Genomic DNA, 110,000 nt, shown 5'->3' on the forward strand with positions numbered 1-110,000 from the left:
GCCTAAGTTGCTTCAACAAAGTACTGAGTAAAGTGTCTGAATACTTATGTAAATGTGACATTTCTGTTTTTTGTGTGTGTTTTTTTTGCTTTGTCGTTATGGTGTATTGTGTGTAGATTTATGTAGGGAAAAAATGATTTAATCCATTTTTAGAATAAGACAGTAACGTAATGTGGAAACAGTCAAGGGGTCTGAATACTTTCCCAATGCACTGTATAGTGTAGCTACAGACCAAAGCAGAATACTCTAAAGAGGTTTATGAGTCGCACCAGCAGCTGCAGAAGTCATCTGTCTGTCTGTGTCCAGGGGGACAGCAGATCTGTACCACAGCCTTTAGCTATACAGCCTAACCCTTAGTCTGGTCCCAACCCTGTCATCACAGAAAGGAAACATCCCCTACCACCAAGGCACTCCGTGTACACAAAATTGTTCCGTGTTGAATCAACACTTATAGTATTACATTTAACACTGGGGTAGTGTGTACTGTATATGGGTCCATAATTTTCAGTGTTATATTATCACTGTGCTTTAGTACTGACTCTTTTACACTTTGTCAGGGAATTAACACTTTTAGTGTTAGGCAGTAACACCTCGTATAGTATTTTTAACCGTTACACCAAGAGGTCCGTATATCCCTCACTATTGGGTTAAGGACACCACAATATTATTTAACTTTAATGTCACTATTATGTTAGGAATGACAAAGACTTCAGAACTGGCAGCAGATATGCTCAAACTTGAATTAAGATAACCATAGACCACTTAAAGTGGTATAGATCTTCCACTCACAGGTGGCCAAAAATAACTAACTGAAAGCCACGCCCCACTAAGCCACATCTCCAATATAATTTATTTGTGCCTTGCTTTCTTGGATGAATTGTAGAATTACCACACATGGCTGTATGTATTAGTGACAGAGACATGTTTGTTGAATTCATGCATTTTCAGTCCTGTGACCTTTTAATGACAATACATTACATATCTCACAAGGCCTTATTTTAAGCCCTAGTTTTGCGCAAATACAGATGCCTGAAACTCATTGTTTACCTGCCACATCAGGCATGCAAGTCACATTATGATAGCTTGCAAAATGATGTGCAATTCCAATTGGAATCCAGACAGAGTTAGTAACTCCAACAGTTGGCATTTTTTCATTCAGTGTTGTCAACTTTGTTAAAAGAGACGACCTGAACCATTTAAAATGGAACAACTGTTTCAGTAATGGGTGTAATAATTCTAACTAACTGATCGGATTAGTTTAGAAAAGTTATTTATCTTTGTTTAGCGTAAGATTAACCAATCGATCAATGTATATGCAAAAAAACACAGATTGTAATATCAATCTACCTGCAGTAGGGCATGCTGGGAAATATGATAATGACGGGCATGGTTTTTTGATGGGAACGTTTTTTTTTTTACTCTACACAAAGTAAAACTGATACAATCACACTCACCTCTGGTTATTAATCCTGGGGTTCTTTTACACCAAGGAGTGTAAAATCAACACTAGAAATGCTACACTGGCCTCCCGGGTGGCGCAGAGCTGTACTGCAGCACCAGCTGTGCCACCAGAGACTCTGGGTTCGCGCCCAGGCTCTGTCACAACCGGCCGCGACCAGGAGGTCCGTGGGGCGACGCACAATTGGCCTAGGTTAGGGAGGGTTTGGCCGGTACGGATATCCTTAACTCATCACACACCAGCGAGTGCTGTGGCGGGCCGGGCGCAGTACACGCTAACCAAGGTAGCCAGGTGCACGGTGTTTCCTCCGACACAATGGTGCGGCTGGCTTCCGGGTTGGATGCGCGCTGTGTTAAGAGGCAGTGAGTCTTGGTTGGGTTGTGTATCGGAGGACGCATGACTTTCAACCTTCGTCTCTCCCGAGCCCGTACGGGAGTTGTAGCGATGAGACAAGACAGTAGCTACTAAAAACAATTGGATACCATGAAATTGGGGAGAAAAAGGGGAAAAATTCAACAACAAAAAAATAAAAAAAAGAAATGATACACTGAAACAAATCAACGCCAGGTTAACACCGGCTATGTGGCCTCATTCATACAGGCGGACCCATTCTGATCCTTTGCCACTAACCGGCTATGTGGCCTCATTCATACAGGCGGTCCCATTCTGATCCTTTGCCACTAACCGGCTATGTGGCCTCATTCATACAGGCGGTCCCATTCTGATCCTTTGCCACTAACCGGCTATGTGGCCTCATTCATACAGGCGGTCCCATTCTGATCCTTTGCCACTAACCGGCTATGTGGCCTCATTCATACAGGCGGTCCCATTCTGATCCTTTGCCACTAACCGGCTATGTGGCCTCATTCATACAGGCGGTCCCATTCTGATCCTTTGCCACTAACCGGCTATGTGGCCTCATTCATACAGGCGGTCCCATTCTGATCCTTTGCCACTAACCGGCTATGTGGCCTCATTCATACAGGCGGTCCCATTCTGATCCTTTGCCACTAACCGGCTATGTGGCCTCATTCATACAGGCGGTCCCATTCTGATCCTTTGCCACTAACCGGCTATGTGGCCTCATTCATACAGGCGGTCCCATTCTGATCCTTTGCCACTAACCGGCTATGTGGCCTCATTCATACAGGCGGTCCCATTCTGATCCTTTGCCACTAACCGGCTATGTGGCCTCATTCATACAGGCGGTCCCATTCTGATCCTTTGCCACTAACCGGCTATGTGGCCTCATTCATACAGGCGGTCCCATTCTGATCCTTTGCCACTAACCGGCTATGTGGCCTCATTCATACAGGCGGTCCCATTCTGATCCTTTGCCACTAACCGGCTATGTGGCCTCATTCATACAGGCGGTCCCATTCTGATCCTTTGCCACTAACCGGCTATGTGGCCTCATTCATACAGGCGGTCCCATTCTGATCCTTTGCCACTAACCGGCTATGTGGCCTCATTCATACAGGCGGTCCCATTCTGATCCTTTGCCACTAACCGGCTATGTGGCCTCATTCATACAGGCGGTCCCATTCTGATCCTTTGCCACTAACCGGCTATGTGGCCTCATTCATACAGGCGGTCCCATTCTGATCCTTTGCCACTAACCGGCTATGTGGCCTCATTCATACAGGCGGTCCCATTCTGATCCTTTGCCACTAACCGGCTATGTGGCCTCATTCATACAGGCGGTCCCATTCTGATCCTTTGCCACTAACCGGCTATGTGGCCTCATTCATACAGGCGGTCCCATTCTGATCCTTTGCCACTAACCGGCTATGTGGCCTCATTCATACAGGCGGTCCCATTCTGATCCTTTGCCACTAACCGGCTATGTGGCCTCATTCATACAGGCGGTCCCATTCTGATCCTTTGCCACTAACCGGCTATGTGGCCTCATTCATACAGGCGGTCCCATTCTGATCCTTTGCCACTAACCGGCTATGTGGCCTCATTCATACAGGCGGTCCCATTCTGATCCTTTGCCACTAACCGGCTATGTGGCCGCATTCATACAGGCGGTCCCATTCTGATCCTTTGCCACTAACCGGCTATGTGGCCTCATTCATACAGGCGGTCCCATTCTGATCCTTTGCCACTAACCGGCTATGTGGCCTCATTCATACAGGCGGTCCCATTCTGATCCTTTGCCACTAACCGGCTATGTGGCCTCATTCATACAGGCGGTCCCATTCTGATCCTTTGCCACTAACCGGCTATGTGGCCTCATTCATACAGGCGGTCCCATTCTGATCCTTTGCCACTAACCGGCTATGTGGCCTCATTCATACAGGCGGTCCCATTCTGATCCTTTGCCACTAACCGGCTATGTGGCCTCATTCATACAGGCGGTCCCATTCTGATCCTTTGCCACTAACCGGCTTTGTGGCCTCATTCATACAGGCGGTCCCATTCTGATCCTTTGCCACTAATTCGTCATTTCACAATCAGATCAGATCTTTTGCCGATAGTGGGGGCAAAAGATAAAAATCGATCGTCGAAATGGGTCCTTTTCCAACAATGCAGAGTTTAAGATAAAGGTTTGTTTTAAATATATAAACAGTGACATGAGGAATGAATAACGAATAAATATAACGAGTAAAAACAAAAAGACTATATAAAGGGACTGCCAGTACTAAGTCGATGTGCAGCGGTAGCAGGTAAGTGAGGTACAGTAGCTATGCACAAATAGGTAGGGGTAAAGGATAGATAATAGACAGTAGCAGCAGTATACTGTAGGTAGGGGTAAAGGATAGATAATAGACAGTAACAGCAGTATACTGTAGGTAGGGGTAAAGGATAGATAATAGACAGTAACAGCAGTATACTGTAGGTAGGGGTAAAGGATAGATAATAGACAGTAACAGCAGTATACTGTAGGTAGGGGTAAAGGATAGATAATAGACAGTAACAGCAGTATACTGTAGGTAGGGGTAAAGGATAGATAATAGACAGTAACAGCAGTATACTGTAGGTAGGGGTAAAGGATAGATAATAGACAGTAGCAGCAGTATACTGTAGGTAGGGGTAAAGGATAGATAATAGACAGTAACAGCAGTATACTGTAGGTAGGGGTAAAGGATAGATAATAGACAGTAACAGCAGTATACTGTAGGTAGGGGTAAAGGATAGATAATAGACAGTAACAGTATACTGTAGGTAGGGATAGATAATAGACAGTAACAGCAGTATACTGTAGGTAGGGGTAAAGGATAGATAATAGACAGTAACAGCAGTATACTGTAGGTAGGGGTAAAGGATAGATAATAGACAGTAACAGTATACTGTAGGTAGGGATAGATAATAGACAGTAACAGCAGTATGCTGTAGGTAGGGGTAAAGGATAGATAATAGACAGTAACAGCAGTATACTGTAGGTAGGGGTAAAGGATAGATAATAGACAGTAACAGCAGTATACTGTAGGTAGGGGTAAAGGATAGATAATAGACAGTAACAGCAGTATACTGTAGGTAGGGGTAAAGGATAGATAATAGACAGTAACAGCAGTATACTGTAGGTAGGGGTAAAGGATAGATAATAGACAGTAACAGCAGTATACTGTCGGTAGGGGTAAAGGATAGATAATAGACAGTAACAGCAGTATACTGTAGGTAGGGGTAAAGGATAGATAATAGACAGTAGCAGCAGTATACTGTAGGTAGGGGTAAAGGATAGATAATAGACAGTAACAGCAGTATACTGTAGGTAGGGGTAAAGGATAGATAATAGACAGTAACAGCAGTATACTGTAGGTAGGGGTAAAGGATAGATAATAGACAGTAACAGCAGTATACTGTAGGTAGGGGTAAAGGATAGATAATAGACAGTAACAGCAGTATACTGTAGGTAGGGGTAAAGGATAGATAATAGACAGTAACAGCAGTATACTGTAGGTAGGGGTAAAGGATAGATAATAGACAGTAACAGCAGTATACTGTAGGTAGGGGTAAAGGATAGATAATAGACAGTAACAGCAGTATACTGTAGGTAGGGGTAAAGGATAGATAATAGACAGTAACAGCAGTATACTGTAGGTAGGGGTAAAGGATAGATAATAGACAGTAACAGCAGTATACTGTAGGTAGGGGTAAAGGATAGATAATAGACAGTAACAGCAGTATACTGCAGGTAGGGGTAAAGGATAGATAATAGACAGTAACAGCAGTATACTGTAGGTAGGGGTAAAGGATAGATAATAGACAGTAACAGCAGTATACCGTAGGTAGGGGTAAAGGATAGATAATAGACAGTAACAGCAGTATACTGTAGGTAGGGGTAAAGGATAGATAGACAGTAACAGCAGTATACTGTAGGTAGGGGTAAAGGATAGATAATAGACAGTAACAGCAGTATACTGTAGGTAGGGGTAAAGGATAGATAATAGACAGTAACAGCAGTATACTGTAGGTAGGGGTAAAGGATAGATAATAGACAGTAACAGCAGTATACTGTAGGTAGGGGTAAAGGATAGATAATAGACAGTAACAGCAGTATACTGTAGGTAGGGGTAAAGGATAGATAATAGACAGTAACAGCAGCGTATGTGGTGACTGTGTGTGTGTGTGTGTGTGTGTGTGTGTGTGTGTGTGAGAGAGAGTATATGTGAGCGTGCTATGTGTGTGTGGGCGTATGTAGTGTGTGTGGGGGGGGATTTCAGTGTAAGTATGTGTGAGTGTGTGGGTAGAGTTTGAAAGATAGTGCAGGTAGTCTAGGTAGCCATTTGATTATCTATTTAGCAGTCTTGTTTAGCAGTCTTGTTTAGCAGTCTTGTTTAGCAGTCTTGTTTAGCAGTCTTGTTTAAAGGTCTCATGGCTTGGGGGAAGAATCTGTTCAGGGTCCTGTTGTTTCCAGACTTGGTGCATGGTACCGCTTGCCGTGCGGTAGCAGAGGGAACAGTCTAAGACCTGGGTGGCTGAGTCTTTGACAATTTTTAGGGCCTTCCTCTGACACCGCCTGGTATAGAGGTCCTGGATAGCAGGCGGCTCAGCCCCAGTGATGTGGCGCCTTGAGGTCGGATTCCTTGCAGTTGCCATACGAAGCAGCGATGCAGCCAGCAAGATGCTCTCAGTGGTGCAGCTGTAGAACTTACTGAGGATCTGAGGGCCCATGCCAAATCTTTTAAGCCTCCTGAGGGGGAAGAGGCTCTGACGTGCCCCCTTCACAACTGTGTGGGTGTGATGTGGACTCCGAGGAACTTGAAGCTCTCGGCCCTCCGTTTCCTGTTGTCCACAATCGTCTCTTTTGTCTCGCTGACGTTGATGGAGAGGTTGTTGCCCTGGTACATCACTGCCAGGTCTCTGACCTCCTTCGTCCCTATAGGCTGCCTCATCATCGTCGTCGTCCAATTCGAGGTTAGTGATAGGCTGGAAACATTACGGACAAAAGAGTTACGATCAGCGCAAAAAACCACCACACAAAATAGCAGAACTGGTCCGGATCCCGTAAGACAGCAGCTATCCACTGAACGTCAGAAAATGGTCTGCCTGTGTAAACTCTGCTTAACATCAGAAAATGGTCTGCCTGTGTAAACTCCACTGAACGTCAGAAAATGGTCTGCCTGTGTAAACTCCACTGAACGTCAGAAAATGGTCTGCCTGTGTAAACTCCACTGAACGTCAGAAAATGGTCTGCCTGTGTAAACTCTGCTTAACATCAGAAAATGGTCTGCCTGTGTAAACTCCACTGAACGTCAGAAAATGGTCTGCCTGTGTAAACTCCACTTAACGTCAGAAAATGGTCTGCCTGTGTAAACTCCACTTAACATCAGAAAATGGTCTGCCTGTGTAAACTCTACTTAACGTCAGAAAATGGTCTGCCTGTGTAAACTCCACTGAACGTCAGAAAATGGTCTGCCTGTGTAAACTCCACTGAACGTCAGAAAATGGTCTGCCTGTGTAAACTCTGCTTAACGTCAGAAAATGGTCTGCCTGTGTAAACTCCACTGAACGTCAGAAAATGGTCTGCCTGTGTAAACTCCACTTAAAGTCAGAAAATGGTCTGCCTGTGTAAACTCCACTTAACATCAGAAAATGGTCTGCCTGTGTAAACTCTACTTAACGTCAGAAAATGGTCTGCCTGTGTAAACTCCACTTAACATCAGAAAATAGGCTGCATGTGTAAACTCCACTTAACGTCAGAAAATGGTCTGCCTGTGTAAACGCCACTTAACGTCAGAAAATGGTCTGCCTGTGTAAACTCCACTTAACGTCAGAAAATGGTCTGCCTGTGTAAACTCCACTTAACGTCAGAAAATGGTCTGCCTGTGTAAACTCCGCTTAACGTCAGAAAATGGTCTGCCTGTGTAAACTCCACTGAACGTCAGAAAATGGTCTGCCTGTGTAAACTCCACTGAACGTCAGAAAATGGTCTGCCTGTGTAAACTCCACTGAACGTCAGAAAATGGTCTGCCTGTGTAAACTCCACTTAACGTCAGAAAATGGTCTGCCTGTGTAAACTCCACTTAACGTCAGAAAATGGGCTGCCTGTGTAAACTCCACTGAACGTCAGAAAATGGTCTGCCTGTGTAAACTCGACTTAACGTCAGAAAATGGTCTGCCTGTGTAAACTCTGCTTAACGTCAGAAAATGGTCTGCCTGTGTAAACTCGACTTAACGTCAGAAAATGGTCTGCCTGTGTAAACTCTGCTTAACGTCAGAAAATGGTCTGCCTGTGTAAACTCTGCTTAACGTCAGAAAATGGTCTGCCTGTGTAAACTCTGCTTAACGTCAGAAAATGGTCTGCCTGTGTAAACTCCGCTTAACGTCAGAAATGGTCTGCCTGTGTAAACTCTGCTTAACGTCAGAAAATGGTCTGCCTGTGTAAACTCCGCTTAACGTCAGAAATGGTCTGCCTGTGTAAACTCCACTGAACGTCAGAAAATGGGCTGCCTGTGTAAACTCCACTTAACGTCAGAAAATGGTCTGCCTGTGTAAACTCCACTGAACGTCAGAAAATGGTCTGCCTGTGTAAACTCTGCTTAACGTCAGAAAATGGTCTGCCTGTGTAAACTCCACTGAACGTCAGAAAATGGTCTGCCTGTGTAAACTCCGCTTAACGTCAGAAATGTAACCTCAGCCCATTATACAGTATATCCCGAAAAGGATTGGAAATATATCAACAAAATAAACATATCAATAGTATAGTCGTATCTAGTTCCACCTTTTCCACCTCCATCTATCCAATCCAAATCTACGAGGACTACGTTTATTTCTGGAAGGAGTGAGTGGTGTGATTGACAGCATGTAACTCTAACCACTGTATTCTTCTGAAATCTGATTGGCAGACTATATCCAATACCCACTGTATTCTTCTGAAATCTGATTGGCAGACTACAGTGCCTTGCGAAAGTATTCGGCCCCCTTGAACTTTGCGACCTTTTGCCACATTTCAGGCTTCAAACATAAAGACATAAAACTGTATTTTTTGTGAAGAATCAACAACAAGTGGGACACAATCATGAAGTGGAACGACATTTATTGGATATTTCAAACTTTTTTAACAAATCAAAAACTGAAAAATTGGGCGTGCAAAATTATTCAGCCCCTTTACTTTCAGTGCAGGCAGGTCCGAGAGGCAGGTCCGAGATACTGTTGTGAAGAAGTTTAAAGACGGATTTGGATACAAAAAGATTTCCCAAGCTTTAAACATCCCAAGGAGCACTGTGCAAGCGATAATATTGAAATGGAAGGAGTATCAGACCACTGCAAATCTACCAAGACCTGGCCGTCCCTCTAACCTTTCAGCTCATACAAGGAGAAGACTGATCAGAGATGCAGCCAAGAGGCCCATGAAAGAAAGAAAGAAAGAACTGAAAACTGCTGTTCACAAATGCTCTCCATCCAATCTCACTGAGCTCGAGCTGTTTTGCAAGGAGGAATGGGAAAAAATGTAGGTCTCTCGATGTGCAAAACTGATAGAGACATACCCCAAGCGACTTACAGCTGTAATCGCAGCAAAAGGTGGCGCTACAAAGTATTAACTTAAGGGGGCTGAATAATTTTGCACGCCCAATTTTTCAGTTTTTGATTTGTTAAAAAAGTTTGAAATATCCAATAAATGTTGTTCCACTTCATGATTGTGTCCCACTTGTTGTTGATTCTTCACAAAAAAATACAGTTTTATATCTTTATGTTTGAAGCCTGAAATGTGGCAAAAGGTCGCAAAGTTCAAGGGGGCCGAATACTTTCGCAAGGCACTGTATATCCAATAGCCACTGTATTCTTCTGAAATCTGATTGGCAGACTATATCCAATCCCCACTGTATTCTTCTGAAATCTGATTGGCAGACTATATCCAATCCCCACTGTATTCTTCTGAAATCTGATTGGCAGACTATATCCAATCCCCGCTGTATTCTTCTGAAATCTGATTGGCAGACTATATCCAATCCCCACTGTATTCTTCTGAAATCTGATTGGCAGACTATATCCAATCCCCATTGTATTCTTCTGAAATCTGATTGGCAGACTATATCCAATCCCCACTGCCCCCCCCCCCCCCCCCCCCCACACACACACACACACACACATCTCCGCCTCTCTCTCTTGTCTGATGGCTTCTCCATGTTGCTCTTCTCATGCCTGCCATTCCATCCCATTCCGTCCCATCCCATCCTGCTTTCCCACCCAAACAAACCCAGGCAGGGAACGGAGCAGCGTGGACTTTTTCCACAGGCATGTCCTGCGTCTGAAATGGCACCCTATTCACTATGCAGTGCACTACTTTTGACCAGGGGTCCTATAGAGAATAGGGTGCACTACATAGGGAATTAGGGTGCCATTTCAGATGCTGCCACAGTTTTCCATGAGACCACCATGTGGGATATCTGGACGGAGCAGCATGACACTTGATCGTTTTCCAAAGTGAATTTTCACAGATAATCGTGAGTCAAATGTAAAACGTTGCTTCTTTCTATTGTCACGTCTTTTTCTTTGTGATTTTCAGGGTTTTAGAGTGAACTGTAACAGCCAATTAAAACGCATGCCTCGTTAAGCAAATGGCTTGTTAAGAGGATGCTTTGTTGTAATGACTTGGTAAAGGTCCTGTGCAACCGTTTTGATCTCAATATCACATTTTATTCTGGTTAAAAGTTAAGTACCTTACTGTGATTGTCTTCAATTCAAATGGTAATTGTTTATTTATTTTAAATACCTGCTTCTTAGCAAACAGCAATTTCTCAAGCAAAAAAATGTTGCCAGGACTGTCTGTGAGTGGTCTGTGCGGGGGAGGGATACAATGGAAAAGTAGCTGTTATTGGCAGCGAGGATGAGAACTCTCTTATTGGTCTATCAACTCATTTACCACCAAGTGATTTAACCAAAACTCCATCCCACCAAAAATAGGCTGAAATTTCAGGCGGTCTTTTCAAATAGCTCTTACACTATAAAAATGCATTATCATCATGTGCCCAATTTCACAGCATTATTCCAACCTCATAGTGGGAAAATCATATTTTTGGCTGCCCTGGGCCTTAACGAGGGGATGCCTCGTTAAACTAGCTGCCCATACAGTACCGTGTTGCCTGTTTCCTCTCCTTGTGATACCGCCTGGTACTAGCTGTGTATGTGTGTGTGAGTGAGTGAGAGTGACAAAGACCCAGTGTTTCCTCCCTCCACACCTCACTGAACACCTCTCTCTCTCTCTCTCTCTCTGTTTCTCTCTCTCTCTCTCTCTCTCTCTCTCTCTCTCTCTCTCTCTCTCTCTGTTTCTCTCTCTCTCTCTCTGTTTTTCTCTCTCCCTCTCTCTGTTTCTCTCTCTCTCTCTCTCTCTCTCTCTGTTTCTCTCTCTCTCTCTCTCTCTCTGTTTCTCTCTCTCTCCTCTCTCTCTCTCTCTCTCTCTGTTTCTCTCTCTCTCTCTCTCTCTCTCTGTGTTTCTCTGTTTCTCTCTCCCTCTCTCTCTCTGTTTCTCTGTTTCTCTCTCTGTTTCTCTCTCTCTGTTTCTCTCTCTCTCTCTCTCTCTGTGTTTCTCTGTTTCTCTCTCTCTCTCTCTCTCTCTCTCCTTCTCTCTCTCCTGATTGAGTAGCAGAGAGCCGTATTTCTAGTCATCTCTCCCACACATGAAACAGAAGCAGAGACGCAGAGGTACTAAGTAACATTGTCTACTGTGGAGGATGTGATTCACTGTATAATGATACTTGAGGGGAACCAGAGGAAGACAGGGCTGTGTGTGTGTGTTGTGTTCCTGTGTGTGTGTGTCAACTTTTACAAGTGTGTGTGAGTGTGTGTGTCTTGCAAAGGGTTTTGAGTGAACACACAAGTCACGTGACCCAAAGAGCGCTTAACTTTCTGAGTGGACGGCCACAGCAGGGGGTGCTGGATAATGAGGCTGTTGTCGTGGAGATGATCAGAGCCTCTCTCTCGCTGTCTGATTTGATCTGGGCTAATCCGGGTCACACACAACTGACCTGTGTGTGTGTGTGTGTGTGTGTGTGTGTGTGTGTGTGTGTGTGTGTGTGTGTGTGTGTGTGTGTGTGTGTGTGTGTGAGTGCGTGCGTGCGTGCGTGCTGCACACTTGATGCCGAAAGTGATGCTGTGTACATGCGAACACGCACACACACAATTGCTGCACAAATGTAGCCTGTCATTATAGCCATGAACGGTGAGGCATTTTTCAAACGCAAGATACAGAAATAAACTGTGTTTTACACCTGCATTTTGAGCTAAAAGTCATTAATGTTATCAGTCAATATCAACTAGGGATATCATGTCACTTGTCTGGAGATCTCAGAGCGAGCAGGATCATACGGCCTACCTGAATGCAACAAGATCATATGACCTACCTGAATGGAGCAGGATCATATGACCTACCTGAATGGAGCAGGATCATATGACCTACCTGAATGCAACAAGATCATATTACCTACCTGAATGCAACAAGATCATATTACCTACCTGAATGCAACAAGATCATATGACCTACCTGAATGGAGCAGGATCATACTGTCTACATGTATGGAGCAGGATCATACTGTCTACCTGAATGGAGCAGGATCATACTGTCTACCTGTATGGAGCAGGATCATACTGTCTACCTGAATGGAGCAGGATCATACTGTCTACCTGTATGGAGCAGGATCATACTGTCTACCTGAATGGAGCAGGATCATACTGTCTACCTGAATGGAGCAGGATCATACTGTCTACCTGTATGGAGCAGGATCATACTGTCTACCTGAATGGAGCAGGATCATACTGTCTACCTGTATGGAGCAGGATCATACTGTCTACCTGAATGGAGCAGGATCATACTGTCTACCTGTATGGAGCACAGGTTTCAGGATCGGATGGAAAGCATGATCTGTCTGTATCCTTTTTCTTCCTCACAAATATCCGAAATAATTCGCCAGAATATGTTACAGATGTAGGATCTTAATTTGAGCTAGTTTGCTACAGCAGGAAAATTATCCTGCATCAAAAGGAAATGTGAATTGTTATGCGGATTATAATTAATGGACATGTTTTGTAGGGGTTGATACATTTTTCGTTAGGACAAATCATGTCTGACATTTTAAAGCGGAAATTACAAACTTTAGAAGCCTTTTTAAACCTCGTGTACACTAAAAGTTTGCATTTTCTGCTGTAGAGGAACATTTTCAGCAACAAAAGAGTGATCAAATTAAGATCCTACATCTGTACATCTTTGTCCCATAATGTATTGAAGGCATTACAACATTACAACTATCTTTAGACATATAGCCAGTAGGCTTACCCACCAATGAGGTATGTAATTAATCCACCCAAACTGGGCCTATCTGATACATGAACACGATCAATGAAATCAACAGTTAGCCTATTGTTCTGGCAAAGATGGGCTCGTACGCAGCAGATAATATGAATAATATGATATATATATATATGGATAATATGATATATATATATGGATAATATGATATATATATGGTCACTAATCTGGATATATGCACATGCCTTTGCATGCCAGTGGTGATGACTGGTGATTGGTCAACAGTCAAAACATGCAACTTTTTGGGTTCTGAAGTACAGATGAGATGTTTTTGAGTCAAGAGTTTTGTGTAATGGCGTAGGTTATTGACCAGATCAACGGTATAAGAACGAAAAACAAATTCCAAGCTATGTGTAGTCTATTAAAATATGTATGAAAAAAATATATATACAGTGTATTCGTAAAGTCTTCAGAGCCCTTAACTTTTTCCACATTTTGTTATGTTACAGCCTTATTCTAAAATGTATTATATACATTTTCCTCATCAATCTACACACAATACCCCATGATGACATCACAATACCCCATAATGACATCACAATACCCCATAATGACATCACAATACCCCATAATGATATCACAATACCCCATAATGACATCACAATACCCCATAATGACATCACAATACCCCATAATGACATCACAATACCCCATAATGACATCACAATACCCCATGATGACATCACAATACCCCATAATGACAAAGCAAAAAAACGTTTTTAGAATTTTTTGCAAATGTATAAAAAATGTAAAAAAACAGAAATAACCTTTAGTATTCAGACCCTGAGACTCGAAATTGATCTCAGGTGCATCCTGTTTCTATTGATCATCCTTCAGATGTTTCTACAAGTTGATTGGAGTCCACCTGTGGTAAATTCAATTGATTGGACATGATTTGGAAAGGCACACACCTGTCTATATAAGGTCCCACAGTTGACAGTGCATGTCAGAGCAAAAACAAAGCCATGAGGTCGAAGGAATTGTCCGTAGAGCTCCGAGACAAGATTGTGTTGAGACACAGATCTGAGGAAAGGTACCAAAATATGTCTGCAGCATTGAAGGTCCCCAAGAACACAGTGGCCTCCATCATTCTTAAATGGAAGAAGTTTGGAACCACCAAGACTCTTCCTAGAGCTGGCTGCCTGGCCAAACTGAGCAATCGGGGGAGAAGGGCCTTGGTCAGGGAGGTGACTAAGAACCCAATGGTCACTCTGTCAAAGCTCCAGAGTTCCTCTGTGGAGATGGGAGAACCTTGTCCAGAAGGACAACCATCTCTGCAGCACTCCACCAACCAGACTGAAGCGACTCCTCAGTAAAAGGCACATAACAGCCCGCTTGGAGTTTGCCAAAAGGCACCTAAAGGACACTCAGACCGTGAGAAACAAGGTTCTCTGGTCTGATGAAACCAAGATTAAACTCTTTGGCCTGAATGCCAAGCGTCATGTCTGGAGAAAACCTGGCACCATCCCTATGATGAAGCATGGTGGTGGCAGCATCATGCTGTGGGGATGTTTTCAGCGGCAGGGATTGGGAGACTAGTACACCCTCCCTGTCCAGTAATACACCCTCCCTGTCCAGTAATATACCCTCCCTGTCCAGTAATATACCCTCCCTGTCCAGTAATACACCCTCCCTGTCCAGTAGTATACCCTCCCTGTCCAGTAGTATACCCTCCCTGTCCAGTAATATACCCTCCCTGTCCAGTAATACACCCTCCCTGTCCAGTAATATACCCTCCCTGTCCAGTAATACACCCTCCCTGTCCAGTAATATACCCTCCCTGTGCAGTAATATACCCTCCCTGTCCAGTAATACACCCTCCCTGTCCAGTAATATACCCTCCCTGTGCAGTAATATACCCTCCCTGTCCAGTAATATACCCTCCCTGTCCAGTAATATACCCTCCCTGTCCAGTAATACACCCTCCCTGTCCAGTAATACACCCTCCCTGTCCAGTAATATACCCTCTCTGTACAGTAATACACCCTCCCTGTCCAGTAATACACCCTCCCTGTACAGTAATACACCCTCCCTGTACAGTAACACACCCTCCCTGTCCAGTAATATACCCTCCCTGTGCAGTAGTATACCCTCCCTGTACAGTAATATACCCTCCCTGTCCAGTAATACACCCTCCCTGTCCAGTAATATACCCTCTCTGTACAGTAATATACCCTCCCTGTCTAGTAATATACCCCCCCTGTACAGTAATACACCCTCCCTGTCCAGTAATATACCCTCCCTGTCCAGTAATATACCCTCCCTGTCCAGTAATACACCCTCCCTGTCCAGTAATACACCCTCTCTGTCCATTAATACACCCTCCCTGTCCAGTAATATACCCTCCCTGTTCAGTAATATACCCTCCCTGTCCAGTAGTATACCCTCCCTGTCCAGTAATACACCCTCCCTGTCCAGTAATACACCCTCCCTGTCCAGTAATATACCCTCTCTGTCCATTAATACACCCTCCCTGTCCAGTAATATACCCTCCCTGTTCAGTAATATACCCTCCATGTCCAGTAGTATACCCTCCCTGTCCAGTAATACACCATCCCTGTCCAGTAATACACCCTCTCTGTACAGTAATACACCCTCCCTGTCCAGTAATACACCCTCCCTGTCCAGTAATATACCCTCCCTGTCCAGTAATACACCCTCCCTGTGCAGTAATACACCCTCCCTGTCCAGTAATACACCCTCCCTGTACAGTAATACACCCTCCCTGTCCAGTAATATACCCTCTCTGTACAGTAGTATACCCTCCCTGTCCAGTAGTATACCCTCCCTGTCCAGTAATACACCCTCCCTGTCCAGTAATACACCCTCCCTGTCCAGTAATATACCCTCCCTGTCCAGTAATACACCCTCCCTGTCCAGTAATACACCCTCCCTGTCCAGTAATACACCCTCCCTGTCCAGTAATATACCCTCTCTGTGCAGTAATACACCCTCCCTGTGCAAGCCTAACCTCACCTAAGTTTGTGATGTACAGTATGTGTATCAGTGTTTGTGAATGTGCACCTGTGATTGTGCCTTCGGAAAAAAACATCCTCACGTTGTCTTACCTTTACACACACACATACACTGTCTCTCTCTCTATCTCGCTAACACACACACACACACACACACGTTCTCACACGTTCTCTCACAGTGCCCTCTTTGTTCTGGGGTATCCGTTTTGGAAGGGATTTCTGTCAGCGGGGTATTAGATAAGTGCTGCTGAAACTCACAGGCAGATTAACATTGTCCCATTACTGAGACCCATGGGCTCTCATCCCCTGTGTGTGTGTGTGTGTGTTGTGCGTGCGTGCGTGAGTGTGTGCGTGCGTGTGTGCGCATGTTTGCTCCTATCCACTCAGAAAGGAACGGCCAGGAAGGAGTTAATTGAACATGACAATCACCTGTTCACAGATCACTAACACACTCACATACTCATCGTTAATGATAATACTTATTAAAGTCTCAGCCGGTAAGATTTAAGACATATGTTTGACCCAGCCGTCCAATAATCCCCAGGTGTAGGGAGGTATTACATATCCACTATATCTTGTTGAGGTGCACAGCAGATTTATTTATCCACTTCGTAATCAATGGTAGTGTTGTAACTCGGTAACGTATAAATTCAGTAGTGTTCAGACTAGGGTTGTGTTCATTAGGGCATAAAAGATATATAGCTATGAAAAACAAGCGTTTCTCATTGGTCATGTTCAGGACAGGTGGTACCTTTTGTAGTAGCTCGTCAGTCTTGTTTCTTCAGTTTCGTACCAATATACAGCCCAGCTCTGCAGTAGGAAGTGTCCGCTAGTGGTCAGGTCAGACAGCGTGGTTAATGTTGTGTGTGAACAGTAACCTGTTGTTTATCTATCGCAGTAGTTCTCAAAGTGGGGGGGTCAAGTGAAGAGTTTGGGGTAAACTGAATAATATATATACAATTGCATTCAGAAAGTTTTCAAACCCCCCCCCCTTGACTTTTTTTCCACAATTTGTTACGCTGAAGACATTTTCTAAAATGTATTAAAAAATTATTTATTTTTTTTCTCTCATCAATCTACACAAAATACCACATAATGACAAAGCAAAAAGCAGGTTTTTAGAAATTTTAGCAAATGTATAAAAAAATACAAGTATTTTTTACAAGTAATACAAGTATTCAGAACCTTTCCTTGGTTGAAACGCCTTGGGCAGCGATTACAGACTCGAGTCTTCTTGGGTATGACACTACAAGATTGGCACACCTGTATTTGGGGAGTTTCTCCCATTCTTCTCTGCAGATTCTCTCAAGCTCTGTCAGGTTGGATGTGGAGTGTCACTGCACAGCTATTTGCAGGTCTCTCCAGAGATGTTTGATGGGGTTCAAGTCCGGGCTCTGGCTGGGCCACTCAAGGACATTCAGAGACTTGTCCCGAAGCCACTCCTGTGTTGTCTTGGCTGTGTGCTTAGGGTTGTTGTCCTGTTAGAAGGTGAACCTTCGCCACAGTCTGAAGCCCGGAACGTTCGGGAGGAGGTTTTCATCAAGGATCTCTCTGTACTCTGCTCCATTCATCTTTCCCTCAAACCTGACTAGTCTCCCAGTCCCTGCCTCTGAAAAAAATCCCCACAGCATAATGCTGCCTCCACCATGCTTCACCGTAGGGGTGGTGCCACGTTTCCTCCAGACGTGACGCTGGGCATTCAGGCCAAAGAGTTCAATCTTGGTTTCATCAAACCAGAGAATCTTATGTCTCATGGTCTGAGAGTCTTTAGGTGCCTTTTGGCAAACTCCAAGTGGGCTGTCATGTGCCTTTTACTGAGGATTGGCTTCCGTCTGGCCACTCTACCATAAAGGCCTGATTGGTGGAGTGCTGCAGAGATGGTTGTCCTTCTGGAAGGTTCTCCCATCTCCACAGAGGAACTCTGGAGCTCTGACAGAGTGACCATCGGGTTCTTGGTTACCTGCCAGACCAAGGCCCTTCTCCCCCGATTGTTCAGCTTGGCTGGGAGGCCAGCTTTAGGAAGAGTCTTGGTAGTTCCAAACTTCCTTCAACCTCATGGCTTGGCATGGCTTGGTTTTGCTCTGACACGCATGTCTGGGTGGTTCCAAACTTCTTCCAAACTTCTTCCACTTCTTCCATTTAAGAATGTCACTGTGTTCTTGGGAACCTTCAATGCTGCAGATTTGTTTTGGTACTCGTGCCCAGATCTGTTAATTCAACCTCATGGCTTGTTTTTTTGCTCTGACATGCACTGTCAACTGTGAATAAGAACATCTGAAGGATGATCAATAGAAACAGGATGCACCTGAGCTCAATTTCAAGTCTCATAGCAAAGGCTCTGAATACTTAAGGTATAGAGGGATGGGATGGGACGGGATGGGATGGGGGGGGGGGGGGGGGGGGGGGGTGAGGGTAAGGGGGTTAACGGTGAAGCATCTCCAGTTCTTCCTGTTCTGTTGGGAATGTAGCCAGGCTACAGTTTGGGTTGTATCTCTGTGCTTTACTGGATCTACAAACATACATCAACGTTCTGAGGTCTCAACACAACCTTCTCTTTTTGTTCCAAATAAATGGCAATGCAAATGTACAAATTGTTTTCGTGAGCTGTTGTTTTTTTATTTTTTTATTTATAAACACAGAAAAGTTCTAACAGAAGTATCAGGATAATATTGCAATAGATATTTGAATATTTAAATTAGATATTCATATTTATTATAATAAATGTATATTTAAACATCTGACCAACTTGTGTTATAGTGTGGAGTGTGTAACACTACTGTCTTCACTGTTATGACCTCTCTCTCTCTCTCTCTCTCTCTCTCTCATCTCTCTCATCTCTCTCATCTCTCTCTCTCTCTCTCTCTCGCTCTTATCTCTCTCTCTCTCTCTCTCTCTTATCTCTCTCTCTCATCTCTCTCATCTCTCATCTCTCTCTCACCTCTCTCTCATCTCTCATCTCTCTCATCTCTCATCTCTCTCTCTCTCTCCCCTCTCTCTCATCTCTCATCTCTCTCTCTCTCTCACAGGTCCTGTGTGCACGCTACAAACGTAGACATACTATCGACCAGCCAGGAGACTCCTCCCCTGCCCCCTCGCCGCTGCCCACTGACCCAGCCATGACTCTGCCCTCAGCGGGCACATATGGCCGGGGACCTGCCTCCTACAGGAACCGGCGCTACCACCGTAACTCGTCCCGCTCCCGGACCCAAACCCTGCCCCTGCCACAGACCCAGAACCAGACCCAATGCAGGTCCAGCCAGGCCTCACAAACCTCCCTTTCCTTGGCCTGTGAAGAGGAGGAAATGGAGATGGGGGCTCGCTCTAAATCCTGGAGGACCGGTCGAACCCGCTCTCTGTTCTCCCTGCCCAGCCTGGCAGGGTTCACCGGCTCTCGCTCCCGCTCTGCCGGGTCCTCCCCCGGAACCTCACCCAGCCCTACCCACCACAGAAGCCACTCCCACTCCCTTAGCTCCTCCCTGGTCCCACCCTTCCGTCTCAACGTGGATGCTCTGATTGGTGCGGAGGAGACGGATGTGGACACAGGGATAAAAGTGGATGCGGGCAGCATTGTTGACCTGTCGGTAGTGTCTGCATACTCTAGGAGTCGCAGACCCACGCCACCACGCCCTCTCTCTGCACCTCCGCGGGACCCAACCTCCTCCCCATCCCACGCCAACGTCAAGCCCAAGGCGTCAACGCTAGGCCGCCCTCCTGTTCCCATGAGAACCAGCAGCCTGGCCTCCTCCAATAGCATACCTTCCACCCTGCAGCGACCACGCCCCAACAGCGCTTTCTTGCCCCTGAGTGGCCAGCCTTCCCTGAGGGATCCCATCACGCGCAGCCAATTGGACAGCTCTAACAGCATTATTGGGGTGGTGTCTCAGAACAGGTCTGGCAAGGAGGTTGGGGTGGAGGACGACGACCAGGAGTTCTATATCTGACCAGTTAGTGGCGCTAGAGAGACACGCCGGCCAGCAGGAAGGGACAGGGACACTGAGTGACAACACAGCTCTGTTCTGCTCTGCCACCTGGGGGCTGGTTTAAGTCAGTGCAGAGGACAGTACAGTGGTTGTAGATAGACGCTTCATTCAACTTCTTCATGACATCTTTGTGTTTCTACATAGTTTCTAACTAGATGTTTGTGCTATTTGTTATTTAATCAAGTTGTGGTATAAATGTGTAGCGCTTACTGAGATGGCTTAAAAACACATTGCAGACTACTCATATTAAACAGAGATGTTATGAAACCAGACCTATTGGACATAAATTAGATCTAAAACAGAGATGTTATGAAACTATTGGACATAGTTCTAACAGGACACGGCAGCTATACGACAGGCTCTATCTCAATTAATCTATCCTTGATTCCTCTCTCCTCACCTCCTTCTCAACGGTATTGGAGGCGAAGGTCCAAGGTTACTCCTCTTTGACCTTCTTCTCCAATCCGTTTAGCGAAAAGGAAGTTGAGGAGGTAGGATGCAAGGAATCGAGGAAAGACCAAATGAGAAAAAAAAACTGATTCTGACACTTTTGGTGCAGTGGGTCCCTCTGGTGGTGATAGACGGCTAAACAGAATCTAGTTTAAAGTAGTAGTCGGTAATATGGGATGCTTTTGATTTTAACTGATTATTTCTATGTTCACCAAACTTTTTAATATTGATTAAAACATCAGATTATGTATGAATTAATAAAAATAAATACAAAATGAATGATTTTATGTGAACAGGGTCCCTTTAAGGTGATATAACAGTGAGGCTGTGTGAACAACACACACCTAGCCTGTACTGTATTAAGGTAAGGGATGGTTTTAACACACACTCAGTATGACATAAAGACAAAGGCTTGTTTTAGCTGAAATTACACCGCAATATGTTGGCCCTCAGTGTTGGCTGGTCTCTGTATGCTCTCGGTCTTCCCTGTGAGGACTTTACCAGGTGTGACTCTCCTTAAGCGGCCGATGAGCCTGAACAGAGGAAATCCCACAATCCCTTTCTTCATATGGACGTCATGGCGAGGTCTCCGTGAGGTCTGCAGAGGTGATGTCATCGCTGGCCAATCAGAAAAGAGAGTTGTGTAATCCATTGTTCCGCGGTTCAGGTTATCCATAGTGTCTCAGGTTTTGTTGTGTGTGTGTTTCTCTGTGTCTCTGTTTGTCTCTCTGTGTGTGTGTGTGTGTGTGTGTGTGTGTGGTTCTGTGTGTGTGTGTGTTTCTCTGTGTCTCTGTTTGTCTGTGTGTGTGTTTGTGTGTGGTTCTGTGTGTGTTTGTTTCTTTCTGTGTGTGTGTTATTTTTATTTTTTTAATTGTGTGTTTGTATCTGTGTGTGTGTCAAATCAAATCACATACACAGGGTTAGCAGATGTTATTGGTCACATACACATGGTTAGCAGATGTTATTGGTCACATACACATGGTTAACAGATGTTATTGGTCACATACACATGGTTAGCAGATGTTATTGGTCACATACACATGGTTAACAGATGTTATTGGTCACATACACATGGTTAACAGATGTTATTGGTCACATACACATGGTTAACAGATGTTATTGGTCACATACACATGGTTAGCAGATGTTATTGGTCACATACACATGGTTAACAGATGTTATTGGTCACATACACATGGTTAGCAGATGTTATTGGTCACATACACATGGTTAACAGATGTTATTGGTCACATACGCATGGTTAGCAGATGGTATTGGTCACATACACATGGTTAACAGATGTTATTGGTCACATACACATGGTTAACAGATGTTATTGGTCACATACACATGGTTAACAGATGTTATTGGTCACATACGCATGGTTAGCAGATGGTATTGGTCACATACACATGGTTAGCATACACATGGTTAGCAGATGTTATTGGTCACATACACATGGTTAGCAGATGTTATTGGTCACATACACATGGTTAGCAGATGTTACTGCGAGTGTAGTGAAATGCTTGTGCTTCAAGATCCGACAGTGCAGCACTATCGAACAGGTAATATCTAACAATTCCACAACAAAACCTCATTTCTAACAAATTCCACAACAAAACCGAATACACACAATCTAGTAAATGAGATGGGATGAGAATATATAAGTATAAATATATGGATGAGCAGTGACAGAACAGCTAAGAAGATAGTAAAGAATAGATAGTGAAGGATACAGTGTACAGTATATACATGTCATATGAGATATGTAAACATTCTTAAAGTGGCATTATTAAAGTGACTAGTGTTCCATTTATTAAAGTGGCCAAATGATATCAAGTCTGTAGGTAGGCAGCCGCCTCTCTGTGCTAGTGGTGGCTGTTTACAGTCTGATGGACTTGAGATAGAAGCTGTTTTTCAATCTCTCATTCCCAGCTCTGATGCACCTGTACTGACCTCGCCTTCTGGATGATAGCGGTTTGAACAGACAGTGGCTCGGGTGGTTGTTGACCTTGATGATCTTTATGGCCTTCCTGTGACATCGGGTGGTGTAGGTGTCCTGGAGGGCAGGTAGTTTGCCCCTGGTGATGTGTTGTGCAGATCTCACTACCCTCTGGAGAGCCTTCCTGTTGTGGGCGGAGCAGTTGCCGTACCAGGCGGTGATACAGCCCAACAGGATGCTCTCGATGGTGCATCTGTAAAAGTTTGTGAGTGTTTTCGGTGATAAGCCCAGTTTTCGGGAACAAGCCTCCTGAGGTTGAAGAGGCGCTGTTGCGCCTTCTTTACCACACTGCCTGTGTGGGTGGACCATTTCAGTTTGTCGGTGATGTGTACGCCGGGGGACTTAACTTTCCACCTTCTCAAATACCTTCTGCTGTTTCCTAAAGTCCACGATCATCTCCTTTGTTATTTTTCTGACACCACACTCCGAGGGCCCTCACCTCCTCCCAGTAGGCCGTCTCGTCGTTGTTGGTAATCAAGCCTACCACTGTAGTGTCGTCTGCAAACTTGATGATTGAGTTGGAGGCGTGCATGGCCACGCAGTCATGGGTGAACAGGTAGTACAGGAGAGGGCTGAGAACGCACCCTTGTGGGGCCCAAGTGTTGAGAATCAGCGGAGTGTTGATGTTGTTTCCTACACTCACCACCTGGGGACGGCCCGTCAGAAAGTCCAGGACCCAGTTGTACAGGGTGGGGTTGAGACTCAGGGTCTCAAGCTTAGTGATGAACTTGGAGGGTACTATGGTGTTGAATGCTGAGCTGTAGTCAATAAACAGCGTTCTTACATAGGTATTCCTCTTGTCCAGATGGGTTAGGGCAGTGTGCAGTGTGATGGTGATTGCGTCGTCTGTGGATCTATTGGGTCAGTAAGCAAATTGGACTGGGTCTAGGGTGTCAGGTAGGGTGGAGGTGATATGATCCTTGACTAGTCTCTCAAAGCACTTCATGATGACAGAAGTGAGTTACCTTAGCTTTCTTAGGAACAGGAACAATGGTGGCCATTATGAAGCATGTGGGGACAGCAGACTGGGATAGGGATTGATTGAATATGTCACACACCAACAAGCTTGTCTGCACGTTTTCTGAGAACGCGGGATGCCAGAGCCCACAGGCTTTGGTAGCGGGCCATGTCGGTGGCACTGTTTTGTCCTCAAAGAAGTTGTTTAATTTGTCTGGGAGCAAGACGTCATTGTCCGCGACGGGGCTGTGTTTCTCTCTCTGTGTGGGTGTGTTTCTGTGTGTGTGTGTGTGTCCGCAAGCCATCATAATCACATTCATCACCTTTGGCTGTTTTAATCAAGACTGATTCAAGTAGGGAAAAATGCTTCTGATGATGATGAACACTTCAATCGTCAATCAGTTCAATCAGCCACTGAGTTCAGCCAATCAGCCACTGAGTTCAGCCAATCAGCCACTGAGTTCAGCCAATCAGCCACTGAGTTCAACCTACCAGCCACTGAGTTCAGCCCACCAGCCACTGAGTTCAGCCCACCAGCCACTGAGTTCAGCCAATCAGCCACTGAGTTCAGCCCACCAGCCACTGAGTTCAGCCCACCAGCCACTGAGTTCAGAAGAACTCTGAGGCTTCATGCCACAATGACTACCACCCTGTGTCATTCACCTATGTAATCATTAAGTGATTTGAGAGGCTGGTTATGGCACATTACACATTACTACAGCATCCCAGACACCCTTGAGACACACTCTAATTTGAATACCGCCCCAACAGATTCATAGATGACGCAATCTCAATTGCAAGCAACACTGCCCTCGCCCACCTAGATAAGAGGAATACATATGTGAGAATGCTGTTCATCGACTACAGCTCAGCGTTCAACACCATAGTCTCCTCCAAGCTAAGGACCCTGAGACTGAACACCTCCCTCTGCAACTGGATCCGGGTCTTCCTGACAGGCTAACCCCAGGTGGTAAGGGTAGGCAATGTCACCTCCACCACGCTGACCCTCAACACAAGGCCCCACGACTGTGTGGTTACACACGATTACAACATCAAGTTTGCTGACGACACGGCGGTGGTAGGGCCTGATCACCGGGACGATGAGGCAGCCTATAGGGAGGAGGTCAGAGACCTGGTGGTAGGGCCTGATCACCGGGACGATGAGGCAGCCTATAGGGAGGAGGACAGAGACCTGGTGGTAGGGCCTGATCACCGGGACGATGAGACAGCCTATAGGGAGAAGGTCAGAGACCTGGTGGTAGGGCCTGATCACCGGGACGATGAGGCAGCCTATAGGGAGGAGGACAGAGACCTGGTGGTAGGGCCTGATCACCGGGACGATGAGACAGCCTATAGGGAGGAGGACAGAGACCTGGTGGTAGGGCCTGATCACCGGGACGATGAGGCAGCCTATAGGGAGGAGGACAGAGACCTGGTGGTAGGGCCTGATCACCGGGACGATGAGGCAGCCTATAGGGAGGAGGACAGAGACCTGGTGGTAGGGCCTGATCACCGGGACGATGAGACAGCCTATAGGGAGAAGGTCAGAGACCTGGTGGTAGGGCCTGATCACCGGGACGATGAGGCAGCCTATAGGGAGGAGGACAGAGACCTGGTGGTAGGGCCTGATCACCGGGACGATGAGACAGCCTATAGGGAGGAGGACAGAGACCTGGTGGTAGGGCCTGATCACCGGGACGATGAGGCAGCCTATAGGGAGGAGGACAGAGACCTGGTGGTAGGGCCTGATCACCGGGACGATGAGGCAGCCTATAGGGAGGAGGACAGAGACCTGGTGGTAGGGCCTGATCACCGGGACGATGAGGCAGCCTATAGGGAGGAGGACAGAGACCTGGTGGTAGGGCCTGATCACTGGGACGATGAGAGAGCCTATAGGGAGGAGGACAGAGACCTGGTGGTAGGGCCTGATCACCGGGACGATGAGGCAGCCTATAGGGAGGAAGTCAGAGACCAAGGAGCTGTCCTGTTAGCTGACAGGGTGGGTTTCACACAGCTGAGTACTACAGCAACCTTCCCCTGTAACCAGCTACATCCTCTTGCCCTGAGCTACAGTACATAGGATGCATACCAAATGGTTCCCTATTTCCTATATAGTGCACTACTTTTGACCAGAGCTCTATGGGCCTTGTTTAAAGTAGTGCACTATAAAGGGAATAGGGAGCCAATGAGCTGATCGTGGACTACAGGAAATGTATTGGTCCACCAAATAACAGTCGTGAAGATGGCGTGATGACAGTGCCTCTACCCCTTCAGAAGGTTGAAAAGCGTTGGCATCAAATCCTCAAAATTGGAAGCACAGAATTGTCTAGAATGTCATTGTATGCTGTAGCGTTAAGATAACACTTCACTAGAACTAAGGGGCCCGAACCATGAAAAACAGCCCCAGACCATTATGAAAAACAGCCCCAAAACATTATTCCTCCTCCACCAAACTTTACAGTTGGCAATATGCATTGGGGCAGGTAGCGTTCTCCTGGCATCCGCCAAACCCATTTTCATCCGTCAGACTGCCAGATGGTGAAGCGTAATTCATCACTTCAGAGAACGTGTTTCCACTGCTCCAGAGTCCAATGGCGGCGAGCTTCACACCACTCCAGTCAATACTTGGCATTGCACATGGGGATCTTAGGCTTGTGTGTGGCTGCTCGGCCATGGAAACTCATTTCATGAAGCTCACGAGGAACAGTTCTTGTGCTGACATTGCTTCCAGAGGCAGTTTGGAACTCTGTAGTGAGTGTTGCAACCGAGGACAGACAATTTGTGTGTGCTACACGTTTCAGCCTACCACTTTGCAGCTGAGCCGTTGTTGCTCCTAGACGTTTCCACTTCTCAATAACAGCACTTACAGTTGACCAGGGCAGAAATTTGACAAACTGACTTGTTGGAAAGGTGGACTCCTATGACGGTGCCACGTTGAACGTCACTGAACTCTTCAGTAAAGCCATTTGACTGCCTATATTTGTCTATGGAGAATGCTTGGCTGTGTGCTAAATGTTATGTCATCTATGGGGTTTGGCTGGAATAGCCAAATCCACTCATTTGAAGGGCTGTCCACATACTTTTGTATATATAGTTTAGCTATTCTGTATCCGGTCAAAAATCTATTACACAGACTTATCTAGATGTGGGATGCCCTCTTACCTCACTGGCCTTTGTCCCTTTCTGTGTCAGGGCGGGATGCATCCCCCCTCTCTCAGTGCCAGCGCCTCTGGTCTCTAATCTCGCCGGCGTGCCTGGCACATCACTACGGCGACACCGGCTCACAGCGCTGCCTCACTCCGGGCCCACCGCGCACCGCTCCACCATGCAGCTAATCCGACCCAAAAGGCCCCCTGAAGCCCTGGAAATAAGCCCCAGGAGGTGAGGCACGGTGAGCTGCTCACCTCTCCACCATCGGGATTTTGTCTTCACGCTGTGTATATGATGTACGCTTTGTGTGTAGCTTTTGTGTTTTGTCTTTGGTTTGTTTTTATGTAAAGTGTGTTATTTTGAAACGTTGTAGATTCATGTTCATTGCAATGGCCAAAGCACATAGCAGGTAACCTAGTGGTTAGAGTGTAGAGGAGGCAGGTAACCTAGTGGTTAGAGTGTAGGGGCGGCAGGTAACCTAGTGGTTAGAGTGTAGAGGCGGCAGGTAGCCTAGTGGTTAGAGTGTAGGGAGGCAGGTAACCTAGTGGTTAGAGTGTAGAGGAGGCAGGTAACCTAGTGGTTAGAGTGTAGGGGCGGCAGGTAACCTAGTGGTTAGAGTGTAGGGGCGGCAGGTAACCTAGTGGTTAGAGTGTAGGGGCGGCAGGTAACCTAGTGGTTAGAGTGTAGGGGCGGCAGGTAACCTAGTGGTTAGAGTGTAGAGGAGGCAGGTAACCTAGTGGTTAGAGTGTAGAGGAGGCAGGTAACCTAGTGGTTAGAGTGTAGAGGAGGCAGGTAACCTAGTGGTTAGAGTGTAGAGGTGGCAGGTAACCTAGTGGTTAGAGTGTAGAGGAGGCAGGTAACCTAGTGGTTAGAATGTAGAGGAGGCAGGTAACCTAGTGGTTAGAGTGTAGAGGCGGCAGATAACCTAGTGGTTAGAGTGTAGAGGCGGCAGGTAACCTAGTGGTTAGAGTGTAGAGGAGGCAGGTAACCTAGTGGTTAGAGTGTAGAGGAGGCAGGTAACCTAGTGGTTAGAGTGTAGAGGAGGCAGGTAACCTAGTGGTTAGAGTGTAGAGGCGTCAGGTAACCTAGTGGTTAGAATGTAGAGGAGGCAGGTAACCTAGTGGTTAGAGTGTAGAGGCGGCAGGTAACCTAGTGGTTAGAGTGTAGAGGTGGCAGGTAGCCTAGTGGTTAGAGTGTAGAGGTGGCAGGTAGCCTAGTGGTTAGAGTGTAGAGGTGGCAGGTAGCCTAGTGGTTAGAGTGTAGAGGTGGCAGGTAGCCTAGTGGTTAGAGTGTAGAGGTGGCAGGTAGCCTAGTGGTTAGAATGTAGAGGAGGCAGGTAACCTAGTGGTTAGAGTGTAGAGGTGGCAGGTAGCCTAGTGGTTAGAGTGTAGAGGTGGCAGGTAGCCTAGTGGTTAGAGTGTAGAGGTGGCAGGTAGCCTAGTGGTTAGAGTGTAGAGGTGGCAGGTAGCCTAGTGGTTAGAGTGTAGAGGAAGCAGGTAACCTAGTGGTTAGAGTGTAGGGGTGGCAGGTAGCCTAGTGGTTAGAGTGTAGAGGTGGCAGGTAGCCTAGTGGTTAGAGTGTAGAGGTGGTAGGGTAGCCTAGTGGTTAGAGTGTAGAGGTGGCAGGTAGCCTAGTGGTTAGAGTGTAGAGGAGGCAGGTAACCTAGTGGTTAGAGTGTAGAGGCGGCAGGTAGCCTAGTGGTTAGAGTGTAGGGGCGGTAGGTAACCTAGTGGTTAGAGTGTAGAGGAGGCAGGTAACCTAGTAGTTAGAGTGTAGAGGCGGTAGGTAGCCTAGTGGTTAGATTGTAGAGGCGGCAGGTAACCTAGTGGTTAGAGTGTAGAGGCGGTAGGTAGCCTAGTGGTTAGAGTGTAGGGGAGGCAGGTAACCTAGTGGTTAGAGTGTAGGGGTGGCAGGCAGCCTAGTGGTTAGAGTGTAGAGGTGGCAGGTAGCCTAGTGGTTAGAGTGTAGAGGAGGCAGGTAGCCTAGTGGTTAGTGTAGAGGAGGCAGGTAGCCTAGTGGTTAGAGTGTAGAGGCGGCAGGTAACCTAGTGGTTAGAGTGTAGGGGTGGCAGGTAACCTAGTGGTTAGAGTGTAAAGGAGGCAGGTAACCTAGTGGTTAGAGTGTAGAGGAGGCAGGTAACCTAGTGGTTAGAGTGTAGGGGCGGTAGGTAACCTAGTGGTTAGAGTGTAGAGGCGGCAGGTAACCTAGTGGTTAGAGTGTAGTGGCGGCAGGTAACCTTGTAGTTAGAGTGTAGGGAGGCAAGTAACCTAGTGGTTAGAGTGTAGAGGCGGCAGGTAGCCTAGTGGTTAGAGTGTAGAGGTGGCAGGTAGCCTAGTGGTTAGAGTGTAGAGGCGGCAGGTAACCTAGTGGTTAGAGTGTAGAGGCGGCAGGTAACCTAATGGTTAGAGTGTAGAGGCGGCAGGTAACCTAGTGGTTAGAGTGTTGGGCCAGTAACTGAATGGTTGCTGGATTAAAAAATGTGTCCCTCTGCCGCTGAGCAAGGCAGTTAACCCACTGTTCGCTGGGCGCTGAAGACATAGATGTTGATTATTCCAGCCCCCAGCACCTCTCTGATTGATAGGTTGGGTTAAATGCAGAAGACACACTTCAGTTGAATGCATTCAGTTGTACAACTGACTAGGTATTCCCCCCCCCCCCCCCCCTAGGTAGCCCATGACTGTTGAATGCATTCAGTTGTACAACTGACTAGGTATCCCCCCCCCCCCCCCCCCCCCCCCCCCCTAGGTAGCCCGTGACTGTTGAATGCATTCAGCCATAGATGTGTTGCTGTTACTATTCTCTCTGTCTGTCTTACCTCACAGGGAATTACAAATGAATCATTTTACCAGATGTCCTTTCTGGAGAACCACTCAGGAAGAGAGAGAGGAACACAGGCATGCAACACCAAGGAGAGGAAATCACGTGTAGTCTTGTGGTTTCTCGCCGGTGGGAACCATCCTTCTCCTCTTCCTCTTTTCTCCTCCTCTTCCTCCTCTTCCACCTCCTCTTTCCCTGTCGACCATTGGCTCAATGAGGCTAGAGGCAGGGGTGGGTGGAGGGGTGGGCAGAGGGTGGTGGGTGGAGGTCTGAATGGAGACTGTGGGGACTGCTAGTAGGGATTAAATTACTCAAACCTCATTCCTAACAACACACACACACACACACACACACACACACACGTAACCAAGGGTCTTAGAGTAGAGAGTGAGGTGAAAGGTTACCGGCTGTACCCTCACTCTGTTGTCGTGTGGACTGTTACTACCCACCTAACAACAAAACGTTCCCACAACTTTAGAAAATCATTCCCTTAAGAGTCTCATTTGGTCATTAACTAACGGGTTTACATGGGAATGTTCCCGTGATGTGCAAGGAATATTCTCAAGAGACCATTCCCTTAATGTCAAACATAACTTCCCTAGAACTTGGTTGCCATGTTCTCAGACCCTAAGATGTTTCACGTTCTAGATATGTTTCATGGGAACGTTACAAGAACGTTCATGTGTCCAGTTTTCTGTGGTTTTAGGAGAATATTCCATCAACGTCCCACCAAACATACACAGGATTAAAGGGATACTTTTGAGATTTTAGGAAGGAAACCATTTATCTACTTCCCCAGAGTCAGTTGAACTCGTAGATACTATTTCTTATGAGGGGGACGGTGGCACCTTAATTGGGGGAGGACAGGGTCGTGGTAATGATTGGATCGGAATCAGTGGAATGGTATCAAATACATCAAACACGTGGTTTCCATGATTTCTATGGTTTCCATGGTTTCTCTTTGTTTGGTGACATTTCGTTTGCTCCTTTCCTGCCATTATTATGAGCCGTTCTCCCCTCAGCAACCACCACTGATGTCTCTTGTTTCGCGAGACAATGCTAACTAGCGTTAGCGCAATGACTAGCAAGAACAATTATGTGTCCAAAGAAAAATGCATTACATCGTGTCTTGTTCCTGTTGCCGAGCCAAATCAAGGCACCTCATTGGTCAACCACTCATCCATTCACAGCTCTTTTGTCTGTTGGCAAGATTACTCACACAGTGCTTTTAAAAAAAATAAGAGTTTTCAACTTACAACTTACACATGATAACATTGTGGAAGTTCAATTAAAACAGTCACTATTATTCAACATGTCCTCACCAAGATTCACTCCGATCTTCCAGCTAGAGCGACCATGTTCATGTCAGGTATCAGTTCATCAGATTCATGACTGGGCTTTTGTTTACTTAATTCAGCGATGTAAAGGGTTTTCTGTATAGTTTTTATAATGTTGATGGAGCATGTTTTAACCTGTTTTAATGATACTCCTGAATCACCAGGATCAATAAAAGTGTGTCTTGAGTGTACTTTTAACAGAGCTGAGACTTACTTCAAAGTGCTGTAAATAATATGGTATATTAACCCACAAAGCTCTGGGTCCCAAGGGATCCTGTTGCAATTTGTCTGTTGCTGTTTTTCTCCCACATTAAAACTTGGATATGAAACTCTGTGTTGTGTATTGTTTTGGTATAACTGCATCATAATTGCTAAGATGATGAAACGTGAGAATGGACAGAAAATGCTACTGTTAATATACACAATGTCCGATTGTCTGAGAATTTGACAACCATAACCTGGGTATGTTATTAGAAGAAGTATGGAGTGTAACTATGGCCTGCTAGTTGGCATGGTCCTGTATGGAGTGTTACTATGGCCTGCTAGTTGACATGGTCCTGTATGGAGAGTTACTATGGCCTGCTAGTTGACATGGTCCTGTATGGAGAGTTACTATGGCCTGCTAGTTGATATGGTCCTGTATGGAGAGTTACTATGGCCTGCTAGTTGATATGGTCCTGTATGGAGTGTTACTATGGCCTGCTAGTTGGCAGGGTCCTGTATGGAGAGTTACTATGGCCTGCTAGTTGGCAGGGTCCTGTATGGAGAGTTACTATGGCCTGCTAGTTGATATGGTCCTGACCTGGCAGTGATCTGGGGGTCGCCAGGGTTTAGAATGGCAGCTCACCAACTACACAGAGCCGAGGCCAGGGCCAGAGGGCAGCAGACCAGGGACTGAACACAGAGAAAGAGAGAGAGAGAGACCACCTTTTGCCTTGTCTGTCTGTCTCTCTCTCTCTGTCTCTCTCTCTCTATCTCTGTCTCTCTGTCTCTTACTCTGTCTTTTATTGTCCGCAGCTTATGCCTGCCCATACCAAAACCCACTGCCACCATGGGGCGCTCTGTTCACAATCTTGACATCAGCAAACCGCTCGCCCACACAACGCCATGCACGTTGTCTGGGGTTGTGAGGCCGGTCCGACGTACTGCCAAATTCAATAAAACTACGTTATGGTGGAACATTTTTGAGAAAGATTCAATTCTCTGGCAACAGCTTTGGTGGACATTCTTGCATTCAGCATGTCAATTGCATACTCCCTCAAAACTTGAGACATCTGTGGCATTATGTTATGTGACAAAACTGCACATTTTAGAGTGGTGTTTTATTATCTTGAGCACAAGGTGCACCTGTGTAATGATCATGTTGTTTAATCAGCTTATTGATATGCCACACCTGTCAGGTGGATGGATTATCTTGGCAAAAAAGAAATGCTCACTAACAGAGATGCAAACAAATTTGTGGGTCTGTTAGGGTTGCTAGGGTCTGTTAGGGTTGCTAGGGTCTGTTAGGGTTGCTAGGGTCTGTTAGGGTAGCTAGGGTCTGTTAGGGTAGCTAGGGTCTGTTAGGGTAGCTAGGGTCTGTTAGGGTTGCAATGATCTGTTAGGGTTGCTATGGTCTGTTAGGGTCTGTTAGGGTTGCTAGGGTCTGTTAGGGTTGCTAGGGTCTGTTAGGGTTGCTAGGATCTGTTAGGGTTGCAAGGATCTGTTAGGGTTGCTATGGTCTGTTAGGGTTGCTATGGTCTGTTAGGGTTGCTAGGAACTGTTAGGGTTGCAAGGATCTGTTAGTGTAGCTAGGGTCTGTTAGGGTAGCTAGGGTCTGTTAGGGTTGCTAGGCGCTGTTAGGGTTGCTAGGCACTGTTAGGGTTGCAAAGGTCTGTTAGGGTTGCTAGGGTCTGTTAGGGTTGCTAGGGTCTGTTAGGGTTGCGAGGGTCTGTTAGGGTAGCTAGGAACCCGAACTGTAAAGATGATGGACAAAATATGTGTCCGAACAGGACTCAGTCACAAATAATCATTCATTACCAGATAACTTACAGTCGTGGCCAAAAATAATGGTGATTCTCATTTACTTTCAAATTGAACTCACCTGTGATGAGTTGAAGATGCCTGCTGTATAAAAAAATCACTCATTTGAATAGAGAAAATGACTCATTCTCCTGTTTTGTGTCACTGTGTGTACCGCAATGAGCATAGACAAAATAAAGAAAACTAGAGGATTATCTGAGGAGGTCAGACACAAGATTATAGTCAAGCATGGACAATCTCAAGGCTACAAGTCCATCTCCAGAGACCTTGGTGTTCCTGTTTCCACCGTACCTAATGTTATCAAGACGTTGAAGGCCCCATGCCGCTGTAGCCAACCTCACTGGACGTGGCCGCGAGAGAGAACACTTGATGGAAGATTACAGCGAAGGATTGTTCGAATAGGGGAGAAAGCACCTCGGTCAACTGCCACACAGATTCAAGCTGACCTTCAGACAAACAAAGGTACGACAGGTTCAACTCGTACCATCCGCCGCCAACTCAATGATAGGGGGTTATATGGTAGGAGACCCAGGAGGACCCCACTGCCGAGAAAAATACATTAAAAAAAAGCCTGACTGCAATTCTCCAAAAGACACCTGAACATGACAAAAATCTCTTCTGGGAGAATGTCCTGTGGACAGAATGAGACCAAATTATAAATATTATTTTTTTATAAAGTACACCGTCTCTATGTTTACAGAAAACAAAATGAAGCTTTCAAATAAAAGAAGACCTTCCCTACAGTCTAACATGGATGGGGTTCAGTGATGTTTTGAGGTTGCTTTGCTGCCTCTGGCTCTGAGTGCCTTGAACGTGTGCATGGCATCATGACATCAGGTGAATAACAAGGGTATTTTGGAGCGCCATGTCGGACCCTGTGTCAGAAAGCTGGGTCACCGTCGAAGGTCAAAGGGTCTTCCATCAGGACAATGACCTCAAACACATTTCAAAAAAGCACCCAGGAACAGTTCAAGACAAAACGATGGATTGTTCTGAAGTGGCCAGCAATGAGTCCAGATCTAAATCTCATTTAAAACTTGTGGAGAGATCTGAAAACAGCAGTTAGAAGAAGGCACCTTTCTAATCTGGAGGAACTGGAGCAGTTTGACCAAGAGGAGTGGGTCCAAACTGCCAGTACAGAGGTGCAGGAAGCTCATCGTTGGCTACAGGAAGCGCTTGATTGCAGTTATTTAGACCAAAGGCTGTGCTACCAAATTTGAAGTCTAAGGTGTCAATAATTTTGTCAGTGGCATTTCTGTTTATTTACTGATTTAAATTGATATATTAAGTTCTGAATCGAAAACAAAGGTTCTGTAATATTAACAGTGAAATAACGAAATGTGGAGACCAAATACTTTGTTCAATTTCAACTTATTTTGATGGAAAATTGTGAGTTACTTGAAAAAAAGTGCAAGGTTGCCAATATTTTTGTCCACGACTGTAATGATACATTCCATAGCGTCATTCCTAATGCAGTACTGGGATGGTCAGTGTGTTGTTATCCTCTTTTTAGGGATGCCATTTGATCACCACAACAAATAATTAGGGGACCGACTGTCTTCAATGAACAGTGTGTGTGTGTGTAAATGTCTTTTTTCTCAGTTTGTGTTGGGATTTGCCCGTCGGTGACATGCCTCCCCTGCGCCTGGCTCCTTCTAGTGCCGGTTCGGGGAAGTGGGAATTCTAGCCGAGTGGTACGGACATCGCCGACAGAGACCGCAAACACCGAGCACTCCCTTTAAACACGGTCTTATGACTGAGAACCCGCTCACCACTCAAGCAGCTGGCTACGCAAGGCGCAGACACAACAAACACCGGGACATGAACGGTGAGAGGGGGACATACGCGCACACAAGCTCTCCAGTGACAGTGATAGAGGACTTTAGTGGACACCAGATCCTTGGAGATAACTGTCAGGAATTGGGACAGATAGGCGACATAATTGTAACCTTCCTATGTACCTGACTTACAGGTAAGTTTCTGGCACGTGCATGTGCCTTGTTTAATATGGCCAAGCGCAGTTATGACAGACTTACAACTGTGATGAGTTTTAACTTTAAATTATTGCCGATCATTTAAGTTCCCTATCTGTTGGCTTATATGGTTTCCATTAGCTTTGGCTCTTTAAAATACAGTACCAGTCAAAAGTTCTACATTGTATAATAATAGTAAAGACATTACAACTATTAAATAACACATATGGAATCATGTAGTAACCAAAAAAAGTGTTCAACAAATCAACCTATACGTTATATTTGAGATTCTTCAAAGTGGCCACCTTTTTTGCCTTGATGACAGCTTTGCACACTCTTGACATTCTCTCAACCTGCTTCATGAGGTAGTCACCTGGAATGCATTTCAATTAACAGGTGTACCTTCTTAAAAGTTAATTTGTGGAATTTATTTCCTTCTTAATGCATTTGAGTCAATCAGTTGTGTTGTGACAAGGTAGGGGGTATACAGAAGATAGCCCTATTAGATAGCCTGTCTACTGGGTAAGGAACATTTGCTTATAGTATATCAGTCATGATCATTATAGGCATAGGCTACATGTATTTGCAACCTGGAATCAGGGGAAAGACTTAACATATATAGTAAATGTAAATATGGGACACTCCAAAGACTTGTTACGTTTCGTATGGTATGTATTCATTTGTGGATGTCCATCATCAATTTCGTATGATATGTTATGAATTATAATTTGTTTTGGCTAACGTTAGCTACGTGGCTAACGCTAACGTTAGCAAGGTGGCTAACGCTAACGTTAGCAAGGTGGCTAACATTATCTAGGCTAGTGGTTAAGGTTGGATTAACCTCTCTAGGGTACGCCCATCTGGCCAACATCCAGTGAGGTTGCAGAGCGCCATATTCAATTACAGAAATGCTCATTATAAAAATTCAGAAAACAAAACATATTTTACATAGGTTTAAAGATCAACTTCTTGTTAAACCAACCACAGTGTCAGATTTATAAAATGCTTTTCGGTGAAAGCATACCTAGTTAGTGCGTTTTCATCCGTAATCCACAGGCTCAAACGCAGTCAAAACAATCAGATAAAAAAATCAAAATTGTATCCGTAAAGTTCATAGAAACATGTCAAACGATGTTTATATTCAATCCTCAGGTTGTTTTTAGCCTAAATGATCTATAATATTTCAACCGGACAATAACGGCGTCAATATAAAAGGTAAACAAGAAATGCACATGCGCATGAAAAAGCTCTGCGACATGGTAGGATCCACTCGTTCAGACTGGTCTTACTCCCTCATTTATAAGAACTATTTCTAAAGACTGTTGACATCTAGTGGAAGGCATAGGAACTGCAAATGGAGTCCTAAGTCAATGTTTGGTATGGTTATACTGTACTGTAATGGCATTGAATAGAAAACTACTTCCTGAATGGATTTTTCTCAGGTTTTCACCTGCTAAATCATTTCTGTTATACTCACAGACACTATTTTAACAGTTTTGGAAACTTTAGAGTGTTTCCTATCCAAATCTACCAGTTGTATACATATCATATCTTCTGGGCCCGAGTAGCAGGCCGTTTCATTTGGGAATGCTTTTCATCCGAAATGCTGCCCCCTACCCTAAAGAGGTTAAGGATAGGGGAAAGGGTTAGCTAACATGCTAAGTAGATGCAAAGTAGATGAAAAAGTGGTAAGTAGTTGAAAATATGAAAATCAGCTAAAATGCTAAAGCTGTCAGTGTTATAAGCCTACCAATCCACCATGGCCAGGCACCCTTCTTTTGTTTTGGTCTTAAAGGGATACTTCAAGATTTTGTCAATGAAGCCTACTACTACTACTTCCCCAGAGTCAGATGAAATCATGAACACAATTTTTATGTCTCTGCATGTAGTTTGAAGGAAGTTGCTAACTAATGTTAGCGTAATTGCTAACTAGCGATAGCACAATGACTGGCAGTCTACAGTAACTGTTAGCATCCCAAACTATCCCTTTAAGTAACCTTCTGTCTTATGTAACCATACCAAACATAACATATCATAGCTATATAATTTTAGTGTCACAGATTCACATTTACTATGCTACTCTACGCTATGCTAGTCTCTGGTGTTTGTGGATTCAAGTTATCAAACACAACAGTGTTGTTCACTGACAACGATGAGACAGCCTATAGGGAGGAGGTCAGAGACCTGGCCGTGTGGTGCCAGGACAACAACCTCTCCCTCAAAATGATCAAGACAAAGGAGATGATTGTTAACTACAGGAAAAGGTGGACGGAGCACGTAGTGGAGCAGGTTGAGAGCTTCAAGTTCCTTGGTGTCCACATCACCAACAAACTATCATGGTCCAAACACACCAAGACAGTCGTGAAGAGGGTACGACAAAGCATATTCCCCATCAGGAGACTGAAAAGATTTGGCATCGGCCCTCAGATCCTCAAAAGGTTCTACAGCTGTACCATCGAGAGGATCCTGACTGGTTGCATCACTGCCTGGTACGGCAACTGCACGGCATCTGACCGCAAGTATCCATTGACTGCTCGCCCTCCGACCGTATGTCCATATGGCCCAGTACATCACTGGGGCCAAGCTTCCTGCCATCCAGGACCTCTATACCAGGCTGTATCAGAGGAAGGCCCAAATTATTGTCAAAGACTCCAGCCAACCTAGTCATAGACTGTTCTTTCTGCTACCGCATGGCAAGTCTAGGTCCAAAAGGCTTCTTAACAGCTTCTACCCCCAAGCCATAAGATTCCTAAACAGCTAATCAAAGGGCTTCCCAGACCTCTCTTTTACGCTGCTGCTACTCTCTGTTTATTATCTACGCATAGCCACTTTAACTCTACCTACATGTACATGTTACCTAAATTACCTCCACTAACCGGTGCCCCCGCACATTGACTCAGTACCGGCACCCCCCTCTATATAGCCTCCACATTGACTCAGTACCGGCACCCCCCTGTATATAGCCTCCACATTGACTCAGTACCGGTACCCCATGTATATAGCCTCCACATTGACTCTGTGCCGGTTCCCCTGTGTATAGCCTCCACATTGACTCAGTACCTGTACTCCCTGTATGTATGTTAAACACTTGTATCTTTCATCAATGTTTATGATAAGTATTTCTGTAATTTGATGTGGCTCTCTGCATTTTCCCCGGATGTTTGATTGAGACAATGACTACTGTACATAACGCGCCAATTTCAACTGAAGTTTTTGGACATAAAGATTAACTTTATCGAACAAAACACACATTTATTGTGTAACATGAAGTCCTGCGAGTGCCATCTGATGAAGATCATCAAAAGTTAGTGATGAATTTAATCGCTATTTCTGACTTTTGTGAGCTCTCTCCTTTGCTGGAAAATGTCTGTATAGTTTTCTGTGACTAGACGCTGACCTAACATAATCGCATGGTGTGCTTTCTCCGTAAAGCCCTTTTTGAAATCGGACACTGTGGTTGGATTTAAAAAGAGGTTTATCTTTTAAAATGGTGTATAATACTTGTATGTCTGCCTGCAATTTCACTGGCTGTTGTCGAGGTGGGATGCAGACCTGGTACCACCAGCGGTGGCATATATACTCAAATTCGGGGTTGAATCTCCTCCTTCTCTCTAAATAATCTCTGTTGCCAGGCAGGAAATGAAGTGACGCAGGCAATAAACTGTTCGTTCTCCCTTAACGTGACCTGACCTGACCTCAGCCCCCTTTCCTCACTAATCCACAACTCCCCACCCTTATCAGCCAAGATGTGGTCGTCTCTCCTTCACTCAGTACATTCCAAGCTTAATTGCCTCCACCATATGCATTCCTCCTACAGATAACCATTAACTTCTGGTGTAGACCCTAGACTATGGCACCCCTCATATCTCTATGACAACTAATGATTAATAATATTTAAAGTTTAGAAATCCGAACCCATCAATGCTAATCAGCCTGCAAGGAGCTTTACCTATGAAACAGCCTACAAGGCAGAATCCAGACTTATCAGCCTTTGAGTCTGCTGTTGAATCTGATCAGCCTGTCAAAAATAGAGCTCACTCACTTTGTAATTGTAAATATTATTGATAAAACACAAAGTGTTCCTTACAATTACATACATATCAGTTGTGCAAGCTAACAACCAGTGTAGATAACAAGCTAGCTAGCTAGTTATCTAGCTAACAAGACTACCTAGCTAACTAGCTAGCTAGTTCGCTGTGGTCTTGGGGACGGGGCCTGTCAGGTATTGTTCATGGCTTATATACCCCATAGTTAGCTCTACAGCTCAAGGGATATTTAGCTTGCTAACGTTCTAACTTATAAACTGATAATGATTTCCAAACACAAATGAAAGCATGATGTCAGCACTAAATATACCATCCCTTGGTGTAGCAATCAATAAAAACGTATAGGCTGGTCCACCGTGGGTTCTGATCCACCGCGGGCTCTGATCCACCGTGGGGCGCCGGTCCACCGTGGGGCGCCGGTCCACCGTGGGGCGCCGGTTCACCGTGGGGCGCCGGTCCACCGTGGGCTCTGATCCACAGTGGGCTCTGATCCACCGTGGGCTCTGATCCACTGTGGGCTCTGATCCACCATGGGCTCTACCGCCTTAGTCATACAGTCAATCTAACATCAATACATCCACTCCTATTTATACAGTTTATCTCGTGATCTCGTTGTGATCTCAACATAACAAGGGAAGCATTTTTTTTAATTCATACGTCCTCTCTGGATTTCCATACGTAACTAAGTATGGTGTTACAATGAAAAGTTATCCCACCAAGAACTATTCATGAATGTATCTAAGGCAACACTTGATATCATCAGGGATCATCAGGGATCAAGTCATTGACTTTGTCAAGTTTTATATATTTTTTTTAACAGCCAAATAAAATCAATATATGTAGTGACACGGAAAAGGAAAAATATGCCTATAAAGACGGTATAACATGACCTACCCTCCTTGTCTTTGCAGTGACTCCATCTCTCTGGACCCCATCTCTGTTGGCCCCATCTCTCTGGACCCCATCTCTGTGGACCCCATCTCTGTGGACCCCATCGCTGTGGACCCCATCTCTGTGGACCCCATCTCTGTGGACCCCATCTCTGTGGACCCCATCGCTGTGGACCCCATCTCTGTGAACCCCATCTCTCTGGACCCCATCTCTGTGGACCCCATCGCTGTGGACCCCATCTCTGTGGACCCCATCTCTGTGGACCCCATCTCTCTGGACCCCATCTCTGTGGACCCCATCTCTGTGGACCCCATCGCTGCGGACCCCATCGCTGTGGACCCCATCTGCCATCAACATCTACATTTGTCCTTTGACCATTCACTTCCAAGGTCATGTGTCGCCTGTCGATGACCTCGCTGTTTGTCTACTTCTGGTTGGTGGAGAGGGGTCAGTGTGACGCCTTCAGCCTTCAAGACACCATGGGAGAGCTGCACACAGAGTTCGCCGTCAACCTTTACCAAACGCTCACCAAGACAGAGAACAACTCCAACTTGATAGTGTCGCCGGCGAGCGTCTCGCTGTCCTTGGGTCTACTGCAGCTGGGCGCCCGCGGCAACACGCTGGCGCAACTGGTGGCCGCACTGGGATATGACATCAACGGTAAGAAATCCCGCCCACCAAGCAGAGCCCCATGGGCTAAAAGGTGAAAGGGCGGTGGCTGAGCACTTTAACTAGCATCTTTAACTAGCATCTTTAACTAGCATCTTTAACTAGCATCTTTACCAGTGTGGGTTTATTTTGCTCTCCATTACGGTTTGTTTAAATCAGTCACCTGAGAATACCATTCCCTTAAACTGGTGCCGGGCTGCACCGCTGGTACAATTGGCATGGGGGTCCTGTCGGCTGGTAGAGTCTGGAGACTTAATACCTGCCTCTGCTTTGTAATCAGATTATTCAGAGGGTAATACCGAGACACTGGGGTCGAAAGGTCACGGTGTTACACAGAAGTCACTAAACCAGTGAAGTTTAAAAGGTAATGTAGAGAAGGGCGTACTTCAGGTAGAGAGAGAAGGATGATATTTTATTGATTTATCAGCATACTTGATTGATAAAAAAAGGTGAAAGGTGCCAAAGTGAAGAAAAGGTTTCGACTCTAAGCCACGGGTGGCTGTGTATGTGGTATGGACCTGGGCTCGATGTCACATGCGTTTCTCAAAACACGGCATAGATTTAACCGTAATTAGAGAATGTGTCAATATTATTGTAATTTTGTAACCTATGTCTGCAAATATTGAGGCTTTGATTCTTTGGCACGTTGTTGTGCACATCTTGTTACACATCCTGAAATATTGTAGGCAAAAATCACAGATGGTAGCCAACAATTAGCAAAATAGAACTCAATCGAGCACTCACTTTACATTTTATTTTAATATGATTCAAATAAACTCAGCAAAAGAAAAGAAACGTCCTCTCACTGTCAACTGCGTTTATTTTCAGCAAACTTAAGATGTGTACATTTTTGTATGAACATAACAAGATTCAACAACTGAGACATAAACTGAACAAGTTCCACAGACATGTGACTAACAGAAATTGAATAATGTGTCCCTGAACAAAAGGGGAGGAAAAATCAAAAGTAACAGTCAGTATCTGGTGTGGCCACCAGCTGCATTAAGTACTGCAGTGCATCTCCTCCCCATGGACTGCACCAGATTTGCCAGTTCTTGCTGTGAGATGTTACCCTCCACTTCCAAAAATCATACAATGTGATTTTCTGGATTTTTTTTTTCTCATCTTGTCTGTCATAGTTGAAGTGTACCTATGATGAAAATTACAGGCCTCTCTCGTCTTTTTAAGTGGGAGAACTTGCACAATTGGTGGCTGACTAAATACTTTTTTGTCCCAATGTACATACAGTACATACATACATACACACGTTATATTTATACATACATACATATATGCACTTGCCGTTGCAGAGCCGGATTAAATGGGTTGGCCAGATCCTGGTGTCTTCTTCACTCTTGTTTTGGGAATACATCGTTTCCTCATCACATTCTTGCACACACAAGGTTTCCATTTGGGTCGTCATTATCTGGACAAGTTGCAAAATCGTATCTAGTGTCAGCTTACCCTTAACCATTAGTGGGGAATACTTATCTTCTTAAAATCTGATTTTACCTCTAACCATAGCACACTGCTAACCCTAACTACACTGCTAACCTTATGCCTAACCCTAACCACACTGCTAACCATAACCACACTGCTAACCCTAACCACACTGCTAACCTTATGCCTAACCCTAACCACACTGCTAACTCTAACCACACTGCTAACCTTATGCCTAACCCTAACCACACTGCTAACTCTAACCACACTGCTAACCTTATGCCTAACCCTAACCACACTGCTAACTCTAACCACACTCTAACCTTATACCTAATCCTAACCACACTGCTAACCTTATGCCTAACCCTAACCACACTGCTAACCTTATGCCTAACCCTAACTACACTGCTAACCTTATGCCTAACCCTAACCACACTGCTAACCTTATGCCTAACCCTAACCACACTGCTAACTCTAACCACACTCTAACCTTATACCTAATCCTAACCACACTGCTAACCTTATGCCTAACCCTAACTACACTGCTAACCTTATGCCTAACCCTAACCACACTGCTAACCTTATGCCTAACCCTAACCACACTGCTAACCTTATGCCTAACCCTAACCGCACTGCTAACCTTATGCCTAACCCAAACCACACTGCTAACCTTATGCCTAACCCTAACCACACTGCTAACTCTAACCACACTCTAACCTTATACCTAATCCTAACCACACTGCTAACCTTATGCCTAACCCTAACTACACTGCTAACCTTACGCCTAACCCTAACCACACTGCTAACCTTAAGCCTAACCCTAACCACACTAACCTTATGCCTAACCCTAACTACACTGCTAACCATAACCACACTGCTAACCCTAACCACACTGCTAACCTTATACCTAACCCTAACCACACTGCTAACCTTATGCCTAACCCTAACTACACTGCTAACCTTACGCCTAACCCTAACCACACTGCTAACCTTATGCCTAACCCTAACCACACTGCTAACCTTATGCCTAACCCTAACTACACTGCTAACCTTACGCCTAACCCTAACCACACTGCTAACCTTATGCCTAACCCTAACTACACTGCTAACCTTACGCCTAACCCTAACCACACTGCTAACCTTATGCCTAACCCTAACCACACTGCTAACCTTACGCCTAACCCTAACCACACTGCTAACCTTAAGCCTAACCCTAACCACACTGCTAACCTTACGCCTAACCCTAACCACACTGCTAACCTTATGCCTAACCCTAACTACACTGCTAACCTTACGCCTAACCCTAACCACACTGCTAACCTTATGCCTAACCCTAACTACACTGCTAACCTTAAGCCTAACCCTAACCTAAAATAAAAAACAAAAAGCTAATTTAGTGGGAACCAAGCCACTGATTCCATTTCCGGTCTCTCCAGATATGCAGGTGCAGGACTTCCTGTTGCGGTCGCAGGGGGATGTGGGTAACTCCAGTCACGAGGTGCGGCTCCGGCAGGCCTGCGTCCTATTCGTCCAGAGCGGCGTCCAGCTACTTCCTGTTTTTACCCAGCATGCAGCAGCCTTGGGCAACAGCAGTCTGGTGCGAGCCAACTTCAGCCAGCCCAACCACAGCCGAAGCCAGCTGCAACAGTGGGGACGTAACCACGGCACCGGTGAGCCGCTCCAGTCCGGTGGCAGCGGGGAGCTGTTTGGGTCTGGCGAGGCCCAGGAAGAGACCTCGTTGTGGGGCCAGCGGCTGCAGATGGCCCTGGTCAACACTGTAAACTTCCGGGGCGTGTGGCAGAAACAGTTCCTCTTCACTGACACCCAGAACCTTCCCTTCACCCTGTCGGACGGCAGCACCATCAAGGTGCCCATGATGCACCAGGCCACAGAGGTCAACTTTGGTAAGTGAGAAGAGACAACGGCAATATCTTTCTCTCTGTCTCTCCCTTTGGCTGCCGCTTACAGTCAATCCATCAAGCACCACACCGCATTTATCTTAATGGTAGAGTTGGAGTTTTGGTTCGTACTACAGTAATCTAGATCATTTGACATTGTACAATTGTAAAGTATAAGTGTTTAGTGTTTCTGCATCGCTTGGTCTTTGGGTGTTCTGGGCTGGGTATCTGTAAAACCCTGACAACTGCTAATGTTAAAAAGGGCTTCTAAAATCCATATGATTGATTATCCTGTGTCCTTATTTAAGCGGGTCCCTCTCTTTGTTACCCTTCTATGTGTAGGTCAGTTCCGCACCTTGTCTGATCAGCGCTACACAGTTCTGGAGCTGCCGTACCTGGGCCGCTCCCTCAGTCTGCTGGTAGCTCTGCCCAGCGACAGGAAGACGCCACTGTCCTCTCTGGAATCCCAGCTAACTCCCAGCGCTGTGGCCACCTGGGACACTGGCCTCCGTAGAACCAAGATGGATGTCTTTCTCCCCAGGTAGCCTACACACATCAATATGTTTTCACTTGAAAACATTTCTTATACCAGGTTAGTATCACTGATGTAAAACATTTCCTAGCCCAAAGTGGCTTCCGTTCCCTGTATCCTAACGGACGTTTGCTAAGAGGGATACCTGGGACAGCCCAACTTCACGTCATTGAAGTTGACATTTAAAACGGTTTAGGGTTAGGTAAGGATTATAGTTTAGGGTATTTTGTATTTATTATGGATACCCATTAGCTGCTGCCTAAGCATCAGTTACTCTTCCTGGGTTCAAACAAAATTAACCATTTTAAAAACATTACAACACATTCACAGATATCACAACACACTGTGTGCCCTCAGACCCCTACTCCACCGCTACCACATGTCTACAGTATTAAATCCATGTGTATGTATAGTGAGTATGTTATCGTGTTTGTGTGTCTGTGCCAATGTTTGTGTTGCTTCACAGTCCCCGCTGTTCCATAAGGTGTTTTTTAAATCTGTTTTTTTAAATCTAATTTTACAGCTTGCATCAGTTACTTCATGTAGAATAGGGTTCCATGCAGTAATGTCTCTATGTAGTACTGTGGAATAGAGTTCCATGTAGTCATGGCTCTATGTAGTACTGTGGAATAGAGTTCCATGTAGTCATGGCTCTATGTAGTACTGTGGAATAGAGTTCCATGTAGTCATGGCTCTATGTAGTACTGTGGAATAGAGTTCCATGTAGTCATGGCTCTATGTAGTACTGTGGAATAGAGGTCCATGTAGTCATGGCTCTATGTAGTACTGTGGAATAGAGTTCCATGTAGTCATGTCTCTATGTAGTACTGTGGAATAGGGTTCCATGTAGTCATGGCTCTATGTAGTACTGTGGAATAGAGTTCCATGTAGTCATGGCTCTATGTAGTACTGTGGAATAGAGGTCCATGTAGTCATGGCTCTATGTAGTACTGTGGAATAGAGTTCCATGTAGTCATGGCTCTATGTAGTACTGTGGAATAGAGTTCCATGTAGTCATGGCTCTATGTAGTACTGTGGAATAGAGTTCCATGTAGTCATGGCTCTATGTAGTACTGTGGAATAGAGTTCCATGTAGTCATGGCTCTATGTAGTACTGTGGAATAGAGTTCCATGTAGTCATGGCTCTATGTAGTACTGTGGAATAGAGTTCCATGTAGTCATGGCTCTATGTAGTACTGTGGAATAGAGTTCCATGTAGTCATGGCTCTATGTAGTACTGTGGAATAGAGTTCCATGTAGTCATGGCTCTATGTAGTACTGTGGAATAGAGTTCCATGCAGTCATGGCTCTATGTAGTACTGTGGAATAGAGTTCCATGTAGTCATGGCTCTATGTAGTACTGTGGAATAGAGTTCCATGTAGTCATGGCTCTATGTAGTACTGTGGAATAGAGTTCCATGTAGTCATGGCTCTATGTAGTACTGTGGAATAGAGTTCCATGTAGTCATGGCTCTATGTAGTACTGTGGAATAGAGTTCCATGTAGTCATGGCTCTATGTAGTACTGTGGAATAGAGTTCCATGTAGTCATGGCTCTATGTAGTACTGTGGAATAGAGTTCCATGTAGTCATGGCTCTATGTAGTACTGTGGAATAGAGTTCCATGTAGTCATGGCTCTATGTAGTACTGTGGAATAGAGTTCCATGCAGTCATGGCTCTATGTAGTACTGTGGAATAGAGTTCCATGCATCCATGGCTCTATGTAGTACTGTGGAATAGAGTTCCATGTAGTCATACTCTATGTAGTACTGTGGAATAGAGTTCCATGCAGTCATGGCTCTATGTAGTACTGTGGAATAGAGTTCCATGTAGTCATGGCTCTATGTAGTACTGTGGAATAGAGTTCCATGTAGTCATGGCTCTATGTAGTACTGTGGAATAGAGTTCCATGTAGTCATGGCTCTATGTAGTACTGTGGAATAGAGTTCCATGTAGTCATGTCTCTATGTAGTACTGTGGAATAGAGTTCCATGTAGTCATGGCTCTATGTAGTACTGTGGAATAGAGTTCCATGTAGTCATGGCTCTATGTAGTACTGTGGAATAGAGTTCCATGTAGTCATGGCTCTATGTAGTACTGTGTGCCTCCCATAGTCTGTTCTGGACTTGGGGACTGTGAAGAGATCTCTGGTGGCATGTCATGTGGGGTATGAATGGGTGTCATCGTCATCCCGAGTATACCATAGCATTTACCATGTCCTAACCTCCATGATGACTGATCTAGTGTGGCGAAACAGGAAAACGGTAGTGTAATGCACTGTCATTTAACAGGTTTAAAATGCAGAACAGGTTCAACCTGAGGTTGATTCTGCCGTCAATGGGGGTCAGTGACGCCTTCAATCCAATGGCAGCAGACTTCACTGGACTCTCAGGTACAGAACACTTAAACAGCCTTTTCCTGGTTTAATGTGAGATTAGGATTGGGGTCAAATTCCATTTCAATTTGTGTCAATTCAAGACGTAAACTGAAATTTGCTTTTCAACGAGGAACATTGTCAAAATTTGGAATTTGGTTTACTTTCTGAGTTGAGCTATAAAAGCCTGTATGAGACTCCATGTCATCCTCAGTACCCTGCAGATGACTGTCCAGTACTTACAGCATTGTGTTTGTTATCTCTCCACAGCAGAGGAAGGCCTGTATGTGTCAGATGCCTTTCATGAGGCCAGGATAGAGGTAACAGAGGACGGGACCAAAGCAGTGGCAGTAACATCTATGGTGCTACTCAAACGATCCCGAGCTCCCGTCTTCAAAGCAGACAGACCTTTCTTCTTCCTCCTGCGACAAGTCAGCACAGGTAGGAGGCCTACCATACAAAATAATTAACAGATGGCTTACATATGCAATAAGGCCCGAGGGGGGTGTGGTATATGGCCAATATACCACGGCTAAGGGCTGTTCTTATGTACGATGGCTGTATGTGGATTCAGCCATTAGGCGTGGTATATTGGCCATATACCACAAACCCCCTGAGGTGCCTTACTGCTATTATAAACTGGTTACCAACGTAATTAGAGCAGTAAAATGTATTTTTTTGTCATACCTGTGGTATACGGTCTGATATACCACGGCTTTCAGCCAATCAGTATTCAGGACTCAAACCATCCACTAATATTCAACACAGTAAAAGAGCATGCTATAGCTGCGTTTACACAGGCAGCCCAATTCTGATCTTTTGCCACCGATAGTATTTTTGATCAATCAGATCAGGAGCAGATCAGATTCGGGTTGCCTGTGTAAACGCAGCCTTAGTCGGAGTGTTGTACTGCCGTTACAGCATCGCCTTGTTAGTTTGGCCTTCTATTAATCGCTCCATTTATCAACCCTCTCTCCCTCTCTCCAGGATCTGTTCTATTTATGGGGCGTGTGGTGAATCCAGCTGATCAGGCACCCTAGAACCCCCTTACCTCCACTCTAGAACCCCCTTACCTCTACTCTAGAACCCCCTTAACTCCACTCTAGAACCCCCTTACCTCCACCCTAGAACCCCCTTACCTCCACCCTAGAACCCCCTTAACTCCACTCTAGAACCCCCTTACCTCCACCCAAGGACCCCCTACCTCCACCCTAGAACCCCCTTACCTCTACCCTAGAACCCCCTTATCTCCACCCTAGGACCCTCTTACCTCCAACCTAGGACTCCCTTACCTCCACCCTAGATCCCCCTTACCTCTACCCAAGGACCCCCTTACCTCCACTCTAGAACCCCCTTACCTCCACCCTAGGACCCCCTTACCTCCACCCTAGGACCTCCACCCAAGGACCCCCTACCTCTACCCAAGGACCCCCTTACCTCCACCCTAGAACCCCCTTACCTCCACTCTAGGACCCCCACCAACATACCCTACCCCCGCTCATATTCAACCCCAACACACTACCCATATTTATTGGGGACCAGAGGTTTCCAGACATCAGGAAGAGGGACAATATTTGTTGTACATATCTGTAAATAAAATGTAAATAAATCTGTGTTTTGCACCCAAAGTGTCTTGGTCATTTACTTCTGTAGCGTAGGACTACTGGCTATTTCCTGGTTGATCCATGGTCACAGAGAGGATTCAGAAACTCTCACATCCACAAAATTAATAAAACTCATGTCAACACTAATTTCTCATAGTTGACTAGTGGAAAAATATTTCTGTTAATACAGTTGATCGTCATGCAGTTGAAGTCGGAAGTTTACATAAACCTTAGCCAAATACATTTAAACGTTTTCACAATTCCTGACATTTAATCCTTGTATAAGTTCCCTGTCTTAGGTCTGTTAGGATCACCACTTTATCTTAAGAATGAAATGTCATAATAATAGTAGAGAATTATTTATTAAAGCTTGTATTTCTTTCATCACATTCCCAGTGGGTCAGAAGTTTACAAACACTCAATTAGCATTTGGTAGCATTGCCTTTAAATTGTTTAACTTGGGTCAAACGTTTCGAGTAGCCTTCCACAAGCTTCCCACAATAAATTGGGTGAATTTTGGCCCAAACCTCCTGACAGAGCTGGTGTAACTGAGTCAGGTTTGTAGGCCTCCTTGCTCACACACGCTTTTTCAGTTCTGCCCACAAATGTTCGATATGATTGAGGTCAGGGCTTTGTGATGGCCACTCCAATACCTTGACTTTGTTGTCCTTAAGCCATTTTGCCACAACTTTGGAATTATGCTTGGGGTCATTGTCCATTTGGAAGACGCATTTGCTCCCAAGCTTTAACTTCCTGACTGATGTCTTGAGATGTTGCTTCAATATATCCACATAATTTCCCCCCCCTCATGATGCCATCTATTTTGTGAAGTGCACCAGTCCCTCCTGCAGCAACGCACCCCCACAACATGATGCTTGCCACCTCCGTGCTTCACGGTTGGGATGGTGTTCTTCGGCTTGCAAGCCTCCCCCTTTTTCCTCCAAACATAACGATGGTCATACAGTTCTATTTTTGTTTCCTCAGACCAGAGGACATTTCTCCAAAAAGTACGATCTTCAAATCAAATCAAATTGGTCACATACAGATGTTAATGCGAGTGTAGCGAAATGCTTCTAGTTCCGACCGTGCAGTAATATCTAACAAGTAATCTAACAATTTCAAAACAACTACCTTATTCACACAAGTGTAAAGGAATGAATAAGAATATGTACATATAAAGATATGGATGAGTGATGGCTGAACGGCATAGGCAAGATAGAGTAGATGGTATAGAGTACAGTATACATATGAGATGAGTAATGTAGGGTATGTAAACATTATATGAAGTGGCATTGTTTAAAGTGACTAGTGATACATTTATTACATCCAATTTTTTATTATTAAAGTGGCTAGAGATTTGAGTCAGTATGTTGGCAGCAACCACTCAATGTTAGTGATGGCTGTTTAACAGTCTGATGGCCTTGAGATTGAAGCTGTTTTTCGGTCCCAGCTTTGATGCATCTGTACTGACCTCGCCTTCTGGATGGTAGCGGGGTGAACAGGCAGTGGCTCGGGTGGTTGTTGTCCTTGATCTTTTTGGCCTTCCTGTGATATCGGGTGGTATCCTGGAGGGCAGGTAGTTTTGCCCCCGGTGATGCGTTGTGCAGACCTCACTACCCTCTGGAGAGCCTTACGGTTGTGGGCGGAGCAGTTGCCGTACCAGGTGGTGATACAGCCCGACAGGATGCTCTCGATTGTGCATCAGTAAAAGATTGTATTTTTGGTGACTAGCCTAATTTCTTCAGCCTCCTGAGGTTGAAGAGGCGCTGTTGCGTCTTCTTCACTGCGCTGTCTATGTGGGTGGACCATTTCAGTTTGTCCATGATGTGTACTTTCCACCTTCTCCACTACTGTCCCTTCGATGTGGATAGGGGGGTGCTCCCTCTGCTTTTTCCTGAAGTCCACGATCATCTCCTTAGTTTTGTTGACGTTGAGTGTGAGGTTACTTTCCTGACACCACACTCTGAGTGCCCTCACCTCCTCCCTGTAGGCCGTCAGTGTTTGGGAATCAAGTCCACTACTATTGTAGGACGTCTCATTGTTGTTGGTAATCAAGCCTACCACTGTAGTGTCGTCTGCAAACTTGATTGAGTTGGAGGCGTGCATGGCCACGCAGTCATGGGTGAACAGGGAGTACAGGAGAGGGCTGAGAACGCATTCCCAGTGTTGAGGATCAGCGGGGTGGAGATGCTTCCTATCCTCACCACCTGGGGACGGCCCGTCAGAAAGTCCAGGACTTGTCCTCATGTGCAGTTGTGAACCGTAGGCTGGCTTTTTTACAGTGGTTTTGGAGCAGTGGCTTCTTGCTTGTTGAGCGGCCTTTCAGGTTATGTGGATATAGGACTCGTTTTACTGTGGATATAGATACTTTTGTACCTGTTTCCTCCGGCATCTTCACAAGGTCCATTGCTGTTGTTCCTAGGAGACAGAATGCGTCTCCTTTTCCTGAGCGGTATGACGGCTGCGTGGTCCCATGGTGTTTATACTTGTGTACTATTGTTTGTACAGATGAACGTGGTACCTTCAGGTGTTTGGATGAAGGATAAACCAGACTTGTGGAGGTCTACAATTTTTTCCCTGAGGTGTTTGTTGATTTCTTTTGATTTTCCCATGATGTCAAGCAAGGAAGCACTGAGAATGAAGGTCGACCTTGAAATACATCCACAGGTGCGCCTCCAATTGACTCAAATTACGTCAATTAGCCTATCACAGAAGCTTCTAAAGCCATGACATCATGACACTAATAGCAAAAAAAAGTCTCAAACTTTTCTTGAAAGTGAAGTGACATAAAAACAATTATGCTGATTGTGTGTTTTGACTTTATTTACATGGCCAAGTCACAGGTTAAAATAGAAACTTTATTCATGGAAATACAAAAAAAAAAAAAGTCCTTCCTCTGAACATTCTCTTTAAATAATTCTCTAAAGGTATTTACATCTATACAGTGTATTCAAAATACTTTCTTTTGGTAGCGTCCTCTTTATAAACAAAGATAAGTTTGGCAACTATTTGGTCCCTGTATAGGATGGGGGGGGGGGGGGGGGGGGGGGTATTGGAAAGGAGATGGGGAGAGATAAAAGGGGAATAGGACAGGGAGGATTGCAAATGTTGTGGTGTAAACTGCCAGCCAGACATCTAAGGGCCTCAATTCTACACAATTGAATGTCCAACGACACAGAACTGTTACACTACAAAGAGATTTAGTTTAGGATTGCAGTAAAGGGTAACTAAGTGGTTGTACGGGGTAATTGCTAGTGGCGCGGATGCTATTGCTAACCATTCAATTATTGTCTATTTCCTGAGGCTCGTCTACTACCCATCACAGAGGGTTCTTGTCTGCGGCACTTTGATAACAGCATTCAGATGGTACGCTACTATTATTATTATTATTGTTGGAGTTTGGTTTGGTTTATCCTTCTAGCTAAAATCCAGAACTGCTAAGATGACCGACTCGTGACGTTCCTCTTGCCTACAAATATGGAGTTCCATGAGAGTGAAATGTGGGCTTCAGTTTAGGTTGTGTAGGTGCAGCCTATTTTAGATGAACCTTTTCATGGCAAGATTAGGAAGTCATGAGGGAGGGGAGTGGCCAACCCTTTCTGTTGGTGAATAGAGTAAAAGGAGTGTTTCTATTGGTGGAGTGGAGTGCCTATCAGGATTAAGTGAATAACCAAACGGGGACAAACCCACAACAAAAATACCACAGAAAGAGAGAGGGCGATGACTAGAGTGAGAGAGGGCGATGACTAGAGTGAGAGAGGGCGATGACTAGAGTTAGAGAGGGCGATGACTAGAGTTAGAGAGGGCGATGACTAGAGTTAGAGAGGGCGATGACTAGAGTGAGAGAGGGCGATGACTAGAGTGAGAGAGGGCGATGACTAGAGTGAGAGAGGACTAGAAAGAGAGAGGGCTAGAAAGAGAGAGGACTAGAAAGAGAGAGGGCTAGAAAGAGAGAGGACTAGAAAGAGAGGACTAGAAAGAGAGAGGGCTAGAAAGAGAGAGGGCGATGACTAGAAAGAGAGAGGGCGATGACTAGAAAGAGAGAGGGCGATGACTAGAAAGAGAGAGGGCGATGACTAGAACGAGAGAGGGCGATGACTAGAACGAGAGAGGGCGATGACTAGAACGAGAGAGGGAGATGACTAGAACGAGAGAGGGAGATGACTAGAATGAGAGAGGGAGATGACTAGAACGAGAGAGGGAGATGACTAGAAAGAGAAAATGGAAGAAAAAAAACATGAAGCCACCTAAAGATTAATTTGAAACCTAAAACATCAGTGTTTCTCTTTTGGCCCTGAGGTTGTTGGAAACTTATTACAATCTAATTTGAACCCCCTCCCTTAGCAATATCAGTTCACCCTACCATCACTGATGAGACACGCGTCACACAGTATACACTGACAGAGACAGACAGGCCAACAGCACTCATTTCATTGCTTGGGTTAGTTCATACACTGTATATGCCCCTTCTCTATAGGAATATTTCAGCCTGGGTAAGGGCTGCAGGTTGAGGGCTGAGGGTGGGGAGGAGGGGTTAGGTCAGAGGGTCCGGGGAGTGAAGAGTTGTCCATTAGAACCCGTCTAGGTGGTTCATATTGTTGGCTCTGTTATGGATATCTTCTAGAAAGTTCTCCAGCTGTTCTATCAGCACCCGCTTCTTGAACCTGAATAGAAGAGAATAGAACATGGTCACTGATACAGAACAGAATACGGTAAAATAGAACATGGTCACTGGTACAGAACAGAATACGGTAAAATAGAACATGGTCGCTGGTACAGAACACAGTAAAATAGAACATGGTCGCTGGTACAGAATACGGTAAAATAGAACATGGTCACTGATACAGAACAGAATACGGTAAAATAGAACATGGTCACTGGTACAGAACAGAATACGGTAAAATAGAACATGGTCACTGGTACAGAACACAGTAAAATAGAACATGGTCGCTGGTACAGAATACGGTAAAATAGAACATGGTCACTGATACAGAACAGAATACGGTAAAATAGAACATGGTCGCTGGTACAGAACACGGTAAAATAGAACATGGTCACTGATACAAAACACGGTAAAATAGAACATGGTCACTGATACAGAACACGGTAAAATAGAACATGGTCACTGATACAGAACACGGTAAAATAGAACATGGTCACTGATACAGAACACGGTAAAATAGAACATGGTCACTGATACAAAACACGGTAAAATAGAACATGGTCACTGATACAGAACACGGTAAAATAGAACATGGTCACTGATACAGAACACGGTAAAATAGAACATGGTCACTGATACAAAACACGGTAAAATAGAACATGGTCACTGATACAGAACACGGTAAAATAGAACATGGTCACTGATACAGAACACGGTAAAATAGAACATGGTCACTGATACAGAACACGGTAAAATAGAACATGGTCATTGGTAGAGAACAGAACACGGTGAAATAGAACATGGTCACTGATACAGAACACGGTGAAATAGAACATGGTCGCCGGTAGAGAAGTAGAACAGAACATGGTCGCCGGTATAGAAGTAGAACAGAATAGAACATGGTCGCCAGTAGAGAAGTAGAACAGAACATGGTCGCCGGTAGAGAAGTAGAACAGAATAGAACATGGTCGCCGGTAGAGAAGTAGAACAGAATAGAACATGGTCGCCAGTAGAGAAGTAGAACAGAATAGAACATGGTCGCCAGTAGAGAAGTAGAACAGAATAGAACATGGTCGCCAGTAGAGAAGTAGAACAGAACATGGTCGCCGGTATAGAAGTAGAACAGAATAGAACATGGTCGCCAGTAGAGAAGTAGAACAGAACATGGTCGCCGGTATAGAAGTAGAACAGAATAGAACATGGTCGCCAGTAGAGAAGTAGAACAGAATAGAACATGGTCGCCGGTATAGAAGTAGAACAGAACATGGTCGCCGGTATAGAAGTAGAACAGAATAGAACATGGTCGCCAGTAGAGAAGTAGAACAGAACATGGTCGCCAGTAGAGAAGTAGAACAGAACATGGTCGCCAGTAGAGAAGTAGAACAGAACATGGTCACCGGTATAGAAGTAGAACAGAATAGAACATGGTCGCCGGTATAGAAGTAGAACAGAATAGAACATGGTCGCCGGTAGAGAAGTAGAACAGAACATGGTCGCCGGTATAGAAGTAGAACAGAATAGAACATGGTCGCCAGTAGAGAAGTAGAACAGAACATGGTCGCCGGTATAGAAGTAGAACAGAATAGAACATGGTCGCCAGTAGAGAAGTAGAACAGAACATGGTCGCCAGTTGAGAAGTAGAACAGAACATGGTCACCGGTATAGGAGTAGAACAGAATAGAACATGGTCGCCAGTAGAGAAATAGAAGACAGATATACAGGACGGAGAGTCTAGTTCAACATCATTCCTGATCTTTCTTATGGATCTCTCAGATACAGGACAGACCGTTCAGAACAAACTTCCTTTAGATTGTTTTGGGACCATCTGTTGTTCCATGTAGTGAATCTGTTATTCAATGTGTTTGTATGGGCTAATAGTAGTAAGGCCAAAAATGATTTTAAATATTTTTTTTTGCTATATATACACACACACACACACTGCTCAAAAAAATAAAGGGAACACTAAAATAACACATCCTAGATCTGAATGATTGAAATATTCTTATTAAATACTTTTTTCTTTACATAGTTGAATGTGCTGACAACAAAATCACAAAAATTATCAATGGAAATCAAATGTATCAATTTCCTCACCTTGCAGCTTCTTTTATAATGTTCTGGAGAAATATCAACCGTGTGTCAAAGCTTCCTTGGATCTGCTTCAGGAAGTAGAAGATTTTTTCATAGTCTATAACAACAACAAAAAGAGAGAGAGAGAGAGAGAGAGAGAGAGAGAGAGAGAGAGAGAGAGAGAGAGAGAGAGAGAGAGAGAGAGAGAGGGGAAGAGTCAAGCACAGTGAGAGCTGCTGATGAAACTAGAGAACTTTCCATTCAGGGATTTCAGACCTGACATCAACAGTAGGCTATGAGACAAGGTCTAAGGGGTAATGATTGGACACGGAGTCAGTGAAGTGAATGACTACCATCACACAGCAAGTCTACAGACATACAGACCACAGATTAATGACTATGACACAGCCCTCAAGACCAGTGTTTTCCAACCCTGGTCCTCCAGTCCCCTCACCAACCCTGGTACTCCAGTCCCCTCATCAACCCTGGTCCTCCAGTCCCCTCACCAACCCTGGTCCTCCAGTCCCCTCACCAACCCTGGTCCTCCAGTCCCCAAACCAACCCTGGTCCTCCAGTCCCCAAACCAACCCTGGTCCTCCAGTCCCCAAACCAACCCTGGTCCTCCAGTCCCCAAACCAACCCTGGTCCTCCAGTCCCCAAACCAACCCTGGTCCTCCAGTCCCCAAACCAACCCTGGTCCTCCAGTCCCCAAACCAACCCTGGTCCTCCAGTCCCCAAACCAACCCTGGTTCTCCAGTCCCAAAACCAACCCTGATCCTCCAGTCCCAAAACCAACCAAGTTCCTCCAGTCCCCTCAACAGTACAATGTTTCGTTGTAGCCCTGAACAAACACCTCATTCAGCTCATTGAGGGCTTGATGATTAGTTGACAAATTGAATCAGATGTGCTTGTCCAGGGTTACAATAAACATGTGTACAGTTGGGGTACTGGAGGAGCAGGGTACTGCCCCAGACATACAGGCCTCAGATTGCACAGCCAGTCTCCAGACATCCAGGCCACAGATTACACAGCCAGTCTCCAGACATACAGGCCCCAGATTACACAGCCAGTCTCCAGACATACAGGCCCCAGATTACACAGCCAGTCTCCAGACATCCAGGCCCCAGATTACACAGCCAGTCTCCAGACATCCAGGCCCCAGACTACACAGCCAGTCTCCAGACATAAAGGCCCCAGATTACACAGCCAGTCCCCAGACATACAGGCCCCAGATTACACAGCCAGTCTCCAGACATACAGGCCCCAGATTACACAGCCAGTCTCCAGACATACAGGCCCCAGATTACACAGCCAGTCTCCAGACATCCAGGCCCCAGATTACACAGCCAGTCTCCAGACATCCAGGCCCCAGATTACACAGCCAGTCCCCAGACATACAGGCCCCAGATTACACAGCCAGTCTCCAGACATACAGGACCCAGATTACACAGCCAGTCTCCAGACATACAGGACCCAGATTACACAGCCAGTCTCCAGACATACAGGCCCCAGATTACACAGCCAGTCTCCAGACATACAGGCCCCAGATTACACAGCCAGTCTCCAGACATCCAGGCCCCAGAATACACAGCCAGTCCCCAGACATACAGGCCCCAGATTACACAGCCAGTCTCCAGACATACAGGCCCCAGATTACACAGCCAGTCTCCAGACATACAGGCCCCAGATTACACAGCCAGTCCCCAGACATACAGGCCCCAGATTACACAGCCAGTCTCCAGACATACAGGCCCCAGATTACACAGCCAGTCTCCAGACATACAGGACCCAGATTACACAGCCAGTCTCCAGACATACAGGCCCCAGATTACACAGCCAGTCTCCAGACATACAGGCCCCAGACTACACAGCCAGTCTCCAGACATACAGGCCCCAGATTACACAGCCAGTCTCCAGACATAGAGCCCCAGATTACACAGCCAGTCTCCAGACATCCAGGCCCCAGATTACACAGCCAGTCTCCAGACATACAGGCCACAGATTACACAGCCAGTCTCCAGACATACAGGACCCAGATTACACAGCCAGTCTCCAGACATACAGGCCCCAGATTACACAGCCAGTCTCCAGACATACAGGCCCCAGACTACACAGCCAGTCTCCAGACATACAGGCCCCAGATTACACAGCCAGTCTCCAGACATCCAGGCCCCAGATTACACAGCCAGTCCCCAGACATACAGGCCCCAGACTACACAGCCAGTCTCCAGACATACAGGCCCCAGACTACACAGCCAGTCTCCAGACATACAGGCCCCAGATTACACAGCCAGTCTCTAGACATACAGGCCCCAGATTACACAGCCAGTCTCCAGACATAGAGCCCCAGATTACACAGCCAGTCTCCAGACATCCAGGCCCCAGATTACACAGCCAGTCTCCAGACATACAGGCCACAGATTACACAGCCAGTCTCCAGACATACAGGACCCAGATTACACAGCCAGTCTCCAGACATCCAGGCCCCAGATTACACAGCCAGTCTCCAGACATACAGGCCCCAGACTACACAGCCAGTCTCCAGACATACAGGCCACAGACTACACAGCCAGTCTCCAGACATACAGGCCACAGATTACACAGCCAGTCCCCAGACTACACAGCCAGTCTCCAGACATAGAGCCCCAGATTACACAGCCAGTCTCCAGACATACAGGCCCCAGATTACACAGCCAGTCTCCAGACATACAGGCCCCAGATTACACAGCCAGTCTCCAGACATCCAGGCCCCAGACTACACAGCCAGTCTCCAGACATAAAGGCCCCAGATTACACAGCCAGTCTCCAGACATACAGGCCACAGATTACACAGCCAGTCTCCAGACATACAGGACCCAGATTACACAGCCAGTCTCCAGACATACAGGCCCCAGACTACACAGCCAGTCTCCAGACATACAGGCCACAGATTACACAGCCAGTCTCCAGACATACAGGACCCAGATTACACAGCCAGTCCCCAGACATACAGGCCCCAGATTACACAGCCAGTCTCTAGACATACAGGCCCCAGATTACACAGCCAGTCCCCAGACATCCAGGCCCCAGATTACACAGCCAGTCCCCAGACATCCAGGCCCCAGATTACACAGCCAGTCCCCAGACATCCAGGCCCCAGATTACACAGCCAGTCTCTAGACATACAGGCCCCAGATTACACAGCCAGTCTCCAGACATCCAGGCCCCAGATTACACAGCCAGTCTCCAGACATACAGGCCCCAGATTACACAGCCAGTCTCCAGACATACAGGCCCCAGATTACACAGCCAGTCTCCAGACATCCAGGCCCCAGATTACACAGCCAGTCTCCAGACATACAGGCCCCAGACTACACAGCCAGTCTCCAGACATACAGGCCCCAGACTACACAGCCAGTCTCCAGACATACAGGCCACAGATTACACAGCCAGTCTCCAGACATACAGGACCCAGATTACACAGCCAGTCCCCAGACATACAGGCCCCAGATTACACAGCCAGTCTCTAGACATACAGGCCCCAGATTACACAGCCAGTCCCCAGACATCCAGGCCCCAGATTACACAGCCAGTCCCCAGACATCCAGGCCCCAGTTTACACAGCCAGTCTTTGGAAACATCTGGACCAACAGCTTCACCATCAAATAACAATTACGTCTAAATTAAGTCGTTGGGGAAAAGTGAGGCAACTTTCTCTGGTTGCCGTGGCAGAGTGTGGGCGTGGCGGCCCCTGGTTACGTACGTCTCCCGGGTTTCCGTATCTCCTTGGTGATGAGGGTTCGTAGTTCGGTGTTGACCTCCAGACTCTCGCTGTTCATCACCTTCTTCAGCTCCCCGGGGGAGGGGTACCGGGCCGGGCGCTGCTCCTCCACCACACCCCCAGTCTCTCCTCCATCCTCACTGCCCTCTGAGAGCTCTACCTCCCTGGGAAGTCCGTTCTCCTCCTCAGTGTCCCCATCAGCCTCCATGCGGTTCCCTGTGCCGGGGCCGTCTAGAAGGGGTCCAGAGAGGATCTCTCCTGGTTGGACCGTTGTCCCGGTCTCACACGTCTCTGGGTTGTAGAGGTTTCCAAAAACAGCCTCTGAGTCTGACTCATTCTGGTCGCACTCTGTGAGAGGGGGGGGGGGGGGGGGATCGTTCATAACTAACATGTACGGAACTAAAATACTGTCACTTTCTTTTACAGACTCAGCACTTCAAATATGTGTGTTTTAACACACAGGTGCACTGACAATGGCACAGAGCTTGTGTGAGTGAGTGTCTCACCGGCGAGGGGGGGTCTGAAGGGGCTGGCTGCAGGGCTGACGGGGGGCGAATAGGCTCTGCCGGGGCGCAGTAGAGGGGACATGCACCGTCGTCTCTTAGGACCCCCACCCCCGACCCCGTGCATGTTGGAGTCACTCCCCGGACGCTTGCCCTTGTTCTGGGGACCCGTCACAAACTCATCGGCCTCGTCAATCATCATCCCCTAGAGAAACAGCAACAGAAAATGACAGGATAAACAAAACGTACTATTGCAACTTCACTGTTATAAATGTTAAAGCAAACAACTGACATTGTCCAGAAAAATGTGTTTGACTCATAATAGCAATCAATTAGAGAGGTTTTCAAAAAACAAATAAGAGTTTGTGAGGTTTTGACCAGCTGATTTCAGATACTCCTAAGTGGAAGGGAATGGTAGTGAGAGTGATTTCTGTAGACAGCCATAGTCCTACCTTCTTGTCCAGTTTGAAAGGATTTCCGAAGGTGTGCAGGCGTTTGGGCTGTTCAGGGTCTGCGTCTCTGAGGGGTTGGGGAAGGGCTTTGAGGAAGTCCTGGTAGTTCCCCATCTGGGCGATGGGCACACTGTGCAGCTGGTCTGGACAGACAAGAGGACACAGGAAGACTTGGGCTCAAATTTCAGTCTTCGTCTCGGCCTTAACAAAACTGGTAGCGAGAATAATTCAACGCAAATTACAGTTAATTCTGGAACTGAGTCACAAACACACACACACCTGTGTCCTGTCCTCGGAGCAGACAGGTGGTGCTGAGCAGGTTCCTCCTCATGCGGCTCAGCTGATCCAGGAGGTGCATTCTGGGAATGTCGTAGGCGTTCCGGAAACCCTGAGGTTTCAGACTCTACACAGGGAACAGCGAGGAAGAGCTAGAAGTGTCAGAAAAGCAACACGATGGGGGAGTATCATATGAAATGGTACTACAGTAAGTCAGGGGGGGGGGTTAGTATCATATGAAAAGGTACTACAGTAAGTCAGGGGGGGGTAGTATCATATGAAATGGTACTACAGTAAGTCAGGGGGGGGTAGTATCATATGAAACGGTACTACAGTAAGTCAGGGGGGGTAGTATCATATGAAAAGGTACTACAGTAAGTCAGGGGGGGTAGTATCATATGAAACGGTACTACAGTAAGTCAGGGGGTAGTATCATATGAAACAGTACTACAGTAAGTCAGGGGGGGGGTATCATATGAAACAGTACTACAGTAAGTCAGGGGGGGTAGTATCATATGAAACGGTACTACAGTAAGTCAGGGGGTAGTATCATATGAAACAGTACTACAGTAAGTCGGGGGGGGGTAGTATCATATGAAACGGTACTACAGTAAGTCAGGGGGGGGGTAGTATCATATGAAACGGTACTACAGTAAGTCAGGGGGGGTAGTATCATATGAAACGGTACTACAGTAAGTCAGGGGGGGGGTATCATATGAAACGGTACTACAGTAAGTCAGGGGGGGGGGTAGTATCATATGAAACGGTACTACAGTAAGTCAGAGGGGGTAGTATCATATGAAACGGTACTACAGTAAGTCAGGGGGGGGGTAGTATCATATGAAACGGTACTACAGTAAGTCAGGGGGGGGTAGTATCATATGAAACAGTACTACAGTAAGTCGGGGGGGGGGTAGTATCATATGAAACGGTACTACAGTAAGTCGGGGGGGGTAGTATCATATGAAACGGTACTACAGTAAGTCGGGGGGGGGGGGGGGTAGTATCATATGAAACGGTACTACAGAAAGTCAGGGGGGGGGTATCATATGAAACAGTACTACAGTAACAGGGGGGGTAGTATCATATGAAACAGTACTACAGTAAGTCAGGGGGGGGTAGTATCATATGAAACAGTACTACAGTAAGTCAGGGGGGGTAGTATCATATGAAACGGTACTACAGAAAGTCGGGGGGGGTAGTATCATATGAAACGGTACTACAGTAAGTCGGGGGGGGGGGGGTAGTATCATATGAAACGGTACTACAGAAAGTCAGGGGGGGGGGTATCATATGAAACGGTACTACAGTAAGTCGGGGGGGGGGGGGTAGTATCATATGAAACGGTACTACAGAAAGTCGGGGGGGGGGGGGTAGTATCATATGAAACGGTACTACAGTAAGTCAGGGGGGGTAGTATCATATGAAACAGTACTACAGTAAGTCGGGGGGGGGGGGTAGTATCATATGAAACGGTACTACAGAAAGTCGGGGGGGGGGGGTAGTATCATATGAAACGGTACTACAGTAAGTCAGGGGGGGTAGTATCATATGAAAGGGTACTACGGTTTTCTAAAATGTTGGTATCATAATGATTTGGTGCTGTCGTACTACCGTGGTACCGGTGTACAGCGCAACATGATTACACACGTACAAATATGTTATAGAAATGTATACTTTATACCATACAGAGAATCATGGCTGATCTACACAGTATCTCTACGTGAGCATCTCTATAGATAACATGACGTCTTCATCCTCAAGCATCACAGCTAAGGGCCGTTCGGTGCTGCTGACCTTGTTGAGAGGAGCCAGCTGAAAGCCAGAGAACTCTTTAGAGTTTAGCTCCAGGGGCAGGGCGGCCGTCTCTCCTGTGATGCTGGCCAGAAGCTGAGTGAAGTCTCTGCGCTGGGCCAGGGAGATGTCCCCACCGCGGTCACGCACCTTGATGCCACCCTCCGCTACCACCTTCTTAGCTACAGATGCTATCAGCCGCTCGTACTCTATCTTGGTCTGGGGAGAAGATGCATGGAAGGAAGAGTGAATGGAAACCAAGACAGTTTGCACTCACCAACACACATACGGACAGACAGACGGGACAGAGACGCACAGACACACTACCTGCTGGCTGAGCTTCTTGAGGTAGGACACCACACTGTAACTCAGACCATACTCCATGTTGTCGGCCAGGAGGTTAGGAGCTCCCATGATCCTTAGCGCCTTCCGGAGGGACTGCAGAAGAGTAGAGAAGGCATCATCAAGACCACACATTACAACCAAAATAGACAACGATGTCACCTAATTCCACCGCGGCAGCCATGTTAGCCCCTAGCAGTGGATATAACTCCACCGCGGCAGCCACGTTAGCCCCTAGCGGTGGATATAACTCCTCCGCGGCAGCCACGTTAGCCCCTAGCGGTGGATATAACTCCATCGCGGCAGCCACGTTAGCCCCTAGCGGTGGATATAACTCCTCCGCGGCAGCCACGTTAGCCCCTAGCGGTGGATATAACTCCTCCGCGGCAGCCACGTTAGCCCCTAGCGGTGGATATAACTCCACCGTGGCAGCCACGTTAGCCCCTAGCGGTGGATATAACTCCACCGCGGCAGCCACGTTAGCCCCTAGCGGTGGATATAACTCTACCGCGGCAGCCACGTTAGCGCCTAGCGGTGGATATAACTCCACCGCGGCAGCCAAGTTAGCGCCTAGCGGTGGTTATAACTCCTCCGCGGCAGCCACGTTAGCCCCTAGCGGTGGATATAACTCCACCGCGGCAGCCACGTTAGCCCCTAGCGGTGGTTATAACTCCTCCGCGGCAGCCACGTTAGCCCCTAGCGGTGGATAACGCTACCGTTTAAGTTTGGGGTCACTTAGAAATGTCCTTGTTTTTCAAAAAGCATATTTATATCCATTAAAACATCAAATTGATCAGAAAACACAGTGTAGACATTTTTAATGTTGTAATTATTAATGTTTGCAATTATGTTAGCACAGCTGAAAACTGAAGTTCTGATTAAAGAAGCAATAAAACTGGCCTTAGACTAGTTGAGTATCTGGAGCATCAGCATTGGTCTTTGTTTCTGGCCATTTTGAGCCTGTAATCGAACTCACAAATGCTAACGCTCCAGTTACTCAACTAGTCTAAAGAAGGCCAGTTTGATTGCTTCTTTAAACAGAACCACAGTTTTCAGCTGTGCTAACATAATTGCAAAAAGGGTTTCTAATGGTCAACTAGCCTTTTAAAATGCTAAACTTGGATTAGCTAACACAACGTGCCATTGGAACACAGGAGTGATGGTTGCTGATAATCTGCTTCTTTACGCCTATGTAGATAGACTCCATTTTTTTTTTATTACAAAAACAAAAATCTGCCAATTCCAGCTACATTAGTAATTTACAACAACTATACTGTATTTTTTAAATTTAACCTTTATTTAACCAGGTAGGCTAGTTGAGAACAAGTTCTCATTTGCAACTGCGACCTGACCAAGATAAAGCATAGCAGACAACAACAGAGTTACACATGGAGTAAACAATAAACAAGTCAATAACATAGCAGAAGAAAAAAAATCTATATACAGGCGGAGGTAGGCAATAAATAGGCCATAGGAGTGAATAATGACAATTTAGCAGATTAACACTGGAGTGATAAATGATCAGATGAACATGCACACCAGTATCTCTACCTGCACAAAAGAGCAGAAAAGTAAATAAATAAAAACAGTATGGGGATGAGGTAGGTGAATTGGGTGGGCTATTTACCGATGGACTATGTACAGCTGCAGCGATCGGTTAGCTGCTCAGATAGCAGATGTTTGAAGTTGGTGAGGGAGATAAAAGTCTCCAACTTCAGAGATTTTTGCAATTCGTTCCAGTCACAGGCAGCAGAGAACTGGAAGGAAAGGCGGCCAAAAGAGGTAGGATAGTCAGTTTTACTAGGGTAAGTTTGGCGGCGTGAGTGAAGGAGGCTTTGTCGCGAAATAGAAAGCCGACTATAGATTTGATTTTAGATTGGAGATGTTTGATATGAGTCTGGAAGGAGAGTTTACAGTCTAGCCAGACACCTATGTACTTATAGATGTCCACATATTCTAGGTCGGAACCATACAGGGTGGTGATGCTAGTCGGGCGTGCGGGTGCAGGCAGTGAACAGTTGAAAAGTATGCATTTGGTTTTACTAGCGTTTAAGAGCAGTTGGAGGCCACGGAAGGAGTGTTGTATGGCATTGAAGCTCGTTTGGAGGTTAGATAGCACAGTGTCCAGGGAAGGGCCAGAAGTATACAGAATGGTGTCGTCTGCATAGAGGTGGATCGGGGAATCGCCCGCAGCAAGAGCAAAATCATTGATATATACAGAGAAAAGAGTCGGCCCGAGAATTGAACCCTGTGGTACCTCCATAGAGACTGCCAGAGGACCGGACAACATGCCCTCCGATTTGACACACTGAACTCTGTCTGCAAAGTAGTTGGTGAACCAGGCAAGGCAGTCATTAGAAAAGCCGAGGCTACGGAGTCTGCCGATAAGAATATGGTGATTGACAGAGTCGAAAGCCTTGGACAGGTCGATGAAGACGTCTGCAAAGTACTGTCTTTTATCGATGGCGGTTATGACATCGTTTAGTACCTTGAGCGTGGATGAGGTGCACCAGTGACCGGCTCGGAAACCGGATTGCACAGCGGAGAAGGTATGGTGGAATTCGAGATGGTAGGTGATCTGTTTGTTGACTTGGCTTTCAAAGACCTTAGAGAGGCAGGGCAGGATGGATATAGGTCTGTAACAGTTTGGGTCCAGGGTGTCTCCCCCTTTGAAGAGGGGGATGACCGCGGTAGCTTTCCAATCCTTGGGGATCTCAGATGATACGGAGGAGAGGTTGAACAGGCGGATGGCGGCGGACAGTTTCAGAAATAGAGGGTCCAGATTGTCAAGCCCAGCTGATTTGTATGGGTCCAGGTTTTGCAGCTCTTTCAGAACATCTGCTATCTGGATTTGGGTAAAAGGAGAAGCTGGGGAGGCTTGGGCGAGTAGCTGCAGAGGGGGGGGGGGGGTGGGGTGGAGCTGCTGGCCGAGGTTGGAGTAGCCAGGAGGAAGGCATGGCCAGCCGTTGAAAAATGCTTGTTGAAGTTTTCGATTATCACGGATTTATCGGTGGTGACTGTGTTACCTAGCCTCAGTGCAGTGGGCAGCTGGGAGGAGGTGCTCTTGTTCTCCATGGACTTTACAGTCCCAGAACTTTTTGGAGTTAGAGCTACAGGATGCAAATTTCTGCTTGAAAAAGCTAGCCTTTGCTTTCCTAACTGACTGCGTGTATTGGTTCCTGACTTCCCTGAACAGTTGCATATCGCGGGGACTATACGATGCTATTGCAGTCCGCCACAGGATGTTTTTGTGCTGGTCGAGGGCAGTTAGGTCTGGAGTGAACGAAGGGCTATGTCTGTTCTTAGTTCTGCATTTTTGGAACGGAGCATGCGTGTCTAAGATGGTGAGGAAGTTACTTTTAAAGAATGACCAGGCATCCTCAACTGACGGGATGAGGTCAATGTCCTTCCAGGATACCCGGGCCAGGTCGATTAGAAAGGCCTGCTCGCAGAACTATTTTAGGGAGCGTTTGACAGTGATGAGGGGTGGTCGTTTGACCGCGGACCCGTAGCGGATACAGGCAATGAGGCAGTGATCGCTCAGATCCTGATTGAAGACAGCAGAGGTGTATTTGGAAGGCAAGTTGGTCAGGCTAATGTCTATTAGGGTGCCCATGTTTACGGATTTAGGGTTGTACCTGGTGGGATTCCTTGATGATTTGTGTGAGATTGGGGGCATCTAGCTTAGATTGTAGGACTGCCGAGGTGTTAAGCATATCCCAGTTTAGGTCACCTAACAGAACAAACTCTGAAGCTAGATGGGGGGGCGATCAAATCACAAATGGTGTCCAGGGCACAGCTGGGAGCTGAGGGGGGTCGGTAGCAGGCGGCAACAGTGAGAGACTTATTTCTGGCGAGATTCATTTTTAAAATTAGAAGTTCGAACTGTTTGGGCATAGACCTGGAATGTATGACAGCACTTTGCAGGCTCTCTCTGCAGTAGATTGCAACTTCTCCCCTTTGGCAGTTCTATCTTAATGGAAAGTGTTATAGTTGGAGTATGGAAATCTCAGAATTTTTGGTGGCCTTCCTAAGCCAGGATTCAGACATGGCAAGGACATCAGGGTTGGCAGAGTGTGCTAAAGCAGTGAGTAAAACAAACTTAGGGAGGAGGCTTCTGATGTTAACATGCATGAAACCAAGGATTTTTCGATCCCAGCAGTCAACAAATGAGGGTGCCTGGGTACATGCAGGGCCTGGGTTTACCTCCACATCACCCGAGGAACAGAGGAGGAGTAGGATGAGGGTGCGGCTAAAGGCAATCAAAACTGGTCGTCTAGAGCGTTGGGGACGAGGAATAAAAGGAGCAGATTTATGGGCGTGGTAGAATATATTCAGGGCATAATGTGCAGACAGGGGTATAGTGGAGGTAAGCCCAGGCACTGGGTGATGATAAGAGAGGTTGTATCTCTGGACATGCTGGTTATAAATGGGTGAGGTCACCGCATGTGTGGGACGTGGGACAAAGGAGGTATCAGAGGTGTGAGGAGTGGAACTAGGGGCTCCATTGTAAACTAAAACAATGATAACTAACCTGAACAACAGTATACAAGGCATATTGATATTTAAGAGAGACATACAGCAAGGCATAAGTTAATCGCAGGTGTTGATTGGGAGAGCTAGCTAAAACAACAGGTGAGACAACAGTAGCTAGTCAGCTAACACAACAACAGCAGGTAAAATGGCGATGACTAGGCAGAGAGGGTCGGATTAACTACACACAGAGCCTGAGTTCGCGGCTGGGGCCGACAGATAAAACATAAACAGAATGGAGTACCGTGATTAATGGACAGTCCAGCAGGCATCAGCTATGTAGCCAAGTGATCATAGTGTCCAGGGGGCAGCAGTAGATGGAACAGGGAAGCCGCCACTACGCTAGCACGCGGGCGACACAGCGTTTAAAGTTAGTAGCCCGGGGGTGGTAGGAGGGGTCTGCTCAGACGGAGGCCGGTTGAAGGCACAGCGGATGGAGTATTCGTCGGCAGATCAGACGTGGTGGTGCGGCGGGGCGCCGTGTCGACAGAGAATCCAAGCCAGATGGCGAAAGAGGTATTGAAGAATTTTGTTTAATAGCCGGGAGATGTGCCTGGCTCACGGCTAACTGGTGCTAGCTTCGTGGCAGTGGCGTTAGCCACTATAGCCAATCGGTAGCAGCGGTGATCCGGTGCCAAGGTCCAGAGTTTACAGCAAGGATCCGGTGGAGTATTGGGCTCTAACCGTGTATGAGTGGGGTTCGGGTGAACAGCTGAGTAGGCCGGGAGGAGGGCCTCAGGGATAGCTTCGGTACTGGGTGCCACGGTGAGTGAAAGCTAGCTGTGATCTAGCTAGCTGTAAGCTGTGAGCTAGCTAGCTAGCTGTAAGCTGTGAGCTAGCTAGCTAGCTGTGAAGATTAGAAGTAGTGGCCCCAGGGATTACGGCAGGAATCCGGCGTTGTAGTGGAGAGACAGTCCGATACTGGTAGACTGGCGAGTATTATCCAGGCTAAGAACAGGGCTGGTATCTGTGTAGAAGGTAAAAGCCGCTAGCAGTGGCTAACAATGACTAAATAGCTTGTAGCTAGTTAGCTGGTTGGCTTCTGGAGGTTCTTGAATGTGTTCTAAAGTGAAAAATAATAGCGTATCACATTGGGTGAGGCAGGTTACCAGAAAGTATAATCAAATTAAAAAATTGAAAAGAGATTGAAATATACGGAAAATACAAAAGTACACGAGAGGACGAACAAAACACGTCTTCACTGCTACGCCATCTTGGATCATTTCTGATCAATTTTATGTTCTTTTAATAGACATTTTTTTTTTGTGCTTTTCTTTCAAAAACAAGTACATTTCTAAGTGACCCCAAACGTTTGAACAGTAGTGTATGAATGTTAATATTTATTTTTCTCTGGATTTTCGAAATTCTCTCGTGACCTTTTTTGGGAACCTCTGAATTAGCCCCTACACCATCTATCATTTTCACTCCCTCAGCTTTGGGAGACTTGTGCCTATGGCGTAGGTTGAACGTGATCACGTAACTGGGAGTGCCGAGGGGCTGGTTTGACATTCAGCCGTTGACTTACCCCAATGTAATAAAGAGGCATGGTCTTCAGGTAGTTCTCAAATGACTGACGCCATTTAATGGTGGGCTTGAACTTGTGCACCCGGATCAAGTCATCTGCAACACATACAGAGCAGCCTTTAGGAGAGGTAGAGTGTGACCACTATGGCCAGAGACATTAATTATCATATTACCAGATGTTTTCCATATAGAATGTATTACAGAGTATTTGCTTTGCTTTATCTTGGCCAGGTTGCAGTTGTAAATGAGAACGTGTTCTCAACTGGCCTACCTGGTTAAATAAAAGGTGAAATAAATACATTTTTATAAAAGTGTGTGTATGCTGTCTTCACAAAATGAATTTCCATGTAAAAATGGACAATAAAGTATATTGTATCATAACCACTACTGCCCTCTGCTGGCTTGGTGGGGCAACGTGGTGCACTACATTAGGGCTCATGAGGACAGGGATGCCTTTTCTAGACACAAGGGCAGTTCATTGTGAGAACCTTCGAAGTAGTGTTGTTAAATCTCTGAGCTGTTACCCAAACTATTGTTAATAAAGTTGCACTTGAAAAACACTCGTTATTTACTGATCACCTCAGAGAACAGTGTTGTTAGATGTTTGTTTTTTTGCCCTTCCGCGTCACTTTATATGAATGAGATCTTCTCTAAAACGGACTAAAGATGTTTATCGGTCTCTCTGTGACCATCGATAACTTCAGAACGAAGTTCAATAAAAATACAAAAGTTAACGTTTTTTGGCATATTGTTACAAACAAGTATAGCCTACATAGAACTATATATTTAAAATCGCAATGAAATCAATTTCATGTTCATTTAAATGTAGTTTTATTTTGCCAATTGTTAGGCTACTGTCAGAAATGTTTGCCTCAATATATTTAATGTGTAAAAACATGCGTAATGATGTGCCAAATCATGAGTCAATGCATTATTATAGAGCGTTAGAACAAGCAGCCTCAAGATTTTCAGCCATAGGTGACAATCTCTCTCTAGGAGCTGATCCGTCGTCTGTATTGTGGACTGATGTTAATTAAGGTCAGATTTGAACAGAGGAAGTGGATCCAACGAGCAACGCTGACTTCATTTCAATCCTTTTCAGTATCGACACACGCCTCGACGATGCACTTAGCGACCGCACTCTGTGCGTTACGTTTTGGGAAAATGCACGTTACCATCTTCGGCTGTTGAAGGAACGATGCATCGTTTAAAACCGTCGTAAGCCTAAGATCCATCGCTAATGGGAAACTGGGGCCTGGGCTCTCCAACCCTGTTCTTGGAGATACACCTTCCTGTAGGTTTTCACTCCAACCCTGTTCTTGGAGATACACCCCCCCCTGTAGGTTTTCACTCCAACCCACAGTTGTAATTAACCTGATCCGTCTTTATCAACCAGATATGTATTAGAATCAGGCGCTGTAGATTAGGGTTGGAGTGAAAAACCTACAGGACAGCATCTCTCCGGGAAGAGCATTGGGAGAACTGTTCTCTAAAGAATTTGGATGGGTCATACCAAGTAGATCAGAGGCAGCAGAACCGCATAGTTAGAGCATTAGGACGAGGCCCAGGGCTTACCCAGTAGAGGCAGTACAACAGGGTAGTTAGAGCATTAGGACAGGGCCCAGGGCTTACCCAGTAGAGGCAGTACAACAGGGTAGTTAGAGCATTAGGACGAGGCCCAGGGCTTACCCAGTAGAGGCAGTACAACAGGGTAGTTAGAGCATTAGGACAGGGCCCAGGGCTTACCCAGTAGAGGCAGTACAACAGGGTAGTTAGAGCATTAGGACGAGGCCCAGGGCTTACCCAGTAGAGGCAGTACAACAGGGTAGTTAGCGTATTAGGACAGGGCCCAGGGCTTACCCAGTAGAGGCAGTACAACAGGGTAGTTAGCGTATTAGGACAGGACCCAGGGCTTACCCAGTAGAGGCAGTACAACAGGGTAGTTAGAGCATTAGGACGAGGCCCAGCCCAGGGCTTACCCAGTAGAGGCAGTACAACAGGGTAGTTAGAGCATTAGGACGAGGCCCAGCCCAGGGCTTACCCAGTAGAGGCAGTACAACAGGGTAGTTAGAGCATTAGGACAGGGCCCAGGGCTTACCCAGTAGAGGCAGTACAACAGGGTAGTTAGCGTATTAGGACGAGGCCCAGGGCTTACCCAGTAGAGGCAGTACAACAGGGTAGTTAGCGTATTAGGACAGGGCCCAGGGCTTACCCAGTAGAGGCAGTACAACAGGGTAGTTAGCGTATTAGGACAGGACCCAGGGCTTACCCAGTAGAGGCAGTACAACAGGGTAGTTAGAGCATTAGGACGAGGCCCAGCCCAGGGCTTACCCAGTAGAGGCAGTACAACAGGGTAGTTAGAGCATTAGGACGAGGCCCAGCCCAGGGCTTACCCAGTAGAGGCAGTACAACAGGGTAGTTAGCGTATTAGGACAGGGCCCAGGGCTTACCCTGTAGAGGCAGTACAACAGGGTAGTTAGCGTATTAGGACGAGGCCCAGGGCTTACCCAGTAGAGGCAGTACAACAGGGTAGTTAGCGTATTAGGACAGGGCCCAGGGCTTACCCAGTAGAGGCAGTACAACAGGGTAGTTGTAGGGCATGACGAAGAGGTTGACACAGTTGAGAGCCGTGCTGGCCTTCAGGTAGCCAAAGGGCTGGCCCAGGTCACTGTACTTGGCACTGTTACTTACAAACACCTAGAGGATGAGGGAGGGAGAGGGGAACTGAGTGAGAGCACAAACAAACAAGCCCATCTTGTGTTGTATTGGTGTTGTGTATGGCGTGTCGTGTGTATTACTGTGTGTTGTGTAGTACTGGGTGTGTAGTGTAGTACTGTGTGTAGTACTGTGTGTGTGTAGTGTAGTACTGTGTGTGTAGTGTAGTACTGTGTGTAGTACTGTGTATAGTAATGGGTGTGTAGTGTAGTACTGGGTGTGTAGTGTAGTACTGGGTGTGTAGTGTAGTACTGGGTGTGTAGTGTAGTACTGTGTGTAGTACTGGGTGTGTAGTGTAGTACTGTGTGTAGTCCTGGGTGTAGTACCGGGTGTGTAGTGTAGTACTGTGTGTAGTCCTGGGTGTAGTACTGGGTGTGTAGTGTAGTCCTGTGTGTAGTCCTGTGTGTAGTACCGGGTGTGTAGTGTAGTACTGTGTGTAGTACCGGGTGTGTAGTGTAGTACTGTGTGTAGTCCTGGGTGTAGTACCGGGTGTGTAGTGTAGTACTGTGTGTAGTACCGGGTGTGTAGTGTAGTACTGTGTGTAGTCCTGTGTGTAGTACCGGGTGTGTAGTGTAGTATTGTGTGCAGTACTGGGTGTAGTACCGGGTGTAGTACTGGGTGTGTAGTGTAGTCCTGTGTGTAGTACTGTGTGTAGTCCTGGGTGTGTAGTGTAGTACTGTGTGTAGTCCTGGGTGTGTAGTGTAGTACTGTGTGTAGTCCTGTGTGTAGTACCGGGTGTGTAGTGTATCATGTTGCGTACCTGCCAGCAGGTATGAGGGGACTTCCTCTCCAGGATGTACTGTGTGTAGTACGGGGTGTGTAGTGTAGTACTGGGTGTAGTACCGGGTGTAGTACCGGGTGTGTAGTGTATCATGTTGCGTACCTGCCAGCAGGTATGAGGGGACTTCCTCTCCAGGATGTACTGTGTGAGAGGTGAAGCCTCCAGCTCGTACTTGTCAAAGGGAACCTTGTCAATCACCATGGGCTCCGAGTCCAGACAGGAGAAACGCACGTGGGGGTGGGCCGAGCGAGGGGGCTGGGAGAGAGAGGGGGGACGGGGGACGGAACAGGAACATCAGAGAAAAGCACACCAGCATGCACAGACACGAGCCACGCGTGTCAGACAGAGACACTCTCTTACCAGGGTGGGGGAGTTCGTGTCGGGCCAGAAGCCTTCAGGAATGGGCCAGTGTCCGATGGGCACACCGGTCTTGGGGTTGGGTCGTACGTAGATCAGCTTGTGGCAGCAGTGCCACGACTGGGGGCCGGGCTTCAGGGTCTCATCTGGACAGACAAAATAAAGTGTGAAATAGAGGGAGGGGCTAGAGGAAGGGGGGTGGGCACATCCGGCCCACCGGGCACTTCAATCCAGCCCGCAAGTCATTTACAAAAAATATATATATAGTTATAGTCTGGTCTGATCGCTGCAACTCCCGCTCGGACTCGGGAGAGGCGACGGTCGAGAACCGCCGACTGCTTCCTGACACACTGCTCGCTTAACCCGGAAGCCAGCCGCACCCATGTGTCTGAGGAAACACAGCACACCTGGTGACCGTGTCAGCGTGCACTGCACCAGGCCCGCCACAGGGAGGCGGTAGAGGCTAGGGGACCGTATAGAGAATAGGGGTCCGTGTGTAGGGAAGCAGTAGAGGATAGGGGTCCATGTGTAGGGAGGCAGTAGAGGATAGGGGACCGTGTGTAGAGAGGCAGTAGAGGATAGGGGACCGTGTGTTGGGAGGCAGTAGAGGCCAGGGGACCGTGTGTAGGGACGCAGTAGAGGCCAGGGGACCGTGTGTAGAGAGGCAGTAGAGGATAGGGGATTGTGTGTAGGGAGGCAGTAGAGGCTAGGGGGCCGTATAGAGGCTAGGGGAGCGTATAGAGGCTAGGGGACCGTGTGTAGGGAGGCAGTAGATGCCAGGGGACCGTGTGTAGGGAGGCAGTAGATGATAGGGGACTGTGTGTAGAGAGGCAGTAGAGGCTAGGGCGCCATGTGTAGGGAGGCAGTAGAGGCCAGGGCGCCATGTGTAGGGAGGCAGTAGAGGCCAGGGCGCCATGTGTAGGGAGACAGTAGAGGCCAGGGCGCCGTGTGTAGGGAGGCAGTAGAGGCCAGGGCGCCGTGTGTAGGGAGGCAGTAGAGGCCAGGGCGCCATGTGTAGGGAGGCAGTAGAGGCCAGGGCACCGTGTGTAGGGAGGCAGTAGAGGCCAGGGGGCCGTGTGTAGGGAGTCAGTAGAGGCCAGGGGACCGTGTGTAGGCATGCAGTAGAGGCCAGGGGACCGTGTGTAGGGAGGCAGTAGAGGCTAGGGGAACATTAAAGGACAGCCTCTCACCCTCTCCAGGAGGGGGGTCCGGGCCCGTCTTCTCAAAGTTGATGACCACTCCACTCTGGATCTTCTGCAGTAGAGACTCCAGACACTGATTCAACATGCGCTGGGAGAACACACTGTAGGAGCGACCTAGGAGACACACACTCTGACATTAGACCACACTCACCCACTGTTCACCAAGACACACAAACACACACCCTCAATAGCCAGAGACATTTTGTGTAGTCTCTAATCAGCAGTAATGGGTAGCATGTAGTCCCAGTAATGGGTAGCATGTAGTCCCAGTAGTAGTGGTAGCAGCAGTATGTAAAGTCCCAGTGGCAGCAGTATGTAAAGTCCCAGTGGCAGCAGTATGTAAAGTCCCAGTTGCAGCAGTATATAGAGTCCCAGTGGTAGCAGTATGTAAAGTCCCAGGGGTAGCAGTATGTAGAGTCCCAGTGGTAGCAGTATGTAGAGTCCCAGTGGTAGCAGTATGTAAAGTCCCAGTAGTAGCAGTATGTAAAGTCCCAGTGGTAGCAGTATGTAAAGTCCCAGTGGTAGCAGTATGTAAAGTCCCAGTGGTAGCAGTATGTAAAGTCCCAGTGGTAGCAGTATGTAAAGTCCCAGTGGTAGCAGTATGTAAAGTCCCAGGGGTAGCAGTATGTAAAGTCCCAGTGGTAGCAGTATGTAAAGTCCCAGGGGTAGCAGTATGTAAAGTCCCAGGGGTAGCAGTATGTAAAGTCCCAGTGGTAGCAGTATGTAAAGTCCCAGGGGTAGCAGTATGTAAAGTCCCAGTGGTAGCAGTATGTAAAGTCCCAGGGGTAGCAGTATATAGAGTCCCAGTAGTAGCAGCATATAGAGTCCCAGTAGTAGCAGTATATAGAGTCCCAGTAGTAGCAGTATATAGAGTCCCAGTAGTAGCAGTATGTAGAGTCCCAGTGGTAGCAGTATGTAGAGTCCCAGTGGTAGCAGTATGTAGAGTCCCAGTGGTAGCAGTATGTAGAGTCCCAGTGGTAGCAGTATGTAGAGTCCCAGTGGTAGCAGTATGTAGAGTCCCAGTGGTAGCAGTATGTAGAGTCCCAGTGGTAGCAGTATGTAGAGTCCCAGTGGTAGCAGTATGTAGAGTCCCAGTGGTAGCAGTATGTAAAGTCCCAGTGGTAGCAGTATGTAAAGTCCCAGTGGTAGCAGTATGTAGAGTCCCAGTGGTAGCAGTATGTAGAGTCCCAGTGGTAGCAGTATGTAGAGTCCCAGTGGTAGCAGTATGTAGAGTCCCAGTGGTAGCAGTATGTAGAGTCCCAGTGGTAGCAGTATGTAGAGTCCCAGTGGTAGCAGTATGTAGAGTCCCAGTGGTAGCAGTATGTAGAGTCCCAGTGGTAGCAGTATGTAAAGTCCCAGTGGTAGCAGTATGTAGAATCCCAGTGGTAGCAGTATGTAGAGTCCCAGTGGTAGCAGTATGTAGAGTCCCAGTGGTAGTAGCATCTAGAGTCCCATTAGTAGTAGTAGTATGTAGAGTCCCAGTGGTAGCAGTAGTAGCAGTATGTAGAGTCCCAGTAGCAGCAGTAGTAGCAGTATGTAGAGTCCCAGTAGCAGCAGTATGTAGAGTCCCAGTAGCAGCAGTATAAGCAGTATGTAGAGTCCCAGTGGTAGCAGTATGTATAGTCCCAGTGGTAGCAGTATGTAGAGTCCCAGTGGTAGCAGCAGTATGTAGAGTCCCAGTAGCAGCAGTATGTAGAGTCCCAGTAGCAGCAGTAGTAGAAGCAGTGTGTATAGTCCCAGTAGCAGCAGCAGTAGTAGTATGTAGAGTCCCAGTAGCAGCAGCAGTAGTAGCATGTAGAGTCCCATTAGTAGTAGTAGTATGTAGAGTCCCAGTGGTAGCAGTATGTAGAGTCCCAGTGGTAGCAGTATGTAGAGTCCCAGTGGTAGCAGTATGTAGAGTCCCAGTGGTAGCAGTATGTAGAGTCCCAGTGGTAGCAGTATGTAGAGTCCCAGTGGTAGCAGTATGTAGAGTCCCAGTGGTAGCAGTATGTAGAGTCCCAGTGGTAGCAGTATGTAGAGTCCCAGTGGTAGCAGTATGTAGAGTCCCAGTAGTAGCAGTATGTAGAGTCCCAGTGGTAGCAGTATGTAGAGTCCCAGTGGTAGCAGTATGTAGAGTCCCAGTGGTAGCAGTATGTAGAGTCCCAGTGGTAGCAGTATGTAGAGTCCCAGTGGTAGCAGTATGTAGAGTCCCAGTAGTAGCAGTATGTAGAGTCCCAGTGGTAGCAGTATGTAGAGTCCCAGTGGTAGCAGTATGTAGAGTCCCAGTGGTAGCAGTATGTAGAGTCCCAGTGGTAGCAGTATGTAAAGTCCCAGTGGTAGCAGTATGTAAAGTCCCAGTGGTAGCAGTATGTAGAGTCCCAGTGGTAGCAGTATGTAGAGTCCCAGTGGTAGCAGTATGTAGAGTCCCAGTGGTAGCAGTATGTAGAGTCCCAGTGGTAGCAGTATGTAGAGTCCCAGTGGTAGCAGTATGTAGAGTCCCAGTGGTAGCAGTATGTAGAGTCCCAGTGGTAGCAGTATGTAGAGTCCCAGTGGTAGCAGTATGTAAAGTCCCAGTGGTAGCAGTATGTAGAGTCCCAGTGGTAGCAGTATGTAGAGTCCCAGTGGTAGCAGTATGTAGAGTCCCAGTGGTAGCAGTGTGTAGAGTCCCAGTGGTAGCAGTATGTAGAGTCCCAGTGGTAGCAGTATGTAGAGTCCCAGTGGTAGCAGTATGTAAAGTCCCAGTGGTAGCAGTATGTAGAGTCCCAGTGGTAGCAGTATGTAGAGTCCCAGTGGTAGCAGTATGTAGAGTCCCAGTAGCAGCAGTTGAAGCCATTGCCCATCTGACCCATGTGGCATCGAGCAGAAAGCCTGACTTCATAATCTTGACCTCCCATCAGCACTTTTCACCAAGCTGCACTATGATTAGAACTCACATGCCCACACCACCCCTGGCTATTGGCCCATCACCGCTCCACTGTAGGTCACAGTAGGCTCAGGTTAGGCGGTGCTGGCTCATTCTAGACAATGAAGGCAGCTGGTTTAATTCTAGTATTATGCTTTTAGGTTGAGGCTTATGCTCATACTGTACTTGTGTGTTGGACACATGCTAACGTTCTCTAGGCAGCTACGCCCCGGCGTTCTCTAGGCAGCTACGCCCCGGCGTTCTCTAGGCAGCTACGCCCCGGCGTTCTCTAGGCAGCTACGCCCCGGCGTTCTCTAGGCAGCTACGCCCCGGCGTTCTCTAGGCAGCTACGCCCCGGCGTTCTCTAGGCAGCTACGCCTGACGTGCTCAGCTCCTTAGCTACTTATTGTTGTATATTGATAAGGCATTATTGAGGAAAGAGCTTGCAAGTAAGCATTTCAATGTGCCGTTTACACCCGCTGTATCGTGTGCATGTGACAAATAAACTTTGATTTGACATACACTACTGTCATATGGCCTTACATAGACACTGCCTCAGTTACATACTACACACACGCGCACACAGGAACAGCGCCTCACCTCCGGTGACCTCGCACATGGGGGTGATGGCCGAGTCGTCGGGGGGGACCCCTCCCAGTGGTTCAGGCTCTACAGTGGCGTGTCCAGGGATCCTCAGCACCAGGGAGAACAAACGCTGGTCCCAGCGGAACGGCTCCTTGGTCAGCTCACTGCCCGGCAGAGGAGTGGTCAGGGGAAGGTGGAGCTGGAGGAGGAGGGAGAAACCATTTGAATTAAACAAGAAGAGCATCGAGAGCGAGAGACGTTTATAGCATGCAAACCTCACCGGACACTTGGAATGACAAATACATTTTACACATACCTGTACATGTTATTAAAATGATTTTACTCACAGCACTGACTCACGTCAGCAAAGCCAAGCTCTAAAATAGAACTTGGTTCTACTTGACACACCTTTCCCCCCATCTACTCAGTTTTCAGGAGCATACAACCCCACGTGGGTATTTGACAGATGAACAAGGGGAGATTATTCATATATATATATATATATATATATATATATATATATATATATATATATATATATATATATATATATATATATATATATATATATATATAACTAACTAACTCAGAGAACATAATTTGAAGTCATAAGAATTTAACATTTTAATTACCATTTTCAAAGTCATGTTCACCCATCCTTGACTTTTCCTAAATAAGTCTATACAACACGCTGTCGTTGTTAGAATTTCGATATCGCAAACTGAGTTTGCGTTATAAGCAGTTCTAGGAGGACGTGTCACCATCCCCCCTTCCTTCACCAGTTAGCTGCCATAGAAACTACACCTAAACGACAGTATATAAAAACTAATTTCACACCCAGGCCTATAATAAAAACAGATGTATCCTAAAGACAAGATTCAATTGACAATAGTCAGACGGGTGACAATATTATCAACTGCTTTGTGATGAGACTGCATGGAACGGAACTGTATTTATTAGACTGTTAGAATGCATCAGAACGGATCGCTAGATATCCAGCTTTTGCAGGTGTTTATAGTCAGAGTAGAAAAAAACAACAATCCAAGTATGAATCTGGGTCCAAATTCTATGAAAATTCAGCAAAAAAAAGTTGAGGTAAAATAAATAACCCAATGTTCTTTCCCAGGTCAAATTAGCTAGCAATAGCAAGCTAGAGAAATGGCCATGAATGTTTGTGTGTTTAACATGCCCCGCAAGTTAATAGTTACTTTTAATATCTTATCCTGTAATGTCATGATCGCGTGTGTATGGAAGAAATGTTTTATAAAAAAAAATAAAAAATCAACATGTGCGTGGCAAGTGTTGTCAGCATGTCGCGCTACTTTATGTTGCGCAACAACGCGTGTCACCGAGGGTGCAACGCTGCCGGCGTCACCGAGGGTGCAACGCTGCATAGAGGGCTGTGTTTTTGTCTAAAATGGTCCCAGTACGGGTTGATGGATGTGCTGGCCTAAGTGATCACACAGTCTCCAATGGTCCCAGTACTGGTTGATGTGCAGACCTAAGTGACCACACAGTCTAAAATGGTCCCAGTACTGGTTGATGGATGTGCTGGCCTAAGTGACCACACAGTCTAAAATGGTCCCAGTACTGGTTGATGGATGTGCTGGCCTAAGTGACGACACAGTCTAAAATGGTCCCAGTACTGGTTGATGGATGTGCTGGCCTAAGTGACCACACAGTCTAAAATGGTCCCAGTACTGGTTGATGGATGTGCTGGCCTAAGTGACCACACAGTCTAAAATGGTCCCAGTACTGGTTGATGGATGTGCTGGCCTAAGTGACCACACAGTCTAAAATGGTCCCCATACTGGTTGATATGCTGGCCTAAGTGACCACACACACTCAAAATGGACCAACAGGCTGGGGTGAGATTTCTTCAGCCTTTCACAAACAGTAGAGAGTGGAAACCACCACCCTGGCAACAAAATGCTGACATTGTATTGAGTATGGCTCAACACTGTGATCGCTCATCGTCTTTAATGGTTGCGATTCACAGACACACGATGACCACGATTTGAAAACTGCAACAGATGGAATGACGTCAAGGGACACACCCCGACAACAACCTAAAACGGGTGCAGAAGCACACCAGCAACCCATTGTGCGTTTATTCCACGGCCGACCATCCCTGTAGCAGAGTCTAGCGCCCCCTTATTCCACACTGCTTTTTATTGCCCCCGTGGTCTCAACTTCATAACTCTCCATCTTATCTCTATAAACCCAGCCTACCTCCATTTTCCCTAGGCTGCTTCCTTCACTTGTTCTTCTCCTGACGTGATAACATCTAGGCTCAGTAATACGTTTAAAAGGGTTGTGGTGTACCGATCCTTCATTTTAAACCTATTTCCACCTGTGTAAGGGTGTCTGTCCTCCTCCTGCTTATTCTGGGGTTCAGATGTAGTGGTACATGTGCTGGTACATGTGCTTCTCACAACATGGACCCGTGTTGACATGGCTGGGGTTAGACACGACTACACGGACCCGTGTCGATATAGGGTGTTGACATAGCTGTGTATAGACATGGTATCCTTGTTTTAAGTCTGTTAAGTGTCTCATTCTCCGGGAGTTGACCTAGTATTTTAAAATGTAACTTATAAATCCAATTTGTAAATCATGCCAAGTTCACATGCTAGTCGGAACTCTGAAATGTCCGACTCGCTAACTGGTTGTCGTTATACAGGTGTCCCGTTCAACCAATTAGAAAAATCGTGTATTTCAGTTTCTTAGTGCCGACGTGAACTTGGTTTTTACATTGTGTTATTTGTGCTGGTCTAATTGGCTACAGAAGAATCTGTGCACTCTCGGATAGTAATCATATTTCATATGATGCTCTTTGATATCCCGGGCTTTATGGCGTTGATTAAATAATTTTTTCCAGAATCTTTACTTCAAGTGGCCTAGCCAGTCTCCAGACCTTAATCCCATAGAAAATCTGTGGAGGGAGCTGAAGGTTCGAGTTGCCAAACGTCAGCCTCGAAACCTTAATGACTTGGAGAAGATCTGCAAAGAGTGGGACAAAATCCCTCCTGAGATGTGTGCAAACCTGGTGGCCAACTACAAGAAACGTTGGCAATCAGAGGTCAGACAAGGGTTTTGCCACCAAGTACTAAGTCATGTTTTGCAGAGGGGTCAAATACTTATTTCCCTCATTAAAATGCAAATCAATTTATAACATTTTTATGACATGCATTTTTTTTCCGGGTTCTTTTTTTGTTCTTTTATTGTTATTGTTGTTATTCTGTCTCTCACTGTTCAAATAAACCTACCGTTAAAATTATAGACTGATCATTTCTTTGTCAGTGGGCAAACGTACAATATCAGCAGGGGATCAAATCCCCCCCCCCCCCATTGTATACAGCTTCTTTACTAAAAACTACCCTAGTATTCATGGCACAGTTTCAGACTCACATATCAGACTGCTACTAGGATAGAATTACGTACAAGACCAAATACACAAGACAAATATTAGTTAAAAATATAGAACAGTAAATGAAAAATGTTTAATATGATCTTTCACTTTGAATCAAGGTCGCTAGTAGCTACAGTGCCTTGCAAAGTTCAAGGGGGCCGAATACTTTCGCAAGGCAGTGTAGCTAGCTGACTGCAAACGTGTCAGCCAGACAAGACCTCGCAGGGATTCGTACTCTTGCATGCTAATTAGCATTTTACAATCAGCGTAAATAGAGCCAAATATATTGATAAAAGTCACCTTGTCCGAGAAAGATTTAGATGGTTACCAACAACATCACGGCAGGGAAAGACAACATGAAAGACACCTTGAAGTGGTTATAAAATCCACTATGGGAAAAATGTAGGAGGAAAACAATTATTGGAACCATTTCAGTGTTTGACAGCTAGGTTTTATGGGTATTATGTCCACTGTGGGGCTCTATTGCGTGTTCATGTTAATGAGTCTGTTATTAAAGAAATGTGAAACAATGTATATTTGCTGCTTTTCATTAAATCATGTATGACAGTTTTTTTTGTTGTTGCCTAAAATAAATGCATTCATAAGGACATATTGATACAGTGCCTTCAGAAAGTATTCATACCCCTCATCTTATTACACATTGTGTTATAGCCTGAATTCAAAATTGATAACATTTATTTATTTTCTCAGCATCTACACACAATATCCCATAATGGAAAAGTGAAAACGTTTTAAGAAATGTTGAATTTACATAAGTATTCACACCCCTCAGCGATTAAAGTGATGAGTCTGTATCTGGATTGTACAATGTTTGCGCGTGATTGTTTAAAAAAATATTCAAGCTATCAATTTGGTTGTTGATCATTGCTAGATAACCATTTAAGGTCTTGCGATACAGTTTTTGTCTTATCTGCTTGAAAATGTAACTCAGACAGTCAGGAACATTCAGTATTCTTGGTAAGGAATTCATGTAGATTTCGCATTGTGTTTTAGGTTATTGTCCGGCAGAAAGGTGAATTCATCTCCCAGCATCTGGTGGAAAGCAAATTGAACCAGGTTTCCCGCTAGGATTTTGCATGTTCTTAGCTCCATTACGTATTTATTTTTTTAATCCTGAAAAACTCCCCAGTCCTTAATGATCACAAGCATACCCATAACATGATGCAGCCACCACTATGCTTGAAGATATGGAGAGCGGTACTTAGTAATGTGTTTTATTGGATTTGTCCCAAACATAACTTTTTGTCCTAAACACAACATGGTAATTGCTTTGCCACATTTTTTTCAGTATTACTTTAGGGACTTGTTGCAAACAGGATGCATGTTTTGGAATATTTGTATTCTCTACCGACTTCCTTCTTTTCAATATGTCATTTAGATTAGTTTTGTGGAGAAACTGATCCATCCTCAGTCTTCTCCTGTCACACCCATTAAAATCCGTAACAGCAGTTTCCTTCCTCTCCAGCAACTGAGTTAGGAAGGACGCCTGTATCTTTGTAGTGACGGGGTGTATTGATAAACCATCCAAATTAATAACTTCACCATGGTCAAAGGGATATTCAATGCCACCTCACCGGGCCACCGCAAAATAAATGAACGAGCATCTGTGTATCCCAGCACTAAAATATAACTTGCATCTATTTGAGATGCTCCGCATGTCCCGTCCTTATTGGATACGAGGAAGATACAAACCCACATGGATGCTTAAAAAGTCAAATGAGGAGAGATTAATTGAAGATAACGAACATAAAAACTAACTAGGTTTCCTGTTTTATCTGTGGATTAATAGTTGGAGAAAAGATTTAAGGAACCAGCTGAAAAGAGGACTCCCGTATATGCATGTCAGGTACACTAACAACCCAACGTTCAACTCCCAGGACAAACTAGCTAGCAACAGCTAGCTGGCTAAATGACCATGAATCTTTCATGTGTGTTTCAACCTGCCCCAAAATCAATATAGTTGGTTGGGATATTTCAACCTGTGTGTCATGATCGTCTGGTGTGGATGGACAAAAATCAACACTCACGTTGCCAGTGTAGTCAGCAAGACAAATTGTCCTGCTGCATGGCCTATCAGGCGTCGATGGAGGCTCTCAGTATTCAGATTGATTGGTTATAACGATTCTGAATATTCCCACCTAGCCTACTGGCCAATCAACACTCTCCTTTCTGTGCAGGTCAGTCACATTCTGTGTTCTTTTCATAATGGACAAAATGCTACTGGTTACCTATTAATAGGCTACAGTCAGGCATCACATATTGGTGCCAATCTTTAGTAGCCCAATGCTCCTCCAATCGATGGAGAAATTTGATGTGCTGCTTACAAGTTGGAGATGATTGGCCAGAATAAGGGGCTGTGAAGAATCTCTAATAAAGGCTATTCCTATTCAACAAATGCTGTTCGGGTCTAATTTAAAAGTAAACACACGAGGCTTAGTTGTATTCTGGATAATTAAATTATTAACTGGTTAAACTAAAAAAGGAATTTAAATAAATGTTTTTTTCTAGATGCATTACTAAATGCATAGTAGGCTTATGGATCAGGCTAGGACATGTCGCCCCGTTTTTAATTCTGTCAACTAGGAAGGCAACAGAAGCCTCCTGTGACTTGTTCAATGTCCTGCAGCTCAGATAAAAAAAAAATATATAGACAAAGATATAGTATAAGCTGTTCTCAGACAGGTTTAACCAGCCAGCCGTGTGTGTGTGTGTGTGTGTGTGTGTGTGTGTGCACACCAGCCAGCGTGTGTGTGTGTGTGCGGGCGGACAATCGAGTCGTTTATAAAAGAGTTCACTTCTGCAGCATCCGCTGTAAAAATTATAACGCCTTGCGGTGGCTCTTCACATACAAACAGAGACAGAGAGTCGTCTGTTCAGCTGACCCACAGGAAGTACTCCTGATTGGCTGTGACCCCGGTATCCACGGAAACCATGATGACTGACCTCATCCTGGACTCCGCCACTGCTGGTCAGCTTGTTGCCGTCGGTGATGGCCACTATGATGGACGGCTCCAGGAAAAAGGGATTCCTGCCCTGTGAAGAGAGAGGAGGAGGAGAGGAGAAGAGAGGAGAAGAGAGGAGAGTAAAAAGAAAGAGGTTAAAAAGGTGCACAAATAAATAAATACATCCAACTCAAAAGGACATGTGAAAGAAAGAGGAGCTGAGCCAAAATGTAAAGTTGTAATGAGCTTCCGGAGCGGCGAGGAAGGGTACTTGAGGTCTGGAGCAGTAACAACAGGAGTACATAGAGCATGGCTGCACCCTACAGGAGATGTGTGTTAGGAGGGTCAAGACACAGACAGTCCATCATTATAGTGAACCTACAGTAGATGTGTGTTAGGAGGGTCAAGACACAGACAGTCCATCATTATAGTTAACCTACAGGAGATGTGCGTTAGGAGGGTCAAGACACAGACAGTCCATCATTATAGTGAACCTACAGTAGATGTGTGTTAGGAGGGTCAAGACACAGACAGTCCATCATTATAGTGAACCTACAGTAGATGTGTGTTAGGAGGGTCAAGACACAGACCATCATTATAGTTAACCTACAGTAGATGTGTGTTAGGAGGGTCAAGACACAGTCCATCATTATAGTGAACCTACAGGAGATGTGCGTTAGGAGGGTCAAGGGAGAGAACGAAGAAAACAGAGAGCGACAACAACATCTAACAGTGGATGGTTTGATAGGGGTGGGTGGGGGTTAATGAGCGTCAGGGGAGGAGAGGAGAAACATTAACAGTATGAATAGACAGTCTGTAGGGACAGTCCAGCGGAGACAGCACCAACACTTGACAAAAACAAAGACTCATCTGTGTGTGTGTGTGTGTCTATACTCTCCAGTCAAACCTACACATTATATGTAAACCACTCTACCTTGCACACTCATAACACTGAGTTTGCACATTAAGTTGATGCACTTAGAAAAACCCTCTTCTTCCTCATAGCAAACTGCATAGGCCTTCAGCATAGGTCCTGTATAATCCTTCTGGCTCCAGAGACCAGTGGGGGGTGGGGGGGGGTAGATATGACATCACAGTAGTTCTATCCTCCTCTTAGTGTACACTAAGGTAAACACTAGCCTGAGGACAACGTGGCCAACATAGCAGACTTCACGAGGGCATGGCTATGATGCACTATGGTCAAGATGGTCTCTACCAAGCCATAACAACAACTACTCACCGCTATCCTGATACACTCGCGCTCTCTCTCTCTCAAAAGGAGCTACATATGTCCAGGAATTTACCTCTCCTCTTGAGGTTTACAGTAATTTCCCCACTGGTGACTGTTCCTAATCAAAATGGACACAGATCTTTTTCCCTTCCAAATGCCCATCGTGACACCAGAGTGTGTTTGTTGTTGTTGTTTTGTGCCGAGTAATAAATTGCGAGTTCCATAAAACGGGAGTCAAAGGAAACGTACCACCATTTACAGACCGGCTATGGTATCCATGACAACCCGGAGTTCCCTTTCAGAATGTCACTAATGATATCCTATTCAACACCCACTTAGCATGCTAATGTTTCTCAAAATGAACTCCTAGCCAGAGAAAACCCCCGCGCGGAGGGGGGAGGAGGACGACGTCGGCTTATATCGATTGTAAACATTAGAAAACAGAACGAAGCTACATATTTACTCAGATCCTCATTTGAGAGTCGCTAAGTTTCATTATTGCTTCACACAACATAGAAACGGTTATCGGCATGCCACATCAGTGTGACTGATCTGATCCACTGGCCTGACAGAGTCAGGTGTGGGTGGTATAGTGTATCCCGTGGATCTGTTGGTCTAGGATCAGTAGGCCGGGAGTGAGTCTGTGGCACGTTGCCAGGTCTGTTCAAATTCAGACGGACGGGTAATTAGATCTCTATTAGCCGGGTTGCCATGTTGTGCGGTCCATCAAACCAGTCAGTCAAATCAGCCCTATGGGCTCTGGTCAAAAGGTAGGGCCCTATATAGTGCATAGGGCACCATTTAGGATACATGGTTAACTACTAGTGACTAACTGGCATTTCACCCGGCTCTATTATAGGGCACTATGACACATTACATTAAAAACCTCACTGGCTAAAGAGCTTTAAAAAATTTAAATAAAACACTTCAAGCTGTAGACGTGTAGGTAAACTAGCAGATATGTTATTCTCCCTGCAGCAGGGCTCTCCAACCCAGCTACTGTCCTGTAGGTTTTTGCTCCAACCCTGTTCCTGGAGAGCTACTGTCCTGTAGGTTTTTGCTCCAACCCTGTTCCTGGAGAGCTACTGTCCTGTAGGTTTTTGCTCCAACCCTGTTCCTGGAGAGCTACTGTCCTGTAGGTTTTTGCTCCAACCCTGCTCCCGGAGAGCTACTGTCCTGTAGGTTTTTGCTCCAACCCTGTTCCTGGAGAGCTACTGTCCTGTAGGTTTTTGCTCCAAACCTACAGATAGCAGGTAGAGCCTAGTGGTTAGAGCGTTGGGCCAGTTGCTGAAAGGTTGCTGGATCGAATCCCCGAGCTGACAAGGTAAACATCTGTCGTTCTGCCCCTGAACAGGCAGTTAACCCACTGTTCCTAGACCAGTTAACCCACTGTTCCTAGACCAGTTAACCCACTGTTCCTAGACCAGTTAACCCACTGTTCCTAGACCAGTTAACCCACTGTTCCTAGACCAGTTAACCCACTGTTCCTAAGCCGCCATTGTAAATAAGAATTTGTTCTTAACTGATTTACCTAGTTAAATTAAAAAAATATTTACAAAAAATAGCACACCCGATTCCAAAACTTTGCTGGTAGATAAGCTGTGTCAGATAATTCTGTTTGTGGGAAGGTAGCAATTACTAGTTGTGAAGGCGTGACTACCAGTTGGATGCGTTGAACTGGTTGAGAAATAACAGTCGACTATTGGCCAACAAGTTGCATCAACCAGAAACTAAAAGTACAACTATCATGAGAGTTTTTTTTTTTTTTTTGAGGAATAACATTGTTGTTACATTCAACTGCGGAAAATACTGTTACGCAGGTCATTTCCTTAGGTGACATTGGCCGTGGTAGGACGTCATTGTAAATAAGAATTTGTTCTTAGGAGGTCGGCGTGTGGGAGAAGTAGGAGCTCAGGGATGATAAGAGGAGTTATCCACTAGTAATTACAATGTTTATTTTAATTCCCCCAGTTGTATGTGTTAAATAACACCTTCCCAAATGGTTATGAACACAGCATAAGTTACAATTGGGATTGGAGCAACAACAAAAAACTACTGGGTAGCTCTCCAGGAAAAAGGGGGTCCTGTCATAGTGTTCTTCCTCCAGGCAAAAAAATAAAAAATAACAACATTGAGGTCTTTGTTATAGCAGCCCATGTGCTCAGACCAGATACAAGGGGATGCATCTCGATAGTCTAGAACGGACATCATCTCCTCTACCTCACTTACACTCATTTGAATTGACAGGATAGGTGAACGCAATGGGGGGGTGGATCCCAGCCGGTGGAAAGTGCTTTCACCAGTCCAGCTCTACTATGAGGGAAAGGAGATGCGAATGAGACCCAACGTCTGAGGATACTAACAAAAGGCATGGTGAGAGGACGGAGACGAAGCAGGGCGTGGCCGGACGAGACCTAAGGTGTGGCTGTGACATATTCTCAAATGGAATCCTACCTCAACTGACCAAGAGGAAAGACTGGATCACCAAAATAAGATTGTACTCGTGTGTTTGTATGTGCACGATGTGTGTGGATGATTGTGTGCATGCTGTACCTACATGTGCCTTTCTGCTGGGGTGACAGAGGCCTTTGAACACACACAGAGAGACAGACACAGACAGAGACAGACAGACAGACATATCTACATGCATTATGTATGTAGTAAGTATGCATTACCCTTGAAGGTATGGGCGGACATCTTTCCTGTCTCAGCAGACGCTGATTAAACATTTATACATTCAATCAGCCTCCTGACAACTTACCTCAATACCATTATCTCTTAACTAGCAAATAATGATACTGACCCTGTGTACACTATAGTATTGTAATAATAGGGAGATTATTATTATTTTTAAATGTACCCACTTGTTCCCATAGATACAGTATGATGCAATAGTCAACATAGCCCTACATTGGAATGAACGTGAAAGCAGAGACTTGACCACTGTTTACTATGCATATAGCAGGTAGACAGCCAGAGGAAACCAGAGGAGGAAACCAATAGAGTACCATCCAGTGGGTGGATATTCCCATCAGAGGGAAAAAAAAAAGACGAGTGGCTAACATAGCAGAAACCAATCCTTAGAGGCTAGATCAGGAGAGGCCTATCTCCTGAGCACTGTTCATCACTGATACTAGTCTAAGGCCAGGATATAGCTACATCTTAAGCCGTCTCCTTTGTCTGTATACGGCACCTGATGTATTGATGGACTGTAAGATCCCTCAAATTAAAATCTGGACTTCAAAGCAAGTCCCACTGCTTTTTCTCTCTCCCATTCTAAATCAGGGACTGATTTAAACCTGGGATACCATGTGGGTGTAATTAATCATCAGGTAGAGCAGAAAACCAGCATTAGTCCGGACCTCATAGGGTAAAATTTGAGCGCTCTAGATTCTCTCTCTCCTCCCCCTTCATGTTTCAGTTTAGAGAGAACCCAGTTCTAAGTGACATACTAACATTAAACTATTGCCTATCCATTTCTCTTCTATACAAATAGGAGAGATAAAGGAAGTTCATTGTGAAGGGTTGCTCTGGATGAAATGCCTTACAGGAGAAAACCAGCAGTCACGTCAAAAATGTCTTAAAAAATTAAATTAAATAAAAAGTCAAAACCAGTACATTAATACTAGCTTAAAAAAAAAAAAAAAAACTTTGCAAAAATACGTTGTTGGAACTCCTACCACACTGTTGGTTCATGTCATCACTTGATCCTCAAGGAGTGTGTGGGGACAATGTGCAGGAGTATGATGCTTGTAAGACTGTGAGATTGGCAGGGTAGGGGACAAAAGATGGGGGACCCTAGAGGGGGGGGCGGGAAAAAAAAGTTGACCAATTCTCTCCTCTATCTCGGAGTACAACATACCTGTCCATAGTTGTCTATCCCAGACACTAATCTATTGAGATTGAGCAAATCAAAAGCGGTCCTCAAAGACTGGCCAATAGTTGTGAGTCCTGCTGCTTGAAGGTTCCTCAGCTCTGTCATGAATGTGGCATGGCTCTCTTTCCATCCAGCCTTTTGAAATAGGGTAAGAGGTATACAAGTCGTCAACAACATACACAGAACAAAGTGGGTCTTATATATATATATTTTGTCTGACAACATTGATGATTTCTAAGATCAGGTGAATTAATTAAACTTTTTACAGTGTAAATAAGTTGATAAACAATGTATGTAAATTTACTTTTTTTCTCTTTACTTGCCTTAGGAAATATTGTTAACAAATAGACTGCTTATTCTATGCTACTGTATCAACTGAACCACAAAAAAAAAAATCCATAGAGAAAAAAAATAAAGTGTGTAAACTAAATAACGTTGTAAAGTTGTGACAGTTGTTCAAAAGTGGTATAAGTTAACAACCCTGACACCACCCTCCCTACTATCTAGTCCTATAGCCTAAAAAAAAAAAAAAATCACCCAGAGTTCCATGCTGTCAGAGATCTATATAAACGACGAGATGGTCGTGTCTGTCCCCTCACAAATCAAAGTTGTTGTCCCAAAAATGCGGGAAAAGGTAGGTGACAAGTTTAAGTCCAAAATAAACCCCATAGAAACGCATTGGGTTTATTTTGGACAGATTTCGGTGAGAGTGAAACCTCTCGCTTCGCCTCTTACCCTCTCTGACGCTGCTCCGTGCTCACATTGAAACAAAATGTCGGCCATGTTTTAAAAAGAGGGGGTTATGAACGCTCCGTCTGAAGATTTTTTTCTCACACAACTGATATGGTGATCGAAATGTGAGAAGACAAAAAAAAAAAAAATCTGTCTAGCTTGCGTAATGTAAAGTAGGACATGACCGAAAATAAAAACTCTACCTTGATTCCGAGGGGAACGTCCTCAAAATTTATCAACATATACCGGTCCCCTCGGCTCGCCGGATCTCTGCCTCTAAGCTGTGGAAAGAATAAACGAAAAAAACGGTTATCGAGCGATTATTATTTGTTGTCAGGGTTAGTTAGTAACTTTAACACAAAGATGGTCAAAACGGCGATCCCGCGTGGGGGTCTTCCAGGGCTGTTGTCTCGTTGTTACAGTACCTTCATGAAAGTCTCAACAGCGCCTTTTGCAATGTCCAGATAGGTAGTGCCCAGATGGGTGCGCTGGTTCATTGACGCGGACGTGTCTATCAGAAAAAGTAACACGGGCATTGTGTTGGTGATGACACGTTCTGCATGGACTTGGTGTCAGTGCAACCGGTCAAAACTGAAAAAAAAAATATTTTGTTCTCCTCCTGCCGCCTTAGCTAGCTAGCTAGCTAACTAACTGCCTCACACATCTTTACAAAAGTGTCAGAATAGTGAGTGTAAATGCCCTTCAATAACCTGAACTAAATCTAAAAATCCTATGGGCAGGCTATTAACTTAAAGAGGGATTTTTGATGATTCTTTATGTTATTATTATTATTTTCTTGTAAATATTACAAAATTTCATAGAAACCAAGTTTCCTATTACATCTCATCCCTGTTTCTCCCTACACTGAGAGCTCTGTGTCTTGCCCACTGCTTTTAAAGTCAGCTCCACACTTGACACCGCCTCCCAAGCGATCTTTGAGCGTCACGTGATAACGCATTCGGTCACTGATAGGCTGTTTGAAGTTGAAAATTACCATATCCAAATAAGGTAATGGCAATAAGAGCCGTCTGCGCATGCGTGACAAGAAAGGAACGCAAAGAAAAAGCAAGTCGGGAAGCGCATGCGGATCTCACTGAGAAGCATATTATAACATATATATATTACGGTACTCAAAATAAATGTAATTGAGGTTTGGCACCGTCTTTTTTATTCTAAGATTTTAACTTAGGTTGTAGCGTTGGTTTTTTAAAGCAAAAGGGGGTGGAGGATGTATTTATTCAAGGAGCACAATGTCGAGTTCTACGCCCGACGGCCGAGAGACGAAGAAAAATATCCTCGCATTATCGAATAATTTTATTTCTACCATGTGCATTTGCGTTAGTTCTCAATTTGTATACTTTTCAAAAAACATTTCGACTAGAGAACACTGAACATAGGCTTTATTTTGAGTATTATGCACTGCAGTGTATAGGCCCACACTACACTAGGCCTACAGTACACACAAAAGAAAAGGCATGTTCATGATGGCATCAGGCAGCATTGATAACTGTCTGATTCAGAACGAATCAATACAAGTAATCTGCGTGTTGTTCTCAATAGTATTAGCTATAGTCACGGTTATTCTCTCCCGATTATAAGGAAGGCTACGCAGCAACCGACAAAACACAGATATAAACAAATATACGCCTATAATGTAGGCCTGAAGCGCATCAAGCAACGAATTCCTTGATTAAAGCCGTAGCCCTACTTTATGGTTTGTTTGAGTCACAATAAGGCTTGCAGTTATTCTCGTTCACTAGACATGAATCACATGATTTACCTTACTTGTAATTGTCAGAATTATGACTACTTCAACATACAAAGCAGACCAAAGATAATATTTTTTTTGCCAGAGGGACTGATGGATCCAAGGCACAGCACAGTGCACATTTATGCTGTTTATGGCATATGTACTGCTATTCATGTAGACCTGCCTATAAATATTACAGTATCAGACTCCTTTTAAAGATGTCCCAACTTGGATTAAGAGTATACCGGCATGCCAGTCAAGTAGTCAGCTGACGGCAGTCACTCGAGTCAGGGGAGAGAGCCAGAGAAGACTGGCCTATTTAAACTGTATGGAGTTACTATCAAACTTCCTGATTGTAATCATTTACATGCCAAACCATACTATGGCAATGCTCAATAGCGTAACAGAGAGACAAAAGCCTGCGTTCGATGAAAACGGTATAGTCCTACAGTATAGGTGATCCCCTCCTTCACATAAAGGTATACATTTGTTTGATTATCATAATTTGCTAACGCTGTATTGTGTGTTGGGTGTTATGCAATGAACTGCAGCGGATGTAGCCTAATTGATGCAGAAATGTTGTATTCAAGCCAATAAATTCAGCATGTTCTGCAGAACTGCTTGTACATACGTAAGAATGCTGAATATCACATAACTGGTAATTTCCTCAGTGTGTGCTCATTTCTATACATTTTGTATTTACAGTATATATCATTCAATGTCGTGAACGTGTGTGGTAAATCACAACAAACTTGCTTATTTATGATAACTTCCGCAATAATTTTGCAACTTCCGACAGCCTCGCCATTATTTTTTTATTTTCTTCTCCGTGTTGATTTAGATGCGCGCTACGTTTTTCCTCTTTGCAGTGAGATATAACTTAACAGTTATTTTCCCAATAATGTCTAAGTTCTAGCTAATACATAAATGTTGTTTTCACTGGCTTCAATGAAACATTCCATCATCACATTTGCCTGAACACAGAACCATTACGCAAGGCCAGCGTGCTAGCTGCGTGAATACCGGTGCCGAAATAACGCGAGATTTCCGACAGAATTTGAAAATTTAAGGTGCTTGTCCGGTGGTGTGTTTAAAGATACATATCCGTTTTGTTGCTTCATTCGCGTGCATTTGTTATTCTATATATATATAATATATATTTTAAATATATATTATTGTTATTATATAATTTGGTTCCAAGGTTTGGTACAATCGGTGGTCCCTTAGGATGGATTTCCAAGGTGGGTAGCTTAACCCTTTTTTTTCTCTTGTCTAGCTAGGTAACTAAACAAGAGACAATACTGCTAGTGCTAGCTAGCAAATAAACTAGCTAACGTTAGCTAGCTAAGCCAACACATTGTCACATGAGTTGGCTTCTTTAGACAGTTTTATGTAATGTTAGTGGCTTGCTAGGAAACTAGACTATAAAACTAAATTAACCCGTGTTTATTTTTTTTAACTACGTTTTGAGGTTCTTACGAGCTACTAAAGTAACATTCAGAGAACGTCAACAAAATAAATCCCTGGTTTGCACAGTTGGCTTGCCAACCAACAAACTATAGTAGCTAGTTACTGTAGTTATCAAACTATGCATGGTGACTGGTAAGTAGCATTAGCTAGTTATGGCAATACGTTGGAATGTGTATAGGGGCTCCCGAGTTGTGCAGCGGTCTAAGGCACTGCATCTCAGTGCTAGAGGCGTAACTACAGACCCTGGTTCGATTCCAGGCGGCGCATAATTGGCCCAACGTCGTCTGAGTTTGGCCCTTGTAGGCCGTTATTGTAAATAATAATTTGTTCTTAAACAACTTGCCTGATTAAATAAATATTATAGCTAATGTTAGTTACCTAGTTACTAGCCAACTAACTTAGGTAAGTTAATTGGCTAACAATGTGGAAGAGGCAATAGACTAACTTTAGTTAGCTAATAACAAAGATCCAAAGCTAGGTACCATTGTGCTAACAACTATACTGAACAAAAATCTAAATGCAACATGTTTCATGAGCTGAAATAATTGATCCCAAAAATTGTGGCATATCAAGAAGCTGATTTAAACAGCACGTGTATTACACATCTTGTGCTGGGGACAATAAAACCACTCTAAAATGTGATTTTTTTTTTATTTATTTTTTTACAACACAATGCCACAGATGTCTCAAGTTTTGAGGGAGTGTGCAATTGGCATAATGACTGCAGGAATGTCCACCAGAGCTGTTGCCAGATAATTTAATATGAATTTTTCTACCATAAGCCACCTCTTCACCTGCGGGATCGTCTGAGACCAGACAACTGATGAAATTGGGTTTGCGCAACTGAAGAATTGCTGCACCTGTTCCAGATGCGTAGGAGTCAAAATCAGAATACTGACCGATGGAGAGCCGCACACCGTCATTAATCCAAAACAGAGGCTTGAAAATCAGAGTGCATGAATGAAAAACACTGTTTCACCTTTAATTTATGCACTTTGTTGCATTGCTTTTTGGGGGCACCATAATGTGCCAGACATTTCACCCATTGTCCACATTTGGTCTTCTCTGGATAGATGTGTATGACCGCCTGTTCCAGTTCCCACTGATAACTTCGCACCGCCATTGAAGAGGAGCGGGGACAACATTCCACAGGCTACAATCAACAGCCTGATCAACTCCGTCCCTGTCCTCACCCCAACCTGGGCTCAAACCAGGCACCCTCTGTACACATCAACCAGTCACTCACGAAGCATCGTTACCCATCGCTCCACAGAAGCCGCGGCCCTTGCAGAGCAAAGGGGAACAACTACTTTTAGGTCTCGGAGCGAGTGACGTCACCGACTGAAACACTATTAGCGCGCACCACCGCTAACTAGCTAGCCATTTCACATCGGCCACACAAAGATGCATGAGGAAAATGATGGTCTCACCAGATACTGACTGCTTTTCTGATCCACGCCCCTACTTTTTTTTTTTTTTTAGGTATCTGACCAACAGATGCATATCTGTATTCCCAGTCATATGGAATCCATAGATTTAGGGCCTAATGAATTTAAAATGGACTGTTTTCCTTATATGAACTCTAACTCAATTGTTGCATTTTATATTTTAATTGAGTGTAGTTAACGTAATAGCTTTGCTAACTAATGTTACCTGCCATGTGTCCCCCCCCCCCCCCCTAGGCACAGAACCAATGACTCTGGGTTCCCCAACATCGCATAAACCCGGCCTGGGTGCCCAGTTCCTTCCCGGGTTTTTGATGGGGGATCTGCCAGCACCTGTCACACCCCAGCCTCGGTCATTTGGGGTCATGGAAATGAGGTCACCATTTCAAGCAGGTGAGGGAGAGTTTGCTTTCGGGGGGTCATTTTTGTCATTTACTAGTTAAAAACAAATAGCTAGCTAGCTGACTTTCCAATCTGTCGTATGTCATTATCTAACATCCCATTCATAGACAAATTAGGCTAGCTAACTCCTCCAGCTTGATCGGCCTAACTTGTTTTAAAACACTATTTGTTAATGTCGGATCTGTTACTTTCACTTTGTGTTGTGTTCTGACAAAGGCAGTCAGTCCTCCCTGCGCTATATCCGATTGATCCCTGACTGTTTCTCTAACCCTCGCTCTGTTAGGTGGCTCTCCCCCCCAACCTGTAGTTCCTACACCTAAAGACAAGAGTGGGGCCCCTCCAGTCAGGAGTATCTATGATGATCTCTCCAGTCCTGCCATCGGGATGTCCCCTATGGGTGCACATAAACAGGTACGTTTTAACAGAGTAGGTTCCATCCCTCTCCTTAAGTGTAACAACACTTTACACTCACAGACAGTGTTCTAATAGCCTGGTCACTGGCCTGGACACTTTACACTCACAGAGCAGTGTTCTAATAGCCTGGTCACTGGTCTGGACACTTTACATTCACAGACAGTGTTCTAATAGCCTGGTCACTGGCCTGGACACTTTACATTCACAGAGCAGTGTTCTAATAGCCTGGACACTTCACACTCACAGACAGTGTTCTAATAGCCTGGACACTTTACACTCACAGATAGTGTTCTAATAGCCTGGACACTTCACACTCACAGACAGTGTTCTAATAGCCTGGACACTTCACACTCACAGACAGTGTTCTAATAGCCTGGTCACTGGCCTGGACACTTTACACTCACAGAGCAGTGTTCTAATAGCCTGGACACTTCACACTCACAGACAGTGTTCTAATAGCCTAGTCACTGGCCTGGACACTTTACACTCACAGAGCAGTGTTCTAATAGCCTGGTCACTGGCCTGGACACTTCACACTCACAGAGCAGTGTTCTAATAGCCTGGTCACTGGCCTGGACACTTTACACTCACAGAGCAGTGTTCTAATAGCCTGGACACTTTACACTCACAGACAGTGTTCTAATAGCCTGGACACTTCACACTCACAGACAGTGTTCTAATAGCCTGGCTGGCCACAGGTTTGGCCAGTGAGCAGGAATGCTGTGGACCCACTGGCCGGGTAACGCTGCTTTTGGCTTTGAAGCGATTAAGATCTCTCGCTGTTTGGATTTGAAAAGCAAAGGTTTGGTGCGCAGGTGTTGTGTTTGTTGGTGTTTTGAGCGACAGCACAAACAACAATGTAAAAGCACAGCTCCTTTCGTTATGGATGCATCATGCAGATCACATCAGAGCCCCCAGACTCTTCAGTCACTCTGGGGTCTGTTGCTTTAGCCAGGCACGTGTTCTAACCAAACGCTAGTGATTCTACACCTGCTATATTAGCAACTTTTGATTTTCAGTTGTGTATCTACGTTGAGACGACATGTAATAATTTTAGATGTTATCTTCTCTTAGCCCTTCTCAATGATGCAAACCCCACTGTCTGGTTATATGGCTGTCACACCGGGAACAGGTGAGCGAAAATGAATAAAAAAACAAAAACATTCTAACTTGTTTGTACCAATTTTTTTTTTTTGTTTTGCTAGGAGAGGGATTTCTCAGGTATGTCCTAATTTTCTCTAACAGCGTCCAGTCTATTTAGTCCTGATAGTACCGGTCAGCAGGCCAAGTCAACGATGTCTCCAGCCCAAGTAGACCCTTTCTTCACTCAGGGAGACGCACTGTCTTCTGAAGACCATCTAGATGATACTTGGATCACTGTATTTGGGTATGTTCCTGGTATTGCACCCCCCCCCCCCCCCCCCCTAATATCTAACTTTTAACTGTTGAAATTATTGGGTACATTCTTTTATAGATCACCTGGTTTACCTACCAGGTGGACAGAGTTTTCACTGTAGGACCAATCGAATCATCTCCGTTCACTTTTAAGCGAAACCTTAAACAGATGCACCGAATGTGTTTTGATCTGTGGCCCACAATGCAGCACCCATAGATAGAATGGGATTATGGAGGTGAAAAATAAACAGCTTCCTGAATGACTAAAGCATTTCGTTAAAACAGGTTCCCTCCGGCCTCCGCGTCTTATATTCTGCTGCAGTTCGCCCAGTATGGAAACATAACGAAACACGTGGTAACAATATTTTGCATCCTTTTTAAAATAATGTTCAAAGTGTGTGAGTGCGTGTGTGTATTTTTTTTTTGGTGTGCGCTTATATTTGTGTCTGTGCGCGCGCATGTGTTCTGTCCTGTCACACCTTTCTGTTCTCTTGTTCTACTAGATGTCCAACGCTGGTAACTGGATGCACTTTCAATATCAGTCAAAACTACAAGCAAGAAAAGCTCTTAGTAAAGACGGGAAGATTTTTGGCGAGGCGATAATGATTGGTGTTAAACCATGCATCGATAAGGTAAATCACTCTGGGTACATTTTTAAATTAGGAAAACTTTCATTTTGTGATAATTGGAATTTACCCTGTAAGAATAATTCAACTGAAAAGTCAACATTTAAAAATGTTTTAAAATTTTGTCTCGGGTCTCTCTCTCTCAGAATGTGATGGAGAGCTCAGACCGAGGCTCTACCTCCTCTGGCTCAGTGTTTACTCCTCCAGTCAGAAATGGAACCCCCAGCCACCATGTCACTACACCTCGCTCCTCTATGAGGCCCCTCAGTGCAGCCTATAAGGCCTGCAGCAGTGACTACCAGGTAGGATCAGGGAGTTTAACCATTCAATACTTAATTGCCAAACCAATAGAAGTTTGTTTGGCACATTTGAAAAAAAGACGAGGACCATGGCACTCTTCATATAATTTAATGTTTTTTTTTATTGTCAAGGTATGTTCAAAGGAACCGTTTTGGCAGCATTGCTTTACTGGTAATATACACTATACAAGCGTCACTGACCTAACCACGCCAGCCTCACCCTCGTGTGGTGCCAGCCTCACCCTTGTGTGGTGCCAGCCTCACCCTTGTGTGGTGCCAGCCTCACCCTCGTGTGGTGCCAGCCTCACCCTCGTGTGGTGCCAGCCTCACCCTTGTGTGGTGCCAGCCCCACCCTCGTGTGGTGCCAGCCTCACCCTCGTGTGGTGCCAGCCTCACCCTCGTGTGGTGCCAGCCTCACCCTCGTGTGGTGCATGTATTTTTATTTATATCACCTTTATTTAACCAGGTAGGCTAGTTGAGAACAAGTTCTCATTTGCAACTGCGACCTGGCCAAGCTAAAGCTAAGCAATTCGACAACAACAACAACAACAGAGTTACACATGGAATAAACAATCAATAATACAGTAGGAAAATCTATATACAGCATGTGCACATGAGGTAGGATCAGAGAGGTAAGGCAATAAATAGGCCATGGTGGCAAAGTAATTACAATATAGCAATTAAACACTGGAATGGTAGGTAGTGCTAGCCTTGCCCTCATGTGGTTCTAGCCTCACAAGCTAGGTAGTGCTAGCCTTGCCCTCATGTGGTGCTAGCCTCACAAGCTAGGTAGTTCTAGCCTTGCCCTCATGTGGTGCTAGCCTCACAAGCTAAGCAGTGCTAGCCTTGCCCTCATGTGGTGCTAGCCTCATGCAGTAGGGGTTGGAAGCCAGCGCTATACCTTATTTCTTACTTGTCAGAACAACAATCGACTCGATTTTTCAATGTTGCAAGGAACAATTTAACCAAAATTACCTTAATTAATCCAGGCTGTATCACACCTGGCCGTGATTGAGAGTCCCGTAGGGCGGCTCACAATTGGCCCAGCGTCGTCCGGGGTAGGCCGTCATTGTAAATAAGAACACATTCTTAATTGACTTGCCTAGTTAAATAAAGGCTCAATTTCTATTTTATTTTTTATATATCACTGGTATTGACACAGGAAGCCTGCTGGTCTCTGATCCCATGTATTAGACACCATCTCCTGCCGTTGTAGCCTTGAGCAAGGCACTTAAAAAAGTAAAACACTGCACTGATAGGCTGCTGTGCAAAACACTTGTGGCCCGTCAACCCTCCACCTGGAGAGTTACTGGGTGTGCAGGCTTTTGGTCCAACCCTGCTTAAACACACCGGAGTCCGCTTATCAAGGTCCTGTTGAGAAGTTGCTTTTTTTTACAATGTGGGTTGTGAGAGCAGGCCTGGAATAAAAGCCTGCTCACCCAGTATCTCTCCTGGAGGATGGTTGGCCTCCCCGCTCACCCAGTATTTCTCCTGGAGGATGGTTGGCCTCCCCGCTCACCCAGTATTTCTCCTGGAGGATGGTTGGCCTCCCCGCTCACCCAGTATTTCTCCTGGAGGATGGTTGGCCTCCCCGCTCACCCAGTATTTCTCCTGGAGGATGGTTGGCCTCCCCGCTCACCCAATATTTCTCCTGGAGGATGGTTGGCCTCCCCGCTCACCCAGTGCCTCTCCTGGAGGATGGTTGGCCTCCCCGCTCACCCAGTGCCTCTCCTGGAGGATGGTTGGCCTCCCCGCTCACCCAGTGCCTCTCCTGGAGGATGGTTGGCCTCCCCGCTCACCCAGTGCCTCTCCTGGAGGATGGTTGGCCTCCCCGCTCACCCAGTGCCTCTCCTGGAGGATGGTTGGCCTCCCCGCTCACCCAGTGCCTCTCCTGGAGGATGGTTGGCCTCCCCGCTCACCCAGTGCCTCTCCTGGAGGATGGTTGGCCTCCCCGCTCACCCAGTGCCTCTCCTGGAGGATGGTTGGCCTCCCCGCTCACCCAGTGCCTCTCCTGGAGGATGGTTGGCCTCCCCGCTCACCCAGTATTTCTCCTGGAGGATGGTTGGCCTCCCCGCTCACCCAGTATTTCTCCTGGAGGATGGTTGGCCTCCCCGCTCACCCAGTATTTCTCCTGGAGGATGGTTGGCCTCCCCTCTCACCCAGTATCTCTCCTGGAGGATGGTTGGCCTCCCCGCTCACCCAGTATCTCTCCTGGAGGATGGTTGGCCTCCCCGCTCACCCAGTGCCTCTCCTGGAGGATGGTTGGCCTCCCCGCTCACCCAGTGCCTCTCCTGGAGGATGGTTGGCCTCCCCGCTCACCCAGTGCCTCTCCTGGAGGATGGTTGGCCTCCCCGCTCACCCAGTGCCTCTCCTGGAGGATGGTTGGCCTCCCCGCTCACCCAGTGCCTCTCCTGGAGGATGGTTGGCCTCCCCGCTCACCCAGTGCCTCTCCTGGAGGATGGTTGACCTCACCCAGTATCTCTCCTGGAGGATGGTTGACCTCACCCAGTATCTCTCCTGGAGGATGGTTGGCCTCCCCGCTCACCCAGTATCTCTCCTGGAAGACGGTTATCCACCCTGCAACACTACAATTACAACCAAATGCTTCTGTCATTTTTATAAAAATAAGTCCCTCGTTCAATTGAACCTTTTTAATCAAATTGCTAAGGTGGGTGAGGTAGCGACCTAAGATGTTGATCTATTTGTAAGGTTAAAATATTCCGTTTTCAGGGGAGTTCTTGACAGCATATGAGTTACTTGTCAATTAGGCTATTCTAAGAATCTATTTGAACTGACAGAATTACATTGTCAGTATTGAATAGAGAAGATTCCTAGCCAGATTCGAGTTCTTCAGACTATTTTACAACCGGAGTATGCGGCATTGGGTTTCAACTGTGCTCGCTTATCAACTGCGTGCCCGCCATTTGCTGTTATACACAAGTGCCGGTGGAAAGTGGGGCGGCAGGGTAGCCTAGGGGTTAGAGTGTAGGGGCGGCAGGGTAGCCTAGGGGTTAGAGTGTAGGGGCGGCAGGGTAGCCTAGGGGTTAGAGTGTAGGGGCGGCAGGGTAGCCTAGGGGTTAGAGTGTAGGGGCGGCAGGGTAGCCTAGGGGTTAGAGTGTAGGGGCGGCAGGGTAGCCTAGGGGTTAGAGTGTAGGGGCGGCAGGGTAGCCTAGGGGTTAGAGTGTAGGGGCGGCAGGGTAGCCTAGGGGTTAGAGTGTAGGGGCGGCAGGGTAGCCTAGGGGTTAGAGTGTAGGGGCGGCAGGGTAGCCTAGGGGTTAGAGTGTAGGGGCGGCAGGGTAGCCTAGGGGTTAGAGTGTAGGGGCGGCAGGGTAGCCTAGGGGTTAGAGTGTAGGGGCGGCAGGGTAGCCTAGGGGTTAGAGTGTAGGGGCGGCAGGGTAGCCTAGGGGTTAGAGTGTAGGGCCGGCAGGGTAGCCTAGGGGTTAGAGTGTAGGGCCGGCAGGGTAGCCTAGGGGTTAGAGTGTTGGGCCAGTAACCAAAAGGTTGCTGGATTGTGTCCCTTGACTGACAAGGTACAAAAAACTAAATGTTGTTTTGCCACCGAACAAGGCAGTTAACCCACTGTTCCCCTTTATCTGACTTGCCTTGTTAAATAAAGGTTAAATGAATAAAGTATATTAGGACATGAGTGCCATTTAATACGTGCTAATAGTTGAACTAGTTAAATAAATAAAACATATCTTTTAATACATGCTGATAGTTAACTAGCGTGATAACCAATTCAAAACAGTGTAGTTTGGCTGGTTATCTGTTTCCTCTGTAGATCATCATTTTACCTGCTGCGTAATGTCTGTCGGCCCACTGACACACACACACGGGTGATGCACACCATTACTTTTTCCAGGATTTTCATTGCTGTCCAAAAGTGAGCTATAACTGGGCAAATAACTCACTAACTAGCAATGAATGTCAACAAATGTGCACATTTTGTTTTTTGTTATGGATCCCTGGCAGCAGCAGACTCTTCCTGGGTTCTGTCAAAAACATGTACAAATACATTCATAACAGATTTCACAACACACTGTGTGCCCTCGGGCCTCTACTCTACTACCACACATCTATAACACAAAATCCAAGTGTTGCGTATATGTTACAGTCCCCGCTGTTCCATAAGGTGTATTGTTATCTGTATTTTAAATCTAATTTTTACTGCTTGCATCAGTTACCTGATGTGGGATAGAGTTCCGTGTAGTCATGGCTCTATGTAGGACTGTGTGCCTCCAACAGTCTGTTCTGGACTTGGGGACTGTGAAGAGACCTCTGGTGTTATGTCTTATGGGGTATGCATGGGTGTTTGAACTGTGTGCCAGTCGTTTAGACGGACAGCTCTGTGCATTCAACATCTCTCATAAATACAAGTAGTGATGAAGTCAATCTCACCTCCACTTGGAGCCAGGAGAGATTGACATGCATATTATTAATGTTAGCTCTCTGTGTACATCCAAGGCCCAGTCGTGCTGCCCTGTTCTGAGACGATTGCAATTTTCCTCAGTCCCTCTTAGTGTCACCTGACTACACGACTGAACAGTAGTCCAGGTGTGACAAAACTAGGGCCTGTAGGACCTGCCTTGTCGATAGTGTTGTTAAGAAGGTAGAAACTAGGGCCTGTAGGACCTGCCTTGTCGATAGTGCTGTTAAGAAGACAGAGCAGTGCTTTATTATAGACAGACTTCTCCCCATCTTAGCAACTACTGCATCAATATGTTTTGACCATGACCGTTTACAATCTTTACTTCTAGCAGTTTAGTCTTTCAATCGTTTCCAGAGGCTTTGATCGGAGCCAATTGTTTGATTGCCAATTTTTTTATATTTTTTATTTGTCCATTCTGACAACTTAAATCTGTTCTTGTCCAACTTATTTTTACTTGCCCCTGGGAAAGAGGACACGTGTTAATGTTGAGCTATGTTGAGCTTCAATTGGTCACTCGCAGAGGCTGTTATAGCAGCAATGTTCCAACATCTAGTGGAAAGTCTTCCCAGAAGAGTGGAGGCTGTTATAGCAGCAATGTTCCAACATCTAGTGGAAAGCCTTCCCAGAAGAGTGGAGGCTGTTATAGCACCAACTCCATATTAATGCCCATGATTTGGGAATGTGATGTTCGTCGAGCAGGTGTCCACATACTTTTGGTCATGTAGTATAGACCGTAGAGGACTACAGTAGATGCACTGAAGAGGACTACAGCCAGCACTATGTCCACTAGAGTGCAGCTCAGGATACAAATGTATAGAAACTTGAATCAGTACAATAGTCATACATTGTTTTCAATCGTGTAGTTTGTAACGTGGTGAAGTAAGTATGTGACTGCATGGATCGATTTACCTTTTTTAAAATGTAACAATACATTTCGGTGTTAATAATTAAAATTTAACAATACATTTCGGTCTTAATAATGTGGTATGAAGTGACGCTTTGTGTTTCTAGGGATCGGGACTGTTTTTGGAATTCACCGACCATGTTACGTGTTTTGATTTCAGGTGGTAGCTGACAGACAGACTCCAAGGAAAGATGACAGTTTGGTTTCCAAAGCGATGGAGTACATGTTTGGCTGGTGAGATGGTCTCCTCCAATGGCTGAACACTTCCTATTTAGAACTCAAGACGGAATGACCAACCGCAGCCTTCTGTCATTACGGAGTCAGTTGGTTGTATCCCTAATAGCACTCCATTCGCTACGTGCTGCATTATGTTTTACCAGGGCCCTAGGGATTAAGGTGCTATTTGGGATACAGCCAGTGTGTAACTGATATACTTAACCCTGTGACTTCTATGCACTTTATGTGGTGGACGGGATTTTAAATCAACCGGATATTTTATGTTGGCGTTAAAGTGTTTTTATTTTTGTGCCAAAGTCACGTTGCTAAATTGACCAACACAGACCTAAACAAAGTAAATATGTTTTATTTTTTTATTGGTCTGATTTGATATGAAATTAATCACGCATAATGAATACTGATGTTTGTACCAAATGGCACCCTATTCCCTATGCAGTGCACTACTTTTGACAAGGGCCCATAGTGTGGTCTGGTCAAAATTAGTGTATTTTTTATGTTTATAGGGTTCCATTTGGGGGATATTTTACAGTACAGTGTCTGAAGTAAAGAGATGCTTTGCCTATTAGAGATCAAGGTTGTACGTCAGCGGCTTACACCATGATGTTGAAATGGTGCAAGATTGTCTGGTTCTCTTTTTGTGTGGTTCTGCTGAGTGGTTCGCTAGAGAATGTTAATTATGAAATGAAAGGCTCATACTTTTCAGAATTTTAATACGATTATTTTGTTTTTTGTATGCTTTCAAACTTATTATTTTTTAAGTCTTGTTTTATTTTGTCTAGCTATTTACAATGAGCTGTTGACTTTTTCTACTGTATCTCAGCTGACACTTATGTTTTTAAATAAATGGTGCATCCATTTGATCATCTCTTCCTTCTATTCCTCCATCTTCCTTCTATTCCTCCATCTTCCTTCCCTCTCTTCTCTTCCTATTGTCCCTCCCTCCTCCTTCCTCCCTCCTCTCTTTCTCCCTCCTCCCTTCCCCATCCAGCCGGAGTTTTCATAGTCCTGAATGATGACTGTTTTTTTACTTTGTCATTTTAGTTTGACCTTGAAGACTTCTGACTTTTCTCCCAGGTTTGCGTGTCGGTCTGTAAACGCTCATGTCATGTTCTAGTTCATGTTCCAGTCGGACCATTTTAAAGAAAAGATTGCTTCATATTGTAGACACCAGCTGGTGGCTATTGCTCATTTCCTTCCAACCCACTAGGTTCCTTAGACTTCATCTGAACCACAAATTCACAGCAACTGAAGTTATTACAACACCCACCACCTTCTTTACAACGTAGTTCCTGACTCCCAAATGGCACAGTATTCCCTGTTTTAGTGCGCACTAATTTTGACCAGGATCTATAGGGCTCTGGTCAAAAGTAGTGCACTTCGTTGGGAGTAGGGTACCATTTGGGGGTGAAGCCATGATATGCGTGTAAAGCTTCCACTTGTTTTGGTTCTAAAGTCTGTGTTGGAAGGTCATGCAGGTGAGTCCGGAGGCGTGTTGTGTTTTTCTGTTTTCAATCTGAGATGTGTTGGAACTGACACGGGTGTTGAAGGTGACACTGATCTGTTGCTCTCTGGAGGCACTGGCTCACCCTACATCCCTGCATTTCTACCTCTGAGACTGATTCATCCTACTTTCTTTTTTTTTTTGCCCTCCACCTCTCTCTCTCCTCTCCACTCTCTCTCCTCTCCTCCCTCCCTTCACCCCCCCCCTCTCTGGAGACTGATTCAGAGTGTCAGGTCCCTGTCCTGGTGAGTTGTTTTAGGCGTGCAAGGTACAGTACCTCAAAGGGATGGATGTCGTAGAGAGAATTCATCCTGATCAGCTGCCTTGTATTCTACCCTTCGCTCCTGGGGCTAATGGTAGGCTAGATGTCATACCACCTGACTCATGATTCAAGGGAAACTAGCCAGTAATATTTTCCATGAAGCGTGCAGACTTTGTAACAAGCATGTATTGTATTGGGTGACCTTTTTGTGTGTTTTTCATCACGCGTGATGACTCGAGGTACAATAGAATAAAAAGCACAGTGTAAAATAGGTGAAAGTTCAAAGAATTCAAGTTATGTCGCAGGATCTACAAAGAATATAATAAGTGTGTAAGATGTCATGGTTACTGTCGCTGTGATCTGGTCGTCTCTGCTTGACTTCAACTGGGACTGAATGTATTCTACTGGCTGACACACAGGATCTCTGACATTCTTCCTGTATGCAAATGTCAAGGTCAACCAACAAAACCCCGAGTAAAATGCTTCTAGGCCGCGACTAGATGGTGCTGTCGGACCGTAGATTACTGTGATGTCATCTACAAGTGCTCACTAGATGGAGATATTTCCATTACGGAGCATGGGGTCTGTGGCTGGAGCGAAACAATTACCTCTGCACCTACAGCTTTAATATCAACAGGCCAATTTCTACCTGATGTGGATATGGCCTATATTTAGCCTACTCTTTAAATTTAGCCTACACTGTCATTCGCCTACTCATTTAAATTCAGCCTACACTATTTAGCCTACTCTTTAAATTCAGCCTACACTTTAAATTCAGCCTACACTATTTAGCCTACTCTTTAAATTTAGCCTACACTGTCATTAGCCTACTCATTTAAATTCAGCCTACACTATTTAGCCTACTCTTTAAATTCAGCCTACACTATTTAGCCTACTCATTTAAATTCAGCCTACTCATTTAAATTCAGCCTACACTATTTAGCCTACTCTTTAAATTCAGCCTACACTTTAAATTCAGCCTACACTATTTAGCCTACTCTTTAAATTTAGCCTACACTGTCATTAGCCTACTCATTTAAATTTAGCCTACACTGTCATTAGCCTACTCATTTACATTTCAGTTCACCCTCAATGTAAGGATATATTGGATTGAAGAAGTAGAAGCTAGGCTCCAAGCCTTCTGTGATTTTAGAATTAATACATTCATCTCCATCCATATTGCATACCAGATTTATTTTCAGTCATGGTTTGCTTGGACATGCTGTCCTATGGGTGACCACAGATAAGGTTTTCCTGGTGTGTTTTTATTTTTTATTTTTTTAAGTGCTCAAGTCTAGAATGTTTAACTTTCACACAACTCAGTCTTAAATTATTAATAATGTATCTTACGGAATAGGCAACCCCCTGCCCAATGTGAGTTATTTTAAACTCCCCGATGTCTTAACACATTTCCAAGGGAAAATTTATTACTTAGCCCCATCAACAAGACTACGGTACCAGACTACTGGCTTTGTTTGCGAGATGTTCTTGAAAACACATTTCTTTTACACGAACAAGAAAAGGGGGAAAACCAAACAAATCAGACGAGCACCAGGGAACCAAGAGAGAAAATGTACGACTTTATACAAAGACGAGGCAGGCAAGATATTTGTTTTCTACACTGACGTAACCTACCGTGTGTCACCAAAAGTGTTCCTTTACAACAACAACAAACAAACAAGAAAAATTAAAATCTGACAACATCTCAGAATGGTGGTTGAAAACACATGACCATGTACCAAAAGATGGCAAACGAGGATGTCATTTTAGTGTTGTGACCCGGCAGGGACACCAAGACAACAGTGTCTGCCATCCATCTCCTTCCTACGGGACCTAATTGACAGTAAGTGTGCTTTGGGGCCACTGTAGAGGAAATATATGAGAACTAATACAAAACAGTCGGGATGCAAGACAATGTTAGGCCTGGACTAATCTTATATGAGAGTGATCGCAATGAAATTAAAGGAAGTTTATTCTAGTATTGGGGCAGGAGGTTATTACGCTGGGTATTACTTTACGGACATAATGGCATCTGGAAATGCATCAATTCAGAAAGGATGATAAGAAATATAGATTTGATTATCTCAGGATGGTAGAAATCAGAAGAGGATGAAGTCACACACACACAGACGCAACGGGCTCAAGTTAACCTGCTCTCTCGCCCATCCATAAAGGGAAATCAAACCAAATCCTGTGAAGCGTGGTAGCAGATTTCCTCATCATTCTCGCCAGCTGTGATTTTGGCCAGCTTTTCGTGGTAAGAAAAGTGACCGTTCTTGGAGCAAAAAACGATGTCCTATCCCGTAGCTTGAGTAAATGACATTACTAAGCTGCTCCCGAATGGACTACGTCAGGACATAGAATCGATTTCCATCGTAGTCCATGTGAGGTTTTTAAATGACATTATGAAGGGCAACTCTGAACAGTTGAAACTGGATTTTTAAAGAGCTGATTGACTCTGCCGGACACTAACTAAAGACCCATCATATCTGACCCTGTGACCTCTCTGAATCTCTCTGCTTTAGCAGGATTCTTTCTCTTCACAACTGGCTACGTGATTATTGCAGCTCAATGGTTGTAACTTTTGTTATTCTAGCTCTGTGAGTGTAACATTTATTGACAATTTCGATACCTTTTGGAAACAAAAACAGGTTTAAAAAGGAGGATGGGATCCTCCCAAATCATGTGGGATCCTGGATCCTTTCACAGCACTATAAGGCTACGTTGAGACAATATCGTATCAATGACCCAAACACAGCTAAGCTAATCCCTACCGCTGTGACGCAGAGTTGTCTTAGCTTAGCTTAGTAGCTTCAGCAAATGTACATCACACCAGGGGAGTTGGAAGACACAATGTAAGAAACCTAATGTATGTCCCCTCTAACTGCCCTGAATGGCTCTGCTGATCCTACAGCTATTATACGCTCTAATCATGAATTAGATTTACACTGTTAGCACTGAGGCGTTGCGCCCTAGGAGGAAGACCACTGTGTGCAGCTCACCCTGCACTAACATAAATAACATGAGCATATCTGCTGCTGCTAAGCTTCCCAGTAAAGCAATGAGAACATGTAAGCATCCCAGAAGAAAAGTGCTCAAAATAGCCCACGTTAACATACGACGCTTAAGAAACAAGGTTCATGAAATCAATAATTTACTAGTAACAGATGACATTGATATTCTGACTATCTCTGAAACTCACTTAGACAATACATTTGATGATACAGTGGTAGCAATATAAATGACATTCATATTCTGACTACTAGCAATATAGGGTTATAAATGTTACAGAAAATACAGAAATGACAAAGGTGGAGGTGTTGCTGTTTATATTCAGAACCACTTTCCTGTAAAGATTAGAGAGGACCTCATGTTAAATACTGTTGAAGTAATATGGCTACAGGTTCATCTGCCTCACCTAAAGCCCATTCTGGTGGGAAGCTGCTATAGACCACCAAGTGCTAACAGTCAGTATCTGGATAATACGTGTGAAATGCTTGATAATGTATGTGATATCAACAGAGAGGTATATTTTCTGGGTAATTTAAATATTGACTGGCTTTCATCGAGCTGCCCACTGAAGAAAAAGCTTCAAACTGTAACCAGTAGCTGCTACCTGGTTCAGGTTATCAGTCAACCCACCTGGGTAGTTAGAAACAGCACAGGAATGAAAATCATCAACATGTACTGATCACATCTTTACTATTGCTGCAGAAATTTGCTTGAAAGCAGTATCCAGATCCATTGGATGTAGTGATCACAATATAGTAGCCATATCTAGGAAATCCAAAGTTGCAAAGGCTGGGCCTAATATAGTGTAGAAGAGGTCATTGCAGAAGTTTTGTTGTGATTCCTATGTTGTTGACGTAAATAATATTTGTTAGTCCGTGGTGTGTAATGAGGAGCAACCAGACGCTGCCCTTGACACATTTTTGAAATTGCTTATCCCAGTTACTAATAAGCATGCACCTATTAACAAAATGACTGTAAAAACTGTTAAATCCCCTGAGGATTGATGAGGAATTGAAAAATTGTGTGGTTGAGAGGGATTAGGCAAAAGGAATGGCAAATAAGTCTGGCTACACAACAGATTGGCAAAACGTACTGCAAGTTGAGAAATCATGTGACTAAACTGAATTAAAAGAAGAAGAAACTACACAATGAAACAAAGATAAATGACATAAATAATGATAGTATAAAGCTTAGGAGCACCTTAAATGACATTTTGGGGAAAAAAAGGCAAACTCAGCTCCAACATTCATTGAATCGGATGGTTCATTCATCACAAAACTAATTGATATTGCCAAATACTTAAAAATATTTTTTTCATTGGCAAACTTAGGCATGACATGCCAGCAACAAACGTTGGCACTACACATCCAAGTATATCTGACCAAATTATGAAAGACAAGCGTTGTAATTTTTAATTCCGTAAAGTGAGTGTGGAAGAGGTGAACAAATTGTTGTTGTCTATCAACAATGACAAGCCAGCGGGGTCTGACAACGTGGATGGAAAATTACTGAGGATAATAGCGGACGATATTACCACTCCTATTTGCCAGATTTTCAATGTAAGCCTAATAGAAAGTGTGTGTCCCCAGGCCTGGAGGGAAGAAAAAGTCATTCCTCTACCTAAGAATAGTAAAGGCCCCTTTACTGACTCAAATAGCCGACCAATCATCCCGTTACCAACCCTTAGTAAACTTTTAGAAAAAAAATGTGTTTGACCAGGAACAATACTATTTTAGAGTAAACAAATTTACAACAGACATTCAGCACGCTTATAGGGTAGGACATTCATGATAAAACGGTTGTGGGGGCTGTTTTGTTAGACTTCAGAGTGGCTTTTGACATTATCGATCATAGTCTGCTGCTGGCAAAACGCATGTGTTACGGCTTTACACCCCCTGCTACATTGTGGTTAAAGCGTTATCTGTCTAACAGAACACAGAGGGTGTTCTTTAGTGGAAGCCTCTCCAACACCATCAAGGTAGAATCAGGAATTCCCCAGGGCAGCTGTCTATGTGCCTCACTTTTTTTTCAATTTTACTAACGACATGCCACTGGCTTTGAGTAAAGCCAGAGTGTCTATGTATGCGAATGACTCAACACTATACATACCAGCTACTACAGTGACTGAAATGACTGCAACACTTAACAAAGAGCTGCAGTTAGCTTCAGAATGGGTGGCAAGGAATAAGTTAGCCCTAAATATTTCTAAAACTAAAAGCATTGTATTTGGCACAAATAATTCACTAAACCCTAAATCTCAACTAAATCGTATAATAAATCATGTGGAAATTGAGCAAATTGAGGTGACTAAACTGCTTGGAGTAACCCTGGATTGTAAAATGTCATGGTCAAAACATATTGATACAACAGTTGCTAAGATGGGGAGAAGTCTGTCCATAATAAAGCACTGCTCTGTCATCTTAACAACACTATCAACAAGGCAGGTCCTACAGGCCCTAGTTTCTACCTTCTTAACAACACTATCAACAAGGCAGGTCCTACAGGTCCTAGTTTCTACCTTCTTAACAACACTATCAACAAGGCAGGTCCTACAGGTCCTAGTTTCTATCTTCTTAACAACAGTATCAACAAGGCAGGTCCTACAGGCCCTAGTTTCTACCTTCTTAACAGCACTATCAACAAGGCAGGTCCAACAGGCCCTAGTTTCTACCTTCTTAACAGCACTATCAACAAGGCAGGTCCTACAGGCCCTAGTTTCTATCTTCTTAACAACACTATCAACAAGGCAGGTCCTACAGGTCCTAGTTTCTACCTTCTTAACAACACTATCAACAAGGCAGGTCCAACAGGCCCTAGTTTCTACCTTCTTAACAGCACTATCAACAAGGCAGGTCCAACAGGCCCTAGTTTCT

At 45.4% G+C, this 110,000-nt stretch overlaps 4 protein-coding genes across 7 annotated transcripts in view; 3 read left to right on the forward strand and 1 right to left on the reverse strand.

Annotated features, from left to right (window-relative positions):
- LOC110501948 (protein FAM124A) overlaps positions 1-20,898 on the forward strand; it is a 59,461-nt gene extending 38,563 nt beyond the window's left edge. Inside the window, exon 4 of the mRNA XM_021579825.2 lies at positions 19,213-20,898. Coding sequence (XP_021435500.2) covers positions 19,213-20,127 — 915 coding nt within the window. The 3' untranslated portion in view covers positions 20,128-20,898. The remainder of the gene's footprint in view (positions 1-19,212) is intronic.
- Positions 20,899-40,182: 19,284 nt separating this feature from the next.
- serpine3 (serpin peptidase inhibitor, clade E (nexin, plasminogen activator inhibitor type 1), member 3) lies at positions 40,183-48,346 on the forward strand. Its single transcript, XM_036959426.1, has 6 exons — positions 40,183-40,471; positions 43,357-43,824; positions 44,161-44,359; positions 46,642-46,742; positions 46,995-47,165; positions 47,712-48,346. The coding sequence occupies exons 1-6, from the start codon at positions 40,204-40,206 to the stop codon at positions 47,762-47,764; spliced, it is 1,260 nt and encodes a 419-aa protein (XP_036815321.1). The 5' UTR covers positions 40,183-40,203; the 3' UTR covers positions 47,765-48,346.
- Positions 48,347-52,276: 3,930 nt separating this feature from the next.
- Positions 52,277-89,861, reverse strand: ints6 (integrator complex subunit 6). The gene is made up of 18 exons (XM_036959427.1): positions 89,407-89,861; positions 89,185-89,262; positions 88,235-88,384; positions 83,143-83,232; positions 76,782-76,965; positions 73,289-73,414; positions 72,102-72,244; positions 71,844-71,996; positions 70,810-70,942; positions 68,247-68,341; positions 62,174-62,284; positions 61,850-62,065; positions 60,056-60,179; positions 59,777-59,919; positions 59,328-59,529; positions 58,804-59,169; positions 55,086-55,179; positions 52,277-52,992 (listed from the first exon to the last, which is right to left on the reverse strand). The coding sequence occupies exons 1-18, from the start codon at positions 89,515-89,517 to the stop codon at positions 52,899-52,901; spliced, it is 2,613 nt and encodes an 870-aa protein (XP_036815322.1). The 5' UTR covers positions 89,518-89,861; the 3' UTR covers positions 52,277-52,898.
- A 239-nt stretch (positions 89,862-90,100) lies between these two features.
- On the forward strand, positions 90,101-103,212 carry LOC110501947 (nucleoporin NUP35). Of its 4 annotated transcripts, none has more exons than XM_036959432.1 (9): positions 90,101-90,122; positions 93,884-94,039; positions 94,332-94,459; positions 95,537-95,594; positions 95,708-95,849; positions 96,143-96,212; positions 96,361-96,489; positions 96,630-96,785; positions 102,276-102,712. In XM_036959432.1, the coding sequence occupies exons 2-9, from the start codon at positions 93,895-93,897 to the stop codon at positions 102,351-102,353; spliced, it is 906 nt and encodes a 301-aa protein (XP_036815327.1). In that variant the 5' UTR covers positions 90,101-90,122; positions 93,884-93,894; the 3' UTR covers positions 102,354-102,712. The 4 variants fall into 4 exon arrangements, with proteins under 4 accessions (XP_036815327.1, XP_036815326.1, XP_036815323.1 ...); XM_036959431.1 differs by lacking the exon at positions 90,101-90,122 and adding an exon at positions 91,060-91,210; XM_036959428.1 differs by lacking the exon at positions 90,101-90,122 and adding an exon at positions 91,808-91,972 and having other exon boundaries at positions 102,276-103,212.
- The last annotated feature ends 6,788 nt before the right edge of the window (positions 103,213-110,000 follow it).

Source organism: Oncorhynchus mykiss, chromosome 22 (assembly GCF_013265735.2).
Source record: "Oncorhynchus mykiss isolate Arlee chromosome 22, USDA_OmykA_1.1, whole genome shotgun sequence".
Classification (NCBI taxonomy): domain Eukaryota; kingdom Metazoa; phylum Chordata; class Actinopteri; order Salmoniformes; family Salmonidae; genus Oncorhynchus; species Oncorhynchus mykiss.

What these genes read in the sequence shown, in the direction of transcription:
- serpine3 (XM_036959426.1), top strand. Translation starts at nt 40,204, where the DNA reads ATGTGTCGCCTGTCGATGACCTCGCTGTTTGTCTACTTCTGGTTGGTG. An exon ending in GGCCACAGAGGTCAACTTTG is followed by an intron (nt 43,825 to 44,160) that starts GTAAGTGAGAAG and finishes TTCTATGTGTAG; the next exon opens with GTCAGTTCCGCACCTTGTCT. An exon ending in AGACTTCACTGGACTCTCAG is followed by an intron (nt 46,743 to 46,994) that starts GTACAGAACACT and finishes ATCTCTCCACAG; the next exon opens with CAGAGGAAGGCCTGTATGTG.
- LOC110501947 (XM_036959428.1), top strand. An exon ending in CTATGGGTGCACATAAACAG is followed by an intron (nt 94,460 to 95,536) that starts GTACGTTTTAAC and finishes ATCTTCTCTTAG; the next exon opens with CCCTTCTCAATGATGCAAAC. An exon ending in GGCTGTCACACCGGGAACAG is followed by an intron (nt 95,595 to 95,707) that starts GTGAGCGAAAAT and finishes TTTCTCTAACAG; the next exon opens with CGTCCAGTCTATTTAGTCCT.
- ints6 (XM_036959427.1), bottom strand. Translation starts at nt 89,517, where the DNA reads ATGCCCGTGTTACTTTTTCTGATAGACACGTCCGCGTCAATGAACCAG. An exon ending in TCAAGAAGCTCAGCCAGCAG is followed by an intron (nt 62,066 to 62,173) that starts GTAGTGTGTCTG and finishes TCTTCTCCCCAG; the next exon opens with ACCAAGATAGAGTACGAGCG. An exon ending in GATACGGAAACCCGGGAGAC is followed by an intron (nt 55,180 to 58,803) that starts GTACGTAACCAG and finishes TTGTTGTTATAG; the next exon opens with ACTATGAAAAAATCTTCTAC.